At 40.0% G+C, this 115,654-nt stretch overlaps 4 protein-coding genes across 11 annotated transcripts; 3 read left to right on the forward strand and 1 right to left on the reverse strand.

Annotated features, from left to right (window-relative positions):
• Positions 1 to 1,909: 1,909 nt before the first annotated feature.
• On the reverse strand, positions 1,910 to 13,106 carry TSTD3 (thiosulfate sulfurtransferase like domain containing 3). 2 transcript variants are annotated; one of them, XM_030447145.1, is made up of 4 exons: positions 13,037 to 13,106; positions 11,635 to 11,805; positions 11,293 to 11,452; positions 1,910 to 2,343 (listed from the first exon to the last, which is right to left on the reverse strand). In XM_030447145.1, the coding sequence occupies exons 1-4, from the start codon at positions 13,083 to 13,085 to the stop codon at positions 2,283 to 2,285; spliced, it is 441 nt and encodes a 146-aa protein (XP_030303005.1). In that variant the 5' UTR covers positions 13,086 to 13,106; the 3' UTR covers positions 1,910 to 2,282. The 2 variants fall into 2 exon arrangements, with proteins under 2 accessions (XP_030303005.1, XP_030303004.1); XM_030447144.1 differs by lacking the exon at positions 13,037 to 13,106 and adding an exon at positions 11,963 to 12,047.
• A 1,851-nt stretch (positions 13,107 to 14,957) lies between these two features.
• On the forward strand, positions 14,958 to 68,410 carry USP45 (ubiquitin specific peptidase 45). The gene is made up of 18 exons (XM_030447146.1): positions 14,958 to 15,052; positions 24,167 to 24,277; positions 26,191 to 26,360; positions 27,925 to 28,028; positions 28,523 to 28,623; positions 37,983 to 38,128; positions 39,355 to 39,450; positions 41,508 to 41,638; positions 53,476 to 53,563; positions 57,057 to 57,138; positions 58,087 to 58,178; positions 60,215 to 60,271; positions 61,615 to 61,758; positions 62,650 to 63,319; positions 64,969 to 65,066; positions 65,438 to 65,524; positions 65,976 to 66,129; positions 67,263 to 68,410. Exons 2-18 carry the CDS (start codon positions 24,178 to 24,180, stop codon positions 67,394 to 67,396), a joined length of 2,454 nt encoding a protein of 817 aa, XP_030303006.1. The 5' UTR covers positions 14,958 to 15,052; positions 24,167 to 24,177; the 3' UTR covers positions 67,397 to 68,410.
• Positions 68,411 to 74,055: 5,645 nt separating this feature from the next.
• On the forward strand, positions 74,056 to 102,313 carry PNISR (PNN interacting serine and arginine rich protein). 2 transcript variants are annotated; one of them, XM_030447933.1, is made up of 12 exons: positions 74,056 to 74,245; positions 86,809 to 86,927; positions 88,175 to 88,360; positions 90,939 to 91,162; positions 92,859 to 93,045; positions 93,299 to 93,489; positions 94,108 to 94,245; positions 95,307 to 95,406; positions 96,119 to 96,172; positions 97,466 to 97,636; positions 98,780 to 99,881; positions 100,123 to 102,311. In XM_030447933.1, the coding sequence occupies exons 2-12, from the start codon at positions 86,840 to 86,842 to the stop codon at positions 100,151 to 100,153; spliced, it is 2,472 nt and encodes an 823-aa protein (XP_030303793.1). In that variant the 5' UTR covers positions 74,056 to 74,245; positions 86,809 to 86,839; the 3' UTR covers positions 100,154 to 102,311. The 2 variants fall into 2 exon arrangements, with proteins under 2 accessions (XP_030303793.1, XP_030303794.1); XM_030447934.1 differs by lacking the exons at positions 86,809 to 86,927; positions 88,175 to 88,360 and having other exon boundaries at positions 74,165 to 74,245; positions 100,123 to 102,313.
• A 1,867-nt stretch (positions 102,314 to 104,180) lies between these two features.
• On the forward strand, positions 104,181 to 111,687 carry COQ3 (coenzyme Q3, methyltransferase). Of its 6 annotated transcripts, XM_030447935.1 has the most exons (8): positions 104,181 to 104,304; positions 104,720 to 104,761; positions 105,456 to 105,567; positions 105,961 to 106,113; positions 106,279 to 106,378; positions 108,002 to 108,244; positions 109,157 to 109,316; positions 110,650 to 111,687. In XM_030447935.1, exons 1-8 carry the CDS (start codon positions 104,214 to 104,216, stop codon positions 110,844 to 110,846), a joined length of 1,098 nt encoding a protein of 365 aa, XP_030303795.1. In that variant the 5' UTR covers positions 104,181 to 104,213; the 3' UTR covers positions 110,847 to 111,687. The 6 variants fall into 6 exon arrangements, with proteins under 6 accessions (XP_030303795.1, XP_030303796.1, XP_030303799.1 ...); XM_030447936.1 differs by lacking the exon at positions 104,720 to 104,761; XM_030447939.1 differs by lacking the exon at positions 104,720 to 104,761 and having other exon boundaries at positions 104,192 to 104,304; positions 105,482 to 105,567.
• Positions 111,688 to 115,654: the final 3,967 nt, after the last annotated feature.

Below are 115,654 nucleotides of genomic sequence, written 5' to 3' on the forward strand. Positions count from 1 at the left end.
AGTAAATAGAAGTAGTTTCTGGAGTAGTTTCTCTACTGGGAGAAGGAGGATAGTTTTACCAGCCCTGATTCCATGTAAAGGCAATAAAGTGCAGTCACAGGAGCTGGATCAGTGATGACAGTTACAAAAAGACATGTAAATTGGAACAGCAGGAAATGGAACATAATGTGAATCAAACAGCTTTTCTACTAACCAAACAGGAAGCATTACTGTGCTTCATTTCAAAGAAGGGAAGTGCATAAGAATGAGGTGCCTTGTTAGAAGTGAGGTAGCAGAAAGCCTTCACCGATTATATTACAGTTGACAGTGAAGTGTCAAAACAGTCTGTGCCAAAAATACTGTTTAAGAAAAAGCTAAAAGGAAGCAAACTGAAGCAGATCAGACAAGTGGGGTGTTTTTAACTCAAAAAGCATAATCTGATAAGCAACTTACATTAACATAAAGAAGATACAGAGGAAGACACAGAAAGGATCATCAACTTTGACAAGCTACAAAGTTTGAGAAACATCTTGCAGAAAACTATCAAGGCTGATTACCAAAACTAGAGAAAATAAAAGAGCATAAAGTGGCTTTTCTATTAAAATAACATAATAATTTCACAGTTACTCTGCTTAAAATGTAGCAGAGGTCTAGAAAAAATGTGAGCAGTGTGAAGACTAATGAGGTGAGAACTATTTATCATTTCTGACAGAGGAGCATGCAATGAAAACAATACATGGCAACTTGAGAAACAACAGAAGGAAAGACTGCTTCCCACAATATGCATTTTTAAACTGCTGGGAGTTTGTGTTGAAAATTTACAAATACCCAAATATACTAAAAATCAATATACTAAGATACACAATAAGAGCCTAAGAAGTCGCTAAGAAGTCGGTGATACTTTGAAGAAAAGGCACTCATTACTGTGACAGCTACAATTTTACAGGGTCTGTAATTATTAGCAAAGAGGAGAGAACACATCCCTGTAGGATACATTGTCAGGGCAGCACAGCAAACAGGGCTGGCTCTGCCAACTGTGGCAGTTCTCCTGTAGAAGCAAGCAACTGCAGAGAGACTGCAGAACTTACTAGAAATAAAATTATAGTACGATTAGTTATTTTTTCTTCTCTATTCTCTTAAACGTGACGAGGTATATTTTATCTCCTCACTGTACAGACTGCACTGTCAGAATGGAAAAGCTGCAGGACAAGTAAACATTGCCTGCAATACTGATTAGAGCAGAACCAGAAATTTTAATTCCTTTTTCCAGACAGCCCATGGAGTCTTGAACTTCTGTGCTAGGACTTAAATCTTCTAGAGGCCGAAACAGTTCCCCTTTGATGTGTCCTTGAACTGCTAACAGCATGAAAAAAAAAAAAAAAAAAAAGGAAACAAAATTCCTTAAAATTATTACAGTGCAAATTTATAGGTGAAGATGGGATGGATTGGTTTGAGAGTTTAAAGACATGCAAATTAATGTACAGAAAAGAAGGCAGTTTAGTAACTTCCTTGGATATCTCAAGTTTTCAAGCCTAAAATGGCTGCATTTCTAGAGCAACAACTTTATAGGTAAGTTCTCACTTGATACTGAGCTGCTCAGGGAACAGATATTTTTGACTGCTATAGGATTTTGTGTGCAAAAGTAGATCTGTGTATAAAAATTGATACACTTCTAAGATAAGGAATCACACAATTTTGAGCAGCAAGTACTGCAGTGTCAGGTCAGTTTCCCTTTGTATTTTCTGACCAGTGGTGAAGCTTTGGCCTTACAACCACTTAATCTGAACCTAAAAATGTGTACTTGTACTCTTAGGTAACACAGCAAATATTTTTAAAAACTCCTGTATAATAGGTCTGTGCTTAATGCAGTTACCCCAGTTCCATGAGAATATCTGTTCAAATATTCTAAACAAACTACCCAACACAGTTATTTGAGAAAGGATAATTTTATTTGTCCTACTTTTATTTGTCCATTACTTTAAACAGTCATAAACTGTTTAAACATCATACAAAAATCTTAGTTGACATAATGGGCACTTAAATTCTCTTCATATATTTTCACATAAAAACAGAGCCCAAAGTAAATGCTGAACAAATTTAACATCCTCTGTTCATGTCATAGTCCTTGGATATAATTTAAACCAAGCAGTTGGTGTGCATGGCTATTTAAAGGTGAAAGTCTATTTACACAGCTAAAGAGGAGTGGGCTGCATTCTGGAAGTGGAATGCACATAGTTTAAATGCTAAAACCTACAAACCTTCCTGAAGTCATGATGAAACAAGTGTTGGGTTAGTCATCTTCATTATTTCTCTGGAGGTTCGTGTGTTACCCAGTCCTCAAAGCCACCACCATATTGATGAACTCTGAAAATATACAGAAGATACAGTGCTCAGGACTCTTCTTGAACAAGGTATTTCAGACAACATGGAAAAAAACCCCAGAAGAACGAAAAAAAAAACAAAGCCAAAAAATAATATGGTTCAACATGAGCTGTCAGTGTGCTCAATCAGTTCAGAAAGCCAACCATATCCTAAGATGCATCAAGAAGACCATGGCCAGCAGATCGGGAGGGGTGATTCTCCTCCTCTGCTCTGCACTTGTGAGACACCACTTTGAATACTGTGCCCAGTTCTGGTGTCCCCACTGTAAGAAGGGCAAAGATCTGCTGGAGTGGTCTAGATGACTCAGGGGCTGGAGCACCTCTGCTACAAGGAGAGGCTGAGGGAGCTGGGACTATTCAGCCTGGAGAAGACTCCTGGGGAACCCTACAGCTGCCTTCCAATACTTGGAAGGGAACCTACAGGAAGGCTGAAGAGGGACTTTTCTTAAGAGCTCCAGCAACAGGACAAGGGGAAATGGTTTTAAACTGAAGGAGAATAGGTTTAGACTGGATATTAGGAAGAAGTTATTCAGTATGAAGGTGGTGACACTCTGGAACAGAACAAGTTATGGATGGCCCGTCCCTGGAGGTGTTCAAAGCCAGGTGGGATGAGGCTTGGAGCAACCTTGTCCAGGTGAGAGGTGTCCTTGCCCATGGCAGGGAGATTGGAGTAGATGATCTCTAAGGTCCCTTCCAATCTAAGCCATTCTATATTCAGTGAGTATCTAGAAAAACACATAAATTCTCTGCAAATACACTTGTACCTAGGTTAAATGACCCAGATAAACATCTCTTGTACTCATCCATAAAGTGTGTTCTGTAACTCTTTGCTACCAAATGACAATACTGGTGATCAAACATGAAGCAAGTAGTAGCAGCTTGATCAGTGGAATGGTCTCCCACTTTTTAAAAGGAGAGAAAAAACTCACTGCAGTGTGAGATTTTATTGTCTAATACTTCAGATGTCATCAAATAAATGCAGCACACTGATCTTTACATACTTGCTTTATAGACCTGACAAAAACCTGCACATAACTAACCTCTAGAAAACCACCATGCAAAACAATGCTGACTCCTTCAATTAGGAAGCATGAAAAACAGGTAATGAAAGATGGTTTGCACTTATTAAGCCAATGTATTTATAAGATAAAGTATGGTTCCATACTTTTAACTAAAATTAGCAAGGGTATTCCAGTTCATGAGTTACAGTTTAGCAAACTAATGAGCAACCAATTTTTAAAATTCTATCTGCAGTCAAGCTAGTGAGGCACCTTCTGGCACAGGTGCAATGATTCTGCCAACCAAACACTGCTTTCATTTTCACTATAGCATCATCTTATTAGCAATTGCCTTCAGTGACTTACCCCTGGCAAACAATACTGAATGCAAAGGCACACTTTGTCAACGGTGAACTGTACAGGTGGAACTGCAACTTAACAAATCATGTGGTTTCATATACTATTTAACCCAATTTAAGACTGTGCTTCTACCACAACGAGCTGCTCACCATTCCAGTCATCCTGCATCTTAGGACTGGTGCTTATGAAGCTGTATGTCCTGGTTTGGGCCAGGATAAAGGTGGTTTTCTGTTTCTGTACTTTTGCTTTTAGCTAAGTCCCTTGTAAGTAGTTGCATTTGCTGAAATTAACAGCAAGTTTCTCATGCAGTGTATGTGCTTCTAGGATTGATAACACTTGATGTTTATAGTTACTGCTAGAGACTGGTATGCAGAGCCAAGGACACTCAGCTCTGAGGAAAACATTTTACCGTCCAGGAGGACACAGAGGCCCCACCTGAGCCCTCCTTTAGGGAGGAACGGACAAGATAGATGCCAGAATTGACCAAACAGAGTATTCCATCCCATATACGTTACACTCAGTATAAATTTGAGGCATCACGTGGGCCGAGCCAGATCTTTTCCTGATTTCCTGCTTCCCTTCCTTCACCCGGCATCCTGGAAGGATCCTGTCCGTTCATCTGCCTGTGGTCCTGATCCGTGCCAGCCCATATCTGTGTGTTCCTGCCTCCAGTTCCTGACTGCTGCCGACTCCAGGAGTCCAGCCTGGACTTTCCCAGGGCTGCCCTACAGCCTCGGTGGTGACGTGAGAGTTATTGGGGGAGAGGGGGGAGGAACGTGGTTTCCATTTTCCTGTATATTTGTATATATTTAGTAATTTTACCTATTTATCATTACTGTTTCATTAAAGTTGTGTAGTTTAGTTTCCAACCCATAAGTCTCTCTCCCTTATTCTCTCTCCTTTCTCTATCAAGGATAGAGAGACATTAAAGAGAGCGTCTGTTATTCGGTTTAATCGCCGGGCCAGTGTTAAACCGTGACAGATTTATTGGCGCCCAACGTGGGGCTTGAGCTAATTGGCTCGAGTCCAGTTTAAATCTTGACCAATTTGCCTGAATAGTCTGAATTCCAACTCCAGTGGGAGAATGGCTTTGCTGAGTGGGAATCAGACTTTTTCCTTTGGAAATTTCACAGGGTTGGAAATTAAACCAATCATGCCGTACCTTTGGAATTTAGGGAATGTGATGTGTATTTTTGCAGCTGGAATGAGTGCTAATATGTGGCTTTCCTATCGTAAGAGACGCTTAAGGACCATCGTTGCAATATGGTCCTCAATATTGATGTATATCATGGTGTATGGTGCAGTGATGTTTCATAGAAGGATTAAGAACTTTGTTCGTAATTATGTTTTCAGAGTTCTTTTGAGGAAACATACCACCCTTGGGCTGAGTTCAGTGGATTCTTGTCCAAATGGCATTATGATTGTTATAGTTTTGTGCCTCCTGATTTTTGGTGTTCAGGTGTTCATGTGCTACCATATGTTGGTGAGGAATAAGACAATTACAACTAGGGGAACGAGCACACCTCGTAAAGAGAGCACCCCCACTCCTGCCTCTGCAGCCGCTTCTCGCCCCCCCTCACGCAAGGGCACAACTCAGATAAGGCCGGCGAGCATTGCCAGCTTATCGGCTACAGCTCCAGTTGCTGTCTCTACTCCCACAGGCAGTGCTGCTGCTCAGAAAGCAAGCCCTGCTGCTGCTACTGCTGCAGATACTACAGCCTCTCCCCCTCAGCCCACACAGTTACTTGTTGACCCTGTAACTAGGAGAAAAGGAAAACAATGGAAATCAGAAGCGAGCCTTAACCCTTCCAAGTCTGAACAAGATGACCAGGTGATAGAGGAAATAGAGGATAATGGCTCTCCTCCTAGACCAGCTAGAGCAGCTAGAGCAGAGTCAGATGAGGACTCAGACTCAGAATCTGCTCAGCCCTATTCCATGAGGGACTTGCGTACTCTGAGAAAAGACTACAGTCGTTTTACAGGTGAACCACTCCTCTCTTGGTTATTCCGATGCTGGAATGATGGGGCTGCTACCATAACATTAACTCAGAAGGAAGCTAGGCAGTTGGGCCCTGTAGCCAAAGATGCAGCTATTGATCGGGCATTTGGGGAAAAGGCTGGAATTACTAGCCTGTGGAAACGACTCTTGTCAGCTGTCAGGGAGAGATATCCCTATATAGAGAGGCAATAGATTGCCCACAGGTCAAAGCAGCCACACTTGGAAAAGCTATCAGGTATCTGGAAGAATTGGCTGTACGAGAAGTGATCTATAATGATGATGGCATTGAAGACCCTTATCACGTACCATGTCCTAAACCTATGTTGCAAAGGTTTGTGCATGCTGCACCATCACCTTTTAACCATACACTATCAGTAATGCTATGGGTTCCTGCAGACGTAGATGCAACTGTGGGTGATGTGATTAAAACTGTACGAGAGTGTGAAGATGCTGTCATAGCCCCTTGTCGGGCCTGGGTCTCAGCTATCAAGAGAGCATCTGAGGAATGGCATTCACCCCTTTCTCCTCAGACAGACGGAGGACGCCCCATTGCAGCCATTAAGAGGAGACGCCCTCCTATGAGACAGAATCGAGAGAAACAGAGATCAGTAAGAGGGACCCTATGGGTAATCCTGTGTGAATGTGGGGAGGACATGAAAAAGTGGGACAAAAAACCTACTGCTGCCCTACAGGACCGAGTGATTGAGTTGATAAGTAAGCCGAAGGCAAAAGGAGGTCCTTCTAAAAAGATGGCTGCTCAAGTGTCCAGTGTGGAGTTACCCAACCCAAAAATGCTGGTGACTCAAGATCCATGCACATCAGGTGTGAGTACTGGGGATGCAAGCTCCAGTAATGCACATACTGACAATGCTGTATGTGCTCAAGCTTAGAGGTGCCCTGCCTCCAGCCAGGTGGAGGAGAGGGACAACCGAATCTATTGGATTGTGTGGATTCGATGGCCTGGCACATTAGAGCCACAAAAGTATAAAGCCTTGGTGGACACTGGTGCTCAGTGCACCCTAATGCCATCGAATCAGAAAGGCACAGACTCCGTCACTATTTCTGGAGTGACGGGGGGATCTAAAGAACTGACTATTGTGAAGGCTGATGTGAGCCTCACTGGAATAAAGTGGCATAAACACCCAATAGTGACTGGTCCAGATGCTCCTTGCATCCTTGGCATAGACTACCTCAAGGGAGGTGATTTCGAGGACCCGAAAGGGTACCGGTGGTCCTTTGGTACTGCAGCTATTAAGACTGAGAATGGAGAATGGCTGCATGCTTTGTTTGGCCTTTCAGATAAATCCTTTGTAGTGGGATTGCTGAGAACTACAAACCAGCAGCTGCCAAATGCTACTTCAGTAGTGCATCGTAGACAATATCGTGTCAATAGAGATGCTGTGATCCCCATTCACAAGCTGATCCGGCAACTAGAGAGCCAAGGAGTGATTAGCAAGACTCACTCACCCTTCAACAGTCCTATATGGCCAGTGAAAAAGCCTAATGGAGAGTGGAGGCTGACAGTGGACTATCGTGCCCTGAATGAGGTTACACCACCACTAAGTGCTGCTGTGCCGGACATGCTAGAACTTCAGTATGAGCTGGAGTCAAAGGCAGCCAAGTGGTATGCTACCATTGACATTGCTAATGCATTTTTTTCTATCCCTATAGCACCAGAATGCAGAGCACAATTTGCCTTCACCTGGAGAGGTGTCCAGTACACTTGGAATCGACTGCCCCAGGGGTGGAAACACAGTCCTACCATCTGCCATGGACTGATCCATGACACCTTGGAAAAGGGGGGAGCTCCAGAACATTTACAGTACATCGATGACATTATTGTGTGGGGTGACACAGCAAAGGAAGTCTATGAGAAAGGCAAGAAGATAATTGAAATCCTTCTAGAGGCTGGTTTTGCTATTAAAAGAAGCAAGGTCAAGGGACCTGCACAAGAGATACAGTTTCTGGGAGTTAAGTGGCAAGATGGACATCGCCACATCCCAATGGACGTGATTAACAAAATAACAGCTATGGCCCCACCAACTACCAAAAAGGAAACTCAGTCCTTTTTAGGAACTGTTGGTTTCTGGAGAATGCATATTCCTCTTTATAATCAGATTGTGAAACCTCTCTATGAGGTTACCCGGAAGAAGAAAGACTTTAAATGGGGCTCAGAACAACAAGCTGCTTTTGAGAATATTAAATAGGAGATTGTACAGGCAATGGCCCTTGGACCAATTCGAACAGGGCCAGACATCAAAAATGTGCTTTACACCGGAGATGGAGGTGATGGTCCTACATGGAGCCTCTGGCAGAAAGCTCCAGGAGAGACTCGAGGCCGACCTCTAGGATTTTGGGGTCGAAACTACAAAGGCTCCGAAGCCAACTACACAGCCACTGAGAAAGAGATACTGGCCGCATACGAAGGAGTCAGAGCTGCTTCAGAAGTGAATGGTACTGAAGCACAGCTCCTCCTAGTACCACGATTACCTGTACTGGGTTTTATGTACACAGGTAGAGAATCTTCCCATCATGCTACCGATGCTACCTGGAGTAAATGGATTGCTTTAATCTCACAGAGAGCTAGGATAGGAAGACTTAATCGTCCAGGAATTGTAGAAGCAATAACACATTGGCCAGAAGGCAAACACTTTGGAATGCCACCAGGAAAAGTGGTAAAACGGGCTGAAGAAGCCCCACCATACGACCAACTACCAGAGAGTGAGAAACAATATGCTCTTTTCACTGATGGATCCTGTCGTCTGGTAGGAGGCCATCGAAGGTGGAAAGCTGCCGTATGGAATCCTACACGACTAGTTGCAAAAACAGATGAAGGAGATGGTGAATCAAGTCAATTTGCAGAGGTAAAAGCTATCCAACTGGCTTTGGACATTGCTGAACAAGAAAAGTGGCCAAGACTTTATCTCTATACTGACTCATGGATGGTAGCAAATGCCTTATGGGGTTGGTTAAAGCAGTGGAAGCAAAACAACTGGCAACGTAGAGATAAACCTATCTGGGCTGCTGAACTCTGGAAAGACATTGCTACTAGGTTAGAGAAACTTGATGTAAAAGTGCGTCACGTAGATGCCCACGTACCTTCATATCGAGCTACTGAGGAACATCGAAACAACCAACGAGCAGATGAGGCTGCTCAAGTGTTCCAAATAGATCTGGACTGGGACCATAAAGGTGAACTATTTTTGGCCAAATGGGCCCACAATGCTTCAGGTCATCAAGGCAGGGATGGAACATATCGATGGGCTCGTGACCGAGGGGTGGATTTATCTTTGGACTCTATTGCGCAGGTTATCCACGACTGTGACATATGTGCTGCAATTAAGCAAGCTAAAAGGTTGAAACCTCTGTGGTATGAAGGGAGATGGTCAAAATATAGGTATGGGGAGGCCTGGCAAGTCGACTACATCACACTGCCTCAAACTCGCCAGGGTAAGCGCTATGTGCTTACAATGGTGGAGGCAAGTACAGGATGGCTGAAAACATATCCTGTGCCTCATGCCACAGCCCGGAACACTATCCTGGGCCTAGAGAAACAAGTCTTGTGGAGACATGGTACACCAGAGAGAATTGAGTCAGATAATGGAACTCATTTCAAAAATAGTCTCATAAATAACTGGGCCAAAGAACATGGTATTGAGTGGATATACCATATCCCCTATCATGCACCAGCCTCAGGTAAAATTGAAAGGTACAATGGTCTGTTAAAAACTACCTTAAAAGCAATGGGTGGTGGAACTTTCAAAAACTGGGACAAGCACTTGGCAAAAGCTACCTGGTTAGTTAATACCAGGGGTTCCATCAATCGAGCTGGTCCTGCTCAGTCAGATCTTCTACACACAGTAGATGGGGACAAAGTGCCTGTGGTGCATGAAAAGAATCTGCTAGGGAAAACAGTTTGGGTTTATCCTGCCTCGGGCAAAGGTAAACCCATTCGTGGGGTTGCTTTCGCTCAAGGGCCTGGACACACTTGGTGGGTGATGATGAAAGATGGAGAAGTACAATGTGTACCACAAGGGAATCTAACACTAGGTGAGAATTCCTAATTTCTGCTTGTCTAGCTTAATCAGTAATGCATGGACTCTTTGGGAGTCATGAACTTGTATCCCACCATAACTACTGTTATGTGAACTGTTGCATAAACTAACAGTGTTCTATGAGTGTTTTTCAGGATGATTTTGTGGTGATGAAGCCGAACTAGGTTCATCGGCTGGCATCCAGTAACTTCCTTGGAGTTACCATCTGCAACCTGCAACTTGTGAACCATGGACATGAACTATGAAGATTGCTCCTTGTTTTGAGAATCTGCTACAATAGATGGACATCTGCAATTGTAGACTGAATTACTTAGTGAATTTTAGCACTGAGAGATAGTAATAATTTTTGTATAGTATGTTTAAGAATAAGAGATAGTAATGATTGGAGTATGACGCAAATGGTATGGAATAAGGGGTGGAATGTCCTGGTTTGGGCCAGGATAAAGGTGGTTTTCTGTTTCTGTACTTTTGCTTTTAGCTAAGTCCCTTGTAAGTAGTTGCATTTGCTGAAATTAACAGCAAGTTTCTCATGCAGTGTATGTGCTTCTAGGATTGATAACACTTGATGTTTATAGTTACTGCTAGAGACTGGTATGCAGAGCCAAGGACACTCAGCTCTGAGGAAAACATTTTACCGTCCAGGAGGACACAGAGGCCCCACCTGAGCCCTCCTTTAGGGAGGAACGGACAAGATAGATGCCAGAATTGACCAAACAGAGTATTCCATCCCATATACGTCACACTCAGTATAAATTTGAGGCATCACGAGGGCCGAGCCAGATCTTTTCCTGATTTCCTGCTTCCCTTCCTTCACCCGGCATCCTGGAAGGATCCTGTCTGTTCATCTGCCTGTGGTCCTGATCCGTGCCAGCCCATATCTGTGTGTTCCTGCCTCCGGTTCCCGACTGCTGCCGACTCCAGGAGTCCAGCCTGGACTTTCCCAGGGCTGCCCTACAGCCTCAGTGGTGACGTGAGAGTTATTGGGGGAGAGGGGGGAGGAACGTGGTTTCCATTTTCCTGTATATTTGTATATATTTAGTAATTTTACCTATTTATCATTACTGTTTCATTAAAGTTGTGTAGTTTAGTTTCCAACCCATAAGTCTCTCTCCCTTATTCTCTCTCCTTTCTCTATCAAGGATAGAGAGACATTAAAGAGAGCGTCTGTTATTCGGTTTAATCGCCGGGCCAGTGTTAAACCGTGACACTGTATAAGGTGAGAACATTTTGGCATGGGAGCTTTAAGATGCAGAAGCACCCTTCAGTGGCAGCATGGCCTTACAGCAGATTATGTCACCTGTGGCAAATATGCAGACCTGTCAAGGGGTTGTTTCACACCTCACTTCGCTGAGCACCCAACAGCATCTTTCCAGGTTCAGTGGAGGCCATAGGAGGCATCTAAGTCAAATACCAGTCACTTTGTTGATATTCCACATTTAATTTTTTTACCCATGCCCACCTTTACCCAAGCTGAATACAAGTTCTACTTCACAGGGAGAGGCCATCACACAGAAGCTTACCTGCTGAAACCCAAGGACATGGCAAAACCAAGAGCTTGTTTACTTCTTGTTCCTGCCAAGCAGGAGAACACCACAGGATCCGACTTGGCTGGCATCTTTCGATTGTACTGCTCCTTGAACTCCATCGGGTCCATTTGTAGAGCTTCCACTAATTCACCTACTGAGAAATACAGAAAAAAAAAAACCTAATTTATTCTGCATTAACAGACAGGTCTTCCAGTTCCTCTGGAGGAAAAGTTGAGGCTCACAACACACCAGCAGCTGCCTCGCACAGGCCCTCTTTGCAGAGCCTCCCCCACGCTTGATCGTGAAGCAAAGGGGAACAGCCCAGGGTGAACTTACACGGTATGTTGATGGACTTAGGGATTTTCCCGAACTTGTCGATCTCCCACCTCTCCCGCACATCTATGTGGAGGACGTTGGCCGTCTTCAAGTCTTTGAGTTCCTGGTAGGAAAGGCTGGGCACTTCGCCGGTGCAGAGCCCTCGGCTGGAGGCAGCAACCGCCCCGGGACCTGCCGGAGAGGCGCTGCCCGTCAGCCCGCGCTGCCCCCGGGGAACACTGTCGTCCCTAATGACGTTTAATATATTCATAAGGGCTTCCTCCTTCCCCCCCCCCCCCCCCACCCAACAGAAACCTCACCCCGCCCTCTATCCCCGTTCCCACCTCACCGGGCGCTGCCGCTTGCCACCACCCGCCGCCCGCAGCCCGTAGGACCCGGGCCGCCCGCCACCTTCCCCAAACCCCGGAGCCCATCACCCCGCCTCCCAAGATGGCCGCCTCCCGGGCCCTCCGTCCCTCCTGCCTCCCGCCCGCCCCGCTGGCCGGGAGGAGGAGGAGGCTTTCCGGGAGGCACCGCCTCCTCCTCAGAAGAGGGGGCCCCGAGGTCTGGGGGTGACCCCCTTAGGGGCTCGGGTAGAAGCACCAGGATAGTCAGGCTGAGTTAAAACCAATCAGTTTTTATGTGTTTTGTTTTGTTTTCCTCCTTCTGCATCCCTCTGATTTCTGGCAATTCGTGACTCGACATCAATAAAATATTTGAACACTCGAATTTGATTAATTTATCAGGGATTTAGCGGGTTCAGGGAATGCCTGGATTTCTCCACAGCTGTAAGAAGCAGAGTGGCCTGGGCAGGGAAGGCACCGGCAAACTGCCCACAGCCATGGAGTCCTCGGATGGTTTGTGTCGGAAGGGACCTTAAAGATCATTTAGTTCCAACCCCCCTGCATGGCCAGGGACACCTCTCACTAGAGCAGGTTGCTCAAAGCTCCATCATGACACCTGCCAGCACCGGACACTACTGGGTCAGCAAGCTGCTACCTTTGGTTTACGCACATCCAGCAAATGCCACTTCTCTGTGGTGGGGTAATTTCCACAGCTAAACTCAGAAGCCTTGAAGTACCAAAGGCTGGGGGATTGAACAGGGATTTTCATGCCAAATCCTCTAAAAATAATTTTTAAAAGGCCCTGTGTTACACCTGAGGAGTGAAGACGATTTTAGTATTGACCTGTACTGCTTCCACCCCTGCCACTGTCCCCTTACAACCACAGCACTTGTCGTTTAAGGGTAATAATAACCAAATCCCTAGAGTCAATATGCTTTGGCTTTGAAAGCTGTCAGTCTTCCAGCCCCAAGAACTGATGGCCAAGACATGTTTTAAATATAGAAATGAGGGTTCCCCTGTTCAATGTCTTAAACCACTACTCCGTATTTACTGCATACCTCGGTAGATATATTACATACCGGTGGTTTCAGTCTTCAAAGGCAGCTGTGCTGCATCTTTTCTCTTCATAAAAGATGCATTTTGAGGAGTATGTTGTTGAATGTTTACTAATGAGGCTTTTCCTTCTCAGAACAAGAACAAAATATTTCTCAGTACTCTAAAGTGTGACAAATTGAACCTGGCACATATAACTGGTTCACTAGCTGCCCTTCTGCCAGCCTCTCCATATGGCTTCCTTAACAAGCATTTGCGAATTGTCTCTTTGAAACAGTAGATCTGTAAGTTGAAGCTTAATGCATTTTCCATTTTCAACAAGGTATAGGTAGAATACATTATTTCTTGAAATTCTCTTTAAAATTTACTGTATATTTTATCTGTAGAAAAACAATAACCACAGTCACTCCCTATTTATTGCATATATCGCTATAAGTGTGAGAGGGGGAGCACTAGGTTACTTGCCACAACCACTTTTATCATTGCATATTCTTTATCCTCATTTTGTCAGGTAACTGAAGCCTTTGTTGATCAAAGAAAATATTCAGAGACCTGGGCTCCCATCAAGTCTTACTTGCCTTTCTGATTTGTTTTGTTACTGCATCTTGGGTTTTTTCCCCAGAAACTTTTCAGCCTTTCCCATAGTATTCTTCACCACGCTTCACCTTCTCCTTCTGCCCTGACATTCTGCCTCTTCCAGATATTTCTCTTCTGCTCTCCTGTGCTAAATGAATGTATTCCTTTTCACAACTGTACTCTTTTCACATGTTATTTCCCTTCCTTCTCATTCATCCTTTTATCTAGTTACTGCTCTTGCAGTGCAAGAATTCTCTAATCTCTAATCTGATCCAATTTGTTTCAGGTTATTGTTGCATATTCTTTCTCCCTTTCACATACTGACTTCACGAACACAGCATTTACAACCAAGGTCTGAGGCTGCTCTCGTACATGGTCTACAGTCTCCCTGAAGACCTTTGTGCTCAGTTGTCACCATTGTCATCAAAGTCCCTAAACAATTCCTCCTACCTAAAACAAACCCTGCTTAATGTGTCAACCTCTCTCAACAATACTCTTCTTGACATCTTGTGTTTACTTGGTCCAATGACTTCTACACACTTCTCTAGCTATTTTTTTCAGCTTGTTTTTCAGCAGATCCACCATGGGTTCTCCACAGTTCTTTTTTGAGTGGTTCCACAGAATTTCACCCTCTCCCTCTTTTTCTTTAACTATGCCGTATCTCTGTGTAACTCTATTCCAATAAAACTACTATCTCACTGCCCTTACTTCAAGTTTGCCTCCTGTCCAAATAAAGCCTCCCTCTTGCTGTATAAGCATACATTGAGTTCAATCTCAATACCTAGCTCCTCCCTCTCATGCTGGACACCTTTTCTTTTGCCTCTCCCTTAACTGGGATATGAACCTTTCATTGTAATCTCCCTCCAGGTCCTCCCACGGTGGCTACCTTGAAGAATCTCCCTAGTTCCAAAGCTCCTCCGTACAAAGTCTGTGTATGTCTACACACACCCTTGAGGACAAACCCGGCCGCTCGCTTCCTTCACGCACAAACCCCGAGCAGTATCTCCCGCTCTTTAAGCAGAACCCCGCCAAATTTATATGCCAAGGTGACCCCATCACGTCTCGCTTTCTTTGCACCCTTATTTGCCTTCAGTTTCTAAGGTGCCCGCAGCCAAACCTGCCGCTACCTGTTGCCTCTCAGCCCCGCTCCCGTCCAGCCGGCAGCCCCGCTTCCCTTACCGCCCTTCCTTACCGGGGAACACAATTTGCCCTCCAACCAGCACCACCTGCCCCCCTCCACACTGCCTGCCCCCGGCCCCACCTCCCTTGCCACGCTTGTAGGGCGCCGGGGGCAGGTCGGCCGCCGCTCCCCGGAGCCGTCCGGACTAGGGCGGGGTCCAGCGCGGCGAGGCCGGGGGCGGGCTGCGCCGGGCGGAGCGGAGCGGCTCTGGCTGCGGCCCAGCTTCCTCCGTCGCTTCCTGCCGCCGCCGACCCTGCGTGCTTGTTTGTCTACCGCCCAACGCTCCGTGAGTGCGGGGTGCTCGGAGCGGGGAGGGGGGAACCTGCCGGCCCAGCTCGTTGGCCGCCGGCGCCGTGGCGGGCAGCTCCTACGGAGCCGGGGGCCGCGGAGCCGAGGCGTGGTGGTCGCAGCTGTAAGGCCGGGGCGATCCGCCGCGCCATGGCGGTGGCCGTGCCCGTGGCCTGCGGAGCCGTGTCCCCGGGGGACGCCAGGCGGGGTGCGGGGCGCAGGGCGGGGGGCGCGACGCTAGTGCTGGGTCTGGAGCGGGTGAGGGGGATTTTGCCCCGCAGTGGCTCCGGGTCGGGCCCGCCCGGCCGTCCTCCTCACTGCCGGGGGTGCTGCTCCCGCCGTGATCTGAACTGGTGGCCGAGTACGGCTGGCCTGGGCTCCATTCGGGGAGCCAGCACCGAGCTGCTGGTGCCAAGCGTCCGTGTCGGCCTAAAATAGGAAAAGAGCAGCACGGGGCCGCAGCCGAGACCTGCAGTGCGCTGCTCGGTTGAATTAGAGAAAGTCGGTAGCATCGCCTTTGGACGGGTTTAAACATAAGCTCCGTTCACTTTGCATTAGGCACGTTAGCGAGGGAGTGAGTGGGGTTATAAAGATGTTCTTGCGGCTCCGTGTCATGCGGTTGGCCTGGCTGCTTCTCCCCGCGCTGACGGCCTGGCATATGCTCGCCTGGTGATGGCGAGGCAGGCCGCAGGCTCCCACACCAAGTGTTTCGGCAGGCAGGCAGGCGGTGCGTGTGGCTGCAGTGCCGGCGTTCTGCTACCTGAAATCGAGTTTTCAGCGCATACAGACCCGTGTGTGCCTGGTGGTTAAGTGACAGCCTGGTGACAGCACCTCTCCAGCTGGTAGTTTAGACCCGTAACTGCAACTCTTCGTGTGGTGTTTGAGTTAATGTTTTGATTCTCTCATTTCCTGGAGGTTTTTTTTTTGTTTTTTTTTATTCAGTCTTCTGCTGTTGATGACCTTTACTTTAGAACTTGATCCTGCTCTTGGTGTGGATACCTTGCTGCTCACGTGGTTGAACAGGGTACACAGGACATCCTATTAAACACAGATGCAGAAGAATAAAGTAAAACACAAGAACATAAAAGCAGATGGCATTAACTTCAGGTGTAGTGCCTGTAGTCTTATTCTTTAGCCAGAAGTATTTCTTCATTCTATTAAATAATCCCATGCAAGCGCAGAAGTATAAAGCACAGATGTGTTTAAAAAATTCCTTCTGCTCTCATTTTTCAGCTTTTTAAATGTGAGTGTAGTAGTGGCACGAGCTTGTGGTAGACTGATAGCAAAATATGCCTTTGGGAAATCACTCTGCAGTTTACTATGGTTATAAATATTTTGTCAAACTTTTTCATGAAATGTTGAAGAACTGGTACTCTGTAGTTTTGTTTCTGTGAGATTCACAGAAGTACAGCTAGTGTCTCATGGGTTCTGCTGTGAGCAGCAACTGTAGATCAAGGACAAGTTGTTCCATTTTAGAAGTGTCTGCAAAACTGGGGCAGTTTGTGTGGAGGAAGAAAATGGAACAAAACTTTTTGCTTTCGGTGGCAAGACTTGTCCTTTCAGATAATTCATAGTGGTTTTCCATAGTCCCATGGTTTTCTATATCCAACATAGTCCCAGTTTCCATAGTTTTATCTGTTTTGCCCCTATTAATTAGCAAACTCCCTCTACACCTTTTCAGAATAGATGGGAAGTGATGCACAGCTGTTGTCTTCCTTCATCTTAGCTCAACCTATTATCTTCTGTGGGCTTCAGCGTGCTATCACACAGCTTGTGCTATTGCAGCCACAGTTTTGCTTTATTTTGTTTTTTAAATCAATAATTAGCATTTCTCTGAAGTTCACCCTTTGCTCATATTGTCATTCACGTTCTCTTAAGACATCTTGGACCACTTTTTTTCCCCCCAGTTTTTGCCTACATGGTTATTCTGCCAGTGTAGCGTGGGTTTACTGGTTACTCTCCATCTGTTTCTGTTGTGATACCCTCAGATTTTCTGTGGTGGTGGCACTGTTACATCAGTGTGCTTATCACTTAAGTGCATAGCCTGTCAGCTCTGCCTTCTGACTGCCTTTTCATTTAGAAAGTTTTCACTTGTGGGCCAGCATCTGAGCCATGATTTTTAAGGGGTGAATCTGTAGGAAAATCCATGTTAGACCTCATGGCCTAACATATCCAGCCAGATGTTGTTCCATCTTGCTGCATTCACAGATTTTTTAAAATACGTTTAAGGCGGGATAGAGAACATAAGCAGAAGATGCAATTTGCTTTGTGTTGATGATGGATTTTGAACAGGTATCCCTGAAATTTTGTGTAAGACCTTTGCTCTAAGATACTAGCAAAAATATGTCATCATAATGCTACTCCTTTTACCCACTCAGTCCTTTAAATAAACTGTCATATATGCAGTCACAGGGTCTTTTCATTATTTTTTCTGGACGCATCTGGTTTCTTTTCATGCCTAGAAGTAATTTTTCTGTGGCAACTATGTTTCAGTAGGAAGTCTGAGGAGGGACTGTGTAGGATGCAAATCTGAAAGGTGACAGACCATGTTTAGCATGAGCAGCTGGATAAAAGCACTTAAAGAAAGTGCATAACGCTATGGTATTTTTTTGCTGTCACTTCTGAAGTTGTATCTAATGGTCTGAAGGTTCTGTTTTGCTCCTCACACAAAAAATCCATCAGCGTTTTACCCTTTTATGACTCCAATATAATGTCAGGATTGGTGTTTGAGCTCCAGTGATGGTGTAGGATGTGTGATGTGCCTTTGGGCCAGGAAATCTTGGAGATGACACTTTCAGAATTTCAGATGACATTTTCCAGGGAGGGAAGTGTTGCTGCCACTACCAGTCAGCAGTTCTGGTCCTTTTACTGCTCTAGCAGGCAGCAGGGGCTTGTTTGTTGCAAAGGTTTTGGTGGCTGTCAGAGCGCTGAGCCTCCTGGCCTGCTGATGGGTGACACTGCCTGGTTGCTAGCTGTGATGGATGTATTTCTTGTTCTGATTAGGTGACATCTGATCTAGCAGAGAGCAAGCCAAAATGCCACAGGTAATGCTCAGAACAGACGTTCAAAATATATCAGCTTGCAGCTTACATCAAAACACAGCCGTTCTGCAGGGAATCTGGTGTTACTGACCCATACGAGGCTCTTTCTTTTCTATACTCTGCCGGTTACATATGGAAACTCAGACACACCCTTCACAGATGTTCTACAGAGCATGTTGGCCTTTAGTCTTGACCTGCACATCTGTGCTGTTCCTCAGCCCCATACTTTGGTGCTAGGCTGCTGTTGGCAGGAGGACAGTTGTGTTAAGTTACATGAAAGTGCTGTTTTTTCAGTATATTCAGTGCATGCTATGCCTTTTCAGGGGGATGCAGGTTCTTATTTGCATTGGCAACATAAAATAGTGTTATTTTAACTTGAAAGTGTGAGTACAAGTGTTGAGATAGCTGGAATGTGGGATACCTCAGATTAATTGAGGGATTGAGGTGAATGTATTTGCCTTGCTTTCTTTGAATTCAGGTGCTCAGTGGTGAATTAACAGTGCTGGTTTAACAATTAATGGCAGACCTACTGGGAGAGTCTTACCAGTATCCAAAACAGTACCTGGAGGCTGTCTGTAGACTGACTTGGCTGTATTTCACAGGGTAAGTATGCTTAGGTGAGCTGGTGGTTACTGCACCATTTTAATCTTGTTTGCATTCTTGTAATGCAAGTCTAATCCTCCCAGTCAGTCAAGAATCAGGTGATAGATACTACACAGCTAAGAACAAAAATGAGGTGCTTTCCTTGCAGAGGAAGAAAGTGGATCTTGGCAGCTGGAAGCAGTGATATGGGAGTAGCCAGCACAGCAGGTTATTTCTCTAATGTAGGGATGATCTGGTTTGGGTTTTTTATAAGTATCATAGTGAAGGTACATCATGGGAAAACTCACTAAGGTGACACACTTCAACATTTATTAAGTGTGCTGTATATATTGCAGGAGGACTCTATTGCACTCTAAGTAATAGGTGCAAGATAATAAGATGGGAATAAGGTTTGGGGAATCTAGACAGTGAAGGCACAGTTTGCTTTTCCACCAAGTTTGCTTTTCCAAGATTTTGTGAAGAAGGAGGACCTCTTTGGCTTCATTATTTTGTGTGTGTGTGTGGTTTTTTGCTTTTTGGTTTAATTTTTGTTTTGTTTGTTTCTTTTGTTTGTTTGGGTTTTTGTTTGTTTTATTTTTTCCAAAAGAAAAGTGAATTCTGGTTCACTGATGTGAACTTGTTTCTTAAATTTGTCCTAGCTGTACTGCACTGTAGTAAAATACAACATTTTAAAAAGTAACAGTCATTTGTTTTAGGAACTATGTTGAATTCTTTTTGGTTTCTAAATATATACTTTATGAAGTGGGTTAATATAGACTGTTAACTATAGACTATTTGAGGCATAACTTACATTTAAAATAATCTAGGCATACCTTAGATTTAACTTAACAAATTTAGCATGGTGATTTTTGGCACTTTGTCAAATACATAGCTTTTAAAATTGATAGGCAGATCATTCTGCTGCTTTGAAGTGGTTTGATCTTTCTAGAAAGGTGGAAACAAGCAGCTGTAATGAGAAATGTTTGATCTTAATCAGCTTTTTGTAGGCAGACTGGCATTAGGAGTCTTTTAAGAAGTAAAAAGTAAACCAAGAACAGCAAGTGATGATGATTACACTTCAAACTCCTGTATGCTGTGCTCAGAGAATCTGAACATGTTTGACAAGGACTAGTTCACAGTTTTGTATGAAATTGTGCTTTTAAAGGAAGTTATTTAGCTCTTTATATTTTTATTTTCCCCCATGAAACTGCATAATTTCTACTTTAAATTTTTTTTTTTTTTTTTAAATCAGATTTATTTGTGTGGTGTGATTGGCATCATGACTTGACTTTGTGTAAAAACAATTAAAAACTTACTAGGCTTCTTGTTCCATCACAAATACAAACTTCCAATTAAGGGTTAATGGAGACTTCTCTCTGCATAGGGAAAGAGGGATAGTCTGTCTCCTTTAGGACACTCCACCACTGATGCCTGTAGCCACAAATTACTCATTGAACATACAAAAAAAATATAGCAGAATGGGTTGGAAAGAGGCAAATCATGAAAGTATGGTCACAGTTTTTAATCTGCAGTGTATCAAGTTTGTTTTCTGTAAATTGTTCCTTTCTCCTGTTCCTGCTTGTGGTAAATGGCTTGCAACATTGTTGGCCATAGTCAACAGAAACCAAGTATTTGTCTTTTGCTTTTTCCTTAACTTTTATCCTTTCTTGAGTCCCTGCTTGTTCAGGGTTTTAATTCCAACAAAATCTCAATATTTTATTTCCCACAAGCAGAAATATTTCTGAGAAGTAATTTATGAAGCACGCTTGATGTCTTCCTTGATTATCTGAATTAAAATCAGTAATAAACTTCCTGGCATAGGCGTGTTGGGTTTTAAATGTTGATTATGTTTTTCATTTTTAAATGAGATCTTTTACTTGTAATGTTTTCTGTCCCCAGATGTACTGGAGAAGGGCAGATAGTACTGCATGTATACTGTTACTTGCATCATAGATGCATGCTGAATAGCTTGTTATTCTTACCCCTTTTATCTCATCTAATGCTTTTCAAAATCTGTCACAAGCCCTGGCTGGCTAGGTCCTTGATAAACTGTGGCTTTTTGAGAGCTCACAGGTCAGTAAACATTGTCTGATGGATGCCTGTCTGTATGTGCGTTCATGAAAACTGATTAATCTAATGGTCTGTGTTATCTTTTGTTCTGCCTGCTCTTACTGAAAGAAGACTGAGAAGTCTCTGGGTTGCTCAGTGGCTTCCCAAACCCACAGTATGAATGCTGGCTTCTTATGCCAGTGTTCATTTCTAATGCTGTGTTGATTAGATTGAGCTAGAAATTCAAAGTGTTCAGTTGCTGCAGGTACCAGCTGGCATTCTCTCTCTTTCATGATTCCTAAAGCACCACGGAGAGTGAGGTTGGAGTTGGGCTGTGGGTGCCCTGGTCCAGTTTCCATCACCTGGCCTGTGGGCCTTAGGATTTCACAGGTGGTAAAGACTTGCTTGTATTTATGGTTGGACCCATAATTGTTGTTCCATGAAGTTATTCGAGCTCTCAAAATGTAATGATATGAACATGACTTTCATTTGGGTGAAATCTGTGGTTTGGACAGTCTTACATAATCTGTCCAAAGAGATAAAAATTGATATGCTGAAAGGAACTCATAGTTTGTTTATGTCAATGTTGAACAACCTAAACACAACTCTGTCCCTTTAGAGAGGATATTTTTGCTATTGAGTCTTTATGTAATTTAGTGTAAAATCATAGGTTTTCTTAGAGCAGCTGTATCTACCTTACTATTTGATGAATGTCTCGATGAATCTTGTGCTCAGTTAAGAAGCAGTGCAACAAGTGGTGATGGGTGGTTTCACATAAGGCTTAGATATATATGATAAGGTGCCAAGGCAGAAATAGACACAGCTGAAATTGATTGTGTCCAAGGTGAATATACTGTTGTCCTGGTTTGGGCCAGGATAAAGGTGATTTTCTGTCTTGTACTTTTGCTTTCAGTTAGGTCTCTTGTAAGTAGCTGCATTTGCTGAAATTAAGAGCAAGTTTCTCAGACAGCGTCTGCTTCTAGGACTGATAACACTTGATGTTTATAGTTACAGCCAGAGACTGGTGTGCAGAGCCAAGGACACTGCTCAGCTCTGAGGAACATTTTACCCTCCAGAAGGAGAGGAGTAAAAAGGTCCCACCTGCAGCCTACCTTTGGGGAGGAAGGGACAAGATAGATGCCAGAATTGACCAGAGTATTCCATCCCATACACGTCATACTCAATATAAATTTGAGGGATCACGAGGGTCAAATCCCTTCGTCCTTCCCTTGCTGCTTCCCCTTCTTCCCCTGTCCCTGTTTGCTTGGCATCCTGGGAGGATGCCATCCATTCATCCTGGCTGTGGTCCTGATCCCTGCCAGCCTGAATCTCCAGGATCCGTGCTGCTGCCGACTCCAGGAGTCCAGCCTGGACTTTCCCAGGGCTGTCCTGCAGCCTCGGTGATGACGTGAGAGTTATTGGGGGGAAGGTGGGAGGAATGTGGTATCATTTTCCTGTATATTTGTACCTTTGTATATATTCAGTAATTTTTCCTATTTCTCATTACTATTTCATTAAAGTTGTGTAGTTTAGCTTCCAACCCATAAGTCTCTCTCCCTTATTCTCTCTCCTTTTATCAGGGAGGAGAGAGAGATTAATAGAGAGCATCTGTCATTCAGTTTAATTGCTGGGCCAGTGTTAAACCGTGACAACTATTTTAACTGAAAAAGTCAAGATCTGGAGTATTCACATCTTTCTTACTGTATGAACTTGAATTGCAAATCTACAAAATCAGCAAGGCTGATTTTAGTGTCATTGTTCACTTGCATGTTTGAGCATTTGAGGCTTTATACAGTTAAGTTCAGGAGATTTTGAAATCTATGATTTAAGAACATAATGATATTTAATATAAATACATAATATGATTGCCTTGTAAATGTGGCATTCTGCAGAAAATGAAGTGCATTTTGAAGAGCTGAGGAGACATGAAGCTCTTGAAGCAAGGAAGCAGAGCATTGAGGTTTCTTTCATACAGTTTAGAAATTTGACTTGTCCAAAGCGAATAATTGATATGTTCATGCAGAAAACCTTCAGCCCTAAAAATATGCGTGGCAGATGCAGAGCTGTCTGTCCAGATCTGTGGGAACCTGGAACAAGAGCTCTGAGGTACAGATGCTTCACTTCAGTGAAGGCAGTGCAGATACCAGTGACGGTGGTGGTCTAGTATCAATATTGATGATTGTTCTGCTTGATGGATAGGAAAGGAGAGGGAATATTGAATTCAATATACAGGTCAATTCCTGTATCTCTCAGAGCTTCAGCAGTTCAAAAGTCTAAATGTATGTATGGAGAAGATTTAAAGACTTAGCTAGACAGGCTTCTTAAACTTGGGGGAAATTTATGTACCTGATCTGTAGCAAGAACATATCTTTTGCTAATGCCATATAGGGCATTGTAGAGGTTTCCTAAACATAAATGAAGGAGCAGGGGAGCAGTTGAAAGTGTTTGGTACTTGTGGCCCAGGTGTCATTTTTACCATTTGTGATATACAACAAGATGTCTATTTTTTTTCCTAAGCAGAATGACTCACAGGTTTGCAGTGTTTGACTGTCTTACATTCATATACTTTTTATATGAAAACATAGGTTTGTTTTTATGAAGCTCATTGTTATAGATGAGGTATACATCTATATCTTATATATAAGATAATCTGTAAACTAAGTCTCAGAGCTGTTTGTGTGACGCACAGCTACTCTCCTTCAGTGAATTCACATTTGGATTTTGATTAAATGACCAGTGTGCTGAAACCTCTGAGGTTGTGTTTTGATTTGTATTTTTCTATGTTTAGTGGCAAATATTTATCCTTCAGTTCTGTTCTTTATAGGACTGCTTGATTACTGACATAAATTTTCTATGAGAGATTTCATCCATATGGATTCTCTGATGTTGAATAGAGACGTCAGTTTGCACTCCAGCCTGTCCTCACTCGGAGAAGAGGATGCTTTCATGAGATTTGGAAGACATTTGTATTTTATTAAAATTCTTTAAATTGCTCAAAAGCTTTAGTGAATGTGCAAGGGTAATGTTAATTGAAACCTTTCCCAAAGGAGGTATGTTAAGGAAGAGAAATTTTTATATTGATGAAGTTTTTCTGGTAAGGTATGGCCAGAGTTCCATGTTAGTCAATTTTACAGTAACAGAAATAAAGAATATCTTGGTACCTCAGATACTTAACACAGCTGTCTGGAAGTGTATGTTGTGTGTAGCTGCAGATAGAATTCATTATGTCATGTAGTGTAACCAACTGATCTTTTGGCATTCCTAAAATTTAATTCCTGGCACATTCATACTCCTTATTACACCATAGCTGACATTAATCAAAGCCTAAAATTGTGTGTGTGAGGTTTGAATGTGTGATCTGATCTCATGCTTCTAAAGTTCAAACTTGCTACATTTGATGAAGCACTTTGTGAAAAGCAACCTCTGTTTCTCTTTCCCAGTTAAGTAACAGATGCGGGTGAAAGATCCATCAAGAACCAACCCTGAGAAACCAAAGAGAAGCAAAAGGCCTAACAGGCCACAGGATGAGGACTCTTCAGATGATATTTCAGGTAAGTACAGGCCAATAATTTTTGTGTTGAGTGATGAAAACCAGAAATCAGGAGTACCATGAAATGCTTCTCTTGTTTGGATTTATAACAGAAATATACCCAGTCAAGTGTTTATGACATGATCGGTTGTTACACTATGTGACTGCTCTGAAGGACTGGAGAATTGTTTGATCTTTGATGACAGCCTCTTCAAAGCATTAGAATGGTCTTTTCCTGTGTGTGGAAGGTCAAGGATGTGTGGCAGGGATCTGCTTGGGTTGATCTCAGAGGCAAAAAGGAGGGGCAGAGAGGATGCAGGCAGGTTTGGGCTTTCCTTGTAGGGGCCTTGAATTAGTAGGGATGAGATTAATCTGATGAGGTGTATGTAAAGTAAGATGAGCTTGTATGGATCCTGTGACAGTAAAATGAAGGCTAAGGCAAGTGCAGACCAGCTGCTTGAGGGGACAGTGGACCCAGGGGCATGAGACATGGGAAAAAGCTGGGGAACTCAGTCCTTCCTTATCATCCACATGGAAACTCTACACTCAGTCCTCCCTCTTCCATGAGCCTAGTGGCCACCTCTTGGATTTAAGGATTGTCCAGAGTAGAGGATTGAGAGCTGTTAAGCAGACTGGACTTGCACAAGTCCGTGGGATCAGATAGGATGCATCTGAATGTGCTGAGAGAGCAAGGTGATGTTATTGTGAGGCTACACTTTGTCATCTTCACGACAATGAATTTGGAGGAGGGTTTGATATGCTAGAGGGTAGATCTGCCATTCAGAGTCACCTAGACCAGCTGGAGCAATGGGCTGGCTGCAAATTCTCTGAGTTCAGCAGGGGCAAGTGGAGAGTCTGGTACCTGGGCCAAAATAACCAAAGGCAATTACAGCTTGGAAAACAGCTTTGCAGAAAAGGTCCTAGGGGTCCTGGTGCTCATGCTGAATAAAAGCAAGCTGTGTGGCTTGTGCCTGCTGTGGGTTACCCTCTCCTCATGGTTGGGAAGAACGTGATGCATGAAGAGGGGCTGAAGGGAGTGGGTTTATCCAGAGTAGTGAAAGTATAGCTTCTTTGCCTGATAGGTCATTATGGAGAAGGGAGAGCCAGACTCTTCTAGGATATCCACAATGAAGGGACTAAAGAAAACTGCCAAAAATTATGGCAAGGAAAATTTGTCTAGGTAAGAGGAAATTAATTTTATTTTCACCATGAGGGCAGTCAAAAAAACCCTGATTTTCTATTGATGTGGTGAAACCTCTGTCGTTGAAGATGCAGCTGGACAAAGTTTTCAACAACCAGATCAAAATTTGTGTTTGACCATGCTAATGGATGAGGGTTTGAACAAGATGGCCTTCAGAGGTCACTTCAAACCTAGGTAGTTCATTTTTTATATATATATATATATCTCCACATTATAGTGGAATTTGTGCAAAAAATATGGAAGGGAATAGTAGTGGTTGTTATTGATGTTCAGAATAAGCAGTTGTAGTACAGATGCATGTGTATATGGAAATCTTTATGTATAGGAAAGGAGGTTAATGTCTGCCTTATTATGCAAAAATAGATTTATGTTGTATTTTACTACTGACATTTTAGTACTGACAAAAAAACCCCAGCCACACAGCAAATAAAAACCAGGGAATTGAAGTTTGTACCCGAGTAGTCCTTGTACTTCGGTACAGAGTAGCTTGTCTGTTTTAAGGGGTGGCATTTATTGAGTTAAAAAGGATTTTCATTACTGAAAGACTGAAACAGACACTTCATAAAATTCGGTATATGGGGAGCAGCTGGCTGATTTTTCCTATTTTAGTTCTTGGCTATTTTTTTTCCTAATGCTGAACTTGTTGAAGATTCTGCTCTTTCAATGTACATGTGCTCCCTTTCATAGCTATTATTTTTAATGGATGAAAGTGAGTATTGTGTCATTTTCTCCAGGCTTAACCTGCCAGCATGTGAGCCAAGCAGTGGATGTGCATCATGTGAAGAGAGCAGTAGCTCAGAGCGTGTGGTCAATATGTGCAGAATGTCTGAAGGAGAGGAGGATGAGTGATGGTGAGCCCGTGGCACCTACAGACATTTGGCTGTGTCTCAAATGTGGCTTTCAGGTAAGCATACGTTGGAAATCTACAGGGGTGGATCAGCACTGATTTTTCCAAAGCTTATGATTGGTATAGACCCTTATTTGTTTGGCTCTCACTGTTTCCAGAGAAACAGTGTAGCAGAAGTGCTTAGTTGTGAGAGTCCCTGCTTCAGCTTCTTCCATAGAGTGAGATGTGGCCTTGCCTGGTTTTTGGCAGACTTTGGGGTTAGCTTTATGTGTTGTGGTGCTTTTTGGCATCACAAGTAGTAAGTGATGATCCTGCCTTTTCTCTATTCTTCATCCGCACGCTCTTGCCACTTGGGGAGATTTGGCTCCAGGAACTGTGTGGTTGCAAAATGCATCCCTTCAGCTGGCTCATCTGGCAGAAGATCCCTCAAATAAAAAATATATATTGCTGAATCAGCTTGTACGATCGACACTCAGTTTCTAGATTTGATTGAAACCAGGGAGCAAAGACTATGCTGGAGTGAGAATGATGCTTTTTGTGGCAGCTAGCCATTAGACTGGATCAGTTATAGTGTCAGATCGTGGCCTCAGAGTTTAAAATGGCAGGTCCTGACCTCAAGGACCTGCAAGTTTCTGTCCCGTGAGGAACTAAAGCCTGATACAGAAAAATTCAGTTTGCAGGCAATGGCTTGCTTGGTTCACCTCTAGTTGCCTCCAAAAAGTGTCTCACAATGCTTTCAGTAGTTCTTGCTATAGTTAGGACAGAAGCCAGCTCTTACTAGTATTATCTGAACAGATTTAATTTTGCAAAGAAATGTGCTATTAGCAGGCTTCAGAATATAGTTAACTAGGTGGAAGGAGGGCTCATATAGCTTGACTCTGAAATGTTGTGATTAGGGAGGGATTTTAAAAGGAGTAAAATCAGTGTTCCTTTTTCACATTCATAATGTTTACAGCCTCCAAAACTCATGCCTTACTTAGACTCTAGTCATGAATCTTTTAAGGCCCACTCTGTAAATGCTTGAAAAATTGCAAAAGCTTTCCCTCAAAGTTGCTGTACTTGAATAGTGTGTTTTGAGTAGCTTTTTATTACAAGACAAATTTATGTGGGTTCTGCTGTCTGGAATGCATTTGGCATTCTTGAGCGGTGAGAGTTATCTGTGTTGTCTTTTCTCTGATATTCTGTGGACCAAATAGGCTACACAGTTGTTTAATTCACATTTTTTAGAGAATTCTTGCTTTTGTGAATGGCATAATTTGCTGCCTGTTGATACTTATTTAAAAGTTAGTAATTATTTCTGTTAAGTTAAAACAAATGTAGTGATTTTCTTTGTTTTTAACTGATTTTTCAAGCAGAAAAGAGATTTTAGTTTAGTCACTGATTCTTATTTAATAGTAAAAAGAAAATGTGTTCATTTAAAAAATAATAATTGATATCTTTATAACACTGGATTATAAATAATGCTAAACCCTCTCAATTCTAGAGGATATTAGATGAATATTTAGGGCACTATAACTTTGTCTTGGTTTTGAAAGTAAAGTTTCTGCTATTTATCTGCCAATAGTACAATCTTTTCCTACCTCCCTTTTTTTCTCCTCACTGTTGATGTTTTTATCTTTAGGGATGTAGTAAGAACTCAGAAGGCCAACATTCTTGGAAACACTTCCAGACAACACGCACAGAACCTCATTGCATTGTTATTAACCTCAGCACATGGATCATATGGTAAGAATGAGTGTGCAGGTGTTTGGCTATGCTTTTATGTAAGGATTAATCATAACTTAAAGCAATGCCTTCTTGTGATAAAGAATGATTCTGACAGATAAAATGAATACTTTATATAGAGGAAAGGCAGGCTTTCAAGAGAGAAAATTAATTTGTACTCTGAGAGGTCACAAATTAATACTTAAATAGAAGTTTGAGTCCCTTGTGTTCTGTAGATTGTTGGCTGGTTACAGGAGTCTGTCCTTCCTGCTTGTTTCTACATGATTATTTGCAAGACTATAAATGGAGATTATTTAAATCTGTAATTATCACAGTGAATTTGGGCTGATCTATAGAAAAGCATATATGGGATGAGAGAATTCAATTGCGTTCCTCTTTATAATATGAAAAATTGAAACCTAGAGCTGAAGTAATTTTTGTAAAGTTGATTGAGAGGTTTGTTAGGGCTGGGAGGTGCATCTAGATGTCCTGTCTTTATTTCTTCTTTTGTTTAGGTGTTATGAATGTGATGAAGAGCTGTCAACCCATTGCAACAAAAAGGCTTTGGCTCAGATAGTTGACTTTCTTCAAAAACATGGTTCCAGGGCTGAGCCAAGTAAGTGTTCACAAACATTTTTATCTGGAGATGTCTGTAATGTACTGTCTCTAAAAATTAACATTTCAGATTTTGAGTCAGGTCAAACTTACAGTTGAAAAATTATGTAGGATGCAAGTATAATGCAATTTGTAATTGCACAATTACTTGGGCAAGTATTCTGTTGTTGTGTGTAATGCTTTTGGTTTATGTTATTTGGTGTAATTGATAGAATACTAATTTCTATGGATAGAAAATAGTATTAAATTACTTTATTAATAATATTATTATATACTTTATTAATAATAGTAGACTCCTAATGTAATTTAATACTATATCTTCTCAGTATATGTAATAGTAGACAGAATTTGGTACGTATGGTCCTCAACTGTACTCCTGATAATATCGATGTTATTCAACCCTACTCCAATGTACTTGGCAGCAGTTTTAGTTTTTGACTTAGAGTGTGTGGCATTCCAGAATTTATTTACCAAAACTAGTCTAAGTAAATTTTTAAAGCACTTAGTTGCAGTTTGCAGGAGAAACAATCAACTGGTTAATAGGAAGATTGGAAAAGAACTACCTTACCAAATTATCCTAGGTATTCCTTTAGATGCAGCTGCATAAATCCTACTGATTTTAAAATGTATGTATTTTTTGAGGCAAAAGTAATGGCCACTCAGAAATGTATATTTTATATTTTGATCTAGTCACAAGTTGTATGTTAAATTACTAAATGGCAATAAATGGATAAATTGCTACTTTTTAATCATTTTACTTGGAGAAATGAAAATACAGTATGAGATTACACAGAACAGTTAATATTTTCAGTTTCAAATTTGTGTAATAAATGAGTGTTGCAGCTTTCTTGCAGATGAAAATTATGTAGAGTTTTTTTCATTTCATTTAGTGGAAACAATTTAGTTCAGTTTTTGTATTGCTGGATAAGACTTTTCGTGTGATAGCAGTGTATCCTTCATGGTTTAGATTCTTAAGTTTCTGAAGCTTCAAAATAACTAAAGATTTCAAAGTATAGTGCTTATTTGTTCTCTGTGAAATATTTTTAATTTAGTGACTGAAATTCCAAAGTAGCTCAGGAAAAGTAAGCCTCAATTAGGCCCAGGATTTCTTAAAAATCAGGTCTTTATAGCAGAGCAGCGTAGCATGTATTTCTGCTGTATGTATATGTGTTATATTTTGGTACTCTATTTTGTAAATGCGTAAATTTTGGTTAAGTATTTGGCTTATACAGTTGGAAACCCTTTTCTATAACTGGAAACAAAATTGTGTTGTTTTTGTTTAGGGCACAAACATTTTTTCCTTTTCCCCCTGTTTTATTTAAACCAGTTCTCCCTCCAGTTTCTAAGACCAGGTATTGAAATGAGAAACCAGCTATCATCCAGCTGCAGCCTGCAGTCACGTATTTTGTGGTAGCAGTGTGTTGAGCTGGTCCTGCTTGCTTTGGTGCCTTGAAAAAAGAGATGCATGGCAGTGATGTAAAAGGTAGAGCTGGGCACCAGTGGTGATGCCAGGTGAGCAGTGTGTTGTGAGCAGCACCAGGGTCCCCCTGCAAGGTGGTGGGAAGTGCAGGGCAGTTTTAAATCAGTGACAGACTGAGGAGTTCACTTTCCCAGCGTCTCGGACCCGCTTCATCCTTCAAATTCATGCACCTGCCTAGTTTGGGGTGAGTGAATAGCCATGCCAGCATGCTTTGAAGGAAGTCATGTGCAAGCCTTGCAGGGTGGCCTCTGCAGCAACCAGAGGTCTCAGCACGGAGGTTGCCCCCACAGGGCAGTCAGGTCTCTTGCTGCAGGCTGGGCAGGGGCTGAGGCTCGCATGCAAGCCTGTCGTCACACAGAAGGCAAGCACATGTCTGTACCTCCTCTGGTCCAAAGGAGGGCAACTAGGCTGGTGAAGGGACTCGAGCACAGACCCTATGAGGAGAGGCTGAGGGAGCTGGGGTTGTTCAGCCTGGAGAAGAGGAGGCTCAGGGGAGACCTCATCACTCTCTAGAACTCCCTGAAAGGAGGGTGTAGCCGGGTGGGGGTTGGTCTCTTTTCCCAGGCAACTCTCAGCAAGACAAGAGGGCATGGTCTTAAGTTGTGCCGGGGGAGGTTTAGGTTGGATATTAGAAAGAATTTCTTTAGAGAGAGGGTGATCAGACATTGGAATGGGCTGCCCAGGGAAGTAGTGGATTCTCCATCCCTGGAGATATTTAAAAAGAGACTGGATGTGGCACTCAGTGCCATGGTCTGGTAACTGCAGTGGTAGTGGACCAAGGGTTGGACTTGATGATCTCAGAGGTCCCTTCCAACCCAGCCAATTCTATGATTTTATGAATGCTTTAAAGCAGGAAGTCAGCAACCCTCTTTACATGGCAGAGAGTATGGCTGTGCTTAGCAGTTTGGGTCCCTTTCTTGAGAGCTCTGGGAATATTGGCCCAAAGATATTTTGTTGGGTTTTCTGAAGTGGCAACAGAGCAAAAAGCTCTTTGCTTGGCATGCTTTGTCGCTTTGGGCCAGGCTTCTTGCTGGAAGAGGCAGGGAAACAGCCATGTAATGATAAAGAAGTGGTATGCATGAGAGGGAATTCCCAGGAAGAGTTGGTATTCTGGTTTTACTTTGATAAATGTGAAATTTCTGTAAACAGCAGTGCCTTTTCTGTTTTGTCAAATACTTGGGCTGACACACTTGGTACTTTGCCAAAAGAGAGGTAGCTTAAGCTAAAATTGTTTCTTTAAAGTAGATTGCCTATAAGAACTCGTTAAAAATAAAATATGAAATGGAAATATAATTCATGCTGTTGTCCAGAACACAGAGAACACAAAATATAGCAGTGAAAATTAACTCTACTTTTGACAACTTACCTTTTTTTTTTTTTTTTAAGTATAGCATTCTATTTCATGTTACAGTGGTATTTTCAATACAGATGGGATGCTTTGAATTATTAGTTGGTTTAGTTTTTTTAAACTTAGTTCTGTATATTCAGCCATTAAAAAAATAAGCTGCTCTATTTTTAAATGAAAAACAAGTAGTGATCAATATATACTGTACAACTGACAGTTAAGAATTTATATTCCCCTGAAAAATCACTTGTGCTTTTTCCCCCCTGCTTTTCTGTTTCTTCTTAAAAAAGTAGCCAAAGTGAAGACACTTAATTTTCATATCAGAATGTGGCACTATAAGAAAGATTCATCTTATGTCTGGATTTCTTTCTGTTGTAACAACTGGCAGGCATGGTGCATCATTAAAATTCAGATAGCATTGTGTAGAAATTTCTGCATAGATGCAGTATGTACATGGATATAACTAACAGATGAGGGCTGCTAAGTTGTTTTTTTTTGTTTTTATTTTTTTTTCTCAGAAATGCAGGCGGTGTTTAAAGATAAAATAATCAGCTTAAACATGTAAGGGAGAGTTATATAGATTTCCTAATTAATGCATCGTGGAAAATAAACAAAAGCAAAATGCTTGTCATTTGGTACTAATGTGGTGGAATAGTGTGGCAGCAGGATCCCTGCTTTTCACTCAGCCTCTCATAAAGATTCAACTTCACTTCAGCTGTAAAAATGTGCAAATTACATTACTACTACATGACTGACTTTTGTAATTACATTAAGCGATTGAGATAAATCCCAATGCTGGGTTCCCAAAAGAATGCTTGCAGCTGTGTGATTTTCGCATCTGATCCTATGGTTTGTTGTACCCAGAAATGCCTGCTTTTTTTTTTGCCTTTTTTTTTTTTTTTTTTTTCCAGAGGAGTCTGTTTGGTTAAGGGGTCATGTTGGGCACAAGATGGAAGAATAAAGCAAGACTGCTTTCTAGGGTGTACCACCCAGAAATTTGTTTTGTGGAAAAGGTTAACAGGCCATGATGATTTTCACAGAAAGACAGGTGCAGTATTGTCTGTGTGGCACACTTGTGAGCTTCACATGGACATAATGCAAATGTAGTACACAGAAACCATGCTGAGACATTGCAATCTGCATGTCTGCTCATTTGCTGGAGAAAACAAACTGTTTTGCAGCGTAAAAAGTGAATATTACGTGTATTTTTCTTTACAAAAGCCAAATTAGACGTTGGTGGAGATGTAAGATTGCTCACTCAATTTTTGTATAGAGTAGTTAATAAGTCTGTTTGTGTGGCAACAGATTGTGAGGGAAGAATAAGTATTCTCAAGGTTTGTAGTTATTTTTATTGTTGGGAAGGTCAAGCAGAGGAATCAGCTGCCAAGATTTGCCAATAGGTAAAAGTTAGAAACTTGAATTTCATTTTAATGAATGTAACTAATGTCAAACAAAGATTAAAAAGTTTGTAATCTTACAGCGCCAGTAATAGGTGTTAATTTGTATGGAAAAACAATTAGCATGATGACTAGCTTTTCAGATTTGCATTTGTCTGTGGATATTAACAGTTGACAAAGAATCACACTGAAAAAATAATTGAATTTCCACTACTTGTAGTTTGGAGGTCGAAGTCATGCAAGTCCATTCTCTGTACTTGAAAAGTAACTAGCAAAATAAAGGAGAATATACTGATTTTTGTAAACCTGAGATGCTTCATCAAAAAGGCATTTCTGTTGTTGGTCCTAAATTTTCTTTCAAGTTTACTTACTTTTTTGGAAACTGCTGTTAATTATGCATGTTGCAAAGAAATGAAAAGCAAATTGTTGGCAAAAATTTTTTTAGACATTGTCATTTTTATCCATGGATTCTTCCCTTTCCTTTGCACATACTTACTTTACTTGTGGGCTGTAGTACTGGTCATCTGAATGTAGGAGATCAAAACTTGTGTTTGAATAGCTTGCTCTTTCATACTGTGCAGTTATGTTTTTAAGTCTATAATATTCTGGCAGAATCAGAAAAATAAAACTGGGGTTTTAATCTTCAGTTTGGTAGTGTTGTAACACTGCAAAAGGAATTATGCTTTTAAAACATAAAGCTAGTGCCCATTTCATGAGACCTGTGCTGTTTTTCTAAGGATTAGATTCTCTTTGTTGTACAGTGTTGGAAAAAAAATAATTTTCTAAAATAAAAAAGGAGCGCCAGACAATTTAGTAGCATTTCATCTTACAGCATGATGAGAACTTGGTAAAAGAAAGGCAATCTATTAACCTTGCTTTTACTGTGAAGACCTTCAGCTGAAGTACCAGAGTTGAATTCAGTGGAAGAGGCTTGACCTTGGAATAAAGGTGCATATTCCTGGAACCCTCATTTTTAATTAAAAAAAAAAAAAAAAAAGGTGCCCTGAAAAGATGAGCAAAAATGCTTACTCCCTTGGCTGAAAGAAAAATTGGATGCCATTTATCTTTTTTACTTGCATACCATCTGCACCCCCAGGCACAGCTCAGTTTCAGCAGGGGTGGTACAGAAGTCCATGCACTCTGCAAATGTTTGAAATACTGGCAAAACAAATTGATAGGGAGCCTGTGGTAAATTTTCTGAATGTCTTTTGCAAAGTGGATGTGTGAGCACCCTGCGTGTTTGTACACACAGTGACTTGCTCTGCTTTGTGGACTGAATCACTGACATGAATTGTCTGCTAACGCTGGGCTTAGGAATCTCAGTCACATACCCATGGGGCTGGTGCTGTGCAGCTGTAGGATAAAACCGTGTTCCCTGCCTCCAGAGAACTCAGGAGACACAACTACTGATGAGCAGAAGTAGGTTAAAAAGAGCTGAAGAAAAGAGTGGCAGGACAAGGGTGCATTGCAAGCAAAGAGTGGCATCAGAGGAGCAGGAGGAGCAGTCCCTGCCTGGTGTCCTCTTCCCTCTGGGTCTGGTTGGAGAGGGGCTGCTGGCAGGGGGGAGAGCAGGGTGGTGTTGGGAAGCTTTGCTGCAGGCTGCATCTAAGCCCAAATGCAACTGTCTGAGAGCTGAAAGAGTGAACACTGGAGGTAAATGTCATGGTGAGACCAGAGGCAGGCACTGAGCTGGTACCAGGGAAAAGGTGATCTGTAAGGTGTGAGGAGTTGGGTGGAGAGGTGGGCAACGGGTCTTCACAGAGTGCTCTGGTATCACTGCCACAAATGCTTTGTTGAGGGAAAAGGAGGTTTTAGTCATTGAAGTGGAACTTGGGTGAGAATTTTCCCTCTGTGACTCGATTAGAAAGGCCACCTTCACGATAAAACTGCAGAAGGGGTCTGAGAGGGAGGTGCAGCCTGAAAGTGTGAGCCTGAAAAAAGACACAGTCAGATGCACTGTCCCCACTGTGGAGGGACAGGCCTGACAGGGGCTGATGTCTGCAGGACCTGAGAAGGGCAGAGAGGTTGAGGGGCACCATGGTAACACTTTCAAAGAGGTAATAGTAAGCTACAGAAAGAAATCAATCGATGAATTTAATTACTTTTGTGCTTTTTGCCTAGCTTTCTCTTGTAAACATTATCAAGGTCTTTTACAACAGGTATTACAGCATGCATCTAGGTGGCTTAGAGTAATTCTTTTTTCAAAGCACTATTTGGCCAGAAGCTGAAGGCTTTTGTGGGCAGCAGCAGATGACAGCTATTTCTGTTGAATCCTTCTGCTGGGGTCCTTGTTGTGTCTATACTGGCATAAAAGTCACTTTTCATATCCAAGAGTGCACCTGTTAAAACATTACAGGACTGCAAGATTGTGTCTGCACGTCTGTGGAACAGTTCAGTGCAAGTTCACTTTAAAAAATTACATATTACTCTTCTGATAAATAACATGCCTGTAGCCTTGGGTTAATCTTGCAGAAGGACCCTCCAGCCCCAATCTGTAGAAGCATTAGCTATCACAGTCATTACCAGCATCTTCTATTAAGACTGACCAACTCTTCACATGTCAACTAAACATTCAGCTTCAGGCCTGTCTGTCATTTGTCACTGAGCTGGGGACACTGAGAAGAGTTAAATTAAAAACTGATGTCCCTCCTCTGTCTCTGTAGTTCCTTAAAAATATCTGCATGGAATAAGCAAGGCAGCAAATGTTTGTAATGGCAAAGCAACACTTTTCTGGGAGGACTTTTTCAAAGATACAAAAAACTAGTAAAATACCACATGGATTATGTTTCCAAAATCTATTAAAAATCAAGAGACAGTAATTAAAACCTTCTAAATGAAAGTAGGTTCCTAGATTTCAGTAACAACATACAGGCCTTTCCTTAATTTACTAATACTTCTCCTTACTCCTACACTAATTATTCAGCTTCATGGTGATCGGATGCCTGGTTCTCATTTATTGCGTTTTATAATTACATATTCATCCAGCTCTTACTGCAAAGCTGGATGCTTCGGCTTTGTTTCCCCCTCAACTCCCCCCCTCCCTCCCCAAATAATTTATATATAAGGTTCAGCAAATGGAACCTTGCTACTTGTGTGAAGCTGCCATTTAACCATGAAGTGAAATGCTTTTATTGAGTTTGCCCTGCAGATATGGTCCGCTGTGGCAGTGCTGTCCATATTTGGTGGCTGTGCAAGGAGAGCCAGGTGGTGCTGCAAAGCATCGCACAGTGAAGCGTGGACAGATCTAGGTTTGACATTTGTCATCCTGTACTGCTAAAGGGAAGAGAAAAATCTGCTTTTCCATATGCTTATGCTTTAATTTTTGCCTGCAGTTTTGTCCAGATGGCCTTGTGAACATTGTTTACTTGAAGATGCTGTCCCAGATGTTTTTGAATGCCGATGGATAAATGCAACAACTGTGGTATACTAATACACAAATTATTTACAGAATTTGACTTTTTTTTAATTTATTTATTTAACTCTCTCTTCTCCCCAGCATTTCTCTGTATGGCACAGTTTTCCAAAGGGAAGAAGTCTTTTTACTTACATTATTAAATTCCTGACAGTGAGCAGGGCCCGTTGAGTTGCAGACACTTGGAATTCCCATTTTGCTGCTAAGGTTCTTCTGGAGCTCGTTGTGGGTGGATAAGACTCAGACTTGCAGTGTGCCTCTTGTAAGCATGTCAGTTAAAAGGTGATGTGGCTTGTAGCCCATAAACCTGTGGCTGTTTCAGGATGTGAGCAGCTCCCAAGCTGTTTGTCTTTGTTGTGCTCCAAAATATGTAATCTGCTTTTTCAAGGAGAGCTTGATCTCTTAATTTGCCCTTGTGCTGTCTGAATTTTCCACACCAGTGGAAAGGAGAATATTTTAAAGCTGTGTATGCAGTATCACCAAAAACATTTAAACATGTTTTCAGACAAGCAGAGCACCATTAACTACATTTTGACAAACTCAGATGGAATTTGGAAAAATAATTATGCCTGGATGGTACTGTAGGGTACAGAAGCTTGTTTCCAGATACAGTAGGTTGTTTAATGACTTCTTTTTTTATTTAATTTTTTTTTTAATCTTGTAAGCAAGAAACTACCTAGGAGCATACATAAAAGAACCTTTTGGCATGAGCATTTCATTAACGTAAATAGGTCTGTTAGTTATTTCTCAAGAACACTTTAATGAGATTTCAATGTGAAACTCATTAGAACAAATATATGACTTCACATGTCAAGACAGAGATTGTAGCATCACAATCTTGGCATCTATTAAGTCCATAACTCGTTTACATTGACATGCATTGTTAATCAATATTTAAGAGACTGCAGATGTCAGTAATGTTCATATTTAGTCCTGCAACCGTGACAACATGAAAGTTGCTAGTAGAATTCGAGGCTAAATATTATTATCTCAAATTTTTCCATTACCTCTAGGCTACAAGTTAATGACTGTCTAACTTTGCTGTCTCTCATCTATTTAAATAATAAGGGAAATAAGGAAATACACTGGTAGCATATTCCACCGCCGTTTTATCAGGTTTTTGTTGTATAAAATTAAAACAGCTGCACTGTATGCATTTGGGTTGTGTTAGCAGTTCTGCAGGCTGTGACAAAGGGAGGTGGGTGGAGGAGCAAGTGTAGCATTTGGGTGAACTGATAACTCCAGTTCAGTTCAGTAGAAGTTGTGCAGGGCAATTCAAACAGTGTGATTGTTGATAGAAACTTGCAGCATGGAGGTGGTACCTTTTGGTTCCCTGGAAATGCACCAAAAGCAGCCTTTGTGTGGTGTTTCTAGTGTTTGTGGTGAATGTGCACCTTAACTGCCTGTTGTTAATAAACTAAAAGAGTCCTTATTATTACTTTATTGCTTGGGTAAGTGAAGATGTTACAGTCTTATGACACAGTATGATTATTGTCAAAGGTTTTTTTGGATATATGTAATTGTTGTGCTGGATGTTTTTTCTCAAAGGTTCAACTGCTGATATATCTTTTTTTAAAAAAAAGATAATTTAAAGCAGATCAAACTACCATTAAGTTATCTTTCTGCATACATTAAAATTATAAATGTAATGCGTGGAAGGACTGAGTTGATTAAACTATGGAATTATATAGTTAAATAGTAATATTAATCTATAGTTTCATTACAGGTTCATCAAAACTCATACGACTCCGTGAAGAAAACAGTGAAACAAGTGAAATACTGAAAGGAAAAAGTTCCAGTAATGGTACATCTGTTCCTGTCAAAGGAATAAATAATTTAGGAAATACGTGCTTTTTTAATGCTGTCATGCAGGTATGATAGAAAGATGATGCAACTTTATTTTCAGAGATTTTGGAAATAATTAATATGTGCCAACTGTAAACTTCAGAAAAAGTTCTATTACCAGTCTTCATTCTGCTTTTGAAGGTCCTTTTCAAATTCTTTTCAGTTCTTGCTTTCCAAGCAGTATTTCCTGTTACAACAAAAAAGAATTCCTGGATTAGCAGCATTTTTCACAGTAACAAGATAAATGAAAATGTCAAGTGTTGTACACACTGCAGATGCATGTGGGTTGTTCTCTAGCATATGGTTTTATTTGTAATTCAGCATTAGGCAGTCATGAGTCATACACAGTATTGGCTACACTAGTGGGTGTGAAAAGTGGTATTTCATGCATAATGTTGATGTCTACATTGTGCACTATGATGATTTTAAGCCCCTACAATGCATGCAGTTACAAAAGTACTTTTATTGATTATGAGTTTTTTTTTTCTGACCAGTATAAGAGGAATGAGCTGTACCATAACTCTTTTATTGATGTTGGCTGTAAAACTAATCCAATGTTCTAAAAAAAGAAACAGCCTTAGCAGGTTTTATATTGGAGTTTGTAGGCTGACATCTGTATGTCTGCAGACAGCAGTGAGCAAACAAGAGAAAACTGCTCTGCACATTTTTCAAAGTGGTTATGGTTGTGATTGCAAAACTCAGCCAGCAAATAGTAAATTTGTAAGGAGCAGAATTACTGCAAATTTTTCTCTGCCCTTACTTAGGGTATTGTAGAACCCTAAGTGGCCTGCAGTCAAAGTAAAACAAAAACAAAGCTAGAGATCTGTTGGTTTCTCTCAAGTTCAGAGCCCTTGTGTTTCTTGGGCCATGATGTGAGGGGCTGCAGAGTTTAAATAAATAAATGTCCTCATCATAAAAAAACACCTAACCAAATGAAAACCACACCAAACCCCAACAAAACCAAAGCAAACCCAAATTGAATCTTATGTTGGTCAACAAAAATAATGAAGTTATTATTAGGAAACTATTTTGGAGTTTTAGAAACAGAAGTAGGTATAGTTTTAGAAACAGTTTGAGACTGATGATCTTGGCTTTTAAAAGGGCAATACCTGCTTTTTCTAGTGATCTACTGTAAACCTCAGCTGTACATTATGAAGTTTTGTCTGTTATGGAGTTAGAATTTGTAACTGAAGAATAATATATAGCTGAAAGATCAACATGTGTTCCTTTGGATTTTCTTTCTTTTCATTAAGAACTTGGCACAGACTCACATACTAAATGAACTCATGTATGATATGAAGGAGAAAGGAACAAAGTTAAAACTCTGTCATACTTCAGACTCCCAATTGGTAAGTATAGTGAGAAATTGGGGAAATGTGGGAGGAAGCTGGGGGATGGGAAAGTGGATCTCTGATAAAAACATGGAGTTACTCTCTCATTTCTTTTTGTCTTTTAATTATCATAAACCCAGTTTATGATATCTGTAAACTCACACCTTTTACAAAACTAGTTATTCAGCCCTGGAAGAGGAGGCATAATCACTTCCTTTCACATATTGTGACACTGAAGTAGCAAATAAGGCCTAACCTTAAGAAAAAGTGTCTGGCTTATTTTTTTTTCCCTTTTCATTTCTTCAATATGAATGCATGAAACAGGAAATAGTATATTTGGCTCTATGTTAAATGAAATGTGTTATTCCAGTCTGTCCTAGCTCTTCTTTTTATTATGTGCTTCAAAGGTCAGAGGATTTAACTGAGAGAAGCAAAATTTCAGGGAGGACCAAATTTCTTATTCTCAAGCTCACTGCAGTCATACAGAAAAGAAACCCCTGTGGTTATTATCAAAAGAATATTCTGCTCTTTCCAGTGATGTGTTAGGGAGACTTGGGTTTTCATAATGTCTTGCAAAGATAATATCCCTTTGCCTCTGCTAGCTAAAGAAAGCAGTTTACAGAGGATTTTTGTTTTGTTTTGATTTTTTCTTGTGTTGGCTTGAAGGTTTCTGGTGGCAGGGAGGGATTTCTGCTTGAGGAATGGGATTCTGTTTCAGATACCTCTGAAATGAGTAATATTTCTGTATGTTGCTGTCGGTGATGTTCCTAGCTTCTCCAGGCCAGGACAGTGTGAAATTCACTGTATTGATGTCTTTATTACCTCCAGTGGCAGTTCTGAGCAGCAACATGTTTCACTAACTTATCCTGAGCCACAACTGAGATCTGGAGCTTGTTTGTGCCTGGAGGCTTAGAAAGCCAGTGGAACATTGGTTTATGCTTGATGTGAAACTTGCACAGCCATAAGGTTGCAATTTTTTTTTTGTTGTTGTTTAATGACAATGCTTACAAATATAAGCAAGATCTTTGGAGCAAGGACTGTTTTTTTTCTCATTTTGTATGCTAATACAGGATTAGTGGGCTGCAACAGTGTAACTAATAGTACTGTGGAAACTCCAGGCTTCCTGCCTGGTAAAGGACATTGTTCCACCTTTTGATAGTGTATATAATATAAATTGATTTGTGTGTATCCACAGTGCCTATGTTTTGTGTGAATCCACTTTCTGGATGGGGCAGCCTCTCTTTTTGTTTGTTTGGCATCTGTAATCTGTTCTTGTGAGAGTCAGGCCAGCTAGTACAAAGCCCTGTGGTCATGCATGAACCTGGAAGCATGTTAGGAAGTGCTAGCAATATATGTGGAATATAAGCAGTGCAGGAAAACCTCCTGCTCCTAAGCTGGCTCAGGTGGCTGCTGGCCAACTCCTCCAGCCCCAGGACCTGCAGACCTCACACCAAGAGGGGCTGCATGGGGTATATTCTGTGCCTGCCCACTCCTGCCAGGGCATAGCTCTGAGGTCCTGATGCCTTCCTGGTTGGTGCCTGGTTCCTGGAGGAACATTGTGTGTTTCTGTGGCTGTTGAATGTGTGGAAATTCTGGTGTGCAGCTAACAGGTTAGAGAAACTGGCCACCGCTTCCTTAAGGTTGAGTAGAGTGAGTGCCACTGAGTGCCATGTTATGCTGGCACTGAGGAGCCTGTCCTCATTGTCTCTACAACTGAATTTCAGTGCACATGGGAGTAAAACAGGTAATACAGGAGGTGGTCTGGTTTTGTGAGAGTCAGACTGGCTCGCTGACATGCCAGTTTCCAAAATGATTTGTTACCAGCCAATTTGGTTGGTGAGAGTTGTATTGTTTTGCAACTATTATTTAGATAAAAATTGCTTAATTAGTAAGCTTTCTCTTCAACCATTTCAACTGTGTAGAAGACATCAACATTAAAAAAAAACCAACAAAACAACCAAACCACTCAAAAACTGAATATTACATTGTTCTTTGTCATAAATGTACTCATGTAAAATAAATCTTATATGTCATTAATATGGAAATATGATATGCAATTTGCCTTTGTTTTATAGGATCCTTTGGTGGTAAACCTGTCCAGCCCAGGACCCTTGACTTCAGCAATGTTCTTGTTCCTTCACAGCATGAGGGAGGCTGGAAAAGGTCCTCTTTCTCCCAAAGTGCTGTTCAGCCAGCTTTGTCAAAAGTATGTATTGTCAGTATCTGTTACTCTTTTTTTTTTTTTTTTAATTTCCAATTATATATTTCTAAATGTGCCATGTCTGTTGTCCTTTATAAGATGCCATTAGATTTTTACTGAGCAGTCCAGAAAACATCTTCTTTATGTTGTAAAGCTGCAGAGTACCTTGTTGAGCTCCAGGGTTGTGCCTGCTCTTCGTGAAATGTATGGCCCAGCCCATAACCACTGACTTTCAATGGGCTTTGAACTGAGTGTGAGGGGGGAGAAGAGGATGTGGTAAAACTGAAGAAAATAGGATTAGCTTTCAAGTTTTGCTGTGCATCAGCATAAAGCTGAGCTAATATTGCAATGAGTATGGAGGTACTTTGAAAAACAGGGTAAGCTTTTAGATGGGAAACCTCTGCTATGATGCCTGACCTTGGCATCAATTCAAAATTAAAAAGGGTCTAACAAGTAAGGACTTGAAGCAGTACTGAAATGGCATATGGCTCCAGATTGCAAAGAGCTTACAAGCCCTAAAGAAACTCCTGTTTCTTGGTGTGGCAAATGTTTACAGTGGTGCTTTGTTAGGTACCTTCAATTATAAAGCAAACAATCTTGCTTTTTAAAACACCTGTAGAAGGTCCATTTGGAAGTTGATACAAATATTCAAATATTGACATTTAATGTGAAAGAAGCTGTAGAAACAGAGTAATTGGAGGCTAATATAGCTGGATCTCACATTAAAAATATTTATAATGCATATTAATTTATTTTCTAGGGTATTATTGTATGGAATTTTAAGAATTTTGCAGCAAGAGAGTTAGGAGAAAAGTTGCAGCCTCCTACCGTGGCATACCACAGCAACTGCACTGTGCAGACATGGGTTTAAACTATAGTATAGAGAAATAAAAGCTTTTAGCCTAGAGCAGGGGCAATTTAATTCTCATAAATCAGTTACTACTTATTCTTTATACTCAAAATCATACTTCAGAAACTAAATATTATATTTTCTTCTAGTATATGTCCTTTCTTTTTTGATTCTTTTGAGCTGTAAAAGAAAATGTCTATAAAGTGTTCTTATAGTGATTTTCAGTCAAGCAGCACTGTTCTCTGTTTAGCATTATCTTTGTGGAAGAAAACCATATAGGGAAGAAAAATATGTTTTGAGGCTGACTCAGAAATGTGGTTATAAGAAATTGGGCTGAGAAATGGAAGGGGAGCGATTAAATAAGAATAATATTTTTTTTCTCTGTAAGTATTAAAGATAGAAGGAAAAATATGATGGGGAAAAAAAAGATGATGTTTTGAAACCCACCTTAGCAAAATCACTGTAAAATAAACATGATAGAGTACCCTTCACATGGCATTTTTTAAGTGATAGCTATTTTGTATCTGCTATGTTTGTATTTCTTTAGTCAAGTGAGGGATATGCAATATATTGGCATTAAATCTCAGATATCTAGGTGTTCTTTTTTTGCTTTTTGATCTTTAAGATGACCGTGTACTTTACCAAATAAAACTGAAAGACATTTTGATGAGGGCAGACTTTTGCTGTTTAGATGCATATCTGTCAGCTTCTGGCATCACTTGCCTTCATCCCCTGCTGCTTACTTCTGTAAGCCTTCCAGAACGCAATTTAGATATAAATTCTTTGTTAGCTCCAGTACCAGTAAGAAAAATGTCAGCTGTGTCCTGTTAGCAAGAAGCCAGGTGTTCAGGGGCAGTAAGTAGTTACACAGTTATGACAGGAAGTTTTGGTCTTTTGCTTGTTTTCTTATTGATGGTGACACAAGCAATGAAGATGGGGGGATATTCAGCAGACTGAAGTTCTGGAAGTAGAAGAATGGAAAATCTTTATTTTTGCATAGTCAGTACATTCATTATATATTAACTTAAACAGCGTGAATGCAGTTGTCTGTCATGCCATTTCTAGAAAGCCCTTTTTCATCTTTTAAACTTGGCTTTCTGACGCCTTAGCTGAACTGAAAGAGAGAGCATGGCAGGATTGCAGGAGTCTCAGCTAGGAAGAAGTCTGTTCCTTCAGCATTCTCGAAACTTCTTGTAGAATCCTGCCAAGAAGTCATGTTAGTAGAGTTAATCTTAAAGACACACACTACTTGTGGTCTTCATATACATTAGTACAGACTCTCTTTACTTAAGGAATTAAGTACAAACAGCATCTTTCCTAAAGACATGACAGGATGAATGTGTAAAAGGAAGAAAAAGAAAGTTTGTTTCTTCTTTCTATGGTATATGACAATGCTTCTCCTCAATAAAGGATTTATGAAGCAGATTGGACAGATAGTATAGGCTTTACTTGTCTGTGATACCAAGAGTTGGGCTTGGTGACACAGGAATTTTCTTTTGAGTTTTTACCATGACATCATTTTGAATAGTTGCTTGTAGCTTTCAAAACACTGAATGGCCATGCAGAACATGGGTGTTTTACTTAATACTTACCCTAGTCACTTCCAAATCTTACTAGCTTTCTTACAAGCATGAATGGTTGAAATGTAAAAACTGCCAGTGTAATGGCGTGCTGCTGTTCTTTATATAGTTAGATCTGTCTCCTTGTCAGGACTGTTGTACTGTGCTATCTAGCCAAAATGTAATGCAGTAATTTCCTAATAATATATTTCTCACGTGTAGCTGATCCCTTAAAAACCCATAAATCCTTTCCCTCTTGACACAATTGGATTATCTACATAAAATTATATATATATGTATATATATGTAATATATAAAATATGAGTTTTTATAAAATTGGTTTTAATGAATTTGGGTGTTCTTTTGGTCAATCTTTAACTGAATGGTGACCTATTTTAATGCTCGATCACTTGACACAAGATATAGTAAAGGTAAAGATAGCTGCATAATTTAACACTTGACACTTGCAGTCATTTCCACTTCAATTCTGGAATACCACTTCTGAATTCAGTGTCTGGAGTTGCTTTTTTTCTTTTTTTTTCTTTTTTTTTTTTGATGCCCTTGTAGGACTTCAGGACTCCACCTGCTTCACATGTTGCAGTATGCATTTGAGTGGGCATCCTTAGTCAAAAATTTTGAAGAAAATGCTCACTGAAAGAAGACCTAAGTAGGCATGTAGAGCAAGAAAGAGCAACAGGAGAAGGCAAAGGCATGTAGAAATAGAAATAGGTATGGACAGAGCCTGTGAAGAAAGGGACCAGGTGCTGCCTTGTTCAGATGAGATTCTAAAACCTGCAAGTGAGAAACTCCTGCAAGTGGGTGCACGTTTGCTGCTCAGAGCAGCAGTGAGAGAACTGGGACAGAGTCCTTTCAACCACAAACTGTGTCTTTAAGAGTCGAGCGAAATCATGGCACAAAGTTCATTATCTCCCATATGAAAGGGTATTTGTGGTGCTTTTTTAATAAATAACAAAAGAAAAAAAAAAAAGAAAAGATACCGAGTGTTAATTTTATCAAGTGGTGGAGTAGCCAGGTTGAAGAAGGGGAGAAGAAGAAAAGAAATGGATGAGTCCTTCTACAGCAACTGTTTAGCGTCTGGTACTAATTCATCCACTGTTAATTTTGTTAGTGTTGCAGCTGTCAGATGTTTTGCAAGGACAGATTGTGAGCATAGCTACGGGGCCCTTCTGTTGGTTTTCCACTATGCTGAATATCAGGACTGCAGACTCCTGACTTATCTGGAGACTTAGTGACTAATGCAACACTGATGTATCAAGAGGACATACATTTTATTTCTTTTATTTGTTGCGACTGAATAATTTTATTGGTGGAAGAAAGCTTAGATTTGTGTAGTGAGTAGAAGTGGCAGCATGTAAGCATGTGAGACAGTGGTTACAGCATTTAGCTGATTCAAACCTCCATCCATTAATTAATTATAGGGGAATTGTATTACTGCATGAACATGCTGGAAAAAAATACTTGCTAACAAAGATTTTATTGATGATCACAAAATATACATAGGTCCTTCCTCCCCAGGGATTATTCATTTGTCCTTCTCAGGTGCAGAAAGTAGAACTCCAACAGAGCTGGGACTGACTGAACAGAGGTTGTGTGTGGTTGGGGTTACTGGTTAGTTTTGGAGGGTAAACTAAACAGTTCTTGGAGCATTTCCTATTTATGAATTCTGAAAAGAAAAGTTAAGGGAAACTGACATAATGTTATACAAGATTTAAGGGGTGAAAGAAACATATTTTTTCTCATTAATTAGGAGGGGGTTTTAGCCTTTGAAAATAATACTACTGTAGAGAAACATCTCTTTTTAGGTAAGATTTCCAGCTTGCTTATTTTTCCTATTCAACTTTTACCATTTAAAGCTAATAGCAGCAGAACACATGGCTGATGTTTCACTGACCAATTGTGAAGAATTATTTTGCATCCCTGGTTTACTGATGGTGCTGCATGATATTCAGGAATTGTCTAACAGAAGAGATTGAATTGTCTTCTCTGCACAGCAGCAGTTGAAAGATTGCGTGTTTTTGTTTCAGTAAACTTTGTCAGCGTTTCCTTAATTATAGGAACAAGTTGGAACTGGATGGATCAGATTTATGAGTGCAAAATAGATTAATTCCATATGTAAGTAGTGTTCATTGGCAGGAATCATCTGCATTTGTTCCTGAGTTTTGTGTTTACTTCTTCCACTCAGGGAAGACCTGTGCAGCATTTAGGACAACACAAGTATTTGTAATGTCTATGGTATTGGTGAGCTACACAAGCAATGCTTGCAGATACAATAGGAGAAAAACAATAATTAGGTATATTAGCTAGGTATCCTTAGTAGCAATGTTCCAGTTAACCAGAACAGAGTGTTACAGGATAAAGCCAGTCTGGGGCTTTAAGGAGAGGTAATGAAAACAGGAAGCTTTCACCTCAAGAGGAACTTGAGGCAGGAAAGGGCATGAAAAGGAGGTATGATAGCAAGAGAAGAGAACAAATGATAAATTAGCTGTGCATATTTAACTGCCCTCAGTTAAGAGTTCAAGAAGCTGTTTTGTGAAAATGAAAAGCAATAGATTTAGAGCCAGGGAAAAAAAAAACAGTGGGGTTTTAAACATTTGGTAGAGCTAACCTGTGGAACATGTCATTACAGAGTGCTGTGATCTTAGCAGGACTTGAAAGAAAGAAGAAACAGTTATCCATATAAAGAGAAATCTTTTTTATAGACATGCATGAAAGCTTTCACTTGGCTACCAGCTAGTAGGAAGAAACTCCCCTCAACAGATATCTTAATTGGTCAGTAGAAAGAGCCGTATTTTCCTTTTGATGCTCATTATGTCCATACAAAGCTACTTCAAAGAAGTTCTTTTTGCTCAGGTGCCAGAGAGCTGGTGCATCACAGGAAATGGATGGTGCCTCTTCCTTCCTTTGGGGGAAGGCGAGACAAAAAAAGATGAAAGAAATTAGCCAGCACATCCAAAGGAGAGCTGAGTGCTCTCTCTATCCATGCCATTGAGACAGGACAGGCATGTCTGGCGTTATTTGTTAGTTGTGTGTGGGAACAAGCCAATGTTTGCTTGGGTTTTTTTATTTTTTTCCTACCAGCCACCTCATGGTAGTAGAACTCAACCTGTGGGGCAGGTTTGCAATAAGAATAATCATGAGGATTGATTTTGCTGTAAGATTTTGCATTCTTTTCTGTCATAGTGCTGCATGTAACTTGGGATCATAATGAGAACATGGTGCATGAGAATTGCATTAGGAAGAACTAAACTTTTCATTCTCAGTATTCTGTAATGACAGTAAATAAGTATTTGACAGTGTCACTGGAAAGTTAAGTCCTCTGAATTATGGTAACTTTTATAAATGGGCCCTTTGCATGCTTTTTTATACCTTTCATTGGTAACTAATCAGTCTTGAAAGATTAATATCTTCACCTGCAGATAAACAAAATTTCTTCTCTCAGGCTAACATTAGGTAAACATTTTATTTTGCTTCTCTGAAGTGTACTACAGTATTAAATGGGTTCCTCTGCATTTTACACTACTGGAAAAAAACCCAAACAAATAGTATGTTTTATTTTCTGTTTTTAATTACTTATTGTTTCTAAAGTTTTCCAGGTATTAGGCTATCTTCTGATCAACTATAGTAATTATTGATGGGATGATTTTGGAGAGGATTTTTATAAGACAGTAAAGGCGTGGCAGTTCTGTGCTGTATGATTCAATGTCTCTAATATTGTATCCCAGTTTTGCTTTTGAGGAATAGCTTCATTTCCCTCAAATGAATATATATGGTAGGAATTAAAAGTATTAATGTTTAGACCACTGTTTTTTGTGGGTTTTTTAAATTATTACATAGTTTTAATTATTAAAACATTCTAGAAGTATTTGTTTAACCAACAGTCAATCAATTATAACTGGTCTCCAGATGAGTAACGAGAGGCTAAATAAGTAGTGTGCGTATCCATGTCACAGTTGTCCTTCACCACTTATGGCCATTAGCAGGAGTTCAACCTGTTCTGTCATTATCCTGCTGACACTGTACAACAGGTTGTATCACATTGGCACTGGCTTCCATATGTCAGCACATCTGTGAGTGGTCAACTCAACCAACCATCTTCAAGTCCCCTACTTTTTTTGCCAAGGATCTTGCTTGAAGCGTATTTTCAAGGAGATGAGAGTGCACATCTTTTAGATGTCAGATTTCTGTGTATCAGCATGGATTAATTCCCTTTTTCTCCCCTCTATTACTGGTTTATAAGTGTAGAAAGTTTCCAGTAAATGCATTGTGTGATGTGAAATTCCCTCCCTCCTGTTTTTTTTCTTTTATTGCTTCCCCTGAAAACAAATGCACTTACCTTAAATGTTTTTTCACTGAACACCATATACTTAGAATTTTATGCAAAATTACATAGCGTGCTACCTAGTACATGAATTACAGGCTAACTATATGTTAAGTAGTGTTAACAATCACAGAATTTGTCAGTCATACAAGCACAGATAAGCATAATATTTTCCTTGTAGATGCACTATGTTCAAGTAAGATGAAAAACTGAGAGGAAACAGAAAACTGCTATGTTTTGAGTTAATTTTTTCCTCTGTTTGTTTGAACTGATAAAACGGGGTGGAACACATGGGGAAACTATTTTCCCTTGAAGTACCATTTAATAAATTAGTTTCCATCTGAATTGGTTATTGTATGTTTATCAGTGGGGGGTTACCCTGCAAACCATAAGCAGCAGTAATGATTGGTACATGTGGGGCTTTCTTCAATGTGCATTGGAGGTGTAGCTCTTGAGGTGTGTCTGCAATGAAAAATACCTCCTGTAGCAGTGCTGGGGTTCTTGCTTGCTTCTTTGTCATGTCATTATTAATTTTTTGTTCTTTTTCCTATAACGTCTCTTACAGCAGCCCTACTTCTGTGAACAAAAAAAAAAAAGAAAAAAAGAAAAAAAATAGTATACCTATTGTTACCAAGATCCAGGTTGTGTAAAGGCAAGAGTTTGTTTTTGTTGGTTTACACTGGAGCTAATATGCATATATTGGAGGAGATAGGCTGAATATACTCGTTGATTCTCACTGTCTCAGGAAGACAAGAAATTTCTCTTAAAACTGTAGATACTACTGTGGCTAACTCACTAAGTTTCTCAGAATTTAACTGATTTTGGTAGTTTAAAAGAAAAAAAAAGGTTATTTCTTTTCTTACAAAAAAAAAAAAAGATTCTTGGCCACTCAGTGAAAGAAGCCATGAGAAGCTTGTTTAGCAAATTGAAAAGTAAAAATGTTTGTTCACTTTCCTGTAAAAACATGCATGCACGTAAGTATTTTTTGTTTTGATTTTAAGGTATTTTGAGTGTTCTATTTGTTCCAAAATAAAGGCCTAGTTTTCAAAATACATTTGGTCTTTATAATAAATTTGAAATAAATAATTTGAAATAAAACAAAAATATATTAATAGAGGCAAAACCCTGCATTTTTTATAATACTAGACAGAAGAATATTTCAAGTTTGAATTTATTGATTTTTTTTTTAACTTGAAATTATTTTTTAGGTTGACTTGCACATGTGAAAAGAAACCAAAAACAAAACTCAAATCCAATTAACTTTAGGAAGAATGCTAAGAAAAATTTACCCATTGTACTCATTACTGATGTTATAGTAAGCCTCAAAATTGATCAGCATCATGAAATAATTTTAAACTAGAGATATAATGCTGGCTTCATCTCAAAAAGTTGGTACAAAGTATGAAGGGGAAAGTATCATATTTGTAAATGTGAACATGTTTTTCGTATGCAAGTCCAGATTTAGTCCACTTAATTTTAGGAGCTGACCTTAGATGCCTCATCACCTTAGATCTTTCTCCAGTTACATCCCAAAATGCCTCCAGTGAGCAGTTCAGAACTGAGATCCTTGTATCACTGTCCTGCCTCTAGCCCAGGGCTTCTGTGCCCCAACTTGGCATCTCAACCTCTTCCCCAGGTTCTGCTGTTGTAGGCACACTGCATGTCTGATGTGCTTTCTGTGTGCCTTTAAATTCTCTTATTCATGAGCACAAACTTCCAAGGCAAACCTGAGCAGCTTTAGCGTGGAAGTGGGAAAGAAACTTCACCTTCAGGAACCCTAGGATAGCTGAAGAACGTGGCTGGGAAAGTAAAATCTTTGTGCCTGGAGAAAATACTGAGATGTGTTTACAGCCCAGTGCACTGGTTGGGCAGAACATGCAGTCTGAGGCTGAAAATTATAACTGGCTGAACATGCATTGAATAAAATTGAGTACCCAAGTGAATGGTTGGTTTTTCTGGTTGCTCTGCCAGTTTGATAAAATTCCTGTTGGAGCTCTGCTCAGCCAGTTTTCTCCTGTGCTAGGTTTTGGAAGGGTGCATAGGGTTATGCCTGTATGTGCCCTTCTCTTTAGAGAGAGTCACAGCTGCAATTTGGTGGCATTACTAGATGTGCTAAAAGACACCCTTTCAAACCCCATTTTAGATTAATTGGTCCAAGATCTAAAGGGTAACTTGCTGGAAAGACAGGCATGATTTGTCCAGTGAATTACAGGTAATGTGAGTAGAGAGATGTTAATAGTGAATATTTACGTGGTCTCTTTTGGAGCTGTAAGAAGCTATATATCCAAATGGATTAAGAGAAGCCTTCTAGCTATGGTTATCTTAGTAAGGATAACACCTTGAGGATCTATCCAGCTATTCTTAAGTGTATTTTGTAATAATCTGTGTAATCTGTGCCTGCAAAATATGGTATTTGGAATATCTTTAGGTGCTTCAAATAATAAAAGGAATCTACAAGTTCTGAATAGCAGTGGTTGAGACTACTGAGTGGCTGTCTTAGGAACAGAGGCAATATTACCCCTTCCAGTTGGCTAAAGCATCACTGGTGATGATACAGTCTTAAACAGATATTGTTCCTCTTTTGGCTTATGAGGTCCATGCAGATGCTGCTGGTGGCCTAAAAAGGATAAAAAAAAAGAATTGCCTTTCGATTGGAGCCTTTGGTTTTTGTTAGTCCTGCGTAGTGAAGTGCCATGACACAAACTCAGCCAGTGCCAGTGTCCTTTCTGCATCCCTGGGCTGGCTCTCAAGCTGTCTGGTCTCAGCTGGTGCTATGGCCAGACATCACAGAGGAGGTGGACAGATTGAAGGACAGGACAAGGGCAACACCAGATGTGTGTTTTCTAAGGCATGTGGACCCTTTCCTTTGAAACTGTCAGTTTTTAGAGATGAAAAGTTTGGTAGTACGCAGATTTTATTTATTTTTTTTTTTTAAGAGCTGTCTTTAGAAATTTAGATCTTTGTTTAACCCGGGTAGCCAGTATATGTTACTTTAGAAGGTGAGCTGGTAGTTTAAGAATTTCAGACAGTCCTTCAGTATCAGCCATCCACAAAGTGACGATGTTATTATTTATGCAGAAATAATATAATTTTTCAGTTGCAGCTGTAATGCTTTTTAGCTGGTGGGGATCTCAAAAAGAAAACAAAAAGCTTATCCTTCATTCAACCTACTTGTAAAAAGGAAGGCTGTGACCCATGATTTTGTAAGAAATGCTTATCACTTGCCTCACAAACAATATCACAGCTGGAGAGCTGCAACCTCATAGCTTTCTCCTTCAGGTCACTTCACATACTTAGCCCAAGATGATGCTTGTTGCCTGCCGTTCTGGAGATGGCCAGGGAAATTCCATGGGATTCTGCTATGCAGAAACCAATTCCGGTGGGCTTGGGGCTGCCCTATCTGCCATCCCTGCTTATGGATGCAGTGTGGGAATGAGACTTTAGAAGATTTTACAAAGTGTTATAAATTTTGGATGGGAAAGACCACACTTTCCCCATCTTCTAAACCTTACTAGCTTGAGAAAAAAAAGCACTGTATCAGGATTTTTTTTTCAATGCTGTTTAGATTTTTAAATTAAATGAGTGGTGATAAGAAATGTAGCGGTATTAAATCACAGATTTGATTTAATTTAACAGTTGTCCAGATAACTTGGTTTTGGTGCGCTCGAGAATTGCAAAAAAGCTAAAAGTTGTAATGATTCTGTATTCAACATGCAGTGGGAGCAAAATACTTGACATGCTTCATTGTTTTGGTGGGTACGAAAGGCTAAGAAAGGTCAAGACTTGTGCAATTTGGACCTCTGTCATCTCAGATTTTTTTCTGTCAAAACCAGTTGGTTATAAAATTTCCATTAGCAGCTCAGGGGTGGGCAGGGTTCAGGCAATGTGTACCCTGTTTGTTACCTGCCTTTGCAAACCTGATAGTTTTTGGAATCTGGATTCACATATATTGTTTCAATCAAAACAACTGTGAGGAGGTTGTCTCATTGGTTTTGGGCTCCTTTATTTTAGGTATGAAGCTGTGTTTTATTTGCTTCTGGGAATACTATGTTTTAGTATGAATTTCTCTTGCATGATGTATTACAGTTTGTTAGACTGTAGAATGGGATTTGGGATATGGGTATTTTGTGAGTTGATAATTCATGGTGCTAAAAGGTCCTCAAGACTTCTGTGAAGCAAATGTAAGAATAACTTTTGTGTAGTGACAGAAGAGTTAAGTCTTCCTATCCAAAAAAACCCAACCACAAACCCTGGCTTTTCTGGTTAAAGATGCTCTTAAAGAGTTCATAGGCTTAAAGTACCTATTGTCAATATACATAATATTAGTTGAAGAAGTTTAGGATGAATAAAGGAGTAATTGAATGCAGTGCAAATTACATATATTAGGGTACATATATCAGGAAGTCAGACTATTATAATTTTCTCTTATGTTTTCTTAGTAGCAGCTAAAATTAATTTGATGTGTGATGTTTACCATCTTAGTCATTAACTGTTCACTCGGATCACTGAGCTGCAGATTAATGGATCAATTAACTGTGGAGCCTTTTGGAAAAGATGGTTTAACATACTTTAGTTTAAGAACTCAGGAAATACTCATTTGAATTCTGATCCATGTTTTCTGTTTTTTTAATGCATAGGATTGTGACTTCCCTTTCATTTCAAGATTGTATTTTTCCAGTTCAGATTTTAGTGTGGTTTCTGGTTTACTATGCATTGACAGTTTTACGCACATGTGAGATCTCCCTTTGAGAGGGAGAAGGATAACAAGGGAGGTTAAGCACTTTTTTCTCTCTTTTCTGTGACATTGGGACTGTTTGGTGATACAGAAGTCAGAAGAGTGCTGCTAGCATGGATGAAACTCTTAATATCAAAGTGGTATTTTAGTCAAGCCATCCCCAATAGGGTCAAGATGCTGCCCAGATGAAAGTGCTGCCTTGTTGGTGTAATTAACAGCACACCAGGAGCTCCCCTCAGCCCCAATAGGTCCAGCAGGGATTGCACCCACTCGTACCCCTGGCATCCAACAGGAGTCTGGTGTAGTCTCATTATGAACCTCCAGATGTAAACTTAAATTTCCTTACTGCTTCTTTCCTAGGGCTCCTCGGTTTAAGGGGTTCCAGCAGCAGGACAGCCAAGAGCTTCTGCACTATCTGTTGGATGCCATGAGGATTGAAGAAACAAAGGTAATATCTTTGTGTGTGTTTTTAAAGAACTTACTTGGAAATCACTAGTCACTGCTTCCATGTTCTTCGCATTCACGGTGTTTTAAAGATGTACTTAGTGGAGAAGGGCTGGCTGGTTATGTTATCTTGATAAAAATAATTACTTTTTGAAAGAGGATTTAATTATGTTCATATTGATATGTTAATATCTGTGATTGGAATAAAAGTTAGTTGTAGAAAGAGTATGGTAAGTAGATCATTATAGCTTTAGGATTCTGAATTGTTTGCCTTTATTAAAAAAAGTTACAAGAGAAGGAGGAGTCTGAGGAGTCAGGAAACAGAACTTTTGATCTAGCTAGCAAAGTGAATTTTAAAGCTTTGGAACAGAAATTTGAAGCTTCTAATTGTGGGCCTGCCTGTAATTTTCATTGAAATCTAGTTCAGTTAAAAAAAAAAAAAAGGACAAAAATAAATCTTGCAGTTTCTTGTATCTTTTGAAAGTGTGAAGAACTACTTGTTTGATAAATAAGGCACCGCTTTTCATTATTTAAAGTCTATGTCAGAGAATGCTAAGTTATATTAGAAATGTCCCTGTGTGTTTTTTGTCATGGTTCTTTTCTTTTGTGATTTCTGCCTCCTGCATTGCTTGAATACAAGAAAGTGTGTCTTCTTGCTTGAACTAGTTTGACCATTTAAAATTACATGTCTGACTTAGTCTTGGACTCTTCTTTTTAGGTGATATTTTGCTAAATAAGTCTCATCAAAAGGAGGTCCTTAAATCTCATCCTGACCAGTGTACTTTCTCTTCCCTCTCATTTAGTAATGTGATAAATGTCATGATCCTGAGCTGAATTGAGTATGAGATATAAATATGTGTCTAAGCCCAGTTCTTGGCACAGTAGTAGTGCTAAACAAATCCCTGTCCAACCAGAATATTAATATATATTGGTCTTGTCAACAGAACACTTGATCATAAGCAGAAATGAACAACAGGCAGAAACAGCTAAACCTGGGCTTTGTCACTGCTACAAAGTGAGGTGTTAAATAGGCCATGCAACACAAGCAGCTTACCTCAGTTAAGAAACAGTTGTGTTTTTGCAGTAGAGGGAAACTTTATTTTGTTGCTTGTTATTTTCATGTCCTAAAGCATGGAGAATATAATTTGCTTTAATTTGCTTCACAAATGAGGATTCACTAAAAACTAAGCAGCTTCTCTAGAGGGTGATGGCACTTTCCCCTCAAGTCAATCTCCCGCTTTACCGTGAATGTGCTGTAATCATAACCTGCATTTAGATTTGCCTTTTGGATTGTTTATGAGTAGAGAGCAGTGACAACTACTGTAGCTATCACAGAAGAGTCATGGAAGATGGTGAGAATGTAAAGTGATGTTTGGGCAGTATTTCTTTCTGCTGCCCCATCCCCAGGCAGGGATGTTGGTCACTCCCTGGCCTGCAGTGACATCCCTCTGCTGCCCTCATAGTCCATTACTGCAAATATGTCTCTATCATCTTGAAAAAATATTTACATATTCCATGTTTTGGGTTTGTAGATGGCATGACAAAAGGTGAATGTCATGCTGGTGGTGAGCCAGGCCCTGTGGCCTTCCCACTGTGCAGTCTCTGTCTGGGGACAGCCTTCCTGCAGCAACTTGTCTGCCACCATAATCCTGGATCAAGGGTTACAGCCACTCTCCTCTCTCTTCCACACTGCTTTTAAACTTTACTCTTTGAAGAGGGGAAGAGCCCTGCTGAAAGGACGGCAGGCTGCTTCGCCATCCACCTGCAAGAGAGCTGAACGTGGCCATCCCTGCTTCCCTATCCCTACCAGGATTAATCGTTTTTAAAACCTAAGAGTTTTGCTGAGAAATACGTGAGATAAACAGAACACAGTGTTAGTGACAGGAACTAACAGAAAATCACATTACACTTTTGTCTCTTCTCCATGGTTTTGTATCTGACAGGAAGGTTAAACTTAACTATCCCTGTTAAAAAAACGTTAGAAAGCGTGTATTGACACCAGTGGATTTTTAAGATAAAAGCTTATTGATAGGATAATAAAGATGACATAGTGTCTGCCCGTTTCTAGCGATGTGGGACGGAGATGGTTTCACACCCAGGCCTGAAGTGGCTGAACCCTGCTGCTAATTGATTAATGTCTGCTGCCATTGTCCACAGCACCCTGCCCATTCAAAGACTATGTCTTTCTTTGACCTAAATAAATGGTTCAACGCACTAATCTCAACAAAAGGGTTGCTTATGGCCCTAAACCCATTTATGGTGCTCAACTTCATGAATTACCTATTGATTAGTCCTTTTAGTATATTGTTGGCTTTAAGATGAACAAAGCTGAGCTCGGGGCAGCGGGAGTTAATTCACAAGCCAGGTCACATACTCATGAGGTAGGAGTATGACTTGGTCTGATGGGTGCCTGAACTGGAAACTGAGCCTCTGATGCTGTCTGTCCTCACAACACTTCTGAAATACATGGCTGGAAAGTGTTATTTGCTGTCTGCAAATGAGAGTTATTTATTATTCTTTTCCCATTAGGACACAGGTTTTGAGTTACTTGCAGAAGGTGGTATCACTGTTTGTCTCTAGAATGGAGCTTTGTGTGTGACTTCAGTGACACATCACTGTAAATGTGAGAGTCTTGTACTTGGTACTAGGACTCGTGGATTAGGGAGCCACCACATCTGATAGGAAAAAAGGGAACATGAGTTGAGCAGGCTTCAGTGTTCCCTGGCCACTGGCCTCCTGCAGCCTCCAGCTTCCCTCTGTGTCAGAGTTTGGGCTGAGCTGCCTTTTCATAGATTCAGAGAAATTTTTTGGTTGGAAAAGACCTTTATTTGTACCTGGCCGGGCAGTTCTGCTGCCAGGGTGTGTCTCTCAGAAATACAGTGACTCCTTATTCTAGGGCAGCTGAGAAATAGAGGAAAAGCACCCCAGATTTTGGGGCACAGCTGCATCTACCTCTATGTATGTTCCTTCTGATTCTTCTTTAAATAATGTAGGTTTTAGGATTCTTTTAGCAAATGTTGATAATGTTTATATGCATTCATAAGAACTTTTGTATCTCTCCTAAGGTTTTCTAACATAACTTTTGAAACTTAAAGTAATAAGTGCCCCAATACAGTCATTGTTGTCTAGCTAAGATACTTCGCTGCCTTTAAGTATTTTGTAACCTAGTAAGTCGGTAATAATCAGTTTTTCTTCAGCATTTCCCCTCCCCCACCAGTGGAATAAAAAAAAAGAATTTGTAAACTGAAAAGATTAGTTTCTTAATAAAACCTCAGGTTCACTACAATGGTTCTCTTTATAAGGGGAGGAAATTTTTGGATTAAGTCCATTTAAGTTCATGCAGCTTCGCCACTGTTAGTGATCAACTGTACTTTTAATATTTTAAATTATTCTCACTTTATGGAAATACGAGTAGATAAAATCTAATAATATATTCATAGTTTTCAGAATGTTTTAATTTAAAATGCTTTCTAAATGTTTTTTTCTTTTAATTACAGCGTATACAAACTGGTATATTAAAAGCATTTAATAATCCAACTACGAAGACAGCAGATGAAGAAACTAGAAGAAAAGTCAAAGGTATGCAACTCCTTATTGAATGGTTTTAAAAATGCACAAGTTTTTCAATACCATTTTTCTCAAAACTGACTGTTGCAAACAGTCCCAAAGACTTTTATTATGTATTATTCTACTGCCACCTAGTGTGTATCAAAAGGGTAGAGAGCATAGTATGTGCTTACATCTTTGTGTCCGGGGTAAAGTCATCTACTTTATTAATAATGCTTCTTGTAATAATAGGTAGAATTTCATTTGTTTTCTAAAAGAGTTTGATACATCTTCAAGTTTGTTATATAGCCACAATTACTGTATCACTCAGAAAGGCCACTTCCATAAATAAGACTGATTTCTGTCAGCTGACTGATACTGTGAGTTTTGATTATAAACCTAAGCTGTTTCAAAAGAAGGCATGTTTTTTCAAACCAACAGTTTTTAAATTATTTTATGCAAAAGTTCTAATTTGGGGGATTTTTTTAAAATTAGATTTTAATTAAAGTCTTAATAATGGTTGAGATGCTTTATGCCTTCCCATATCTGCAAGTTAACGCATAGAGATGTATTATTAGAACAGGCTTTTGTCTTGCTTTTTACAGTTTTTACAGTAGTTTCAGAAACCATTTAGAAAGGTGACAAGCTGTCTGTTACATTAGTGTCTTTGTCAAGGCCCTACAACATTATGTATTCAAAAGAAATCTGAGATTTTTATTTAAAAGTCTTCTTGAGAGATAGGATATTATTATTCTGTTACAGTAACTGGGGAAGGGAAAGAAAAAAAGGGAATTGTATCACTGAAATATTTTTAAATATTGAGATAGCACAGTATAAGATGTATTAGTTATTGCATTGTGCTCAAAATGTTTTTAATATGCTTAAAATTGTGATTTTGCAATAAATTTTAGAATTTTGTTGTACTTATAGTGTGGCATTGGATCTGTTTTTCACATTTAAAAAAAGGCAATGTTTTTTCAGCATATGGAAGAGAGGGTGTGAAGATGAACTTCATAGATAGGATCTTTGTTGGTGAATTGACTAGCACTGTCATGTGTGAGGAATGTGAAAATGTAGGTATTCTGGAATTTGGTTTGATGTGGAATAGATCACATACTGGTTTGATTGCATTGTCTTGAAAGTATAAAATTGTACTGCCAATTTTATACTTGTTTGTTTGTCTGTAGAAACAAGACTTTACTGATAGTTTCTCATTTAAAAATACTTATTCCTTTTTAAAGCATTATCCTCTCAAAACTAAGAAGAGGTGTTCTTTGAATTCAAAAAGAATTCAAGCACTGGGCTTCATTTTACATCTGTCTTAAGGTTGGAGGTTCCAAATTCTAAAATCATCTGTGTTACACTCCAATCTTACTTCATATTTTGAAAACATCTACTTAACTTAAAACGTAAATCCTCCTGCCTATTTTTCTGGGGATATACCTGAAAACTGGGAATGGCTTACTTTGAATTAATATGAGTGGGGAAATGCTAAAATTACATTTGTTTTTTCTTCTTGGAATATTTTTGATAATTAATGTTATAAGTCTAATAAACTGCATACTGCTTTCATTATTAATATTACTGACATTTCATCATAAGTGCTTTCCATGATCCTTATGATTTTCTTTAACTTTGGAAGAGAAAAATCTAATTTGCATGACTTTTCTAATTGAATGTTACATTTGTGTTTCGTTTAAAACATTATATTTCATATTATAGAGATTAAGTACATCAATCAGTCTGAGTAACTAATCATAGTCCTGCAGTGCTAGATAAACTTCCCAGTGTGTGATGTGCAGATTACACCTCAATGTGCTATTAGTACCAATGAAGAACTTTGACTATATACAAAATAGAGGTTGTATTTTTTTTTGTGTGTGTCTCATTTATTTTTTCTGAATTATATTCTGCCTGCAGAGGACCTGGGAATTTGCTAGCTGTAGCCCTTTGAGGAAGAGTGTAGCAGTCACTTTCCATTGCCTGCATTGGCAAAGATATTTTTGACTAATGTTTGTTCACGCAGACTTACTCTTTAGAGGAACCTCAGCTTGAACATCGCTCATCAGGCAGTCAGTCATCATAGTCACAATAATTTTTATCTCATTTTTTGTTTACTGGAACTTAAACCATGCTGAGTTCTTCCCAGAACAGGTAAAAAAAAATCAGCCAGTAAATCCGTTATCAAATGTCACAAATGGAAGATAGTGACATAAATGTAAGAGAAGGGCAATGATGACAGTAATTGAGGGCATGACTGTGTTCAGTAACTTAAATGGACAGCATGACTTTTTTTTATGGCCTCTTTTTCACAGTCTTTCCAGAGGTAAGATAAGTCAGTTTCAGAAATGATTTTATAATACTGAGGGAGACAGCTTAAGGAACAGTCTTGGATGAGGTGTTCTAGTCATAAAGGTATGGAAAGTGCCCTAGGTATGCCTATGCCCTAGGTATGATTTGTCAGATATTCCCAGTTTCAGCTTAGATTTTATATGTCTTATAGATGGCAAAATAGAACTTCAGTACAGAAAAGCTTGGGGTTTTTTTCAGTCCACTTTTCCCCAGTAATTGGATTTGTTTTAGTAATTACTAGTGTACGTTACAGTGTGAAAAGTTTTAATAAAGCCTGACAATCTTTTCTGAGAAATCAGGTTAGAATCTGTCATCTGTCAGCAGCCAGTCCTTGCTGCTTAGCAGACTAAGGTCAAATGCCTGTGCAGAAGAGTTCAGGAAGCTCTACAAATTACCTTTCTGCAGACTTGTGCCATGTCGAATGCCCACATGGTTTGAAACTGTGTCTGGAGCTCAGAGAAACTGAGCCTCTAGGTTCAGTTCATGCCCAGATGAATGACTTTGCCCTTTCTGTCTGTATGCTGGAATTTCATGCAGTGTTAGAAAGAAAATCAGAGCTAACTTAAAACCAAAAACAAACAAATAAACAAAACCCAAAAGAGTTTGTGGGAAGTTCTTCATTGCAGTTTGATACATCTTGTAACTAATGAGCTTTTTGTATAGTTTCTGATAATAATTTGATTTTAAAAAGGGAGCTATGTGTTAAACCCATATATTGTTCTTTGCATTTCATGTGCATTTTCTCTTTTTCTTCAAGATTTCAACAGTAAAAGAACCTTTCATTGATCTTTCACTTCCTATAATAGAGGAGAGGGTAAGAAACACAATATGTAGTAAATAACTACTGCTTCTAGTTGATTGGTTTTACATGCATACCTTTATGAAGATGTTTATGGATATACAGAGTCATGATTTCAAACTTTAAGATACATGCTTGTCCATAAATACACTGTCCTATGTCTGTTCATTTTGATTCCATTTATACATATATAGATATACAATGTCAGTGCATCAATTTTTAAATTAGTTCAAACTTGAAACAAATGACCACTGTAATTTACTGTATATGTAGGTTGAGAATATCTTAACCTAGTAGTACTTTTAGTATATACTTACATTAATAGAATGATACTGAACTTTTTCAAGGTCCAGAAATTTAGACTCTAGCCTATTGGTTTGCAGGTAGAGAACCCAAGTCCCTTGAGCTGAAGTGTACCTACAGGATGAAACAGTGTAAAAATGATAGACTGAATATAATTATTCTGGTGTTTCCAGCATTTCACAGAATGCCTCCATTAGCTGCAGAGGAATTGTGTTCCTTTGAAAGCATAAACTCTGTTTTTTCAGGACTTTGGGCTTTTTATTTGAGGAGCACAGTGGGTTAGGGGACGGTTCTTCCCCCATCCTGCATATTTCTATGTCTATGTAAGGGAGAGTATTTAATATAATATTTAATCCTGTATAATATGCACTTGTCTCCAAACACCAGTCTTGCTCACAATAAATTCTTTGCACCTTTGTTGCACATTGAGTGCAGATATCTGTGGGAGTTAAAAGCTTTAAGAATGCTCTGAGTCTTTGGGCCCCCGTGCTATCTGGCTCACGTGTGTAACATGCCTGGGTTCTGTTTGAGAGGGAGAGATCTGAGGGCTTTCAGCAATTGCTGCACTTACTTGAGGTTGTGCATCCCTTTATGGTTGTCTCTTTCCTTGATAGTTCAGATAAGCTGCTGCTATTAACGTGATGGGGCATGTGTGGCAGCTTCTCCATCCTGTCCTAAGGTGGGAGGCTGCATGAGAGACTGACTTATGGGGAGCTATGTCCCCTCTGATAAATTCACATCTTATACAGCTATGCATGACCTTATACCATACCAAAATAGGTCATTTGGTATGTATTTGTACAGGAACTTTGTATCATTCCTGTTTCTAGCGGCTCACAGTTGATCTTGCAAAGATGATGACAGTGTATTTATGATAAGTAAAATTAGAAAGTAGTCGTATACCCAGTTCAGGGGGGCCAGTTCATTGGATTTATGGAGGTTACTGTTTTCTAAAGTAAAGGAAAAAGTCCCACCTACATTCATCTTTTCTGTCGGTTGCAAAGGAATACACAATTGGCGTATTTCCTTTCTTAATTTCTTGTCTAATTTTTTAGGTTGCAAAACCTGTGACTTTCGGAAGAACAGGTAAAAGTAAAAGTGTACAAGAGGCAGATCTTGGTCAGTATAGCTGTTCTTCTATCACTACACTGAATAATCAACCAAAAGTTGTCAAGAAACACACTTTAACAAAAGATAAGGTAAGAGCTTACATACTAGCCTTACCCCGTCATCTTGAGTTTATTCTGAAGTTTCTAGGGTCACAGGGGTACAGTTTTGACACCTACCACTAGGTTGTTGTGGGGTTTTTTTAATAGATACAGCTGACATAGACTTGTCTTAAAGTACTTAGATCATTATTCCGTAGTCTTTTTTTTTTTTTTTTTTTTTTTTAATATTTTCAGTGTAAAATATCTGTTCTAGTGTAAAACTTCTAATCCAAAACAACTGCTGAATTGAGACAGTGTTTGTTGATGTTCTGTAACTTCAGTTCATTTGCAAGTTTGCTTGTAAAAATACAGGGGAAGCTGTGCAGTGGGTGGTTTTGTAAGCAATGCAGTACCTGAATGCTCCTTCTTAGTCTTTTCTAACAAATGAGAACTTCACAATTCTCATACTTTTTTGACTGCTCTTGCATAATACCCCTAAACCCCAGCAGGTGTTTAATTTTAAGACAAATGCTTACAAGTCGAGTTGAATTTTCTCCTGGAGCTACGCATAAGCTGCTCCCTCTAAAGAAAGGACAGGGAACTAGATTAAATTTGAGAACATTATAGAAGTTTAAGTTAGCTTAAGTGAATACCACTTCAGATGTGCCATCCACAGCTGTCCCAAAGTCAGTGCAAGTAGTTGTGGGAAGTATTGATCTCACAGCAAGTATAATGGTAGATTATTGCAGTGTAGGTTTCTAATCCTATATTGGTTTAAAAGGATCATAAGGAGATCAAATAGCTTAAATATGTAAGAGATGGAGAATAAAAAATAATAGCTTTAATTTGCATTGAATTTGTCATGTCTCAAAAGCTCTGTTAGATCAGATTGTTTTCTGTTTCTCCCCTATATTACTGAAATAACAGTGCTATAATTTACAGAATCAGTTGAACCAGGAGAGACGGCTTGCCAGAAGAGCTTCCTCAAACGAGGAAGACAGAAGTCCTGTTATCATGCAGGAAAAACCTAAAAAGCTTGAGCTGGAAGGCAGCTCTGGTGTCCTGTACTCCAAAGACTCGGCTGCTGACTCTGCCGTCAATGGAAGTCAGACGGAGGGCAGTGAGAAGGATGTCAGCCGCTCTGAGAGCAGCTTTGATGCAGACAGTGAGGCCTCAGAAAGCGAAAGTGCTTCTAAGCAAACAGATTTCAGCCCCTCCAGCACCGTCTCGGGTGTGAACCTCAACCACACCGGCGTCAAAACGCCGCACAACAAACCCAGCGACGGTAACGATGAGGTGATCTCCAGTGCCATAGCCAAACTTGGCTTCTGCGATACTAAAAATGAAGATAAAAAATCCAGCCGTGGGGATCCAGCATCAAGTTTATCAAATAATTCCCCGTTCTCCGTAGACAAGTCCTCGCTATCCCAAAATCCTCAGAATGCTTTTCAGACGCTTTCCCAAAGCTACACAACTAGCTCAAAGGAGTGCTCTGTTCAGTCCTGCCTTTATCAGTTCACTTCTGTAGAGCTCCTGATGGGGAACAACAAGCTTCTGTGTGAGAGCTGCACAGAAAGGAAACAGAAGTATCAGAAGAAAACCAACTCCACAGGTAGAATGCTTTTATTTCTCTGGATACTACAAAATGGCCTCTCAAAACCTGCGCTCGCTGCTGTTCCATTGCTCCAGCCTGCGCCTCCCCCTCGTGGCTAAACAGAAAATGTCTCCCCAAGCAAACCTTGCTTGTATCAACTTCATCTTGTGAAGTCAACATTATATTTTATATTAGAACAGAACTGTAGGTGTATCTTAGAATTTATTTGGTAGCTTTTATTTGATCCAAGATAGGTAATTTAAAGATGACCGCGAAGTGAGTAGGAGTAGGCTCATCATTTAATATTAATCTTAGCTGTTGTTTCTGTTCTTTACTGCCCTAGAAGCTTTGAAATAAATGCTCTAGCAACTTACATACTCAGGGAAGTAAGTAGGGTAATTAAGTATTTAAGAGGGGCAAAAAAGACAATGAAGAGGGGGAAAAACTCTTATGAATCTCTCTAAGCATGGAGATGAAAGACCCACTTGCTTCTGACAATGTTTTTTTTTCTCCATGTTTGTATAACCCAAGCACACCATTGGGGTTTACTAAGTAAGAAAAACATAAAATGAAAAATGGACTTCTTAAAAGGACTAGAGGATTTTTTAAATGTATAATAATTTAGAAGGATAAAAAAATGAAGCTCTTCTGATTGTAGAGAAAATATAAAGGGAGGTCTTACAATAACAAAAATTTGCCCATTTACTGTGCATATATATATACCTGGAGAGATACGAGTTAAGCATGGGTAAATTCAGAAAAAATAATCTAAAAAGAGAATTTATTCTCATTCATTTATCATCAATGGGCTGAGAGTGCTATGTAAATAATATTTCGATTCCATAGGCAGAATGAAAAATGGAAAAGGGAAATCAGTTCACAACTAATCAGTATTACTTTTTTCCTTCTAAAACAAAAGATTTAAGAAGTCATCAACTTTTACAATAAGTGTTCCACTCTACCTCAAATTAAGTGTTTCCTCTGGACATGTGGTAAATTAATATTTTCAGGGGAAAAAAAATGCTGGTAGCATGTTCCCTTTTACTGTATAACTAACCACTGAGCTACATTTGGGAAGAGCCCTCAGTTCAATTCCCTCTGCATCAGAGGAATTGGAGTCCAAATTTCCTGATCCTGTGTGCTCAGCCCTGCATATTATGAGGCTTTCTGAAGTAGACAGCTCTCCTCAGGCTTTCTCTTAAATAAGCACAAAGAACGAAGTCATTCAGAAAGAACAGAGGAATAGAAAATGAGTCTTTATCTGACAGGTTAGGACATTAGTGTAGATAAAGAGACCTGTGCCTTTCATTTGTTGTTCCAGGGATCATCCATGTATTTCAGGTGAAATGATTTTAACAGAGAAGTCAGGTGTTATTGTAACAGGCAATGTAGGTATCTGTGTGCAAGCTGACCTAGGTAATGTACATGTTTCCTATTTTTCATTTTGGAAAGGACAGGTTAAAATAACGCTCAGATTTGGCAGATTATGTTTATTAGAAGCTAGAAAAGTGAGAAAGTATTTTTCTTTCACTCCACAAAATTTCCCTTCTATTTTATGTAACATGTACAAAATCATTGCTACATAGATCTGTCAGATGTTTTAAAAATATTTAAATCCTGTGTGACCGCCTTCACTTTACAATTTATTTTGATACCCATAAATACAGAAAAAAAAATGGAAGGTGTCTACACAAATGCTCGGAAACAGCTGCTGATTTCTTCTGTTCCTGCTATTCTTATTCTTCATCTGAAAAGATTCCACCAGGTAAATGCCAAAACCCTCTTGTATTTTTCTCCTCCTTGCTGGCAGAGGCAATTCTTTTTTAAGTGTCATTGTGCATAGCAATATTTACTTTTTACATAGAGAACTGGTAGAAGCACTACTGAAATGGTTATGGGTTTTTTTGACTAATACCTTCACAGTCCATTTAGCTAGTATCCAGGGAAACCTCCCGCACGTCCATCATGCTTATGCATAGCAGGCACTGTACTGAAAACCTAGCAAAGAATGTTTAAATCAGTTGCAATCTTATTCTTGGTTTTGCTTTATTAATAGTAATACACTTTAGCTTTAGAGAACTTCCTAGATAAGTATTTTATCTTACAGTCTTTTTTTTTTTCCCTTTTCTTTTCAAGGCTGGTTTGAGTCTACGGAAAGTAAATAGGCACGTGGATTTCCCACTGATTTTAGACTTAGCACCATTTTGCTCCGCATCTTGTAAGGTACACATTTCAAATCTTTATTTTTAATGAACTTCAACAGCTGTTGTCCTGAGTACCCATAAAAATGGACTGATAGGGATGATGATGATCACTGTTCCTTCATTTCCTAAAGAAATTACAGAGTGAATGTCTTCAAATAGTATCCCAAGATCAGAATTGTAACTAACTGAAATTCTGTTCATATCAAGAATATTGCATGGATGTTAACTAGTACTGGTTAAGGTATAGTGCCCTTAATGCTGTATCTAACAGCATTAAGGAGAAATAGAGCTGCTGCCATGGTAACTAAATTCAATTAATAGACACTTGAGTATTCTGATAGATGCATTCATGATTAGAAATGCTGTAGATGTCTGTTTGAGTCTTTTCAAGTAATACTGTTGAAAGGTAGTTAAACTGTTAAAATCCATGGTGAAATAACTTTTGTTTTTTGTTTTTTCTGGGAATGCAGAATGTTACAGATGGTGCAAGAGTGTTATATAGCCTTTATGGAATAGTGGAACACAGTGGGTCGATGAGAGGTGGTCATTATGCGGCGTATGTGAAAGTCAGGACACCTTCCAAGAAATTACTAGAGCATATTTCTACCACTAAAAATGTTCTAGGTATGTTCAAACAGAGCCTTCAGTATCAGTGAGTAAAACTAAAAGCAACCACAGGCTACAGCTCCTTATAATTTATAGCAAATAATTGTTGTAAGAATATTGTGATATTTTTAGGGCCACGTAAATCAGTTCTTTTTTTTTCTTCTTTATTTTCTGTTACATCTAGTACATGACTTACTCCTGCATTACCCCACAGAGCTGAGTGAGTAATGGAGTATTGGTTCAGTTATTAAAGAGAGGATTGATAGAAACACTATTCTTTCCTAGTCAAACATACCACATCCAGATGAACAGTTACGCCCTGTAAAATATAATTATTTCGCATATTTGGTATCAGAAAATGTTCCAGTACAAAAGCTGAATGCATGACAATTTAAAGTCAATTTTCCATATGCTCAATCATTTTATCATTTATCTTAAGGATGGAAATTTTGTAATGCTGAAAAATTTGGAATACTGTGGTGTACCATGAACAGCAAGAGAAATGTTTTCATGGGAGCATAACAGGGTTTGCTGTAGGATTTCTGTTGGCAACTTGGGAGCAGCATACTGCTTCATATTATGTTTTGCTTCTGCAGAATGAAGTAAGATTCTAGCATAGAATCTGCTAGTCAAGTATTTGTGGAGGCAAGAATGTTGAGCTGTCAGAGTAAGGGAAAGTTATTTACTGCTTCTCTTCATGGGAGAGTAAGACCCAAGCACTATCCTGTGTATCCTGTGTACTGTCACTTTGCACTCTCTCTCAATCTTATTCTTTCCCTTGCAACGATTATTAGAACACATCTTTTCGTGTTCATAATTTCACAGTAGTCAGGTTTTGAAATAATTTTTTTTTCTATGTCAAAACATAACTTCCTGTTAGAACTCAGTAAGCTGCACCTGAAATGTCTTAGGCTTTTTTTAAAAATTATGTAAAAAGCAATGGCAGTGTACATTTGTAAGCACTGTCTTCCACCAGCTTTTCTTACAAGTACTCATTGACACATAAATTTCAAACCACAAATACCAGAATGGATCTAAGTCATGAGTTTTCATATGGATTAGAAGCTTCTCTTGGTTTTTGAAATAGCCAGTGTATTTGTTTGACCATATGAAAGACAATTAACAGCAACTTCTGCTTTTTTGCATTTCAGGTTTAAAAGAAGCCATGGGGGCATCAGGAGGACAGTGGGTATATGTTAGTGATGCCCATGTTCAGATGGTTCCAGAATCAAGAGTACTAAATGCACAAGCATATCTACTTTTTTATGAAAGATTATTACTATAATTCTCAACAGTTTAATCTAAAAGATGGTAGTGGCTATTTAGTTAAGCTTATTTAAAGCTGCAGTGACAAGACTACCTGTAAATATTGTGCCTTTATCTTGTAGAGAATTTATCATATGTTTACTCTGAAGTTCAGTCAAGCTATTATAGGTATCTGAATGGTTCTCTTAAAGTATGCACTTTGCCCAACACTTACAATTCCTGGTTTCATTAAAATACAGTACTGCTAGAATGTAAGATGATGTCCTATCCTACTGAGGTCTATGGAAAGTTTCTTTTTGATTTTAATAAAGATAAGCTTTCACCCATAGTTCTAGAACAGCTGAAAATAAAAATGCTGGTAGTGTTAAGTGCCTGGATTTGCTGGTGTACAGTAAAAATATAAAGTATCTCAACATCTAGTGATCTAGTCCAGATCCTTCCCATCCCTGGGTTGGATGTCAGCTGTTAGGATTTCTGCAAGACCCTGTCAAATCATGTCGCTTCTACTTGTAGTAGTTGGAAACAACAGTGTTTCCAGAAAGGAGTAAAACCAGCTGTGTGGGTAATGACACAGTGCCCTTTCCTGATAGATCTGGGAATAGACTGGAAGAACATGGCTTCTACAAAGTGACAGTGAATTCTCAGATACCCAGAGCCCTTTCAGGTGTCTCCAACTGGCACTGGTACAGCAGTGTACTCCTGTTTTAATATAAATAGATACTTGGTGTGCATATGTATATCCTCTGAGATATATGTGCACGTGTATGTGTGTACATACATATGCACACCATAAATCCATCAATATATATTGTCGTTTTACCTACTAGGAAAGAGATTTGCAAATACTTATGTATTTAGTATATTTTCAACTTCATTATTATGACAATGTACAGCATACAGCTTGTGTATGAATATGTATGGGGTTTAAGTGTAATTGGGTAATTCTGTTACTTTTGGTTCTAAACATGAATTTGTTTATCTGTTCCTGAATACTTTTCTCACAGCAGTAATAAACTATAAATTATTTTTGCACTGTGTGTGTGAGCTGGACAGTAAATGATGACTTTTGCCCTCTGGTACGTGTCGGGACTTCCCTTTGTCATCCATGGATGACAGCAGGTGTCCAAGTGGCAGAACTTGTTTCTGTGTCCTGTATGACTGCCCTGTTTTGAGTTGTTAATTCTCTTGGTAATGTCTCATTTCCAACCCAGAGAGTAATAGATACATTTTAAGGTCAAAATCTGGTGACTGCTTTGAAGCTACATGGCAATTAGTTTGTTTAATAAGCAGTTAACAAATTACTTCTGTAACAGTTACATCCTGTCCAACTTGTTCTTTGGTAGAGGGAAGACTATATTTATTTCTGCTTACTGTTTCATTTATGGAAATGTTTCTCTGGTGAAAAAACATGCTGTCCCTGTGACTACCACTGCCATGTGTTGTCATGCTTACTTTTGCACATCTTTCTTATATTCTAGGTCTGTTTCAGAGCTTCATGCCATCTGCATTCACTGTCCTGAATAACAAAATAGCAAAACCTGCCATACTTGAATTTGCTTGAACCACTGATGTATATTTTATATGTATTCTGATTGTAATAACAGAGTGAGCCCCTGGTCACCCAGAATTTTATTTTCCAAAGGAAAGCTTCTGTTTAGGTCAAAATTAGGCTGTGTGTTTTGGCCAGTGTAGTCATGTTCTCCCTCCACAGATTAAAATTGTCTCAGACTTGAGGATTCACTGCCAAAAGCAGAAAAAATGAGAGAAATCAAGCTGTCAACTTTATCCAGCTGTATTCCAACTGAACACATTTTAACCTGAATCTACACTAAGAAACAAAGAAAGAAAATAAGTCATGTTTAGACTAGATTTGTTTAAAATATATTAATTCTCTTTCACTTCCTTATCTTCCCTTCATCTGCCTATGCACACCTTCCACCTCTTTGTATGTAGCTGATCAAAACTCAGAATTAGATCTGGCCAAGTATCACCATAAATACCAACTGAATTTCACTTCTGTGACACATTCTTTCTAGACCCCAGATGGAGTATATTTGATCCACCTTAAAGCAGACAAGCTGACTGGATTAGACCTGAAGGTCCTAGATTAGGAACTGTAAACTTATATAAAATTACTGATTTTAAGTACCTATATTAATCCCCTACTTTTTAGCCTAGAACTACCTCTCAAAAGAACAAAACTAACAGAGAAACAGAACAAGGTTCTTAACCTGTATTTTCTTAATTTTAATGCCATTTTCAGAAAACTCAGGTGATCATCACTTCTCTTTAACTAGACTTTACATGCTGTGTGGACTACTGCAATCTTCCCAAGTGGACACACTGACCAGGATGCCAGGGAAGAAGCTGGCAGAAATATTTTCTTATTATCAGCCAGGGTAAATTTTCTTGCTACTAGGGTAATTTATAAGAGATGGAGAGTAAATGGCATGAAAAAGGGCCTTTATTCTAGAGCTTATTTGTAGTCTAAGAACTCAGTTTCTTGATATGTGCATGCTACTGAAAAACTATAGGTTTTCAGAATTTACCTAAAGGGCTCCAAAGTTTAATACTTAAAAGTCGTCTGCTACCAGACCAAAAATCTTTGCATCTACTCTTCGAAGAGCTGTACTATACTTTCCCGGGTTTTGTTTTGGTTTGTTTGATTGGGTTTTTGTGTTTGGTTTTATTGTTGTTGTTGTTGGTTGGTTGTGTGGGGTTTTTTAGTTTGGTTGGGTTTTTTTTTGGGGGGGGGGGGTTGGTTGTTTTGGTTTTGTTTTTTTTTTTTTCTAGGTTCAGAAGCCTGCTTCTTCACTTGGAACAGCTTAGAAATGTCTTTTTCCTCACTATTCCCTTCTCACATGAGCAGCACTATTTTGTTTATCAAGTTTATCTATTCTTGACGTTTTTGGGTCTCCATAAACCTTGGTCAGTGCCCTTTCTTTCGTCATGCTTTAGGATGGATATGTTTCCTAGTCCCATCCCTTGCAGTCCGTGAATTAGCAAAACTCCTACTAGAAGAGCTGCTGTAGCTGTAGCTGTGGTCTCACCTCTCCCTACAACCACACTGGCTCTACCTACAGATGGCGATAGTTATCTTAGAAAACCTGTGACTCCTGAGCAGCTCCCTGCTGACCCCTCACAAGACAGTACCTTTAAAACAATGAGAAAGAAAGCAAAGTAAATAGTTCCTCACTTTTCAGTAAGTTGAACTTAATTTATGGGAAGTACTTGATTTGCATCCAGACAACTGGAACTCCCTACATAAGTTTCCCCAGAGTGAAGGCATCAGCAAAGAGAGTTATATCAGCAAAGGAGTTAGTTCATATTAAGAAGTCATTTTCCTGACAAAGAACTTTGTTACTTTAGTTTACTAAACCACTGATGGTAAAAAGTGATGAGGAGAATAATTGTTATACTGACCTGTCTACACCAGGGCATGTGCACTCACGATGGTTATACAAGCCTGTTCTCCTAAGAGAGGGCTACTAATACTTAATGGCAAAGGAAAATCAAGAAACAAAGCAACCCTAAACTCCTCTGTGCAAAATATGGAACTGTAACCATCTGTTTAGAAAATGAAATCCACAGAGTCTGGCAAGCCTTCCACACCTATTCCCATCTGCACTCTCTGTGTGTATCTAGGAAGTGAAATTGCTTATGGATTTCGAGAGGTAGCAGGTGAGAGTGGCTTATAAATTAATTAAAAGGCTGAAATGCCTTACCTTCACCATTTGCTTCTCTTTGGACTTCTTTTTTTGACCAACACAAAGTGAATTTTAAAGGGATATGAAATAAATGCACCTGCATTCTTTAATTAACCTATTGTAACAGTCTTATTTAAACATACTGATAGCAAACAGATTTGGAAAGGAGACTTTTTAGGAGAAACTTCAAGTTGTATTAAAATTGGAACAAAGGAAGCATTTGAATACAACTCATGCTAGCAAAAATCCGATTTTAATTAAAAAGTGATATACTTCACAAAACTGTTTTACAGCAGTACTGATTAAATAAAAACTTCATGTTCTTCAGATTTCATCAGCTGGAAACTTCTTTGCTGTGCCCTGTACACATCTATGCACTTTATACAAAGATTTCTCTGTCTATGTGAGATGACATTAATTTTCAGTATAACCTTTTCAATGGATTGGTGTTGCTTCTGTATCTATTTACTGTGTCTTAGGATGTCATTTTGCCAGCTGCAAGAGGTATAAGTAAGGTATAAGGCATAAGTAAGCTGCAGAAAGAGTGGGAAAGTGATGATTCAAAACGATTTAAAATATTTTTTTGTGAACTGAGATTATAAAATGTCTTTTCAGATTGTTAGTGCAAGTCAAAAGATTTCCTTTGCACATTATACAAGAAGTCCAAGTGAATTTATTTGTTATAATAAAACAATTGCAGTGCATTGTAACTAATATAAAACTTAGTATACATTCAATTTATATAAAGTTATAAATACTTCTGTCTTTGTTGCTATTAACAGAAGAACTATTTTCATACCGAGAATGTTTCTTACATTATTGCAGCTTCCAATATTTTTCTAGTATAAAATGAAAAAGTGCAGTCCTGCTTTTTAAACGAGAACCGAAAGGCATTTATTTTGAGTAGGTTTATGACTTAACACTAATGTCATTGAGGTTAATTTTTTGGTTTTGGGCTGTGTAATAAGGGGATTATTACAGTGAATCCTGTAATGAAACCACCACATCAACTGCAGCAATTCCCTACTTAGTCATTTTTAAAGTTAAGTTCTGATTCTACTGTGATTTATGCATGGGTAAGATCCCCGATATGTTCACCTGTTCTTGCACTAATACAAAAGATAATCCAAGCAATTCAAAGCTTGGCAAGTCTAAAATACTTGTGAACACTAAGTCAAGCATGTTAAAAGTTTCATCTTGATTTCATTAATTTTCTTTTTTTCATTTGCTTCAACTAATAGCCTAACTCCTTTCTCTGCAGGTATTTAAATAACTATTTTTAGAATTTTACTACAGTAGTGATGAATTGTATACTTTATTTATAGATTTGTAATTCCAAAATTTACTAATAGGGCCTTAAACACAGCCTGTATGTAAAAATCAGTCTGATCAGTTTTCCCATCTGTCCTAAGTGCTTCCACAAGTTTCTCAGAATAAAGCCGCCATTTGTCTTATATTAATTTTATGTTTACATCTATGGCATAAATTAAGATCCAACCATTTGGAAAGCTATGTTGTATAAATACAAGCTGTATATTGTTTCCCCCTGCCTTACAATCTGTGGCAAAGGTCATAAATCAAGGGACACAGGTTGAAACAACTTCTGTTATTCTGTGGTAAAAACAGGAGCAAGGGTGGGCCCCACTGACATTCACAGTTTCAGTAGTATCTTAAAATAAAGCTTGCCCTCCCATAAGTACCAGTCCAGGGTTCCAGCTGTGCATCTCCTGATGCTGAACAGACAAATCTTCCAGAACACTTCTGCCCATGGAAAGGATTCTTGGTACAGCCACTGTGACACAAAAAGAAGCCTAGAACACCATCTAAGAGGAAGATATGCATGAGTGGCACCAACAGCTTAGAATGAAACCATGACACGAAGTAAAGCACAAGTTTAAGCTTTAAATTTTCCAGAGGTTTATAAAAAATAATTTATTCTTTAACTCCGTCTGGGTATTAACATTACTTTATCCAACGAGCAGAGAGATTATGGATGTTTTAGGCATTTACAACAGATGACGCTGAAGGAAAGGCAGTGATCACACCTCTGTTCCACAAACAACACTACAACCCCCACCTCCTTGCCTACACACTCAACCCCAGCGTCTACACAGAAAGAGTTAATTATCACGGATGATTCTGCTTTATCTCCATACGTTAAAATACAGTGATAATTCCAAGGTAAGCTCCGTGGTAAGTTAAACTAACTTGGATATTCTGAATAAACTACCGAAAGCAATCGTCCCCCTTCACCGGTGCAGCCGATGAGGCACAGGCTGACCTGCTTCAGACTGCCGGCACCCAGCCGGACAGGCGGCATGGGACTGACTGACATATTCCCAGGGTTACATCCACTTAAACGAAGCAGCGCTATACATTTCTTCATATAGGCTCCCCCCTCCGCACTGGAGCCTGCGACCCGCACTCCCTGACCCACAGTTACCTCCGGAGGCCACAGGGATGACGAGGTTCCCATCGCTTCCCACCGCTTCCTACGGGTTCCCTGGCACTAACGTGCGGGAAGGGGAAGCCCCGGCTGCTTCCCAGCACACCCAGCTGCGCTTCAGGCTCCGGGGGAGCGCTCAGGAACCTCCTGCCCTGATAAGGCGATGGGAGCTGAGGGTAGGGAAAGCCCCTCCCTCTCTCCGTCTCTTCCACTCTCCCTCCCTCCCCGCCTGCGTACAACTGCGGGGCGGAGCCCCTGAGCCCCTCAGCGGCTGCCGTTGGCGGGGAGCGCAACGGCGGAGCGGGGCGGTACGGTGCTGCCGGCCGGGGTCCCTCTCCCCTCGCCCCGCCTCCCTCCCCCGGCGCGGCTGCCATGGAGAGGGGCGAGCGACACGACGGTGTGTGGCTGCCCGCAGTAAAGATGGCGGCGGCGGGGCGTCACCCGCGGGCGGCCGCGTCCCGACGAGGGAGAGAGAGGGAGGGAGGCACCGCCCCCCCATCCTCCCTCCTCCCGCCCCGCAGCCCTCAGTAAAGATGGTGGCGAGAGGCGTTCGCGTGGTGCAGGCAAGGGTCACCATCATGACGAGTTTTACTTCCGGGTGAGCGCCAGTAGGCGCCATATTGTCTTGTTCGTGAAGACGAGGAGCGAAAGAGGGGAGAAAGCAGCCGCCGAGCGGTAGCAGCGGCAACGCCTGCGACGGGAGGCGGGGGAGAGTGTAAGTAGCGGGGCAGGCTGCGCTCGCCAGCGCTCCCGGGGGGCCGGCGGGTGTCGAGCTGACCCGATCTTTCCCCTCGTTCCTCCTCCACCTCCTCCTCCCCCAGCCGAGACGGGAGGCGTTGAAGGGTGCCCCGCGCCCTGGCGACAGCCCCTCGCCGAGCCTGAGGAGCGGGCGGCGCGGCGCTGCCCGGTGCGGAAACCGCCGGCCTGGACGAGAAGGGAAGACTCCGAGCTCCTCGCCCTCCCCCGCCCCCAGCTGGGCCGCTGCGCATGCGCGGCGGGGGGACGGGGGGCGGCCGGTGCTGGGGAGCCCTGGGGACCCCGTCCCGCCCAGCGCGCATGCGCTACCTTCTCTTCTCTGCCCTCCCCTTTCGCCGCTGAGGGGTCCCCGGTGGCCGCCGGGACGGGTCCCGTTACCGGGCAGTGCGCATGCCCCGGGGCCGCCTGCCTCTGGAGGGTGAAGCCGCCGTGGGGGGCAGCTGGCCCGGCGGGGTGAGCGGGAGAAGCCGGTGCGGGCTGCGGGACGGCGGGGGGAGAGCGCAGATGGCCCCCGGGGTGCTGAGGAAGGCGGAGGGTCGGTGGTAAAGCAACCGGCCCTGGGCTTGCTCGGGGAGGCAGTAACCCAGTTAGGGAGCAACACGTGCCGCCAGGATTTGGTGGTTGGCTGCGTCAACAGCCCGGCTCCCGCGGATAAAATGTCTCTGTTGGAATATTTGTGCTGTTTCATGGCCATTCTCACGAGTTCGTTCCGCTGGAGGGCTCCAGAGAACTAAAATTAACGAAGTCATCACACGCAGCAACGTTTGTAAGATAACCCTCAGCCTGGCTCGGTAGCTGGGCGAGTGCAGGGTGTTTTCAAATTGATCCTTAAGCGAGCCACAGGTTTGCAAGCCTTTTTGTATTTAAGCACTTCCCCACGCAGGTTCTCAGTGCCTTTCCAGACGTTTCCACAGTGTTCAGTATTGAACTAAACCAGGATGGGATGTGCGAGGCTTTGTGCTTAAGGCCACAGAAATGGTCAGGGTGCTGGAACACTTCTGTGAGGAAGCTGAGAGAGCTGGGGTTATTCAGAGTGCAAAAGAAAAGTCTCTGGGGAGATCCTACTTGAAGCCTGTCAATATGCAAAGGAGGCTTATGAGAAAGATGGAGAGAGATTTGTTAACAGGGTCTGTAGTGACAGGACAAGGGGCAACTGTTTTCAACTGGAAGAGGGTGAATTTTGACAAGACAAAAGGAAGAAATTTTGTATTACAAGGGTGTTGAGACACTGGGACAGGTTTTTCAGAGGAGCTGTGATTGCCCCATCATTGGATGACTTCCAGGTCATGTCGTATGGGGCAACCTGGTCTATGCAAAATGTCCCTTTCTGGGGCAGGAGGGCTGGGCTGGTCTGGATGGTCTTTGAAGGTCCCTTCCAATTCAAACCTATGGATAATTTCTGTGGTGTTTTACCCCAACTGAAATTTACCAAGTTTCTGAAGCAAATTACTATACAGAGTAGTCAGCCACCTTGTTTATTGTTAATTTCTTGCACCTGTAAATGTTGGTATGCAAATAATCATTTATTATAAAGGTATGCAAAGCAGCAAGCAAAGGATGCTCTAGAGGATTTAAGTCAGAGAAAGGGTCAGCTACCTTTTAGAAGTGAGGAACGGTCATCTTCAAAAAGTAAGGCATGCCTACCAGCAGACAATATTCACACATCATTTTACAGAGGTGGGTGTATACACATAACAGTGTAGTCTGAAGTAGCTGCACTGTGTGTAGGATTAAGAAACCTCTTTTGAATTCTGAAGTCAGGCCATGCTGAGAGATAGTGCCTCTCAGAGGAGACAGATGCTGTAGCTCCCCCTGACTGTACAGCACAGAGGGAACTGAGAGCCTTGGCTTTGTTGCTGGCATTGCTGACAATTCAGTGATGGATCAGAAGGCAAGCTACTGATTTTTTTGTCTGGGGAAGCAGCAAACCTTGTGTCTTCTCTGCTGTGGTGCCATTGCTGGGTTTCTATGTAGTATTTTCCACATGTGACATGCAAACTCCTGCTCTGGAAGAATGGTTTTTCCACTTTTGGGCTCAGAGGTATTGTAGGGTTTAAAACTCCACAATTTGAGCACAATTTTTTAGTGGACAATTCTTCATATAACCTGTAATGGTAGAGAGGTATCTTAACAATGTTTCATTTTCAGTAAGGTGCAGGACTATGCAAAGGTATTAAGGAGACAGGATTGTCCAGTCTCCCTTCCTTTCCTTCTTTTAATGACAGACCTACACGGTGCTTTGGCAACAAATAATACTGTGTGTAGGTGTTATTCAACATTCTAACTTTTATCACTAGCTGATCTCTCTCCCTTAAATGATAACTGTTTTTCATTGAGGAATAGTTGTTTGTTTATTTATTGGTGCTATTAATTTTTTGTGCAGAGCATTTTCACTAAGGAGGAATTTTCAGATGGACACTTCAGAAAAAAGCTGCTACATGGCTAAGTCTAGTCTAGCATCCAGTCTTTTAGTGGACTGAGACATGCAAAAAATAATAAGATCAGATGTCTTTTTTTTTCCCAAAACCTGGTAGGGTTCTGACTCAGACTGCTTAAGTTACTGTGGTAGTGTTTTAGCAGTGGTTTTGATATACAAGAAATAAGTAGATGATACCCGAGTTGCCAGTATCTGGTCCTGCTGTTATTTTAAAAGGATTTACTTTAGCTCATGTGGATGTGTGGATTTAGTTTAAAATAACAGATATTGGAAGGTACACTGGTTGAATGACTCACTGAAGAAGTTTTCACAGTACTTTACTTTTTTGTTTGCTTGTTGGGGTTTTTTGTGTTGTTTTTGGGTTTGAGTTGTTGGTTGGTTTTTTTTTTTTGGCCTTTATTCAGCCTACTTCATCTTGGTAGCACTGTAAATATTAGTCAGACATGCTGACGTGTGAACCATGTTCTGGAAAAATTCATAGATGCCAAATAAGCTGTTTTTTTTCAGTTCTTTTCCTGGTTCTGTATTTTGCATCTTGGTTGTGCATTTGGAAAGTGTCTGTTCTTCCATGTGAGATGTTAAAAAATCCAGCAGAGTAACTGAAGTTCACTTCCAACATTCTAGTAATACATATCTGTAAATGGGCTGGAAGAATTTTGCACATTTTTTTACTGGATAGCTTACTAACACAACGCAGTAGGCACACTGGTGTTCTTTCTGGTTCTTGAGAAAGGATATACACTATCTGGGCATTAAATACTTGGAACAACTTAGGTACTGTACAGAAGTCTTTGGCTTCCTAAAAGTGGGATGGGTGAAGCAAGACAAGCAGTCTTTATTGCAAACATGACTCAACCCATAAATGTTCTATTTTCTAATCAGGAGCTGATTATAATATACTAGTAAATACTTATTTTCCCAAATAAAGTGGAAGCTGGTATGTTTTTGTCTGAGCAATGTCATATATTTGTTCTAGCTCTGAGTGACTCTTTGTCTGCAGCCCTTCCAACTCCTGGAGTTCATTCTTACACATATGCAAAGAGTACAGTTCTTTTCCATACTCCTAGATCTTTTCAGCTGCAGAGGTGTTCCCTTTGTGCTCTCCCAGATTAACACTACCAGCTGATGACTATGGTACCCTTTCTGCATTAGAATTTTCTTCTCAGTAGAGGGACTCCTCCAGGTGTGCGAGGCCATTTTTCCTTCACATCTCTATTCAGTCACACCTGTTGTGCACAGATCCTTACAGTAAAGTATTCTCTATCCTAGTGACACAGTTATGGGTGAAGTGCTTAGTTTAAGTTTCCTTTCCATTTAGAACACATTGAGACAGATATTCTTGGAATTGATACAGTCTGTATCCTTTATTGACTTTAGACTCCAGCTCAATTGGATGTCAGTGATACCATGGAGGAGCTGCTGTAATTCCTTGGGAAAAATAGGTGAACTGTTGTATCTCTTAAGAGCATTTATCCACTAGTCCTTCCAGCCTCATCAGTGATGCCTATGCTATCATGACCCTGATGAAGCAATAGTACAGTGAAAGACAGAGGGAACAGTTCTCAACCAGCAGTGTTCAGCTTCAGTTCTTGGTAGCATCAGTCCAATTCCTGGTTGTGTACTTGTGTTCCAAGTGTTGTGAATGTATGGTTAGGTATAACCTGTTTGCAACTAAACAGCTCCACAAAATTCATCTTGAAAAGTCAGCATAAACGTTCAGTCCCTCTGCTAAAACTTCACAAACCCAATATCAATTACCTTGAAGGAAAAGATCTTACATTAGAACAGATCTTGCATTAGAACAAGGCGCTTGCACAGAAGATCAAGAGATTGGGCTGTTAATTTCAAGGTCATCTGCTTCTGAGACAACTCCATTTTTCTTTAAGTGCATCTCCAGAGCCTAAGTCTATACGGGATAGAAAAATTCTGCTGACAGAGTATTTGCTGCTTTTGAGATACTTATCAGGGTGTGACATGGGTGACTCCCTGCAGCCCAGGAACTCCACAAAATGGATTGGAGACTGATGTACCTTTGCTGCTTGTGTTGTCTTGAGCTCATCCTGAAAGACTGCTGAGCTAATGACACTGACTTTTAGTATTAATTTGTTTCAGAAAGGGCACTTGCATTTTTTTATAAATCAGGACTCCTACCTCTTGAGGTCCTTCACCTATTTTGTGGTAAAAAAGTCATGGCTGCAGTAACGTTTGCTGGAACATTTGTGGTGGGTTTTTTTTGTTTTAGGTTTTTTGGGTTTTTTTGGTTTTTTTTTTACCTAGACATCTAACTGATTAATATACTATCAAAAAGACTGTGTTTTCTTTAGACCCCAGGGTCCAAAGACTATCTGTGTAGGGGTTCTCAAAGTATGTCTGGTGGCCTGTGGTTTCAGTATCTTTGTTTATTTAATGAATACTTGGCTAAAATGGAGTGCTTGTTTGGAAGGCCTGCAAGACAAGATTTTTAGTCACCAGTAGAACTTCTGCAGCTATGTGTTAGAGCTCAAATTGCAAGTAAAACTTGTCAGGTCATCTCTCATCATGTATGGACCTGCCATTCAGGGATGATGAGTAACACTATCAGCAAGTTGATGGAACAGCCTCCTTTCTGCACTTAATTATTGGCTCTGGTTCTTTAGGCTCTGGAATAATCTTTCGTTACTCTACCTGTCTACAAGGTTGAATGAACCAGACTGTTAGCTTGTGTTCTGGAAGTCTGGTCAAATTATGTTGATGCCTACAAATGATGCAGGAGTTCCTAACCTTGATCTATCTCTTCAGCTCATGACACAGAAGGTGCCTGCTGCTTTCTTCCTAGGGACAGCCTGAGTCCTGAGCTATCTCCTGATTTCTTGCAGTTGAGGTAATCTTTCTTCTAACAAATTCTATTTAATTTTGTCTTCCAAGTGATACTTGCTTTTCATTGCAAATATATTTTCACTTCACAAACTTCCTGGGACAAGCCATTCATTCTCCTCTTCTGCGGAAGCTGTTGATGTAATTTCGTCTGCACAGTTCAGATTCTGTGTAGCATTCATATTGGAGAGGAGCATGATGTTACAGTGATGGAAAGTTCTTAGAAAGCAACAAGAAACAGTCTGCTAGATGTACTCATCTGGCCAACTAGGTACTAGGTATGGTTAGTTATCTTACTGATGCTATTTTGGAGGGGAGTTAACTTTCCATGTCTCTGTGCTGCTTGTATTGGACTATCTCTCTGCATGAATTGGAGCAATTGAGATTTTCCATTAACTCTATTAAGTTTTATTTAGGGGCAGGTCATGTTTATCTTTCCAGGGGAAATTTCTTGATACTTTCCAGTTTTGGTTCTGCCAGTGCCGTAAGGCACATAAGGAGAGAGCATCTGCAGGATGACAAGTGGGCTTTGTCTTTTGACATTTGTAGGACTGAGCCTCACTCCCTGAGGTTGCTTCTCTGCATTGTTACGAGGTGTGAGCACAGTTATCTCTGCACAAGTGCTGTTGAACTGGGTAACAGTTTTTATGGGCTTACACTATGAAACTGCTCAGGTAGAGTTATTTGAGGAATTTGAGTGAGTCCTTTAGAGCCCAAGCTTTGCTGGTGGCCTTTTCTGAAAAACGGGCAGGCTCATCTTAGACATCAGTGGGCAACTAACTGTGGGGGCCTTGACCAAGATCTGTGCCATTGGGAAATATTTAGGAAACCATGCTCTACTTCACAGAGTGGCTTTCCCATTGGTGTCAAAGTCTGTCATTTGTTTCAAGATAATTATGTTTTCGGGAGAGTGCTGGGGGGAGTCTCCCTAAGTTAAAGGGAGTCTCCCTATTACTCAAGACTGGTTACTGGTAAGTAGTTTTTAAGTCCGTATTTTTCATTGTGTGTGGTGTGTCTGGACACATCATACAACAATATCACAAAATGTTATTTTGCAGACAAATTGGCAGGTCGAAAGAGACAGTTTTTTTCCTAAAAGAAAGGTAAACACTGAGGTATAATCTGTAGCTGAGATGCGTATCACAGTCAAGGAGAGGAGTGGAAAGGTGCCTTGTAAAATACTTGTTCTTTCTCTTTTCTCCACCATGCTTTTTGTTGGGTAAAATATAAAGTACGGTAGAGAGTTTGACACCAACTTTAAATTTTTCTGGGTACTGTTCTCTGTCAGAGGTTGCTGTCTTCTGAGGATCAAGGTAAGTCATGCCACTATTTTAGCTTTTATCACCAGCAAGGGAGCTTTCAGCAGAAGTCTTGTCAAAGGTGGCATGTTTTAGTCATGGTAATATAATATTGCTAGAGAAGAACTACAGAAGACACTGCCTTTGATTTGAGTTCCAGTAGTTCAGCTTCTTGAGTAGGAATAATTTTTTAAATATACAGTAAAAAAAATCTTGAAAAGTCTGCTCTTAAAAACTAGCAGAATTTTGAAATATAACATTAACTTTTCAAAATCTATTAAGTACCTGCAATTGAAGTTAAATGTGAATTGGTGGAGTGTTTTTCCCATGTGATTGTGTTTCTCTGAACAGAATCCTGAATTGGCTTCTGTTTCTTCATTGGTAAACAGATTTTTAATAGATTCAGGTTCCTGTTCTGTGATCTGACATCAGAGAAGGCTTTTGAAGCATCAGTGAATGTTCTTTTGTTTGTGTTTGCTAGAGGGAATGCAGAAAGGCTATTCCCAATTAAATTGGAGGATAGAGCAACTAAGTAAAAGAACCCATCATAAGAGAGCGTGGTATCTGCATTTTCCTTTGCAACTGGATACCTGTAAAATTGGTCCATTCTTTGAACCCATTTCTTTTTCCAAACCACTGGTGACATCAGAACCGAAGTGTTTTAATGACTTCTCAATTGGTGTAGCCTTCTGTCTTGTAAGAGTCTGAGTATAGTAGATTTTAGATAGTGTTCATCTGTCCTGCCTTTCAGTGGAAAATAAAACTTGCTTCCTTGCGATTTGGGTGTTCTGCTCTGTGTTTGGCCTTGAGCCTCTAGTGAGAAGTAGGCCTAGAGCTGTTCGTTTGGGGAAGTGAAACCTCTCTCTGTGAGGTGATGGTGATTTGGGAACTTTGTTAAAAATTAAAACTTGTTTATAATTCATGTGGCAGCATCCTAAGTCAGTTTTGGCAATACATATTTTAGCTGGGTGGGTCGGGACTTTGATTTTCTTTACTCTGTTGTTACCAGTCGAAGTGTCTCAGGAAAATAGTGTCTGCTTCTTGTCACAGACATTAGTACAAGAGATTGCAGTTGTTTCAAACCTCAAGTGAGTAATTTGGTGGAGGAGACGTTCAGTTTTGGGTTTGGTCCCCTGCTCCCCCCCTCAGAACTGGAGGCAAATCCCTTGCAGTAAATTTTAAATTAGTGAGAAAAGGCTACATTTTCTTCACTGTCTTTTGTGAGTTCTTTTAGTTTATGCCCGTTCCACTTCATGGCACTGAGATTCAAAAGTATTATTTTGATGGCTCTCACATCTGAGTTGTTCATTATCATAAGACTTGTCTCATTCTGCTTTTATTTTTGACATCTTTAAAACAGCATCACTAATAAAGAAAAATGTCAGTGAATTCTGATGGGACAGTATAGAGATTCAGTATAGAGTTCTTATACTTAGTAGAGTTTCATAAGCATACACTGTTATACTTTTATATAAAAAAGACTAACATGAAATAGCCTACGTGCAGTTAATTTAATTGATGTGTCTACATGTTAGATTTATTTAGTTTAGTTATCTTTTAGAATATGGTAACTTTAAATGAAGAGCTAAAGCCAGTTTGCTTGTCTCTGAAACTTAAAAGCAGATGAAACCATCAAACACTGCAGAGCTTTGCGAAACAATTTTTGAAAACAGTAAACCACCTTTAAATGTCTGTTGCCTCCCTCTATTAAGTGAGAAAATTTTACATCAAGTTTTTTTTTTTTGCATATTTACCTTATATCAGTTAGTGAAAACTTGGAAAAACTGCAGGAAATTATGTGGGGAGCAAAAATCAGGGCAATCTGTTGCTCAGAAAGTGATGTTCAGGTCACCATATAGATGGAGGCAGTACAACAGTCGTCTTCTGTTCTCTGGCTCTGAATAGTGCATATTAAGATACATAATTTAGTTTTCAGTACTGAAAAAAAATTTAATACATGTGGTCTTCTAGCCAGAATATCTTAATGTTAATTCTTTAAACATTTAAAGATACTGATTTTGTTCATTCCACTTCCAATTCCCATTTCTATCAAAAAAAAAAAGCACAATGAAGATAAGTTGAAATAAATAGAAAATCAGAAATCGTTTGGGCAAATTTTCATATGATATTTGAAAAAGGTCTTTTGTATGCATAAAGAAAGTGATGTAATGATTTAATTATATGTGTAGTATATATTTCTAATCAGTGAAGAAAGTTTTAACACTGAATTTAGTAACAAATTCAGGCAATCTATGTTTATAGTTGCCAGCCTATGAAAATCAACATTTCTTCAGGAAAACAGTGAAAGTACAAATGAATACAGAATTCAAAGGCTTCAATGCAGGTTTCAAATACAATCACAAAGTAAAAATTGGCAGTTTCAAATGGCTGTGATTTTAAATCAGTCTGCTCTGGATGGGATAAGTTGAATTAACCAAATGTTGAAGTTCTTCAGGGTTTTACACAGCTGCATCCAAATTGTAATCATTTCCATGTCTTGACCTCTTTCTTTGCCCTTCCCCACCTGATTTGTCACCCCAAAATAGCATCAGTGAGGTGAAATAGTCTCTCTGGGGAAAATTAAAGTCTCTAGTCCATATTATGTTGCACAGTGATGCAGAAGCAGCTGTGTATGCTAACAACTAAAACCCAACTGGGTTTCTTACTCTGTCTCTCAAACCAGCTGGCACTGAATAAATGTCTCTGACCTTGCAATCCAGAACAGAGACATCCTAACTGCCTGCTGGGTCCCAGGTCCATGCTGACATCCCAGATGTACTTGGGAGCAGCCCTGAGGAGAGCTAAGTTGCCTGGATCAGAGCTGCTCTCTAATGGGGAGATGGTGGAGTCTTTTGGCACTGCTTTCCTTAGGAGTGTGGACCTGGCTTTGGTAGCTTAGGGCATGGTAGCTTGCTGAGAGGAAAACCAGGAGGGGAACTCATGCTGTTGTCATAAGGCACCCTCTGCCCTCTGTGTCTTTTGGTCACTTTTCTAGATGCCAGCTGGTATAGCTGGAGGATGATTTAATTCTCCCCCCTCCAAAACAAAGTCTCACTTTTTCTTTGAACACCATGTGAAATAGTAAGGTAGTTGACATGTTGGGTGTAGGTAATACAGAGACCTGGAGACATTTGTTATCTTAGACCCTCCAAACTGGTGCTTCAGTTTGTCCAGCATGTATCTACCAACAGCCTGAGAATGAAGAAAAAAGGCTAGAATACTAAGCAACCTTTACAGTGCAGAATCCATGAGGAATAGGTAACTGATGAGCATTTTTAAAGGTATAAAAGTTTATTACAAGGTAATTGTAATAGTAATTATGATTGCTAATTGCATGTAAAAAAAAATCCAGAATGTCCAAGATTTTAAGACAAAAATATAGCCAGTCCAGTAAAAATACATCTCATCTGATCCTATCAAGTAAAAACTGTGGAGGAGGTTCCAATTCAGTTGAATTTGTAGAGGTGCTCTAATAATTGCTACCCTTCCCTAGGAGAAATTGATATTTCTGTAACTGTATGATTTTTGGTTTCCCCTCATTCAGTTACATGCAGACTTTGCCCCTTGCGTTATTGGTGAAATAATTTAATTTTCTAAATCTTTTTCTGGGTTTATTTTAGTGAAATTTTACAAACTTTTCCAAGGTATTATGCATTTAGGTAACAAAGTGATACCAGAATTTCTGAAACATGTTTTTATTATTGCTAGTGTGACTTAACAGCTAGAAACAAAGGGAGCTGCACCATGAGCCTGTGCAGTGCTCTAAAGGCTGGTGGTAATTTTGAACCACGTTTGTTACAGTTTTGTTGAACCAATCCTTAACAAATTTAAGACAAAGAAAACAAGTTTATTTTGACAGCTCAGAATTTGGATTCTGGATGAAAAGAGGAACTGAAGGGAGGAAGAAACATTTATGTACCCTTTTCTAGCTTTTGAGTGAAAATAGTATGTGAAGTTATCTCTTCACTCTTAGTGTATAAAAAACCTGTGTATGAGTAAGTGGAAAGCTAGGTATGGGCAGGCCAGCTTAAACATTGCATGAGGTGCATTACACTCTACTGGTGTAAGAAAGTAGGTACAGGTCAAAATATGAAGAACCCAAAAAACCAAAAGAAGGACACTGTCTTCTCCCGCTAAAGGCTTGAATAATATAAAGATACCATTGAAAGTAAAAAAAAAAATAATTTGGCAAGAAAAGATAGAGAAAATACTGAAATAACTTTTACTCAATACTCTGTTCCCAAATCTGATCTGGCCTTGTTTAAAGCCCCTCCCCAAAAAGGCATTTGCAGCTGGGTTTTTCTGAACCATACATGTCTCATTTTTGTACTGGCTTGAATGTAAGTGGTTTCAAAACACAGTTGATTTACAGTTTTTCAGATTAAAAATAAAATTTGTCAGAAGTATACAAAATACGAACTTGCATTCATCTCTGCATGACCCAACACCCCACCATGTTATGTACAGCTTTTTTGTTGATTTGCATTTTTGTGGTGTGATGTTTTCTTCCTATGCAGTCGTGTAATTATTTGTATGTGCAAGCATTAAGCATGAGATCCCTTTGCAAAGCAGGATCTGCTCTAATTGCTCATCTTCTCTCTGCCAAGCATTGGCTCTGCCTGTGGGGCTGCTCCTTTAGGAATGGTTGGGGTTGTGTTCCTGGCTGGCCACCCAGGTGGCACTGGCTGCTTTGAGCCAGTTCCCTCTGAATGCAGGCAGTTTGTATTCATCTCTTCTGTATTGCACTTGGCTGTTTGCCACTGCCAGGTCTTGTGTGCTGCTCCTGTGACCTCAGGGACTGAATTTGTCTGTTTCGTTTAAGTTTGGAGTGTTTAAAAGAAGCCACACGGGTGATGTTTTCATAGGGTAAAATCAAAGGGTTTCATAGGGTAAAATCAAAGGGTTGTGTGTTGAATGGTGAGAGGATATATTTATTGGGAGTGGACAGCCAGTTGAGAAGTTCATAATATACAAGGTAGGATAGAGGGAGTCACACTTGGTGTAGTCTTAGCTGTACTAAGACTTGTTGGCATTGAAGTGAAATGTTCCTAAAATTGTGCCCAGGCTTTTTCTTCAGAAAAGCTGTTTGCAGCAGCACAGGTGGCTGCTCTCTGGTCTTCCATGTGCAGCAGATTAGTTGTACTCAGGAGGTACAAATGACTGGAAGGAACTCATATGCCTGTATGGTAAGACTGCTGTGCCCCATCAAATTCTTGCAAAGCTGGTCCTGGAGTTTCACTTAAAGCAGGTTGTTGAGCTCCCATACTGTCAGGATTGTTGCTGTCTGATCAGTGAGGATAAACAACATTGCACCAAAAAGTGTTTCTCATGGTTTGAAGGGGCAGTGTGGTAAATATGCAGCTATGCAGTGGTATTTTTATCATTCTCAGATTTGAAGACATATATGTCATTTAGAAATGATGAGACTGTACAGTGCATGAAATGCATAGGGTCACCATCTTGTACCTGTGCAGTTCTCTGGTGCAATTGTTAACCATGTGTCTTGCCATTCAGTGACTTCCCTTTGTCTCTCCTAACAGCATTGCATGACACTTGTGTAGAAATATACACATTTTCCTTAAGAAGCAGGAAAGGATATAATTTAAGTAATGTCTTTTATACTTTGACTTACTTGATATTGCATTTATTGTCAGATGAGTTTTTGTCTTACAGGCACGTCTTGTCTTTCCTTGCACATCATTTGGTAGTTAATTTTTTTACAAAAATACAGAGAAAGCATACCAGTCTTCTGAAATCTTCCTGTACTATTTTCAGATATTAGTCTAAAGGATGAGCTGTTTCCTCCAGCTTACATTACTAAGCCAGCATTGCTTCAGCTTGCTTAGCAAGGCTTAATTGTATCTGCAGTTATTTAAGTTTCAGTTATGTGATATTTTATGGGCATCTATTTAAACATACAACTATTATTTTTAGTTGAAATATAGACTATATAAAGACTTAAAAGATGTGGGATCAAGGTGGACAGCCTTGGCAGCAATGGCCTTTGAACCAACAGCAGTGGATGCAGTCATTTCAGCACCAGCAAGATCCAAGTAAGTATATAGAAACCTTTGTGAATTAATTAATTTAAAAAAAACCTATTGTCATTTGCACTTTTGAGCCTTTGTTAAAGAGCATCACTGATAATTGCCTTGTTATAGCTGCTCTCAAGATCATACATTTATGGTCCTTTTCTGAACAGCTAGAAAAAATAGAAACCATACACTGATTCCAAATGTTTTGACATAGTCAATATTTAATATACAAAAATACAGGCAAACAACCCCAGTTATCCTGGACAGATTACCAACATTCTACTACTCATACAGATCAACATTTAGACCGCATGTACTTTTTGCAGGATCTGTATCTCTTTCAGTTCTTTAGCTAAGCCGAACCATTTATTTGAGAAAAGCTGGTTTCAGTTCAGTGCCTGTGTGGCAGAAGCATTAATGCAGATGTATACACAGAAAAACTCTCACTGGAAGTTTGTTACTTTAGGTTACAGCAGTGATGATAATGATTTGCTGTTTGGCTTTTTTTTTTGACACCAAAAAAAAGAAAGGAAAATAAACAATAGAAGATGATTTACTTTAAATTGAGAGGGAGGTGACAATAGTTCAAAATATCAAGAGAAATGCAGGAAGATAAAGAGAGGGGAAGAGTGTATTTAATACTTGAGCAGAGTGGTCAGGCACACTGTTTTTACATTGCTTTTTGTCACTGCAGTTTCTGTAACTTCACTGGAGAGATTTCCTCACTTCATAGTGAGCAGAAGACACACTTGTGTACTCATGAGAGTGCAATTTGTTTACCTACTGATACCAGTGGCAGTGAAGAAAAAAAGAGGGGAAAGAATTGTAACATAAAATAGCATTCCAGAAATCAGGGGTTATAGGAGAAGTATACATTGCAAACTCTGGATTCCTAACCTATGTATCTTTCTTAGACTTAAAACATAAATTTAGAATGCAAGGCTATATATTTTTCTGATATCAAAATTAGTTCACTTACAAAAAGTTAATTACTACCACCCATTCAGTGCTAATGGGAAACCTAAAATAATCTACCTTGTCATTTTGAACTTATGCAGGGAAACTCTACTTCAGCAAGTATGTACATTTTGATGTTTGCTTTCGGTTTTATTGTACACTCTGCATAAGTTATAATGGTGCTCATGGTACTTGTTGAAGGTGAGCATTTCCTGTTTCTCTTGAACAACAAGACTTGTAATTGAGAAACAGTGCTAAGCCTCAGACATGTGAATACTGACAGTTTAAATTTCCTCTGATTATTTTAGGCCAGATTGATTGGGCTGCATTAGCTCAAGCATGGATAGCTCAGCGAGAAGCCTCAGGGCAGCAAAGTGTAGTGGAACAACAAGGAATGATGCCAAATGGACAAGATATTTCAGGAATAGAGTCTGGTCCAAACAACCATAATAATTTTCAGGGGGATCCCAACTTCAACAGGATGTGGCAACCAGGTTTGTTTTCCTTCCTGTTCATTTCCTGTTTTTTTTTCCCATGTAATGAAATTTTATTTTTGTCAGACAGTTTTGGGTGTGGCTGTGCTCTGTCCCTCAGGTTTCAGGATGCAAAACTAGGAGTAATATCAACTAATTAACTGAGTATCACAGTAGCTTCTCTCCAGTCAGGTGTTCCATAAAATGGTTAGCAGCAGATACACAACAGTCTACAACAAAAATGTTGTAGAAAGAGAAACTCTGAATTGCAGTTATATATTATTCCTTGGATCTTCTTGCATCTTACATGTTTTATTGCTTGTCCCACTATAGTAGGAAGAGCAACACTGAAGGCCAATGGGATGCTTAAGAATTCAAGAGCATCTCTTGTCCCCTGCTGTAGTGTGTTACCTGCTTCTGGTATAATCATGGCATGTAGAATGAATGCAAAATATAGCGAGCAGATGCTGGCTTCAGGTGTCTTTAAAATCTTGAAAGAGGAGAAGAGTACAATTATGGGTGTAAAAATATTTTTATTACATGTTTCGTATACCTAGTATTGCTCCTTTTTGACTTGCATGTCTGATGGTCATTTTTCTGTGTAATTTTTCAGCTATTGTAAGTTAAAGTTGGTTCTTTTTAATGTCCTCAAAACTTCTGTTCTGGACAAAAAATTGTTTTATTTTTCCAGCTTCATAACATAACATAACACTGACAATAAGCATGGAGTAGAGATTGAGTATTTTCTGTTAAGATTATTTTTCAAAATTTTATTCTGGAAGTCTTTTGGACAGTTTGTTAGGTCACCACACTATAATGCAATTTGAAATGCATGAGCCAAGGTAGATGGGAAGCCTGTGCACATGTCTTTTGTTGTCTCAGTGAAAACTGCATTTCATGTTTGATTGTGTTAACGATTGTAATAATTCTACCTCCAGTTTTCTGGCACTATTCAGATTTGTTGAGGGCAATATTAAGTAAAAGCAGGCCTAAAATATTATTAGTGGTTGTTACAGATGCATAACAAAAGGGAGGCAGACATCAGGTTTCACTTGAGTTTACCTACCTGCCCTGTGCTTGAGTTGTAGCCACATGTAAGAATTTTTACTTTATTATGTGGCAGTACATAGAGTGTATTCTATCTGTATTTCTGTATATTAAGTAGAAGTGTTTTACAGAAATGCTATGTCATTTTGGAACAGCTTTGTTTTTCATATGATATTCTGGTCATGAGTTCTCCACTGTTGTCTGTGAGGTGAAATAAAATAATACCTAAAGTGGCAGTTTTTGCAAATAGCCACAGCACAGTAAAAGCATGGAAAACATTTTGCTGATAATTATAAATGCAAGGAGCCCAAGCTCACACACAAAATGCAGAGCAGAAGAAACATCTTAGATCTAGGAGTGAGAATAATATAGCACCTTTTGTTAACAGGAAACAGTGTGCCAATGTGTAATACCTGGGTATATCATTCATGTGACTTCATAAAAAAGTCAAATGGCAATCTGGAAACCTATTGTGCAACTAACAGGCAATTAATTTTGAAGATATCCATGTTCCACAAGTGAAGACAGGATCACATACATTTATGAACTCTTGTAAGCTATACTTTAGGTATAAAGCATTCATCCTCTTAGAATACTTAAGGAGTATTGGCTCTGGAAAAAAATTGATTAACCTGCTAAACGTGACCAACCAGGATGACAGTGAAAGGAGTGATAAAATCTTTGAGCATACAAAAAAGAGAACAACCAAGTAGAAAAGCTTTGTTAACCCTGTTGAGTTGGATAATGGATCCAATTATGATGCAATTGGGAAAGACAGTAAAAAACCAGAAAAACTGAAAGAATTATTATAGGACTGGATGGAAGGTAGGAGTTAACCTGAGAGGCTAGGTATTAATTCTGTTGCTGGTGAAAATTACAAGGTATTTCTGTCATGTTCTGTAAATACCTCCATAGTGGACATAATGTTTAGATTGGTTTCCTAAGAAGACAAAGTTTACGGCCACATAAACTGTCGATAAATTCCTTAAACCCTTTCCACTCTGTCAGTCAATTGTAACTTATTTTTGAGGGCTTATTACTGTAGTTTATGCTGGCACTTCTGCTAGATGTTGGAGAATCCAGGGAATCATCAAGAAACAAGATTTTGGAAAGTGTGTTTCAGTGTTTTTGCTGCTCACGAAACTATTTGCTTTCTGTAATGGGCCTTCTATTCTGCAAAGGAATAAAATAGTTCATTCATTACTTTGAAAGTTGAAACAATATAGAAGCGGAAAAGTAGGAACAGTTCTTTTAGTAGTTTACATAATTTGCAAGTGCTCTGGTGAACTCAGTATCACTGGAAATTTATAAAACCAAATTTACTGTGTGTCAGTGTCTGCCCAGTTCTGCCTCCCCCAGTGTTTTGGTTCAGGTACAGCTATTTGGATTTCTCTAATTCAAAAAATTATTGTAAGAGCATAGTGCAGTCTGCAGATTGATGATTCTTCATAACTTTGTCATCAGTGAGGAGCCTTGTGATAAATACAAGAACACTGAGTGGTCAGTGACTTGTACTAACTTGGTATTGAATTGTATTCTAAATCCTACACAGAATGGGGAATGCCTCACCAGCCCCCTCACCCACCTCCAGATCAGCAGTGGATGACTCCAACCCCAGGGCAAATGGAAGCTGTTCCTCCATCTGAAGACAGCAACAGTCAGGACAGTGGGGAATTTGCTCCTGACAACAGGCATATATTTAACCAGAACAATCACAACTTTGGGGGACCTCCCGATAACTTTGCAATGGGGCCAGTGAACCAGTTTGACTATCAGGTGAAACATATTTGTTGCTTTAATATTGTAGACGTGCAGAGTCCCTTCCATGGATGTGTTCCTCTAATATCATCTAGCGGCGACTTTCATTCTTCAGTTCTACAAACATCTACAGAATCTGTTATCTGCTAAGATACATTTTTACCTTGCCAAATACTTTACAGAAGAGACTTTAGAATTTTCAGTTCTGTTCTAAGGCCAGAAGTTTTTTTTTTTTTTCTATCCTAGTAATGAGAAATGGCTGTTGTCTGCAATATTAAAATAAATCACTGTGTTCCAGTATATAAATTAACATTACATAGTTTTGTGTAAAAAAAAAAAAAAAAGTTAAATGAAGAGGAGGGAAAAAGAGTTCATAAATAGATATTTAAATACACTAGTTAATGTACCATAGGGAACAGTCCTGTATTTACAGGGAGATAGACTGGATGAGCCATTGATCTTTTCCATATCTACCTACTGTGATTCTTCGAATAAACAATGGTATTTCTATAAGATACACATACAATTTTTTCTTCATTTTGGCACATAAGTTGAGTAGCATAATAAATCTGTAGGTGGTTTTAGCTCTAATAATAGCAGAGGGCATTACACAAATCTTTAAACAAAAGAAGTTTCATTCTTTCCCATATTTTCAGTATTCTTGTTTCAAAACTCTTGATATAAATGGCAAACTACCTTTTAAAACACCTACCTCTTTAAAAAACCCCTGTCTTCATAAACAAACCCAAGGGAAAACAGGCAGAAATGTGTTTCTGTCTTCTGGCTGACTTTTCTCTGTTATTAAATACTCTTGTTCAGTATTGTTAGGAAGTGAACCAATAATTTTAAAATACATTTTTTTGTCATTTCCTTTGTTTGCTATTTCAGAACCAACTTTTAAAAGTAATCTAAATACTACAGAAGACTTGTTTTACAGTGAATAACAGAGGGAAGCTTGACCTGAACTTGTAGTGGAAGAGTGCATCTAGCAGTAATTACTTCAGTAGTCAATAGAATATAATTTTAAAAAATATTTTGCACTACAACGTTCTTCCTAAACATTTTCCTCTTAAAAAGTTCCACTGGGCATTTCTGGGCAGCAGATACTAAAACAAAAAAAACCCCCTCATGTGCATCTCAAGACTTGTGACTTTTGGATTATGTACAGCTTGCTCAGAACCCAGGGTCTGTACCAGACTTGCATATATGTGCATTTTAATATTTTTATGAGCCATACTGATAACATCTGTTAATTATTACTGGAAAGCACACAGTGCAAAATTCTTTTGTAATAAAAGCTTGAACTTTTTGGTTTTGTCCTCATGTTGTAGTTACAAGGAAAGACTGCTAGCATAGCTAGACTTTTAAACCTTGATTTTGTATGCTCTTCATTTAACTGCATGCTCTGGTGATAAAACTGGCAAGGAACTGCTGAAGATAGACGGTGATTGTAGGGATTAATGTTTATCACAGTAGGAAAGGAGATTGGTTGAGACCCCTTCAGCTTTGTTAGTAGCCATGATTAAATCTAGGTTTATTCATTAAATAATTAAGGAAAACTTGTGTCTTGAGGACCACAGAAAAAGAGATTGAGGTACCTTGGTAGCCTAGAAGTCATGGATGCCTACTTGCATGGATTTCTGTAGACCGACTTGCGCACGTTCTGTATTTAGTGTTACCATGTGAAGAAAAATAAACTGCATTACTCTTTCAGCATGGGGCTGCTTTTGGTCCACCTCAAGGTGGATTTCATCCACCTTATTGGCAGCCAGGACCACCAGGGCCGCCAGGTCCACCAGCACCTCCTGCACCTCCTCAAAATCGAAGGGAAAGACCCTCATTCAGAGACCGACAGCGTTCACCTATTGCGATGCCTGTGAAGCAGGAGCCTCCACAGATTGGTACATGTTAACCACTCCTTAATGAAAAAAAAACATAAAAGCTGTACTTTAAAAAGAATTTCAAAATGTTAAGAAAAAGAAGGGAGAGAAAAAGCTGTTTTCCCCCCCTCCCCCCCACTGTCAGATGTGTGGCTTGTTTGGATTTGGGTGGAGGGTTTGTTTCTTTGTTTGGGTTTTTGGTGGGTTTTTTTTTCTTCTATTTGGGGGTGAAGGATTTTGTCATCTTACAAAACTGTGAACCTTGCTTATGTAGATGCTGTGAAGCGTAGAACTCTGCCTGCCTGGATTCGCGAGGGCCTTGAAAAAATGGAACGAGAAAAACAAAAAAAATTGGAAAAAGAGAGGATGGAACAGCAACGTTCACAATTGTCTAAAAAAGAGAAAAAGGAAAGTGAAGAGGCTGAAGAAGTGGATGGCCCACGGTTACCCCAGAAAAGTAAATTTGTAAGTAGATGGGTTTCCTTCTTACTCAGGTTTGTATTTCTGAAAGGTATCAGCTTTTGGTCTCTTACAGTCAGAGACTGTGTATGCTTGGTTATCTCTTTGGTTTCTTTTGCTCAAGTAAAGTTAAGCTGCTGTGTTATTGATATTTACTTGGTGTTTTGAAATTGGTAATGTCTGAGAGGTAAAGTTATGTGATCTGTAGTAGCAAAGAATGAAATTGGGCTTTTTTTCTTTTCTGTATTTTGGGAACATGCATAGTCTTTAAAGGTTTGAACTCTAAATCAGAAGTTGAACAGATCCAGATACCTGTATTTGCTACACTGAACCCACTTAGGAAGCTTTGTGTTGCCTTCACTTTAGTGGTTAACCTCAATTGTTTGCAGTTCTGAGTACCTGTCTAGCAGTGAACTGTGTGTTTGCTTCTCTTGTGTGGTGAGGGGAGGTCCCTGCATGTTTATTGGGGGGGGGGGGGGGGGGGGGGGGGGAGAGAAAAGAAATAGTTTTATGATGGCAGTAATACAAATTTCAGTACAAAGTAATTAAGTTTACTATGAGAAATAGAAACTAATGAGCTTGAAATCTAAGTTTTTCCTGAAATCTGTAATGCTGTTCTTCCAGGACAGTGATGAGGAAGATGAAGATGCTGAAAACACAGAAGCTGTAAGCACTGGGAAAATCAGCAGGAGTCCATCCCCGGCTCCTCAAGAGGAGCAAAGTGAACCAGAAATGACAGAGGAAGAAAAAGAGTATCAAATGGTATTAATAACGTAGTTCTCACTAAGCATTTCTGTCTATTTGCTCATATTTTTGGGTAAAGCAAAGTAAAATATTTCTTTTTTGCCTGGTACTGTCAAGTAGAGGGATAGTACACATTGTACAGTAAAGCAGAGTTAAATCTGCATATCTTTATAATGCTGTCTTCCTCATATAGACAAGGGTATAGGATCTAAAACTCATCTTTAGCACGATGTTGGAAGAACTTAGTGACTGTAATCTTTACATTGATTGTATTAAGTCTGTGGTTTTGCTTTTAACTTGTCAAATTTTTAATGATTAAATGCACCCATCTGAAATCTGTGCTTCAACCTCAGTTCTTGTGAAAGGGAATTTAGAAAAGGAATTCTTGCAAGAAAGTGCTAGAAAAGGTCCTGCCAATTAGAAAAATTGCAAATTAGAAACCTAGGTGCTGGTCCTAGACCAGCAACAGTTTCACTTGTGTCTGCAGAAACTTCATACTTAAATCATAGGCATATCCTAATTGTACAGTTAAAACTTTGTTAATGAAAGCCCTAAATCTAAGAAGTTTGATGAATTTTTGTAAAGCTCATGGCCAGATTGAGCAGCTTGGAGAACTAGCTACCAACATTTAATAATGAAGTCATAAGCAAGTAACCTCTGATGATTTTTCCAGGACTGGGGACAATTGAGAGAGTGTACCAGACACCAAACAGAAATGTGGGGGTTTTTTGTTTTTTAAGTATAAATGGGATCAGTCTAAGTACATTTCTGATTTACATATACATTTGTTGTGTTGCCTTTGAATTAGGAATCAGTGCCCTGGATAGTTATATATATATATTACATGTGTATACAGTTTACAGACAAAATAGACACTGTTCTGAATGATAGGAAATCAGGTCAAATTTAAACAATTTCAGACTTAAGCTTTTAAATCATGTATGTTGCAATAAATAATTGAATGTGTGTGAGTGTACTTTCACAGCCATCAAAAATACGTGAAGCTTTATGGTTGTAGTTTGAATGCTGCACTTACTCAAGAGATTTTTGGCTTTAATTGTATGTACAATTTTCTTCAGATGATGCTGACAAAAATGCTGCTGACAGAGATTCTTTTAGATGTCACAAATGAAGAAATTTATTATGTGGCCAAAGATGTTCACCGTAAAGCAACTAAAGGTATGCTGGTTCTTTTGATTTGCTTTGGTTTTAGTCCTGTGAATATTCTATATTTGCATGTCTCTAGAACATTTAACCTCCATAGTTATCCCCCAAGAGCAACTCCAGTGTAATGCATCCAACTTGGTAGAGTTCAGATCCAGTAATCACATACTGTCGTCCTGTGCAGTGTATTGTGAGTTACTTCAGTTATTCCATTTCTTCCATGCAATTCATTTATTTAGTTAAAATGGTACCATTTTGTCAATGACTCTTGAGTTATAGCTGTTTCATAATGCAATCATTTTAATCTCAAGTTCTTAGCTGCTCAGAAGTGAAAAGAGATGAACTTTGAGTCCTCAATTAGTAATTCATTTGCTTTCACTATTAACATGTATTGTACTTACATAACAGATTTTTAATGTAACTGAGTTAATCTAAATATGTAACTATGGAAACTTGAAAATTATGTGCAGATGCTGTAACTTGGAAAGTGATTTATGAGTTTTGTTTTTTTGTTGTTGTTGTTCACTATTAATTTGCAGTTAAACTCTATATCTTCATGGTCAGAAAATCTAGAAATGGTTTTAAATGGATGATGCGTTTTTAATGTTTCTTCTCTCCCTCCAAAGAACAGCAATAGTAGTAGATTTAACAATACCATAGACTCATGACTATGAAATCGTGGCTATTTGTGTTAACATGTTGTTCCTGTTGTTGATGTGATACAAAGCTCCTGCAAAACAGCTGGCACAGTCCAGTGCACTGGCTTCCCTCACTGGACTCGGTAAGTATGTTCCTTATTTTTGAGAGGGCTTAAAGGGGGAGTTTGACTCTTGCCTTGCATTTCTAGAAATTGCATTTTGAAACTAGATTTTAATTGCCCAGGAGTGTGGGTCACTTTCCAATAACTTTATCATTATCAGCACCTTTGTTTGTTCCACAGGTAATCCTACTGATGTAAGTGGGATGGTTTTTGGAGTAAAGGACTAGTCAGTGTGAGTTAGTGTATGCAAATCTTGCCCTAATTTTGAAAATAAATAAAGGCTTTAGATAAAATAACTTTTCAAAGTATGACTGTTTCAGAAGCATACTGCAGTCTTCAGAGAGAGGAACACTTTTATATTTTTCTCCTATTTTGATCCATCCAAACAAGAAGGGAAAGTTGATAGAAGAGTAATGTGAAAGTCTATTAATAAAAATACTACAGAATTTGTAATTTTATTGAAAAGCTACGTAAGCACAGAGGCTCCCATATTATATCTTACCAAAAACAACACAGGAAAATGAGATTGAAATTCCAGCTTGAGACACAACAGCAAAAGATCTTTCCCAACCTGCTTTTTATCAACTAAACCCTACTACACCAGTGTCAGTCATCAGTTATGTGCTTGTTATGTGGAATTCCAGTGAATTAGATTGAATGATACCATCACAAGTGCTCAGACGTTCTAAAACTAACTCAATAAAGAACATAAAACCTTCAGACTGAAAGAAAGTAAACCATCTCCATTGCAGATGTTTATAATGACTTTATCTTTCTTATCAGTCCAATAGTTAATAATATGTCTAGGGGAGAAGAAAGTAAATTTCTGTTCCATTTCTGTACCTGTCAGAGTGCAGTGTTTCCTAAATCAATATTGAAAAATTGATATGGCCTTCAGAATTTCTGTAGCCTTGGACTACGGAGGCGGCTGAAGTCATTTCAGAGATGTCTTCTGGGAAAGGTCCCAGGCATTTTCTGTCCGATTGCTGGCACAGAGGCAGGCACTGGTACCATCTCTGCAGGGAGCTTTTTTTGCCCTTCCATACAATGGAAAAAGTACTGTGGTCACAGTGGTTGCTTGCCGAAAATAAACAAGCTGTTCCAGGAGGAGTAGAACCAGACAGTGAGCATCAATGCATTTATGGGGGCCTTGATCACACCAGTCAAACAACATTGGCACTTACCAGAATAAAGTGGCTTCTTCAGAGAAGAGGAAGTGAAGGAAGGGCAATGTTACTCTCCTCTTTGCCCTGCAGAAATATTAAGAACAAAGCTTAATCTTTCCTCGTGATAGACTGGACTTTATGCACGCAGGTGGACTGGGTGGTTATGGATCAGGAGACAGTGAAGATGAGAGGAGTGACAGAGGCTCTGAATCATCTGATACTGATGATGAGGAATTACGACACAGAATCAGGCAAAAACAGGAAGCGTTTTGGAGAAAAGAGAGAGAACAGCAACTACTACTAGAAAAACAGCTAGAAGGTAAATTATATAATGCTTCCTTACTGTCCTGCTGTATATGGAGTTTACTGCTTACTGTATGTAAATTGCAGGGAAAGAAAACACATTTTAAGCTGCATTTAGAAATAATATTTTTTAATTTAAAAATTTTGATTAAAAATTTGCTTAAGCTATTTGATCAAAACGGGTTTTACTTTTCTTTCTAATAGGAAAAAAAAACCACAGTATGTAGTGCTTTCCATAAATTATTCTACTTCAAAGAGCAGACGTAGTACAGACATATCTGTACTACATGCTGTGGCTGTTGTGTGCTCTATCAGTAATAGTATCTCTTTATAAAAATGCATCTGTGTGTATAGCATCTTTTAAAAAAATCTCAGGTGTGATTTTGAAATACATTTTACCTTTCTGTACCACACTGCAGTCTATATGAACTTGATTCCTTAAAATCGTAGACTTGAAGTATATGAAGAATTGCTTATCCTAGCTAGCATTTAGGGCTAATCTAAGTTATGCTTGGAAAATGCCATAAACTGGCTTTTTTTTTTTTCTTTTTTTTTTCCCAAAAAACAAACATGTCACTACAGCAAAAGGTTTTTTTCTAAGACTTTTTTTGATAAAGAGGCCTATGAAACATACAGGTACAGCCAGTGTTGTTCTGAGGTTTGGAAGCCAGCCATGCACTGTGTGGGAAATACAGCTTCAGGCCAGCCAGTGATCACTCAAACCTGGGTGAACAGGGCTGGAATACAGGCAGGAAGGAAGCTTAGGTACAGCTACAGGAAGGAGAAAGGGAGAATTAGTTGTATAGAAAGGTTGCAGGAGGAAAAAGTATGCATGTGTAGATTAATTTGGAAGTTCTGGTGCTCCAGGATATTAGTTTTAATCTTAAACCTGAAACATGAAAAGACATTAAGGACTTGTAAAAGTGTCTGGGTTATGCAGTTTTTTACATCTTCTAAACCAGGAGGACATATTTTCTAGAATTATAAAGCAAGAAAACTAGCAAGCTATATGGTAGGTAGTTAGTATGATGGCAGATGGTGTATTGTAAGTATTATAAAAGTTGCTTGGAAGTTCGGTTTTGCCAAAAGTAACAGTATTGGATTTATTGACGTCCTACTCCAGATTAATTGCAGTTTTCCTTCATATACTTTTTTTCAGAAGAAAAGCTACAAAATGAAAAAATTTCAAAAGAGATGAATGAGTTTATCAACAAAGAACAGAACAGTAACTCGGCATCACAGGAGGCAAAAGAAATTGAAGCAGATATGGTTCATGAAAAGAAAAGATCTCCGAATGCAGTCGCCCCTGATATAGAACTTAAAAAAGAGGGTAAAGAGAGAGCAGGAAGGAGTGGGTCGAGAAGCTCTAGCAGTGGTAGCACCAGCAGCAATAGCAGAAGCAGTAGCAGTAGCAGCACTGTGTCTAGTTCATCCTATAGCACAAGTTCAGGGAGCAGTCGGAGCTCTTCACCTTCTTCCTCTCCTAAAAGGAAGAAGAGGCAAAGCCGCAGTAGAACACCTTCACATAAAGTTAGGCGCAGCAGAAGCAGGAGCTACACCCACAGAAACAGGAGAGAGAGGAGTAGGAGCAGGGAGAAAATGAGGGAAAGGGGAAGACCCAGTAGGAATCGCAGTGCTGAAAGAGGGGAGAGGCGAAGAAATCGGAGCCCTTCTCGAGAGAGGAGCTGGGACAGACGCAGGAGTAGCAGCCGCTCGAGGGACCGGCGAGCTAACCGGGCGAGCCGCAGCCGGAGCAGGGACAGGCGCAAAGCAGAAGACCAGCGTAGAAGCCCTCCTGGAAATAGGCACAAACATAAAAGTGAGGGTAAAGATCAAGAAAGGAAGAAGGAGCAGGGCGGAGGTGTAGATAAAGACAGGAAAAAGAACAGAGAGAGGGAGAGAGATCAGGAAAAAAGAAAAGAGAAGCCCAAAAAAGAGGAAAAAGAAAGTAAGGCTGGCAATCATGACGACAGTAGATTAAAGAGAAAAAGAGACAGTGAAAGAACTTTCACTCGTGGGGATTCGATATGTGTGAAAATCATCAGGCAGGATTCCAGGCAAGAAAGCAAAAAAGTTTCTACCAAAGATAGCAAAAAACGGTCAGGCTCTGAATCTAGTGTGAGGAGTAGCTCTGAATCACCAGGGAGCAGTAAAGAAAAGAAGGCTAAGAAATCGAAGCATATTCGGTCATGCTCCATGGAGAAATCTCAAAGGTCTGGTAAGAAGGCAAGCCGCAAACACAAGTCTAAGTCACGATCAAGGTAGTATACTTTTTAAGTATTTTGTCTGACTTTTTTTATTTTTGCTATTCGTCTTCATGTGTACGGCATATGAACTTTTTTAAAATAAAGTATGGTATTTATTAAATTTCTTGTCTTAGGCAAAAGTAACTTTGGAATATCTTTTAAAAACTATTAATTACTAAGCCTGAAGTGTGTGTGGGTTTGGGGGGGTTTTATTTTTTTCCAATTAACTTCTTCCCTCCTTTCCTTTATTTTTCAGATCAACAACTCCTCTTCGTCGTAAACGCTGAGGAATTTATGGCACCAGTGCTATGACGTTTAAAAATTCCATGAGTTATAAAAGGCTTGTCTCATTATAGAGGCACATTGTGGCTATGTAGGTGAAACCAGAATCCTTTTTTATCTGTACATAGGTGTATTTTTTCCAAATGCTGCTCAGAATTAAATACCTAATAGGATTTCTTTGTATTACATTTTTTCAAGAACGGTAGTGCTTATTAAGAATATAAAACATGCCATTCTCTTTCAGCTGTAATGTTCTTAAAATTACTATTGAATGTAATGTGATGTCAATAAAGCTCTTTAGTTCATTTTTGTTTAAAATTCTTGCACCTGAATTTTGTGTTAAATTGCAGCAAGTACTTTTTAAAAAAAAAAAAAAAGCAAAAAGGCAGCTTTTTTTTGGTATAACAAATTTTTAAAGTACTTGAAAGAGATTTTATCGTAAAACACTTGTCAAAAGTATGTAATCCATGGACCTGATGGGATTAATCTACTGGGGGTGTGTGGTAAAACAAAGAAAAGTCATAATATTTTTTTCTTTAGCTTTGTGTAATAGATTTTTAAAATCCTATTTATTTGGACTAGAAAGTAATATCTGCTGTGTGTGTAAAATATGGGTCACTGTAATACAAGCTATACTTAAACCAATTGAACCCCATTAGGAATACGTGTGACTAACTGATCTTGTGTGACAGGGTTAAGCTGTGGATCTATATTCCTCACCAAGTTTTCAGACAACTTTCTGGATGTTCAGGGATATTACAGGAACAAAACTCGGTATTTTAGATGTTTTTATGAATTATATTCATAAGTGGCACACAGTACACATGAGAAAACCAGTAATAAGTTAACTTTTTATTTTGGCACACGCATTAAATATGTAGTAAACATTAAACCTGGTTATTTTTGTTAGTGTTAGGAGAACTGTGATTCCTGTGAAGCTAATATATTGATTAGACAGCATTGTAACTAGACACTTGTTTTAATGTCACCATAAAGTGAAAGAGGTCACTGATTACCTCCTTCAGGAAATGAACTACTGCTGTCAGTAACCAGAGTGTGAAATAATACTTGTTAAAAACAAACAGACAAAAAACAACCAATACACAGCCCTAGGCCAGTGACTGTTACAGAGGAACATTAATTCTGGAAAAGACTGGAGATCTGTGCCTAGAAGGTCTGGTGTAATACCAATTGTGAAAAAGATAAAAGGCTTAACATCAAAGTGAGATTTTGATGGCTGTGTCTTCTAAGGAAAAAATATCCTTGTACGGGCAACTTACAGAGCATGACTTCATGAATTGATTAATCCATTTATCTAAAATTCAGCTAAGTATTTTTGCCAGTGTAATTTTTAAAATAAATTAGATGCAGAAGTAAATTGCTGCAGTGCAAAAAAAATCGTATTTTAACAATACATTTAGTAAGCAAGCTGATGGCTGGCAAACACATGCATGTTTATCAAAACACTGTTACAGAGGAATAACTCATCAGCCATAAATAACTATACCCCCCCCCAATCAAGTCCTTTAACATAGAGTAAGCAATCATACACCTATTAGCAAAATAAGGCATAATTTTCAACACACTAATTTTACTTGCATTTGTATGCATATAAATAGCAACATACTGATCCAGTCTCAATACACTTGGCACTTGGTAAAAGTGAGGATTTTTTTTTTTAAGAGTAAGTAGCGTAACACTTCAGATGTCTTAGAAGGATGTGTTGAGAGACAGAAACTAGAATTAAGTTTAAGAAACGCTTTTGAGGAATAAAGCTTCTGTGATGCATTGGATTTTATTTTCAGTTGAGATTTTATATTCTCTGTCTAATAATAAAAAAAGATTGTGTATGAAAAGCTTTATATACTCCGCCAACAACTGGAATTCTGTCACTTCCTGTAAATATGAAAATTATTTTTGACACAAATGCACTTATATGGGTAGTGACTGTATGCCAATAAAAAGAGCATACGATCTCTGCATTTAACTGTTTCAGAAATCTTACTAAACAGCATACTTAGCACACCAGTAATTAAAAATACAGTGGTTCTATGTTAATCTTTATATTTGTTAGACTTCTCCATGGTTTAGTCACTCCCTTATGAATGTTTTTTCAGTGGTAAAGGCTAAAATAACATCCATATTCCATACATCCGAAGTGATCTTAAAATATGTGCAAATATATACAAAAATGGGAATGTATAATTTTGGAAAAGCCTGAATTGAGTTGTTGCTCTATTCTTTTACATTCTTAAATAAACAATTGAAAGTATTTCAGTACTCGTGCACTGTAGGAGACCAAGACAAAATTATTAAAGTAATGTAGCCATTCTGAGGCAGTTCCCTTGAAATTTTAATAAGGGATAGTGTGGAATCAAGTGAAAAGTGACTTCCATGCAAATATGGTTTTAAAGGTGAATACAGCAAAACCAATGGCTCTTTGGTAGCTCTGAGGTGTTACTTGTGACTTTCAAGTCCACTGCACCATGAGCTTTGCTGGATAGAAAGGTGAGTAGAGAAGCAGTGCTGGTATACACTAAGCAGGTCTGTTGTATGTTTAATTGCTGCCAAGATACACTTCTTTGAGACCTTCCAGTTGTCTTTGGTTATTTGGGGGGATTTTGGTGGTTTGTTGTTTTGTTAAAAAAAATAATCGAAACTACTAGGTGAATTATACTATGCTTACAAGAAGACCTGTGCCAGATTTCAGGCAGCAAATGGTGTAGTGCTGAGCAAGGTCACTTAATAAAACAGATTGGCATGAGAGGGGAGAGGCAGGCAAACATCCCCTGGTCACACTCCTGGCAATCTCCTGCCGCCTGGAAGGTGCTCCTGCCCCCGGCTCTGTGCCTCCCACCTGGGGATGTCTGCACCCGCGGGGCTGGGCAGGGAACCCGAGTGCTGCGGTCCCCTGCCCGCAGAGCTGCTGCGTCTGTCTGTCTGACTGACGACTGACTGGATGGCTGACTGACTGACAGACCGACTCCTGTGTCCCTCTGCTCCTCTCCCAGACAGATTTGGGTTTTGTTGGACTTTCTCATGACACCCGCAGCTGAATCATAGAATCACAGAATTGGCTGGGTTGGAAGGGACCTCAGAGATCATCAAGTCCAACCCTTGATGCACTACTGCTGCAGTTACTAGACTAGGGCACTGAGTGCCACATCCAGTCTCTTAAGTATCTCCAGGGATGGAGAATCCACTACTTCCCTGGGCAGCCCATTCCAATGCTTGATCACCCTCTCAGTAAAGAAATTCTTTCTAATATCCAACCTAAACCTCCCCTGGCACAACTTAAGACCATGCCCTCTTGTCTTGCTGAGAGTTGCCTGGGAGAAGAGACCAACCCCCCCCCTGGCTACACCCTCCTTTCAGGGAGTTGTAGAGAGTGATGAGGTCTCCTCTGAGCCTCCTCCAGGCTGAACACCCCCAGCTCCCTCAGCCTCTCCTCATAGGATCTGTGCTCGAGTCCCTTAACCAGCCTGGTTGCCCTCCTTTAGACCCACTCCAGCACCTAAATCTCCTTCCTGAACTGAGGGGCCCAGAACTGGACACAGGACTCGAGGTGTGGCCTCACCAGCGCCGAGTACAGGTCCAAATAAATAATAAAGTGCCGGCAAGTGATTCTATTTAAAAACTGGTTGAATTCTTCACCACTTAAGCGCGTTAAACTTTATCACAAACGGGGACCCGAAAATGCTAAAGCCCACCAAGGGGAAGGAGGAGGGAAGGAGAGCTCCGTGTCCGGCGGCTCTGAACCAGCAGCGCTTCTCGCCGCGGGCAGGGATTCATATCCGGATCTGCGCCCTGGGGAGCGGTCGCCGGGCGAGGTGGTGGGACAGCAGCCTTGTGCCTCCACGCACAGCCGCAGCCGGGAGCAGCAAACCCCTTTCGCTGCTTCCTTGGAAGGAGCGCTCAGGCGTTTAGTCTCCAGCCAAAGGCCGGGCCCATCAGTGAGCGGAACCAACCTTCCCGGAGCCCGCCCCGCGAGTCAGCCGGCACCGTGACGCCGCCGTACGGCCGGCACCGGGAGCGGAGGGGGGAGCGGGCGGCGCGTTGGCCGCGATGCTGTGGAGCGGCGGAGGGGCTGCCCGTGCCCTCACCCGCGCCTTCGGGAGCCAACGGGCGGCGGCCGCGCTGCGAGGGGCTGCGGGCGGTGAGCAGGCGGAGGGAGGGCGAGGCGGGAGGGCTCGGCCCCGGCGTGGTGCCGCCGGGCGGCGGGGCCTGGCCGGGCCCGCGTCGTCCCCTACGGCTGGGGTAGCCTAAGGGGGTATAGCTGCACCGGCTCCCGCACTGCGAGGCCCCAGCAAACCTCCCACCGCCTTCCAGCTGGCGCTTGTTTCTGGCAGCCCCTGTCGCCGTCTCCCCGCAGCTTCCCGGCCCCTCCGCTCCCTGGGACAGCGGGCTCCCGGCTGGCCTTGGGAGCGGCCTTCCCGCCGCGGGCTTCTGGGCTGGGGCAGGGCAGCTCTTGTCCCCCCTGTGTCCTGCCGCGTCCGTGCTCACAGTGGTGCCGGTAATGCTGCTCCATGAGCCAGCCTAATGCCAGCCCAAACACTTTGTTCGTTCAACAGGCCCTGCCGGACTCCCCACACGCCCAGCAGAGCTCTCCGGAGGCAGGTGCCCACCCCCTGTCCCTCCTTTAGCCCCCATGCAGACCCTCAGCCCGTAGAGGTGGTATCTGTAGATGCTCTGCCCGAAATGTGTAGGAACACTGCAGCCTTAAATAATCACCCTGTTGCTCTGGGTGCGGTGAGGGGTTGCTGCAGTCTTGGGATTGTTGGTCAGCAGGTAGGAGCTGGGTCGTGGGGGGTGTGTTCTTTCCAGATGGGACCTTGGCAAAGCAAGGATGGAGGGTAGATGTCACCCTTGGCCTCTCTGCACCGTCTGAGGTTTTCTTATGTTTCCTTACCAATCCAAATGATACAAAATGAGTGTGTGGCTTTGTGCTTCTGATCCCACGGTGTAATGAAACAGGAATCAGAGCCCCGGGTTGGTAATAAGCGTGGGTGTGTGTGTGTGTATGCACAGCTTGTGGTCAGAGTAAAATGCTGGTGAAATTATCACTAACTGAACCATTTCACCTACATGAAAAAAAGTTCCTTTTAATCTAAACTCTGAAAAATGTCATTGTACATAACTTGAGAAGTACAGGGTTAGTGACAGATGGTTTATTTAAACTCCACACACTCCCTAAGCATGATACTGGACAAATGGTTAAAGATTTACACGGTTGGAGTTATTTTTGCTTTTTGCCTGTGAACTCTGATAAAACTGATGTTTTCCATTTGATTGCTTTTATTTATGCAGATGACCATGCTGATCTGTCTTTGCAGACAGGCCTGAAGAACTGCAACAGGAAAGGACAGCTGAAACCCTGCAGTACTCAGCCTGTGTCTCTGACTGACATACAAAGCAGCATGTAAGTACTGTATCTAATATAATCCCGTATGACAAGGACTGCAATTTTCTGTAACAGTTTAATTTTACTTAATGACAAATGAAGTTATTTTTAAATCTCACAAACGCCTAAATGTTTGATATGGCCTGATTTTGTTTAATTAATAAATAACATTAAAAGTACAGATGTGCAACTGTCTGTTTTGGAAAATGCATTACACGTACAGTGCAAAAAATTTTTGTCTTGATAATCAAGTATAACTAGAATCTTTAAAGGAACCTGAGGCTTACCTTTTTCTTCTTTTTTTTCCCCTCATTTTCTGATGTTGCAGAATTTGTTTTTTCCCATGTTTCATGTTTCAGCTAACCTGGAATATTGGTATTAGTTGTGTGACATTCAGCTTTTGTTATTTAGGCTTACCATGAAGAGACTTTTCAGCACTTCACATTCATCAGTGGATGCAAAGGAAATGAAGAAATTCCAGCTCCTCGCACATAAGTGGTGGGATGAAGAAGGAGAATATTCAGCTCTTCATTCTATGAATGATATTAGAGTGCCATTTATTAGGTATGGTTTTGAGGACAGATTTTTTTTTTAATATATGTACTATTTTTGCATAACCTCAGTAAATACTATAAAAGAAAAATCGTTACCAGCATTTAAGATAACTGCATATTGCATCTGCTAAGCTTCCTTGTGTCTTTGCCCTTAATCATGTTCCTTTTCTTTCAGAGATACTCTGCTGAGCATGAGAAGTAATTATCATGTGGGAAACCCACTTTCTGGAGTAAAGATTCTTGATATTGGCTGTGGCGGGGGGCTGCTAAGTGAGGTAAAAACCAGTGCTCTCCAGCTTCTCTTGTTAAAAAGTGTACAAAGTTTTGAAATTTTTTACTGTTACGCTGTTTAATTTCTATTCCTGTGAGGAGGAATTTTATCTTCTATGATATATTAGTTGCTACATGGTTTGGAGTGCAGTGCATTGTACAAACCTCAAAGAATATTTGGTTTGTGTAGTGCTGGTGGTTTACAGAAAAGGAATTGGTAATGAGAAAAACTAAAATCTTGGTGTTTGGAAAAATAAGATTACAAACACTAAAGAAGAGAAGAGAATGATGTAAAAGAATGTCTTCTAGTGTTGCTCTGGGCAGTCAATATGAAAACTACAACATTCTTTTTTTTTTTTCTTTTTTTTTTTCTTTTTTTTTTTTCTTTTTTTTTTTCTTTTTTTTTTTCCTTTATATCAGAACCTAGACAAGAATACTTTAATGTGACATTCCTTGTTAAGTATTTTCTTAAGAATATATATAAGAACAAAAAGTAATTTAACAAGTATTTTCTATTGTAAACTTGTTCTTACGTGTTCATTTCTTTGAATTACTTATCTTCAAGTTTTTATATTGGGGTGGGGATTCTTGCCTTTGCTTTGATGTCATGGGAAAAGCATGGAACAACCTGAGACAGACCTCCTGTCTGCCAGGATTGATTCTCCTGGTACAGGAGTGGATTTTACAGATGCTTTGCAAGAAGTCTGCACAATTGTGGGACTGAGAAGTGGCTCTTTGTGGCAGAACCCTTTGGCCACCCAGGCTGTGAGCAGTGCTATATCCTGGGGATATCATATAAATCATATAAACTAGGGATGATTTGTGAATTTAGGCTTATAGATCTGGCTGAGTTACTCTGGGAGCTTCATCAAGATCTGAAATGAGGTGTTACAAAAGGACCCGTGTCTCTTCTTCTTTTTATTTTTCTTCTATTCTGAGCAAAATCCTGTAGTCTTGCAACAGCCTGCTCTTCAGCAAGGCTGGTAGAACTTATATGCTGCCTCAACTTCTCAGGCCAAACAACCGGTGAATTTCAGGCTGGAATAACATACCTGTGGTCATGTTCTGAAGCTGTTTCAGTTTCAGAAGAGGTGATGGCTGAGGTGTTAACCCATGAGTAAGAAGACACTGGAGAAACTTGAGTGACAGCCAAGCCTGATGCTATCCTGGTAAACATCAGTGTTTAGTTCTCAGCCGTGTGAAAGTCCCAGAGATAATAATATATTAAGTAACCATTAAAAAGATATGAGGATTTACCATTACAAGTGGATGTTGAAGAAAGTAATGACAGTAATTAAATATGGCATTGTTTTCCTCCCTTTAAGTACTGTGTTGATTTCCCCCTTTGTTTTTCCTCTGTCAGAAGGTAATTGTGCAGGAAATCCTGATGTGGTGTAACAAAATGGATCTAGAACAATTTGTTCCAAAGGACAGTTTAAACGTGTATATTCCACCATATAATTTTCTTTGCTTTAATAAAAATTTCACAGAAAGCTGCTGGATCAGAGCTCTTAATTTCTTGTTTTCTGATAGATGTTTTCTGCATTGTGTATGTAGACTGCAGAATTACAGACACCTTTAAGTAAATTATTATCGTGCAACAAATAAGTTATACTCTGTATTATTAGCCTCTAGGTAGGCTGGGAGCTTCAGTTACTGGAATTGATCCTCTGGAGGACAACATTAGAACAGCAGATCAACACAAGTCATTTGATCCAGTCCTGGCCAAGAGAATACAGTACAAGTCCAGTTCACTGGAGGAGATTGTGGAAGAGTGTATGGAAACCTTTGATGTAATTGTAGCTTCTGAAGTAGTGGAGCATGTGGCTGACCTTGAAATGTTTATCAAGTGTTGCTCTCAGGTGTTAAAGGTAAGAGAGTTTTTGCTTTCATTATTGGGAGTATTTATCCTCTTTCATTATTAAGGCTTTCATTTGAAGAAACATGAAAACACCCACATCTACATTCATTTCTCTACCTTGAAGTTTGAACCATTCTCCAGAAGTACCTGCCTACATTCTCTTCCATGATGCAGGTACATCTTTCCAACTGCAGTAGCTAAAGTTAGAGGCAATGCATCTCCCCAGCTCTGCCTTAGAAAAGCGATAATGGCATCACCTGTCATTGCAGTGTTGCTTTTCAAGACTTCAGGAAATCTGGTTGCATCTTATTTCACCTGGGTGAGAAAAAACATGGCAGTCCTGCTGCTGATGGACAGATGACTCACAAGGTTCTATGCCAGCTGTAGCATCACAGCAGCTGTGCTCCTGGATTGCTTTTGAAGAGTCATAGTTAGCTTGGAGATGATAAGGTCTTGGTTTATTCCTTGTGATATTATTTCATTCTAAAAAGAATGGTAGGCCCCGTGCACAAGCAGCAACTTTCCTTTAATCGATCTCTCTTTCTGACCCTGTATCTTTTTGACCCTCTAATCATTAAAACAACCACAGCATTCAGCCATCTCACAAATCAGGCAGTATTAAACATTCTATTTTGGTTTTAATTTTAAAAATTACTTCTTTTTACAATAGTTATTGTATAGAATTCAATACCTTTTCTTTATCCATTTCCTGGGCAATATTATGTTGAAATTGACTTGGTTAGATGGTTTGTGGGCAAGGAAATGTTTATCAGATCATCCGAGACCTTGATTATGTTGACCATTTTGATTATGATAGGCATATAGACTTGTAGATAGAAAACTATGTTTTAATGTGAATAAATTTACAGGTGTTTTTAAAATTAAATATTCTTCTAATTGAACATTTTAATATTTTAATCAGCCTGAAGGTTCATTATTCATTACTACAATCAATAAAACACAGTTGTCCTATGTCCTGGGAATTCTGGTTGCAGAAAAATTAATAGGCATTGTACCAGAAGGAACACACGAGTGGGAGAAGTTTGTTCCCCCTGAAGAGCTGGAGAGCATCCTGGAATCAAGTAAGTTTGGGGGAATGCATAGGGATAAGAGATACTCAAATGCTCCCTGTAGAAATGGCTAAAATAGGTGGAATCAGTGCTAACAACAGTGTGCAATCTTTTTTTGTGTGAGTTACCAGTCACCTGTTTGGGGTATCATTTCTGGTTTCAAGACACCACTGGATTTTGCATTAAGTAAGTAAGTGGGAGTCCTAAGAATGCAGAAACACCATTACAGGCGTCCCACTGTTTGATAGCCTAAGTGGAAATGCCAGGGTTCTCCATCCTGTTCTGTGGCAGGCTGTATGCTCTTAAGTCAGATTTGAGAAAATAACTGTATTGGCTTTCCAGGGCTGCACTGCTGCTGTTCCACTGTTTTTTTTTAATTTAATTTTGGTTGCTGCTCTGTGTCCTTCATTCATGTTACATTACTAAAATATTTCTCCAACAATGTGAAGATGGAACCTACCACAGATTTGCTAGTCAGTAGGAGACTGATTTGAAGAAATACTTAAATTGCCCTGATTTGTTTGTTTTTTAAAATAGAGAAAGTGCTGATCTGGGAAGACTTCTGCCCATTGTGCTCCTTTGCTGCAGATGTTTAGAACACTCATGGTGTATTTCACTTTGCTTTAGTTCACTGTGAAGGAGCTGAAGTATGAGTTTAACTACTCTTTTGGCAAGGTCTTCTGGCCCTTCACAGTAATGCAGTAATGAACATGACTAATAGCAATGTACATGCTGGTGGGTCTTTCTGTTCTCCCAAAAGAGAAGCAGGTGCAGTGGAGTGATTTGTTTTGATGGAGTGTTTGTTAGAATTCTGTCTTTCCTCATGTATTCTGCTGGGATACAGCAGTGCACTCAGCTGCTCAGCAGGGAGGGTAAAAGGACTCATTACTTGCACTGAGGCCTTGGTGGCATCCTTCTGCCTCTTTCTTAAATTTCCTGTTGCTAAGGGGAATCTGCAGAATCCTTCCACAGACAGCCTTAAATATTCATTTTGAAGTGTGTAATGTCAGCCTGAAAAATGTCTCCACCTACAGAAAACCAGTCACCCAGACACAGTGTGTCCAGCTGGGGTTCTTAGCACATGGCTTTGCAGTGGCTCACCCTGAAGTGTCCTCACGGTACCCGGCCTGGCACAGAGCTTTGCTGCTGCTGCCAATAGCAGGCTCCACTGTCACCAGTGATGCCCACTGGCACTGCCTGTGGTGGTGCCTGACAAAGGCCAACTTGTGCAGCACTGATCCCCAGCTCAGAGGAAGCAGCATGTTTCAGACTGGTTGTTCTAAAGGGTTCAACGTTGCAGCGACTTGCAGCACATCGGTTGCTTTGTGCCTCTTTTCTCTTCTAGATGGCTTTTCAGTCAAGACTGTGAATGGGATGTTGTATAATCCCCTCTCGGGGTCGTGGAGCTGGATGGAAAGCACAAGCATTAACTACGCAGTGCACGCTGTGAAATCTGGGGCCCAGGCACAGCCAAGCCCAACAGGAGCTCTGTCAGAGGTGGGAAGTGAGCAGCCCTCAGCCACAGCTGGCACTGCCCTGTGACTGTCTGAGAGCTGTGGTGATGGGCTGCCACCAGGAACAGGAAAGAAGGTTTCACCCAGATGGACATAATAAAAAATATTTAAACTGAGGCTTGTTGTTTGCATTAAGAGTAATTATGCTATTTTTGGCCAAATGTTTTAGGGCCGTTTCAGGAAAAAAAACAAGTGCCCATTATCTCAGGAATCATTTAAGACTAAAGTGAGCAAAGCTTTTAAAGACCAAGTACTTTTATAAGAAAGTAGTTTCAAATTGTTGGACAGGGAAATGCTGATTAGACTGTCGATGGCTTTATGCAATGGCATTTTCAGTCCTACTAAGAGACCAGATCTCCACAGAACAATAATTTAAATGTAGAAAGAGTTTAAAAACACAATACGTATATTAAAGAAAATGTCTTGGATATTTAAGTTACTGACCTGAGTCAGTTAAAATCTATGAAACACTTAAAAACCACAAATACTTGTTCCTATATTATGCCTTTTCCTTGAGAGGAATAATAAAAAAATAGACCAGCAAATCTTCCCTCTCTGATCATGCTGTTTCTGCAGTTGAGGTGAGCTAAATGTAGCTCACTAGACCAGTTTCAGCTGGCAGAAGTCTTTTCACCATAAAGGTCTTTGTATCTCTGCCTATTATTTCAACCAAATAAATACTCAAATAAAGGTAAAGTTGTGGGTAAAATTTTACTAAGCCACCAGAGCCTTGTGCTAGGAAAATGACACATTCACAGTCTGTGCTAGAATTGAAATTCTGTACTTACTCAGGCTTGAAGTCCTAGTACCAGGTTAAGGAAAAGTGTTGATTTGCAGTGAAAGAGATGTGAAATGAAATGTGTTGTGTGTATTCTTGGTTGTATCTCTTTGCTTCTCTGCTACTTTTTCTTTCTGATTGTATACAGGTAGAGAGCTGGGCTGGCTGTGTTTTTCTAACTTACAGTTTGCAGGGATTTAACTTTTGCTTTTTTTGGTGGGTGGTTTAGGGTTTTTTGTTGTTTTTTGGGTTTGGTGGTTGTTTTGGTGAGTGGGTATTTTTCTGCTACTACTGCATTTTTTCTGAAAGGTTTGGTGGGCTGACACTTTATTACACATTGACATTCTTGCTGGTTTGCTGTATCTGCATGATACATTGGGATGCAAGTTTCATGATTGATCTGATGATACACAGAAGGATGTAGTTAATTTGTAATGGAAATAATAGTAATTCAAAGGTATTCAGGCCAAAAAGGGTTATCTAGTGTGGTCATTTCCATGACATTAAATTCTTCATAATTCTACTTGAGCTGTCGCTTCGCTTTGGGGAGGAGATTGATTTTCCTGTAAAGAGTTCATTGATGGAGAAGCAACTTTACCAATGAGTAAATTATTCCAGAAGTTGATCAGCTGAAGTGGTCTAACCTCAGGTCCCAGCCAGTGATGTCTTAAAACCTTCATTTTTCTAGGTGAAGGACCTCTCTGTCAGCTGTCTCTGTCTATCTAGTAAGCATAGTTTGAGTAGTTTTAAGTCTTCCACCCCTTCGTTTTCTCATAGATAAGAGGGTTGAGATTATCCCTATAGCTGCTTATTGCTAAAGTGTTTCAGAGTTCATACAAAATTTTGTGGTAAGCACCCTTTTTTAAGCATGATGATGGAAATGGATGCAGCATTTCAGCAATGGTTTCACTAATGCTGTCTGTGGGAGGAGCCACTACCACCCTGCTGCTGCCTGAGGACCTTCTGCATGGGACTCTCTGCTCCAATGGTCAGTGCATGCAAAGCAGTGGAGTGACACTGGGAAGGATGTGAAGCCAGAGCAGATAACCAGCCATCTTTGTTCCTACCTGTGCTTAGGCATGTGAGGTATTATGAAGACTTTGTAAATATCATGTAATAATTATAAAATACAAGTTGACCTGGGAGATTGTAACTTCTCTATTCACGGTGGTGATAGCCCAGCTCTGAGTTGTATGGAATAAAGCAAGCCTGGTGTATGCAGGAACTCTGTGAGTTTTCTAACAGGTACCCAGGGGGACCCCAGAATGGGGTACAGCAGACAGAAGTCATAGAAGGAAGAAGATTGGAGTAATTTTTATCTTGCAGGCATCAAATGAGATGAGAAATGGGATGTAGAGTTTGCCATTGAACAGGAGCTACTGGTGGCAGGGGGAGGGCCTCGAGGTCAGACTGAAGTATTCATTCCAGTTTGGGTATTGGCAGCCTCAACAAACAACTTGTATCCTAAAACTGTAATACTGTTGACTTCAAGTTGATGTTTATTTAATAAAATTACTGACAATAGCTTGTTGAAGGTGAGAAATATGTCAGCTTAGATGTATGATTTCTTTTCCCCATCTCCCATTTGAAGTTCTCAAGCTGCTCAACAGCACTGTTTCTCCCTTCCTGCCTCTGCTGGGCTTTGCTGAACCTGTGAGGGAGTAGTAACAGTGTACAAACATCCTTCAGTACCCCTAAAGCAGGCTTTGTGGTTTATTTGGTTCTATACTGGCTCAGAATAACTTCCTATCTTTCCAGCTCAAGATGGATTTTGATGCAGTCTCCTGCTTCATGATGAGTGACTGAAAAATTGTTCTTAAGTAATGCACTGTCTCCCATCATAACCACATATTTTCCCCATCCCTTTCTCTTGGAAAGTAGAATGCTGCTTTTGTAACCCTGCTAAAATAATTCAATTCTGCTTCGGCTGGACTTTATTATTGCAATTTTGAACAAAATAACATTATTTCTTTATAAGAATCAGCCTTTATTTCCCCTGGTTCCTCCTGGTTATGGGACGAAATTCTAATTTTTTAAAGTTTGTGGTAACAGTAGACTTCATTTGTATTTACATATGTCCCATTTTCCTGACACAGTATAAAAGAATGTCATTCTATGCAGAAGGGCTGGGTTTTCACCTGGGATGTAAAAATCACATGACTTGTCTTGACTTACACATGCATTAATTGCACAGTCACCTCTCAGTCCATTAGTAATTCAGTATGTATATTTTGATCGGCATTTTATTGTACTTTTATTCCTACATGGATTTGCTCCAGAGATAGAATCAATACTTACTCTTCTAAAAAAGAAAAATTGTTTTCTGCTTGGTGAAGACCAGTAGTGTTCCATTAATAAACCTGAAACCTCTGTTGTGTCCTCATGAGCTAACATAAAAAAATAACTTGGAGATTAAACTGCTAATATTGCCTTGTACAGTAGTTGTATTATGGAAATGTAAAATAAGATAATATAGAAAAAGATCTGATGTTTATTTTCCTGAAGATACATAAAATTAAACAGAAAATACAATAAAAAGAAGACCTTGGAAGAATGTATCCAGCTCATATAAATAACTTTCACAGAATCATAGAATGGGTTGGAAGGGACCTTAAAGATCATCTCATTCCAACCCCTCTGGCATAAGCAGGGACACCTCCCACTAAACCAGGTTGTTCAAGGTCCCATCCAACCTCAACTTGAACACTTCCAGGGATGGGGCAGCTACAACTTCCCTGGGCAAGCTGTGCCAGTGTCTCCCCACCCTCACACTGAAGAATTTCCTCCTAGTATCTAACCTAAATCACTCCTCTTCAAGTTTGAAACCTTTGCCCCTTGTCCTCTGGCTACACATCCTTGCAAAAAATGTTTGCATTTGAAGTTGGCAGCTTCATCCTGAATGCCCTCTAATGCAGCATAGCCCCAGCATGGCAACTTGGGGGTTAATTCCCAGCTCTGACTCCCAGCTGTGGGAGAAGCAGCAGCTCAGTGCCTTCTCCCTTGATCTACCTTGATGTTACTTTACTAAACTAATGAGACCTAGATACCTCAGGGCCCTGGGGTTCTGCCCTGAAAGATCCTTCCTGCCCTGCTCCCCCGCTGCACCTGGAGGGGCACCTTAACACCCACCAAGCCTGGTGTCTCTGCCACCCCCCGGGGTGCTGAAAACCAGTGAACTCCAATATTGTGCTTTCTAAACAAAGCAGAGATCATGAGCTTGCCCAGAGACCTTTGCCCTGCAGCCAGGGAACACACGACCCCTTGACTTTTAATCACCAGAAAAGGATTTCTCAGAACACCACAGCAAGAAAAGCACTGCCTAAGCTGTCAACAGAAGGTTTATAGAAAGTCTGCTAAAGAGAAACATCTGTGGGGAGGGTGAGATCTGACTCATCCTGCTACAGCTGCTTGCAAAGTAGTCTGGAGACACCTTGTTATTTCCTTCAAAGGAAGAGTGAGACCCCAGGTGAACCTAGATGCCAAGGTTTCTGAAGCTGTGGTCAGATGAGATTATGTCCCATGAAAGGGCAAAACAGAGAAGAAGCTACACGAGGCAAAGTACTTCATGGCAGGTAATGGAAGAAACTTCACAGGTCCTTTCTAGGCAGCACAGCGTTCCCATGCAGGCTGTGCAGCAGCTCTCCCTTAGATAAGCCTACAGCTCTCCCTGCAGATAAGGAAAAAGCTTCTGTCTACAGACTACTTGACTTTGGTTTTCCAAAACCAAATTCACAGTAAACCAAAGCCCTGTTTGCTACAATGTTTATCCGTTTGCCTTGCCAGAGGCTGCAAGCAGCAAGTTACTGGCTCTGCTGCTGTGTCTCCCATCCCTCTTTATTTCCAGTGCTCTTGGGAGATGAAAGCACAGTGTTGGGCTCAGGGACACATCCTTGGGATGGGGCTCCTCTTATTGTTTCCATTCCTTCTCATTCTCCTCCAGATGCCTTCTGCTTCGAGCTGATTTGCAGAAAAATGCTTTGTGCTGGAGTGATCACCTCTTCAGTGTGTGGTCCTCTCATCCTGGACTGACAGGGTTTGTGCTGCCAATAGAACATTGT

Source organism: Calypte anna, chromosome 3 (assembly GCF_003957555.1).
Source record: "Calypte anna isolate BGI_N300 chromosome 3, bCalAnn1_v1.p, whole genome shotgun sequence".
Classification (NCBI taxonomy): domain Eukaryota; kingdom Metazoa; phylum Chordata; class Aves; order Apodiformes; family Trochilidae; genus Calypte; species Calypte anna.

What these genes read in the sequence shown, in the direction of transcription:
- TSTD3 (XM_030447144.1), bottom strand. Translation starts at nt 12,047, where the DNA reads ATGGGCTCCGGGGTTTGGGGAAGGTGGCGGGCGGCCCGGGTCCTACGG. An exon ending in GTGGCAAGCGGCAGCGCCCG is followed by an intron (nt 11,806 to 11,962) that starts GTGAGGTGGGAA and finishes CCTCTCCGGCAG; the next exon opens with GTCCCGGGGCGGTTGCTGCC. An exon ending in TAAGTCCATCAACATACCGT is followed by an intron (nt 11,453 to 11,634) that starts GTAAGTTCACCC and finishes TGTATTTCTCAG; the next exon opens with TAGGTGAATTAGTGGAAGCT.
- USP45 (XM_030447146.1), top strand. Translation starts at nt 24,178, where the DNA reads ATGCGGGTGAAAGATCCATCAAGAACCAACCCTGAGAAACCAAAGAGA. An exon ending in ACACTTTAACAAAAGATAAG is followed by an intron (nt 61,759 to 62,649) that starts GTAAGAGCTTAC and finishes TATAATTTACAG; the next exon opens with AATCAGTTGAACCAGGAGAG. An exon ending in TTTGCTCCGCATCTTGTAAG is followed by an intron (nt 65,525 to 65,975) that starts GTACACATTTCA and finishes CTGGGAATGCAG; the next exon opens with AATGTTACAGATGGTGCAAG.
- PNISR (XM_030447933.1), top strand. Translation starts at nt 86,840, where the DNA reads ATGTGGGATCAAGGTGGACAGCCTTGGCAGCAATGGCCTTTGAACCAA. An exon ending in TCAGCACCAGCAAGATCCAA is followed by an intron (nt 86,928 to 88,174) that starts GTAAGTATATAG and finishes TGATTATTTTAG; the next exon opens with GCCAGATTGATTGGGCTGCA. An exon ending in GCAGGAGCCTCCACAGATTG is followed by an intron (nt 93,046 to 93,298) that starts GTACATGTTAAC and finishes TTGCTTATGTAG; the next exon opens with ATGCTGTGAAGCGTAGAACT.
- COQ3 (XM_030447935.1), top strand. Translation starts at nt 104,214, where the DNA reads ATGCTGTGGAGCGGCGGAGGGGCTGCCCGTGCCCTCACCCGCGCCTTC. An exon ending in GCTGCGAGGGGCTGCGGGCG is followed by an intron (nt 104,305 to 104,719) that starts GTGAGCAGGCGG and finishes TTCGTTCAACAG; the next exon opens with GCCCTGCCGGACTCCCCACA. An exon ending in ACTGACATACAAAGCAGCAT is followed by an intron (nt 105,568 to 105,960) that starts GTAAGTACTGTA and finishes TTTGTTATTTAG; the next exon opens with GCTTACCATGAAGAGACTTT.